Here is a 144,179-nt window from a genome sequence, read left to right as displayed (position 1 = left end):
GACAGAATTTCTGTTTTGTGTGATTAACAGCAGCTTGCTCTAAATGTAGAAACGTGTAAATTAAGCAGATGACTAGGGAAAACAATCATGTAATTTTAGTGGTGTGATGCTTGACAGAGTCAAATCGATTAAATAGCTAGGCGCAACGCTGTGACTCGACATGAGACGAAACGACCGCGATGACAGTAGTACAGAAGGCGAATGGTCGATTGTAGTTTATTTGAAGAATACACTTATAGAACACTAGTGCGACCCTTTCTTCAGTACTGCTCAAACGTTTGGGAGACCCACCAGGTCGAATTAAAGGATGACATCGAAGCAACAAAGAGGAGTACTGCTTCATTTGTTGCCGGTAGATTCGATCAACACTGTTACCGAGATGGTTCATGAACAGGGAAAATGATGGTCTTTTCGCGAAACACTAATGAGAAACTTCAGAGAACTGGAGTTTGCAGCTCACTGCAGAACCATTCTTCTGCCGCTAACGTAGGCTACTCGTAAGGACCGCGAAGACTAAATAAGATAAATTAGGACTTGCGCGGAGGTATACACCCGCCTCCGTAAATGAGTGTTCAGCACGGCTGATTTCCAAGCGGATGGCCCGGGTTCGATTCCCGGTACCGCCAGCGATTTTCCCTTGATGGGAAGACTGGAACGGGTAGCACTCAGTCTCGTGATGCCTAATGATGACCTACTTGACCGAACAGAAGCGCGACCAGCTTACTATATCTATAGCATTCACTCCTTCCCACTGCTGCTCTGTCTTCTCTCTGTCAAAATCACTCTCTTCCTCGTTGTCATTGTCATAGACTCTACTATAATTATTACGGGCTCTCATCCACTTCCACCTTCTTCTTCTCTTTATTCCTCTCCCACCGGCACTGTCTCCTTCACTCTTTTCCTAGCACTATTCTGTCACTGTCAATTATGTCCCCCTGCCACTGCGTACTTCTCTTTCTCCCACTATGCCACTGTATCATTCGCACTGTCTATACCACATCCATTGCCTACCGACTTTCAGCAGTATTACTTTTCCGCTTCTCCCACAGCACAAAAAGTGAGAATATACTCGCACGCCGCAATTTATGGGAAAATTCTGAAAGGTGCTAAGGGAGGTTGAGAATTTGGTACCCCACGTTTCAGTCAGTATTTTAAAAAAGGAGCGTATTAGGTACTTCTGTGGTCTGATAGGTGTGTATTTCCACTAGTTCCCTTCTTTTCCCTGCTACAGTAAGGCATGTCATTCATATGAAAAGAACTTTATGAGTCAGTAAAATTGTGATTGTTTGCTTACGTGAAATTGAAACAACGCAAAACTAATTTTACACCTCACACAGGATTTTACATGCACAAAAATTTTGTATGTGCTTCAGTGCTACAACATGGGATCTCAGAGCCCTTCTAATGATAATTCAGGCACTTTACAGCATATTCCTCCGTGCTGCGTCACTTTAGAAACTAAGTTTTCACCTCACACCGGATATTACGTGCGAATTTTATGTTTACAACAAAGGTAACTTTGAACTTCTGTTACTCGCAAAAGGATAAAGATATTAAGAAAATTTTCAAGGTTGTTCGAGATCAGGAACTTATAAATATATTGTAAGAATTACAGCCATTTGCTGTGCGTAGCGGTGTCGTGGCTCGGGTTTGGTACCCAAAAACCACAGTTAGCCGGTTTTCTCAGGAACCGCCTAAGAACTAAATGGTGCCTCCATTAATCCTTTAAGGCGTACCATAGACCATATACAGAATAATGCAAAAAGAACCAACCGATTTGTTCCGTTTTGTCTAAGCTGGAAACATTGATCCTGTACTAGAGTCACAATACTTACAGTAAGAAGATCCTTCTGTCGGCTGTACAAACGCCCTCTAAGCCAAGGGCTCACCAAAAAGCTTGACGCTATCCTTGTAGTACCAATAGAACACTAGACGCAAGTCCCGGAAAAATGTTGTTTTTATGTGCGGTGCTTTGGAACATGAAATGTGGAATGACTACACATACAAATCAATACATCAAGCGGTTCTGAGGGACCAGGTATGGACGCATTCTGAAACAGCCATATTAGCACACACACAAATAAATGAAATGATCGTGTGGCACTGACGGCGGGGAGGCCCCATTTAGGGAAATTCGCTCGCCGGTTTGCAAGTTTGATTTCAGGTGAGGCAACATTGGGCGACTTGCGTATCATTGATGATGAGTGAAGATGAGGACAACACAACACCCAGTCCATGAGCAGAGAAAATCTTCAAGCCCACTGGGAATCGAACGCAGGCCCGCTGCATCGTAGGCAAACACGTTACCACTCAGCTAAGCAGGTGGACATTAGCACGCACTCTCTCCTCCAGGGGTAGCATGCACTGACTCTGGCATGCAGCCGATAGTAAAGGTGACGAATAGTGTCTTCGGATACGTTATTCCACACCTACTCGATCCGTTCCCATTGTTCTGTAAGAGCTGTGGGTGGACTCGTCACATAAGCCACTTGTCGTCCCATTATGTCCCATAGGTGTTCGACTGGAGACGAATCCGAAGACCGTGCTGGTCAGGGAAGCTGCTGGAAGTCTTCCAGAGCACGGTTCTTATGGGTAGTGTTGAAATAGCCTATTACCCTCTTGCTGCAAGAAAGACAGAACAACTGGTCGAAGAACATATTGCGCGTATCGAGCGCTGGCCAGCGTTCTTTTCACTTGGGCCAAACGTGAACGAGAGTTGTAGCTTATCGCACTCCAGACAGTTCAGTCTATCGTAGGACCAGTGTGCCTTGGACGAATGTGCTGTTCAAAACAGCGATCCCCAAATGTTCGTAGTATACACCTTCAACTGTCACTTCCGTGCAGTCAGAGTCTGCTTTCAACCTCGAAGACCATGGTGCGCTATTCCATCCTACAGCCGATCTTCTGACGGTACCAGTCGAACCATGGACGTCGGTGCTACGATGTGAGTGGAAGACGAGCTAGAGATGTGTGGGCTGTAGTCTCACTGCTAGTGGCAAGTATTGATACTTGTTGGATCACAGATCCCTCTTATATGTGCTATAGAAATTGTAAAATTTGCCACTGTTGACCTTACAATACGAAGGTATCAGCAGGAGACTGTGATTTGTGGATATCCAGAACCTTGCCTACGAGTATGAGAATGCTCAAGTGGCCACTGTTGCCAACATCGCTGCACATCTGATGTGGCACGCCTAACTTGTGTGAAAATTCTCTGAAACGACCATCCTGCAACTTGAAAGGCCACAATTTGACCCCTTTCAAAGTCATTAAATTGTCTGTACGAAGCTAGAGTGCATCTTCGTCGCACGGTGCATTTTTGTTCCATACGTCCACTTCCGCACTGAGCAGCATAACCATAGACATTCCCTTATTCATTTTTAAAGATTGGACGCAAATAGCATTTTGATAGCTATTTACTGCACCATCTGCTGGAGGATGACCTTGAAACCATTATCAATACATCTGTCACGAACCAAGTGGTATATTATGTCATCTGATCAAATGGTTCAAATGGCTCACAGCACTTTGGGACTTAACATCTGAGGTCACCAGTTCCCTAGAACTTAGAACTACTTGAACCTAACTAACCTAAGGACATCACACACATCCATGCCCGAGGCAGGATTCGAACTAAAGACCGTATCGGTCGCACGGTTACCGACTAAAGCGACTAGAACCGCTCGCCCACAGCAGCCGACCATCTGATCAAAATCGACATCGTCTTTCAAGGTGCTCCTATTATGTTACGGCAATGTATATCATGGATGGTCTATTTCCGATTAGCTTATGTCGTCTGCAGATAATTTTTTGAGTATACTTTGGGAACTACTCATTATTCCGAAAGAAGCTCCCTTCGCAAATTTCTAATACTTTAGCTGAAGAGCCGGCTGGAGTGGCCGAGCGGCTCTAGGCGCTACAGTCTGGAACCGCGCGACAGCTACGGTCGCAGGTTTCGAATCCTGCCCCGGGTATGGATGTGTGTGATGTCCTTAGGTTAGTTAGGTTTAAGTAGTTCTAAGTTCTAGGGGACTGATGACCTCAGAAATTAAGTCCCATAGCCCTCAGAGCCATTTGAAACCATTTAGCTGAAGAATTCGTTGCTACCTCCAGCAAAATGTATCTTTCTACAGCCTTAGTTAGTAAGAAGGATATGTTATTCCTTTAAGCATCTTAGAACTATCTGTGTAGATCTCGACGTAATAAAATGATGCCCTTTGCATTGTTTGCCGCCGAGGGTGTGTAAGAGACAGTTCCCTTGACAAATATTTTGGAGCTTTGCACGAGAATACGCTCCCACAATACAGAGAGCAGAACAGTCACTGGTTTAGCTCCAAAACCATATGCATATGGTGAATCAAAGTGTACTTAGTAATTTTCGATGTGACGTGTCCGATACGAAAATGATTGTTTTCTGTCAACATATGATTCTACGACTTTGGAGAAAGCTTTGTTGCGAAAATATATGAGTCACGACGTATAGTATCCATTGGCGTTGTCTGCTTATTTCTAGCGCGATTGTAACCACGCTTACTGCTAATATGAGTATAGTTTCAGGTGACCACAATAACAGTTATTGCGTCGTTAGGCTACAGACTATCAACCTATAACATATATAAGCATAACACACGGAGCATTTTGATACAGAAATCTTTCGTCAGAAAATGTTAAAATTATACGACATCAAGAGATGAATACACTGCGGATTTGCTTTGTGTTTTGTTCTTAGTATTAATTTTTTTGTATATTCATTCAAATTTGTGTATGTATAAACGTGTTTGTACCATATAACATGGAAAAATGTCGTGCATAAACGTGTGATCAGATTATAACTGAAAGTTAAGAGCATTGAATATGCAGAGAAATACTGTCTCACGTGTATTTTTTCTTGTTGAATAGCTTTGCACGGTTTCCGTAGTGTTTATAAAATACTTTCAGGGAATCAGCATCTTTTCCTCCCTCATTTCTCTGCCCATCTCCTCCTCCTCCTCCCTCTCTCTGTCCATCTCTTCCTCCACCTCCCTATGTCCATCTATTGAAAGCTCTTTCTGTCCATCTGCTATACTCTCTCTATATTCACCTCCCCACTCCATCTCTTCCTCCCCCCTCTCTCCACCAATCTCGTCCTCTACCTCTCTCTGTCTATCCTGCCTGTCTCTTTATTTAAAATAACAGAAAGGCAATCACTCAACTATAGCGGATTGGGGCGTGGAGCCTAGAAAAACATAACAGAAAGCGGTATTCACACTAGCTTTACACACACACACACACACACACAGACGTGTCCCTGTCTCTTTCCACGTCGTCTTCCCCTCTTTCTGCCCATCTCCTCCTCTCTGTCCTTCCCCTCCACCCCTCTGTCGTTCATCTCCTCCCCCTTATCTATCCAACTCCTCCTCCTCCCCCTCCCCCCTCTCTCTGTCCATCTCCTCCTCTGTTTTTCCATCTCCCCATCCCCCCTCTTGCCCACCTCCCCCTCCTTCTCCCTTAGTTATCATCCCCACGCCACCCCAATGAGAGGTTGCTGGTTTTTACACCCACAGAATTCCTTTGCAGATATTAAGTAGTAAGTGAACCAAACTTCATTGAAATCGATCGGGACTTACACATCGTAGCCCTATGTTACATATATTGCTCACGTATATGTCCATTTCTCTGCTGTTTTACACCGTACAACTTCAGAGAAGTGATTAAATTTATCTTTGGTGTTCAGTTGCGTAGCTTGAATTTAGGTTCCGAAAAAAAAAATGACAAAATTATTGGGTCGTTGCAGTGCTAATTCTCGCGACCCGGTTGACACAGTGAACAGCACATATTTTTCGAAATTTCCAAGTCAATTAAATACAGGAAATAAATAGTATCAGGTCGTTTTCGAACATTTTTACGTCACCACTTCTCATTCACACCCCCCACTCACACTGTTTTTATACAAAAAGTAAGTAAAGTATCTAGAAAATTTGGCAGAAATTCCTCCCATCCCTATGGGTTGTGGGTGGTTCTAATAGCGCTTCTTTTCAGATAGTAAGTAACCAGTAAACCCACGATTGTTTAAAGAATCGAACTTCTGTGTATAAAAACAGCTTCAGACTCGTGATTATTTGATAACTGAGTTAATGTGATATTTGACATTAATCACGTAAGCGAGAGAAAGTTGAGAAAAGTCTTGAAACTATGTTTAAAGGTTATTGGAAGTAGTTAAGTGCTCTCATTACCAAATACTGAGTGAGTACAGGCCGCGTAATTAGCACTTAGTTTTAATAAAACATAATTTTACCCGCAGCTCAGTGTTTATGACGTCATATCTCCTGAACTGTTATACTATGATATAACTGCGCAGGGAACACTCAGTGTTGTATGTGGATACTGTTAGTAAAATCTTTCAGAAATAGATTCAGCAGTAGAAAATTAATAAATTCAAACATCAAGCCTGATGCGGCAGTTTTACTGTGTGAACAGCGAAATGTAGTAAGCGCTAAGTTTTTTCCTTTCATCATTTATTGGGGGTGTCAACCAGAAAAAGTTTCGTAAAAGTTAGAAATTATGTGTACAGTTTCTTGCAAATCTCTAAATGCTCGTCGGCCGTTGTGGCCGAGCGGTTCTAGGCACTTTAGTTCGGAACCGCCCGACCACTACGGTCGCAGGTTAGAATCCTGCCTGGGGCATGGATGTGTGTGATGTCCTTAGGTTAGTTAGGTTTAACTAGTTCTAAGTTCTAGGGGACTGATGACTCAGATGTTAAGTCCCATAGTGCTCAGAGTCATTTTTTTTTTTTTTTCTAAATGCTCACGTTCTCAAATTCTGGATGAATATAGTCTGGGTATTTGTTACGTTTTTGACCCTCACCACCATCCCTTTCAGAGGTAGGTAGTGCTTACTTTCTCACTTTTCAGATAGCAAGTAGCACGTGTACCATTTCTGGATGAAATCGATCCCGTAGTTTAGCAAGAGATGTTGAATTTAGCAAGAGATGTTGAACGTACCTACAAACACACTTTTTTTTACATCCTATAGGGACTTCCATATGCAGTTGTCTGTTTCATCGTCTTTATGAGGTTTCAGAAGGATCAATCCGTTGTTCCAAACAAGTCTACGACACACCATAAAATTTGGGGCTAACTTAAATTCACTCTTTCGTGCATTTAACTCATTCTGTGAAGTTATCCTAAATATTATTTTAAGTAATAATTTTGATAGAAGTAGAATAAAATGACGGTGCACATCAACCTAGACTTGTTTGTAACAACTTTCTCTTGTCTGCAGCAGAAAAAATAACTAGCAAGTATTGGTTTTGAGACAATAAAGCATGCCATGTTTCTCACATATAATAAACAGAAGCGTGGGAAAAGATTTTCATTTTAATACATATCTTGTCCAAAAACAAAATCTCATATAAATATTTATATAATACAAACTGCAATCTGAATGCTGTAATGGTACCTGCGCTCAATAAACAACTAATCCTCGGCGATTGCCCCGAAAGATTCACAATGCAGACGGAATAACTTGCTATTCATGTATCCAAGCACGTCAAATCTTACGAAAACATGCATTCCTCAATAATATCTAAAGTAAAACAACAGAAATCAATCGAGCACATCACGGTTCCGATGCTTTTCTTGTTGTACCTTGTAACTAGTAGTCGAATTTTCCGTTGCTCTACGCACGGTTATTGCTGCTTCGTTGTCATGGAAAATGTCTACAATATGTGACGATTTCATCACTTGGATACAGAGTTTTATCGACTATACGGTCGAAAACAGCGAACTTTATCATGTTGCTGTTAATGGGAACCTCGGAACCGAACGAATTACTTGATATCAGGAGACGAAGGTGTTTACAGGAAACAGTGTGCTCGTATCTCGATACCACGACACAGGCCTATTGTGAAACTACGTGAGTACCAGCGTCGTCAGCGCGTCATAGCCTCGGGACTCAAACCCATTTCCTTGTCGACACAATATTTTCATTTGTGGTAGAAGCAGTCGATTGGTGGAAAAGTTTAGTGGTCTCATGGAAGGTCTTCCAGACTGCTGCGTTGACGGGCCACTAATTACTCAAGCCCTGGGGCTATAGAAAAGAACCGAGCTGAGTCCGGCTTTTGTCTGGGACGTTTCGTCACCACTTCATATTTACAACCACTAAATGACCGACGGGCGAAACATACGATAATACATGTAACTTTGCACTAATCTTTCGTTAAACATAGTTTTACATCAATTTTATTTATCTGCTTACTTTTATTTATTTATTTATAGTGGTAAGCTCAGTGTCATCAGGCCCTGCCTCCCATTTAACCAGGCATTCAATATATTTCACATTATGTTCACGGAACAACACAAAAGTTATAAAAAAAAACAAATCTAATGTGGCATACAACGCTTAAAATTAGCTGCAAGACAACAAGTGGGAAATAGTAGTACCTACAGAGTTAGTTCATGGGAAGTAGAGCAGCAAAGACAGATTACAATTAGGTAGACTTTAACTCAGATCACTGGCAGCTATTTTGGGCGGGGGAGGAGGGGGGAGGAAGGGAGGAAAGGCGGGAAGAGTGAGATCAACGAAGATGATAAAACACAAGTAATGAAGAAAGAGAGAAAGTAACTGCCGTGGTTGAGAAACGAAAAGAAAAATGAAGCATAACTGGAAGAAGATTGACGTTTTCCCTTTAATTTTTAGCAGAGAGTATACTAGCCATATGTTTTAAGCTTTAGGGTAAGTTATAATTTTTACAGACGGAAGTGGTTCAACTTTTTCATAAATACAACAGAGCAATGTGTCCAGAGCGTTGCCTGTTCCAAAGAAGGACAGCAACAAATACACTGATCAGCCAGAACATTCTGACCACCGACCTACTGTCGATATGAGCCCGTCCAGACGATAGCAGCTTCGCCTGGCGAGGAATGACTGCTAGTCAGACACTCGAACCGTGCATGTGGTATCACTGAGCGTGCTGTCCGTACGTAGAATGGGGAAGGCGCGTACTCTATTTGAGTTTGACCGAGGGCAGATAGCGATCTAAGGCGCTGCAGTCATGTACTGTGCGGCTGGTCCGGGCGGAGGTTCGAGTCCTCCCTCGGGCATGGGTGTGTGTATTTGTCCTTAGGATAATTTAGGTTAAGTAATGTGTAAGCTTAGGGACTGATGACCTTAGCAGTTAAGTCCCACAAGATTTCACACACATTTGAACATTTTCCGAGGGCAGACAGCGGTAGTCCGGAGGCTCGGCACGAACATTTCGAAAACTGCAGGACTCGTCAGTTATTCGAGGATCCTGTGGTCAGTGTCGCGAAACCAAGGCAAAACCATGCCAGACGATGTGGGGGTTAGGCGGCCACCCCTCATTAGATATGTCGGACGTCGTAGGCTGGGCTGACTGGTAAAACAGGACAGGCGGCGAACTGTGGCAGAAGTAGCATCAGAGTTTGGTGCATTTTTTATCAAGACAATGCGCCATGTCACAAGGCCAGGAGTGTGATGGAATGGATCGAGGAAGACAGTGCCGAGCTCCAGTTGATGTGCTGGTCCCCCAATCCGCCAGATCTGAAAATGATAGATGCCCTCTGGGGTGTTATTGAACACGGCGTCAGAGCTCATCGACCCTTCCCCGGGATATACGGGAATTAAGTGACTTGGGTGTGTCGATGTGGTGCCATCTCGCTCCGGCGAACTACCAAGGCCTCGTTTTTTCCATGCCGCGACGCGTCGGCGCTGTTATCTGTGCCAAAGGCGAACATACGGGCTGTTAGGTAGGTGGTCATAATGTTCTGGCTGATCAGTGTAGAAGCAGTTTGCGAATGTTTTTGTTTAATACACAGGCGCAAAGAAAATACTGGGTAGCTGAGAGCTTCTGTATAAATTATGATGACCTGACAGCTACTTGACTCTGATATAGGGTAGTGAGGTGCAAGTACACTAAGGAGCCGATGAAGTGGATACAGCAACAATCGTAACTGAGCGTATGAGGCAAATAATTTTTCTATTTAATTGTCTTGATTGCACAGCTTTTTGAACACAATTGTTGGTTTCGGCTATAGAATAGCCATCTTCAGATTCTATAGAAGTAAAATAAAGTACATTACTAGTTACTACATTAAGAGATTAAAAAGAAATTTCGGAAGTTATATAAAAAACACATTATACCTCTCATTCTACTGCACTGCTACAAGTTATAACATGACGTATATACGCAAATTTTCATTCATCGGTTCAGTACTAAGATATACATCATAGATGTTGACACTTGAAAAGAACTCTGGAACCATATAATTTCATTTGATTAAAATTAAAACATGTCAAAGTAAAACGACTCAAAATTGCCATGTATAACGTACAAATAAGCGTACAAAGTAATTAAAAATATTTTCATTTGAAAGTGCAGCTTTAAATTATTCTCAATAGTCTACAAGAAAAAAAATGGCTCTGAGCACTATGGGACTTAACATCTATGGTCATCAGTCCCCTAGAACTTAGAACTACTTAAACCTAACTAACCTAAGGACATCACACAACACCCAGTCATCACGAGGCAGAGAATATCCCTGACCCCGCCGGGAATCGAATCCGGGAACCCGGGCGCGGGAAGCGAGAACGCTACCGCACGACCACGAGCTGCGGACAGTCTACAAGAAATCAAGACATTTTAAAAATATGTAACCATATAGAAAAGGTCTTTTGACAGTCTGAAACAGGCCATAATTTAACAATATGTTCAAAAAAATTTAACAATAAAAATGTGTTACAAAAACCATTCTAAAACTGCACACATTGTAAGGGCTCTACAATTACTCATACAAAAGAAAAAGAATGAACTTCTAGAAAATTATATTGTCGTGTTTATCATAGTCCAGTTTATGTTTTTGATTAAGACAGTAAGCAATAAACGAGAAAAAACAATGTACGTGAAGTAACGAAAAGAGTTAAATATTACGAAAGTATTTCAATCAAATAAGTAACATATAGCACAATTTATAGTAAGACGGTAGTGAAAAGCAGTGGTCGTCGCAATGTAGCGCAGTTACTCGTAGTTGCATGTTACTACTCAAGATAGCGGACGTTCTTACATGGAGTGGCGCACTGCCGTGCGTCCACAGCTCTTTAGTTGTCGGAGGCACTACAGATCTCTGCACGCCTTCAACGGTGCAGCGTAACACTTCCCACTAGAAACACAAATGTCAGGAAATAACTCTTCAAAGATTTCGTAATAAAAGTTTTGGTTGAAGACACTTTTCTGGTGAAGAACACAATCAGGATGCTGTCTCTTACTGCTCTTACTTACCAAATCCCACTAAAGTTGTTCCATTGGGTTCATTTGGGACACTGGACAGATCAGTCCATTTCAGGAATCGTACTGTCCACAAAACATTGCATCACAGATGCTACTCTATGACAATATATATTGTCAAGCCGAACAGTCATCGTTTACGTACTGTTCTCCAGCTGTACTCCTTAATGAAATTTGTCGTAAATAATATATCTCTTTTCCCAACAAACAGCTCAGTTCATACATACAATACCAGGAACAAAAATTATCTGCACAAGGACTTAAAAGCACTTACTTTAGTTCAAAAAGGGGTCCACTACTCAGGAACACTCATCTCCAATAATTTGCCAGCAAACATAAAAAATTTAGTTGCAAATAAAGATCAGTTTCAAAGGAGCCTGAAAGACTTACTAGTGGCCAACTCCTTCTACTGCATTGACGATTTTTTTTAATAGAAACAAATGATGTATTGTATATATTCATGCGATTGGTATTGTTATTTCAGCTTAAAAAAAAAAAGACATGTTCCACATCCACGAGGATCTCCTCAGCACGGATCTATGGAACGCAAAACTAATTTAATCTAATCTAAGCTGTACGCTGTACATAACGCTGTAAAATTTGTTCATATCTTCCCGTATTTAGCGTTACTGTAAGCGCAATACAGGAACTACACTACAACCACGAGAAACATCCCCATACCATGACACCATCTCCTCCGTACTTAACTGATGGCACTACACGTGATGGCCGGTAACGTTTCCCAGGCACATATCCTTCCATCCTGTTGCAAAAGACGTAGCGTGCTTCGTGACTCCAAATCACTCGTTTCCTGTCACCCATTGTCCAATGACGTCGCTCTGAACAACACTTAAAGCGTCGCTTAACACTGACTACAGAAATATCTGGCTCACGAGGAGCTCCTCGACCACTGGACGGCATTCTTTTCACTCCCTAAACATATTGTGCTAACGGAGTGATGGTAACATTTGGACCTCATGCGAATTTTTACGACCAATCTCCGCAATGCTCGACTATTCCTGACATGAAGTCTGCCTGGTCTTTTGGTTTAGCTGTGATTGTTACTTTACGTTTCCACTTCACAGTCACATCACAAACAGTCGAGTTAGGCAGCTTTAGAAGTGTTGAAATGTCCCTGTAGGATTTGTTGCTTAGGTGATATCCGACGACTAGTCCATGTACGGAGTCACTGCCTGTGCCGTTACTGATTCTCTGCTGTCTACACGGTACTACCTGCCTTCCTTTTGCACTGTCTTCGTGACATCTAGTCGCCATTTGCGTATTACATAGGGGCGTCCGAATACTTTTGATCGGACTGTCTATAGTCTGGTACATAACGTGGAAATTCCTAGAGGCTGTTTGCGAAATATAGTTTGGAATAAAGATTCGTGGGGAAAATTGTCTGGTCAAATGGGTCACATTTTGAGTCCAATGAAACAGAAAATTACCCGGTTGTGTGTGTAACCGTAAACGACACTCCAAATTTTTTATTGTAAAGGATGAACTTCAGTTTACCAAGGATTACTGTCTCGTGACTATCCAGTATTACAGGTCTAACTCATCCATTCTTTCTTGAAGGTAAAGTAGAGGCAAGGTCATTCTGACAGTGCTACCTACATATCTGGCCAACTGAATGAGAATAAGGAATTTTGTTTCCAACAAGATGATTTACCATCACATTACCATCTAGAACACTGTATTTACGTTCATCAACATTCTCAAGTTGTCTGAAAGAACGAGCTGTGCAGTCAACTTCCCCTGCATCCTACAGCAACGCGTGAAGAACTGTACAGGATCATGTGAACCGCATAAAAGAAGCTACAACGCAAGATCTTTGAAAATGACCCAGCACGTACGTCAAAGACAGTGAGCACTTACTAAATCATTTTTCTAACCGTATTTCTTAGCGCGAGAAGTCTTTGGATGCTTGTAGAAACTGGGGTAGCTTTGTAATTCGGAGGTGATTAGCGTCGGTTCAGTATTGCCTCATTTACACAATTTGCATTTTTACTGAAAGGTGCTTGTATTTTCTTGACACCTTCATTACATTGTTCTGGAAGATTGGACTACTAGCTGACTGCTGAGACTTGAAGTCTAAATTCCAAATCCACTGAGTCCTGCAAGAATAAGATTTTGATGGGTTTTTCAGTAGCGGTGTCCTTGAGTTCTCTGTTTTCTTTATCTTAATTTAGCTGTGTTTCTCTTCCAGTATTTATAATTTATCTACCAGTTGTGATAATACGGTATTCATATGTCGTAATCTTAGCGATTTAGTATAGGAGCGATCTGATATCTGATTTGTTCTACTGCTATCAATAATTTTTTACACATTTCTACTCATTAGAATGTAAAGCCGCTCCTTAAATAGTTTTTTAGAAAGAGCACAAATTAACATCTCATATTGTACATTAATATTAGTTGTAATTGTTACGTTGCATGTGTCGTACGTCGCTTGAGAAAGAGGTGCAGAGAGAGAGAGATGTGTCACTGCAGAACTGTCGGGCGCCAACACTCTGACTCAGAGACGAAACGGCCGAGTCGAAGTGCCGCTCCTTTGCCCGTAGTAAATGGTCTATGTAAGTTTCATCGAGTGTATGCAGTCTGAACCAGCCAATGGAACACAGTCACGCGTAATATTCTATATGTTATTTTAATACGCTGGAAGACAGTAAAAGAAGGATGTTTTGATTCTAAATCGGTGACTCAGTGTTAGATTATAATTTGAAGAATATTTTGTAGCGTGAGAGTGGAAGATTTTAATGGAGAGTAGAAGGCAAACGCCTGAAAAGGTGAGAAGTTTGTTTTCTTTTAGCAGATGGAGACGTGACAGTGCCATGTAGGACTAGTTGTGACTTTTTGTGTAGTAATAAGCACAGGTTGTAAATATTAGAGAATTAATGAGATTATCAGGGTCTTTTTAACTCGACACCACATCAGCCAGTGTATTTAGTTTTCGTGAATAAAACTCTCATTGTTCATGACATCGTGTTCCACAGGCCTATTTACTTATGGGACAAGTAATAACCCAGGCCAAATTTGCAGTTTTAAAGTCACTGAACTTAACTGAATGTGGCAATAAAATTTAACTATGCATAAAGTCAAACATCATTAAAAGTTAGATGCGTGATAGTTTCCTGCTAACCACATTTCATGTAGGTAAGGGGAAATGGAGTACAGTACTGCAGTTACAACGGGATAGGAATTTAGCACAGAGCGTAATTCTAACATAACTAATACTTGGTTTAAGAATCATGAAAGAAGGTTATATACGTGGAAGAGACCTGGAGGCACCGGAAGATTTTAGATTGACTATATAATGGTAAGACAGATATTTGTGAAGCAAGTTTTAAATTGTAAGACATTTCCAGGGACAGATGTGAACTCTGACCACAATTCATTGGTTCTGATCTGCAAATTAAAACTGAAGAAACTGCAACAAGGCAGGACTTCAAGGAGATGGAACCTGGATAAACGAAAGAACCAGAGTTTGTAGAGAGTTTCAGAGGGAGCGTTATGGAACGATTGACAAGGACAGGGAAAACGAGTACAGTTGAAGAAGAATGGGTAGCTTTGAGGGATGAAATGATGAAGGCAGCAGAGGATCAAGCAGCTAAAAAGAAGAGGGCCAGTAGCAATCCTTGCATATCAAAAAAAATATTGAATTTAATCGATGAAAGGAGAAAATATAAAAATGCAGTAAATGAAGCAGGCGAAAGGAAATGTAAACGTTTAAAAAATGAGATCGATAGGAAGTGCAAAATCGCTAATCAGGGATGGCTAGAGGACAAATTTAAGGATGTAGAGGCATATATCACTAGGAGTATGATAGATGCTGCCTGCGGGATAATTAAAGAGACCTTTGGAGAAAAGAGAACCGCTTGTATGAATAGCAAGAGCTCAGATGGAAAACTAGTCCCAAGCAGAGAAGTGAAAGCAGGAAGATGGGAGAAATATATAGAGGTCTATGCAAGGGAGATATACTTGAGGCCAGTATTATGGAAATGGAAGAGGTCGTAAATGAAGATGAAAAGGGAGATATGATACTGCGTGAAGAATTTAACAAATCACTGAATGACCCAAGTCGAAACAAGGCCCCGGGAATGGACAGCATTCCGTTAGATCTACTAGAACCAGCCATGACAAAACTCTTCCATCTGATGAGCAAGATGTATGAGACAGGCGAAATGCCCTCAAACTTCACGAAGAATTTAATAATTTCAATTCCAAAGGAAACAGATATTGATCGATGTGAAAATTACCAAACTATCAATTTAATAAGTCACGGTTACAAAATCCTAAGACGAATTCTTTAGAGACGAATGGAGAAACTGATAGAAGCCGGCCTCAGGGAAGATCAGTTCTGATTCAGGAGAAACTGACGAACACATGAGGCAATACTGACCCTACGCCTTCTCATAGATGATAGATTAAGGAAAGGCAGACCTACATTTCTAGCAATTGTGGACTGGAATACTCTCTTTCAAATCCTAAAGGTGACATAGATAAAATACAGGGAGCGAAGGACTATTTAGAATTTGTACAGAAACCAGATGGCAATTATAAGAGTCGAGGCGCACGAAAGAGAAGCAGCGGTTGGGAAGCGAGTGAGACAGGGTTGTAGCCTGTCCCTGCTGTCATTCAATCTGCGTATTGAGCAAGCAGTAAAGGAAACAAAAGAAATATTTGGAGCAGGAATTGAAGTCCAGGGAGAAGAAATAAAAATTTTGATGTTTGCTGATGACATTGTAATTATGTCACAGACAGCCAAGGACTTGAAAGAGCAGCTGAGCGAAATGGACAGTGTCTTGAAAAGATGATATAAGATGAACATTAACAAAAATAAAACGAAGATAATGAAATATATTCGAATCATATCAGATTATGCTGAGGGAGTTAGATTAGGGAACGGGACACTTAAAGTAGTAGATGACTTTTGCTATTTGGGAAGCAAAATAACTTACGATGGTCGAAGTAGGGAGGATATAAAATGTAGACTAGCAATGACAAGAAAATCGTTTTTAAAGAAGAGAAATTTGTTAACATCGAGTACATATTTAAGTGTCAGGAAGTCCTTTCTGAAAGTATTTGTATGGAGTGTAGCCATGTATGGAAGTGGAACATGGACGATAAACAGTTTAAACAAGTAGAGAACAGAAGCTTTTGAAATGTGGTGCTATAGAAAAATACTCAAGATTATATGGGTGGATCATGTTACTAATGAGGAGGTACTGAATAGAATTGGGGAGAAGAGAAATTTGTGGTACAACACGACTAAAAGAAGGAACTGATTGGTAGGTCTCATTCTGAGGCATCAAGGGCTCGAGAACTTAGTACTGAAGGGAAGCGTACGGGGGGGTGGGGGGGGGGTAGATAAAAACCAAGTAAAGGGAGGACGAGAGATGAATACAGTAAGCAGACTGAGAAGGATGTGGGTTGCAGTAGTTATTCGGAGATGAGGAAGCTTGCACAGGATAAGGTAACGTGGAATGCTGCATCAGACCAGTCTTTGGACTGAAGGCGGCAACAGCAACGGGACAGTTACAATTAGTATCGTAACGAGTGATAGGACAGTGACTGCAGGGGCAGTACTGATTCTCTGAGCCTTTTCTTTTCTGTTGGGATTTCGTGCATGCCGTATCAGAATGTGTAGCGGTGGACACTGTGCCGTCTGGGGCAGGCGCGCGCTAGGGAGCGAGGAACCGCTATAGACACTGGCGGCGGAGTCCTTTCGCAAGCTGAACAGTGAACTTGTGATAGAGGGAAAACACGAGAACGGGCTTTGTGTGGGCAGACGGGCAGTCGCCAAGCCGGCGCCTTGCCGGAGACCGTCTGAGCCTGAGACCTCATGGGAGGACGTAATTCCGGTACTAAAAATGCAACCCCCTACTGTCCCCCCTCCAGCAACTCCTCCCCCCTCACCCCCCCCCCAACCCGCCCCCCCCCAATTCCCGCCGCAGTGCAATGCGCCATGAGGTGACCGAGAAAAATTCGCCGCTTCTGTAAGGGATTTCAGAGCAATGCTATTCTTAGCATGTGAAGGCGTAGGCTACGGCCATAGATAACATCTTTAGAAAACGTAACGCAACGTAATCCTTATACAATCTTTCCTTAAAAATTCCATTTCACAAGTAACAACAACCTCTATTCTTGCAACACATCTTCTATTTTTGTCACTGGTTGAAATTAATAATGAAAGTCTGTGTTACAATTGCAGAACATCTATTAATTATTTAACAATCATGACTTTTCATACTGGAATAAATGGTGACAATTGTATAGGGACGACACATGCGAAAAACCGTTTATACAATATGTAGCAACTATTTACTTATATGAAAAACAAGTAAAATCTTTATATCGTAACTGTAGCCTGTTTTACACTTGGCGAATGAGATGTAATTATTTACTTATTGCTCATACCCACGGCAGGTTGTGTAATACAAATTGCAATTGTGACAAATATTAAAACAATGCTTTCAGAATATTATTGTACAATGTTGGGCACACCTATTACAGCCAGAATACTCTATCGGAAGACCACATCACCTAACTTCTTAAGACCAAATATCAGGATTTTGTTATGACATTTTAAGTAGACTCGCCACTTTATATATTGATGTTATGATCTGTTACGCTGGAGCCACTAGTGCTCTGAGACGCTCGGAATCCATACTTAACTACTCAAGAAAATCAAAAAGTAACTACACACAGTATTCCTATAATGATTTACTCTGCACTGTGTTCCATTAAACATTCCACTGGGCCAGCCGGTGTGGCCGAGCGGCTCTAGGCGTGCGACCGCTACCGTCGCAGGTTCGAATCCTGCCTCGGGCTTGGATGTATGTGATGTCTTTAGGTTAGTTAGGTTTAAGTAGTTCTAAGTTCTAGGGGACTGATGACCTCCGATGTTAAGTCCCATAGTGCTCTGAACCATTTGAACCATTCTACTGGAAGACCTTCTCACGCGATTTTTTTTTTCTTTCCTTGAACGTGAGATGACCACAGTGTCATCGACATTGTTCTCCTAATAATATACCGGTGGCCCTGCACCCTCAGAGAGTTGCTGTGCCAGCATCCTACACCGCATCCCCACAGGGCTCGATGGGAGCAATTTCCCTTGATTTCCTGGCACATGGCACACGATGTCCGAGACTGGCACCTCGGTTATACCCACAAAAAGCGTCTCCTAGCTGTTTTTTCATATATCTTCTGTAGTCCATTGACCACTCGAATAGCTGGGAAGGTCACCTTTTTGAGTAACTTTAGGTAAATATCCTCGATGAAGCGAAGCAACTTAAATCACTTAATAACGACAAGACCCACGGTCCAGATTATATACCAGTCAGGTTCCTTTCACAGTATGCTGATACAATAGTTCTTTACTTAGCAATCGCATACAATGGCTCCTCATCGAAAGAAGCGTACCTAACGACTAGACAGTTTCACAGGTCACCCAATACCAAAGAAAGGAAATAGGAGTAATCCGATGAATTAGAGACCTATATCATTAACGTCGATTTGCAGTAGGACTTTAGAAAGTATACGGTTCTCCAAATTCATCAATTATTTCGAAACAAACGATTTATTGACAAAAAGTCAACACGGATTCAGAAAATATCATTTTTGTGAAACACAATTAGCTCATTATTCTCACGAAGTAATGAGAGCTATCGGCCGGGAATGTCAAACATTCCAGTTTTTTAGACTTTCAGAAAGCTTTCGACATAGTTCCTCAACAGCGACTTACAATCAAATTGTTTGCCTACGGGATGTCGTCTCGGTTGTCTGACTGGATAAGTTATCTCCTGTCAGAAAGATCACATTTCGTAGTAATCGACGGAGAGTCATAGAGTAAAACAGAAGTGATATCTGGCGTTACCCAAGGAAACTTTATAGGTCTCTGCTGTTCCTAATCTCTATAAATGATTTAGTAGACAATCTGAGCAGACTGTTTGCAGACGATGCTGTCGATTAGCGTCTAGTACATTCATCAGATGTTCAAAACCAATTGCAAAATGGTTCAGACAAGATATCCGTATGTTGCGAATACTTGGAACTGATCGTAAGTAATGAAAAGTATAAAATCATCCGCGTCAGTACTGAAAGGAATCCGCTAAATTTCTGTTAGATGATAAATCACACAAATTGAAAGGCTGTAAATAAATAAATACTTAGGGTTTATAATTACGAATAGCTTAAAATGGAACGCTTACATAGATAAAGTTGTGGGGAAGGCATAGCATAGCCTGTGATTTATTGACAGAAAACCTAAAATGTAACAGGTCTATCTAAAGAGACTCCCTATGCTACACTTGTCCCATCCCCTTCTAGAGCACTACTGTGCGGTATAGAATCATAGAATACTTGTGAGATAGGATTGACGGAGGATATCGAAAAAGTTCAAAGAAAGTCATCGCGTTTGTATTATCTCGTAATAGGGGAGAGTGCCAGGTATACGATACGCGAGTTGGGGTGGCAATTGTTAAACCAATAACGTTTAACGTTCCTGCAGGACCTTCTCATGAAATTTTAGTTATTAAAATTGAGTGAGAAAATATTTTGTTGGCGCTCACCAACGTTGGAAGAAATAATCATCATAACAAAATAAGAGAAATCAGAGCTCGCACTGGAAGATTTAACTGTTCATTTAGATTGATGGTAGCCAATCAGGCCGTTGCACACGCAAATTCAAGCGTCCCGCCATATACAATTAGTGTCAGTTGTTCTTATACCGTAGATGATAGAGCACAACACTTCTCAGTCTTCGCCTCGGGTTAGATACTTACTGCCGTCCCACGACCAATTTTTGTATCGCCCTTTTGTTTGGTTTTGGGAAACCAAACGAAGAACAAGTTTTCCGACGACATCTCTAGCGATACCCTTGAATTTGCTCTCTCAACGGCCTGATTGGCTGACTTCAATGCTAATTAACTCGGAAACGGCGCAACGTATCGAATCTTTTTCTTATCAGTTATTTCTCAGCACAACCTACCCTGCAAGGCCCTTAGAAGCTTTTCAGACTCTTTTGACCATCCTACATAAATGACTGAGTGGATGATATTGGCAGTTACATGAAGCTTTTTGTGGATGACCCTACAGTATGCAGAGAAGTTGAAACGCCAGAAAATTGAAGCGAAATACAGGAAAATCTGTAGAGAATCGGTGCTTGGTGCAGGGGTCGGTACGTGACCTTCAAGTTAAACGAAAGTAACGTGTTGTTGTTAAATAGACAGAAAGACCCATAATTGTCTGATTACATGATTACAGAACAATAAGTGGTTAGCAGTCACATCCATATTTAAGAGTAAGCGTACGTGGCGATGTGAAATAGAATGACTACATAAAACTAATCAAAGATAAAGCCGATACCAAAGTGAGATTCGCTGGAGGAATCCTCAGGAAGTGTAGTCCACACCCACAAAGACGGTGGCTTACCAACTCTGTTCGGTCAATACTCGAATATTGTTCGTCAGCCTGCGATAGGTAACAGATTGGAGTGGCAGAGAAAATACGAAAGATCCAAACAAGAGCAGCACATTTCTTCACAGGCTCATTTAATAAGAGCAAAAGCGTCACGGTGATAGTCAAGTTTAGTGGCAGACGCTACAAGAGAAGCATTGTAAATCGCAGTGATGTACACTGATAAAATTGAGAGAGCGTACATTTCTAAAAGAAGTAACAAATATAATGCTTCCTCTTACGTATGTCTCGCGAAAAGACAATGAAGGTAAAATTAGAGATATTCCAGCTAACGCGTGGGTTATCGACAATCGTTCTTCAAAAAAATTGGTTCAAATGGCTCTGAGCACTATGTGACTTAACTTCTGAGGTCATCAGTCCCCTAGAACTTAGAACTACTTAAACCTAACTAACCTAAGGACATCACACACATCCATGCCCGAGGCAGGATTCGAACCTGCGACCATAGCGGTCGCGCGGTTCCAGACTGTAGCGCCTAGAACCGCTCGGCAACCCCGGCCGGCAATCGTTCTTCCCGCAAACCGTTCGAAAAGGGAACGGGAAAAGATTGGCAGAGTACCCACAGTCACACATCATAATATGGCTTGCAGAGAATGGATGTAGATGCAGAAGTGAAGTTTTGATATCTGCTATCATTTCTGGTGTTCAGTTCCTCTGGCAAGCAGTGTACTTAAAAAACACTGTGTGGTTTTAGAGGAAATTTCACTCGACTGAGAACGAGTATAGAGAGGGGGAGACGGAAACGTGAGAGGAACAGAAATGAAGAAGACAAGTAATGGGATGAGGTGACCACGATAATGAGCGAAACGTCGGCAGCGCTGGGTGAGCCACAAATTGCGGGGACCGTAGCCAGTGGTGAAGGGTTGCCTGTGACAGGGGCAGCGGCGGGCGACCTCGCGCCTGCCACGCCACGCACTGGGTCACGGGCCGGCGCGGCGGCGGCGGTGGGGGAGTATTAGCGGGCCTGGTGGGAACCGAAACGGCAAACGGCGCCGCGTCATCTCGCCGCCGGCCCGCAGCCTGGCATCCACTGTGCGCGCTCTCGGCCGTCGGGCCGCCTTTCATTTCTCTCCGAGGGTGACGACTCTCTGCAAAGCTCTTCCACTCCAGCCAGCTCTTTCATTTCGTTCTCCTCGCCTTGGTCGACGGCGAAACTGCGTTGTGGGGCGGAGATCTGTACGAAGCAGTCTGCAGACAGCAGGCAAGTCGGAAATCACAGAATAGCGTCCGCCGCTTTCGAGACGTATGTTTCAATTTTTTTCCCTTACCTCAAGCAGAGACAACACAGGAAGGCACCTGACTGCGTATTTTAATAACAGAAATAAAGTCTCGTATTCCGTTACCACGTGACGTTCCGAAAGTAAGTTTCGTCACTGATTTTGAAAGAGACGGTGGTACACCAGATGATACTAACTACATACAATAAGGTGTGTCAAAAGTCTTGGGACAGCGATATGTACGTATACAGATGGTGCAAGTATCACGTAGGCAATGTATAAAAGGGCAGTTCATTGGAAGAACTGTCATTTGTACTCAGGTGATCCATGGGAAACGATTTCCGACGTGATTATGGCCGCTCGATGGGAATTAACAGACTTTGGTTGCCGAGTGGCTGCTGGAGCTACACTCCCCGGGGCGTGAGTCGTGCTTGGGTAGCTGAGATGGTAGAGCACTTGCCCGCGAAAGGCAAAGGTCCCGAGTTCGAACCTCGGTCCGGCACACAGTATTAATCCGCCAGGAAGTTTCATATCAGCGCACACTCCGCTGCAGAGTGAAAATCTCATTCTGGAAAGTCCCTTTGACTGCTCAGAGATGTCACTAAACCCGCCCAAAGATGTAAACAACCATGCATGAGCAGCGCCTATTAGACGGAGGGGTTCAGACAGCCGATTAGTTCCAGTCATTCCACCGAGAAGGAGGTACACAGCTCCTGTCGTCCATGGTTCAACCATGCCTAGACTGTCAACACTGCGGTTCCATCTCGTCCGCATTGTTACGTTGTGCCAGGAAGGGCTCTCAACAGGAAAAGTGTCCAGGCCTCTTGGACATGGAGGAGATACAGATAGACAGGAACCGTCGATGACATGCCTCGCTTAGGCCGCCCAAGGCCTACTACTGCAGTGTATGACCGCTACCTACGGAATATAACTCGGAGGAACCCTGACAGCAACGCCTCCATGTTGAATAAAGCCTTTCGTCCAGCCACAGGACGTCGTGTTACGACTCAAACTGTGCGCAATAGGCTGCATGATGCGCTACTTCACTCCCGACGTCCATGACGAGGTCCATCTTTGCAACCAAGACACCATGCAGCGCGGTACAGATGGGCCCAACAACATGCCGAATGGACTGCTCAGGATTGGCATCGTGTTCTCTTCACCGATGAGTGTCGCATATGCCTTCAACCACACAATCGTCGGAGACGTGTTTCTAGGCAACCCGGTCAGGCTGAACGCCTTAGACACACTGTCCAGCGAGTGAAGCAACGAGGAGGTTCCCTGCTGTTTTGCGGTGGCATTATGTTGTACCGACGTACGCCACTGGTGGTCATGGAAGGCGCCATAATGGCTGTACGATACGTGAATGCCATCCTCCTACCGATAGTGCAACCATATTGGCAGCATACTGGCGAGGCATTCGTCTTCATGTACAACAATTCGAGCCACTATCGTGCACATCTTGTGAATGACTTCCTTCAGGACAACGACGTCGCTCGACTAGAGTGGCCAGCATGTCCCCAGACATGAACCCTATCGAACATGCCTGGAGTATACTGAAAAGGGCTGTTTATGAACAACGAGACCCACCAACAACTTTGAGGGATCTGCGCCGAATCGCCGTTGAGGAGTGGGACAATCTGAACCCATAGTGCCTAGATGAACTTGTGGATAGTATGCCACGAGGAATACAGACATGCATCTATGCAAGAGGACGTGCTACTGGGTATTAGAGGTACCGGAGTATACAGCCATCTGGACCACCATCTCTGAAGGTCTCGCTATATGGTGGTACAACATGCAATGTGTAGTTTTCATGAGCAATAAAAAGGGCGGAAATGATGTTTATATTGATCTCTATCCCAATTTACTTTACATGTTCCGGAACTCTCGGAACCGAGGCGATGCAAAACTTTTTTTGATGTGTGTGTATAGAGAAATGGAAAAGAAAATTGAGGATGTGTTAGACAATGGTAAATTTGGCTTTAGAAAGGGAAAAGGCGCCAGATAGGCAATTCTGACGTTGCGCTTGATAATGGAAGAAAGACTAAGAAAAATCAAAACACCGTCATAGGATTTGTAAACCTGGAAAAAGCGTTTGATAATGTAAAATGGTGTAAGATGTTCGAAATTCTGAGCAATACGGGGATAAGGTAAAGGGAGAGATGGCTAATATACAATATGTACAAGACCCAAGAGGGAATAAGAGTGGACGACCAGGAACGAAATGCTCGACGCTAATTGCAAATCCATTCCGATAATGCAATGAATGAAAAGACCCAAAAAGTTACTTATTCGAATTACAATAAGCTCCATTGTTATCTCTATTATTTTTTCATCGCTTAAATAACTGGTGAGTAAATGAAATTTTCTTGAAAAACCGATATTGAACATTTCGGGACGTACTGTTTTAATTCGTCTGCACTCTTTTAATTTTCAGAGGGCTTGATAATAAATGTTCCATTTCCAGTCACTAGACAAACTAGTGTTTTCATTTGTGAGATCTGATTCTTTCGGACTGGTAAACCAATGCTGTGTTTTCAGCTTGTCGCCAGGAATAGGTCTTCACATGACAAAACCTTCACAACCCTTTTCGTAATATTCTGTTGGAATGGTAGTCATAAAAAAAGTCTCTTCAGGTCATTTACAAGAAGACATACAAGAAGGTGGTGAAAAAAGAAAAACACAGTACGGATGCTAGGCTTCTCCTAAAACTTCGTCAAGCTGCTCTGTTCTAAAATAGCTACCAACAATAATCCGTGTTTGTCCGATAAATTGGAATGACAATTACATTTCCCCTAACCATTTTTGTGCTGTCCATCAACTTTACGATCCGTCTGCGTGCCAGGATTTGAACTACGACTATAAAGAGTGTAAACGATAACTATTTACAGGGTACCACAGTGGTCAGGGGAAATCGAGATGACCAATTTGCTACAGAAAACTTGCGGTCTATCAAGCCGGGAAACAACACCTACTCATTTTTTGTCCTCGGTCAAATGAAGAATTATAACATTCAATACACCCGGTTTTTGCACTAACAAATCGTAAGATTTGTGTTATGCAAATTTTATCTTATCTAAATGTTTAGTTAATTTTAAATGCCTAAAATTAACAATTAAATCTTTGTTTTTCGCTGGTCTTCTTACTACGAGACTTCGGTGCTTGTGAGGGTTGAGCTTAGGTCTCCACTTTTGAACGAACTTATTTTCTGCATAATTTTTACAAAAGCCTTATTTCTTTCATTACCCTCACGGGGACTTTAAATTAATAATATTGACGTAACAGAAAAAGCCAGAGCGACTAAACCGGTAGCGTAACAGTGCGAGAGGGTATTTTTAATACTTTGCGGCGCACGTGCGCTATAGCTTAGGTGGCTTTTGAAGGCGACTTTGAGGTTGTTTCCCGGCTTGATAGGTCCCAAGTGCCCTGTATCAAACCGTTCGTCTCGATATTCCTTACACCACTGTGGTACGTTGTAAGCAGTTATCGTTTACACCATGGGTTGAGTGTGAATCCAGAGGTACAACTGCATCAATAGCTAAACATCGTTACTTACTCAGACACTTGAGAATAACTTCTAGCACAACTTAGTCTCATTACTCTTCCCCTGATACCAAATCAAATATGGTATGAGAGGCTTGTGTTGCTGCTTCCTCACCGCTGGCTTCAGAATATCTGATCATCCCTCAATAATGATCAAAACATTGCAACAAATTCATCACTTCCTAGTTTCATGTTCTTAAGTATACGATGCCACAGTGAGTTTCTACATCGCTAATGTTATTTGTTCCGTGACATTCCGATAGATACGAAAGAACTAGCCAAAAAATGCATCTCTTACCTTGACGCAAACAATTCTCGCTCGCAGCAGTATCCAAGATCCAAAGCTGCGGCAACGCTTCATTTTTTTCACCCATGTTCACCGAAGTTCTGCTAAAACACTTATCAGCAGAAAAAATACGAAATCGTTTAGCCACCTTTGTTTTGAAACTGTAACTTCGATTTTCTGTTCGAAACTGCTTCTTGTTGCGCTGTAGATTGGTACAGATCAAGCAATAAAGTTACTTATTTAACAGATATTAGAACGAAGTATTTTAAAATTTTGCCAAAATTCACAAAATACTTGAAATTTGTGAAGGGCGTCACTTAGACGACAGTAAAAACAACGTACAGTGAGCACTTTGGCCATTGGTTTACTAGCATACCTGCAACACCTTCAATTTATCAGCATTCTGTCGCACTTGTAGTACGCTGCTTCCTCCACTGTCTTTACTGTACAAAGATAGTTTCTTTTTTTCTATATAAGAACCATTTTACTCCTTAAAAAAGCGTCCATAGCCTGAACGTCTCTATCATCAATTTTGAGAAATTTTTTCACTATCTAAGACGAAACACTAATTCTTTATCATATTGTTTTTTAACCTTTTAGTTCTTATTTGGTACACGTATCGGTTCTTTTATTTCAGTAGCTACAGAAGAGTGCAGACTTCACTAATACCAATAATCTTCCGTGCTTTTAGCATGTCTAAATTGTTATGAAAAAATTCTGAATTAAGTAATCCATAATGTTTGTTAAATTTAACGGTAACTGAGCAACTGTTTGATATAGATGGATGCGTGGATTTGCAACAGCACTGTTGATCTCCAACCCGTGCTTAGACAGCCATGACTGTGCTTTGTATTCTAAGGAATAATGTAACTAAACATTTCGTCTCAAGTGTATTCTACAGTCAGTCAGCAACCTTTAGAAGCAAAGCCAGCCACATGTCAGAGAGTATCCTGAATTGTGTATTTTCAGAACAGGAACCAGTGGTTGGAAGCTGTGCGATGCCTTGGCAGGGCGCTGTGTGTGAGTGACGTATTTCTGAACTGCATATGTTTCACAACGTAAAACTGTCTCTCGCATCGACGTCGATGGCACTAATTTTAAAAATAGTTCTCAGTCATCTTTGATGTGTCCATGGTTGAGTTTGACACTGTTCGCAGTTCATGAATGATTGTCGGAGATGGAGCATTACTCGTTACAGGAATATGCTGACGTGCAGGAGGAATTAGTGCGCGAAAACCAGACTTACGTACAGAGGAAAGTATCGTAACAGGTGTCATCCACAACGGAAATAAAAATTATCGCCGTTAATAAAAACTTACAACATAAAAGTTGCCGTACAGACCTGACTGAAGTTCTCTGCAAAGAATTTTTCGCACGGTAATATTTCAGGATATGATGTTGGATCGTGTGACTTAATAGCCAACAATAACCATCCGTCAAATGCACGCGCCGATAAATGCAGTGTGGAGAGTGACGGTTCAAGTACAAATAACTGGTACAAGGAATAGGATCAAAGAGATTATAATTCATCTGAAGATGTCGCTTAGAACAATTGTTATGGCCTTCTTCTTCTTTTAATGACAATAGGAAAGCTAAATATTTATTTCCGATCATAAAATCCTTGTATTCAAAATTTGGATCCGCTAGAATCTGCATAGTTTTGACATAAACGTTTGTGGCAGACTATATATAACTATAAGTATAAGTGAAGTAACATGTTCCTCACATTATGTCTCGTCACATCAGAAGATCTGCAAAACCTACGTTATAACATCTTTAAAATCCCGATGTTTCAGGAAAAGGACACATATCGTCCTGAAATACTCGTCTCGTCGCTGTATTGCCGGTGTTGTAAGCTCTTGGAGACGCATACAACTCCTTCAATCGGAAGATGATTTCACCGTTGGCTTGATTTTTTTCCGATTCGATACTGTCAGCATACATCGAAAGGAAATTATTTCATTACATTAGCTCGTGTAGTGCTGAGCAAGGCGCGTCACCGCGCAGCAGCGAGCGGCCAGCGGCGGTATAACGGCACACACGCCATCTGTTGACCGAAGTAGTAACCAGATGTGCCACAGTCGTTGATTCTCGGAAGCGTGCAGTGCTCACGGGCCTTCATCGGGCAAAACCCGAACTCTCTGATTAGGTTTTACTGATAATACTGTCCACAGAGAAAAGTTACAAAATTGAAGAAACAACTATTTTATGCTACAGAACACACAATACACTGCAAGAATAGAGCTTTGTCGTGCATGTTCCGAATCTCATTCTGAATGGCCGCTTTCGACACTGAAGTGAGAAATAAAATTCATTTAGTCGCAAGGAATATCTTCTTTCAGGTCTATATGACGTCCTCAAAGAAATTCGTGGTTATTGTCAAAGGACTTACCGGCATCGCTGTAAAGAGTTCGTCTCTTATCCAGCTACTGAAGTCTCCGTAGAGGTGTATTATTCCACAGAAAGTTTTGTTTATTATATTACTCAGAGAGATTGATATTATGCAAGGTGTTTCAGTTATGCTTCCGACGTCACTTTAAAACTTATATATAGTATATACTATAAGTGCAGCAGCAAAATTTGTTTCAGTGTTGTTCCATGTTACAGTTCTGACCTTGCATCGAAATCTCCCCGACACAGCTTTCTGAGTTCAACTATGATTTGCTGATTTCACAGACGTTTCTATATCAATAACGTTCTAATATTACAAACACATTAGCGTAATTTCAGAAACAGATAGATAAAACTAATTTATTAGTTGACCGATATCATAAAGCATACATCAATTAACGAAAGTTTCGTTTGTACTTTGAGCTCGTAATAAATGTAATGGCTAATTCCTCAGCAATATTTCATCCTCCCTCGTAAACCTTACGTTTCCCAGCCACTCCTTTCCCCTCAACAACGTGCCCACACGCTGAAGCCATGTCAAAATAAACAACTGCTCCCGCTTATTATGGGGCCTCCGTGACGTTTACGCCTGCCTACTCTAATAATTAAATGAAATAATTTAAGGCACGTTACAACGAAATGGAATCGGTGTAAGCGGCCATAACCGCGGTGGGGAGGGCGCGGACCGGTATAACAGTGACGCAGTTTCCAACCGAAGCCACCCGCGATGGAGGTAGCCCCGAGCAGTCGGGAAAGAACCGGTATTTAGTCAGCTGTTACCCAAAACAAGAAGCCAGGAAGGCGGAAGGTCCTCGCCGGTATTCCTTTTTTTGTGCGCCTCGACAAACACAAGCGTCCTTGCCTCATTGTCATCACTGTATCTTTCTCTCTCCCTTCTGACCCTTCTCTCTCTCTCTCTCTCTCTCTCTCTCTAGTCAAGTTATCCCGAGCGCACTCTTCTTGTTCCACGTGTTCATTTTCCGCATGCTACAAGGGAGAAGATTTCTGCGGCGCGCAGCGGCGAGCTCTTCACGAAGTCACGCAGAGTGACCGAGCGGGATGCCCCCGAGTGCTAAGACAGGGCAGACTTGTGTAATCATTTTACTGCTCGCCAGTAGTGTCTCCTCTGCGAGCAGCACCTCCTCCTCCTCCTGTTCCTCCCCCGCCGCCGCCGCCGCCGCCACTGCCGCCTCCCCGCGTCCCCCGCTCGCGCGGTGTCTTCTTCTTTCTTAATATAGCGGCTGCCGGCGAGGCCGCGCGCCAATGGCCCGTCGCGCCGCCCCTCCACAGTCGGCGCGCTGCGGCGCGGTGTGTGCCCGCGGCCTGGAGCTGGAGAGGGTGCCCCGCTCGCGGCCTGCGCCGCATCATTCCCGCTCCAGCAGGGACCCGCCGCGCTGCGCCTCGCCAAAACCCCGCCGAGTCGACGCGCGCGCGCCACCTGCCGACCGACGCCCACGTCGCGACACAGCCAGCGAGGCACGCACCAGAGCTCCCTGGCCGTCGGCAGTCTGTCTCTCTCTCCCTCTCTGCGCCACCGCCTCCCGTGTGACGTACCTAGTGGCACCTGTTGTGCTCTGCGCGAGTTTAGCTAGGGACGAGAAGGGAATAAAACAAATAAAGGATACGTAGACGGTTCCGTGTGCGAAGACTGGGTCACGCGTACTCTCGAAAGTCCACAGTGCAGTGGTCGACTGATGTCCGTGGGATATTGAAACTGACGGAGGTACTTACGGCCTCCAAGACGGCGGCGATTCGCGTGTTACGCCCGGGCGATCCGTCGGGAGAGCACCACAAGGTAAGCAAAGCTCCACGTGTATTGTACTGTCGTGGCATGCTCGCATTAATATCTTACCTAACTTCCTCCGTGGTCGTCCTTTCAGTCAATATTCTGTTACAAGTTTGTCGGTGTGGACGTTTTCCGCAGCAATTCCCTAAATATTTATTTTATAACACGAAACGCACTTCTCTCGTTGTAAAATAATAATTACGTTCCAGACTTGTTTCGCCTTTCTATTCAATGAAGCCATCGTCAGGGGATATAAAGTGATACTTACTATATAAAAATATTATGGTGTGAAATATTCCGAATCTATAAGCATAAAAAATGGAATCTAGTGGAATTAAATCAGCTGATGCTGATGGAATCACACTAGGAAATGAGACACAGAAACTATTAGGTGAGGTTTGTTATTTGGGCAGCAAAATAACAGATGATGGCCGATGTAGAGAGGATATAAAATGTAGACTGACAACGTCAAGAAAAGCGTTACTGAAGAAGAAAAATTTGTCAATATCGATTCTAGAATTAAGTGTCAGGTAGTTCTTCCTGAAAATATTTGATGGAGTGTAGCGACGTATGGAAGTGAAACACGGACGATAAATAGTTTAGACAAGAAGAGAATAGAAACTTTTGAAATGTGGTGTTATAGAAGAATTGTGAAGATGTGATGGGTAGCTCACGTAACTTCTGAGGAGATGCTGAACGGAATTGGGGACAAAAAGAAATTTGTGGTACAGCATGAAAAATGGAATCTAGTGGAATTAAATCAACTGATGCTGAGGGAATCACATTAGAAAACGAGACACAGAAACTAGTAGATGAGGTCTGTTATTTGGGTAGCAAAATAACTGATGATGGCCGAAGTAGAGAGGATATAAAATGTAGACTGGCAATGTCAAGAAAAGCATTACTGAAGAAGAGAAATCTGTTAACATCGAATGTAGATTTAAGTGTCAGGTAGTTTCTTCTGAAAGTATTTGCATGGAGTGTAGCGACGTATGGAAGTGAAACACGGACAATAAATAGTTTAGACAAGAAGAGAATAGAAGCTTTTAAAATGTGGTGTTATGGAAGAATTGTGAAGATGTGATGGGTAGCTCCCGTCACTACTGAGGAGATACTGAACGGAATTGGGGGCAAAAAGAAATTTGTGGCACAACCTGACTAGAAGAATGGATCAGTTGATAGGACACGTTCTGAAACATCAAAGGATTAATCGTTTAGTACTAGAGAGAAGTGTTGGGGGTAAAAAGCGTGGACGGAGACCAAGCGATGAATACAGTAATCGGATTCTGAGGAATGTAGGTTGCAGTACGTATTCGGGGACGAAGACGTTTGCACGGGACAGAGCGGCATGGGGAGTCGCATCCAACCAGTCTTCGGACCGAAGACAACAATTAGCATAAGTAAAAACAAGAGTGTACAATTTACAAAAAAAATCCGCTGAAGATGACTTTAATACAAAAGGCGAAACGTGTCTGGGACATAAATAAATATTATACTGAAACAAGAAAGAGGCTTTTTAGGTTGTAAAACGAATATAAACTCTTTATCGCCCATTCCGTAGTTTTTTTTCATTTGTGATAAAGATTTTCGAGCGCATTGTTTTTTTCATCATCGCGGAAGTGGTCAAGCCCGCTACAGCGTGTCATTCCTCTCAAAAATCTTCATTTCTGTACTGTGGTTCGGCTCTTATCCTTGGGCTACAGAACTATCCTGCTCTAAATTCGTACAGTCATCCAAATTCCAAAAGGGCCATTTATTGTTGTGACTCTCTTAGTTTTTGGCTTTAAACATCTCAGTATCATGCACTCCATTAATATTTCAATTAGAAGTAAGCGTCCTACAATTTCTACAGTGTTATAAGCGAGATGGGATTGCATCGGCACTGTTGAAAACGATTGATTCAAATTTCTATAGTCCTCCATTGCACTCAGACACAAGTTTTTCATTTATCAGGCATTATTATAACAATTTGATGCTCTAATTTTTGATGCTGCAACAGTAGCCGTGTCTGCCAGACCCGGAGTAAACTATCTAAATACGTTGCAGCTATTTCGACGTCGGCCGATGGGATATTTAGTTACAGACCTACATATGTAAATAACAAACTTTAAAAACTATAAATTAATTTTTTTGTCAATTTTAGGAGCGTAGACCTCCGCGTCCGTTGTGAAATTTCGGAAAAAACTCTTGCATCACGTCAGTGTGATGCCGACAACTTTCTGTAAACCATTTGAAGTAGTGGCCGAAACGATAGACCTTTTACATTATGGCGTGGTCACACAACCGGGAGACATTTATCGTTTCTTTTAAAAATTGTCTGTAATTTACGACCATGTGCGACTTAGCCAACTTTGCCCTAATTCCGCGTTACTCAGACGTTTGCCGACTGCTGTCTCGCGAATTGCGAGCGATGCGGCACGTCAGTCACGCTTCCGAAACCGCAGGCCGTCCTGCTGGCAAGAATTCGCAGCACCGTGAGTCAGGGCCGAGGCGGCGCGCCTCCTCGGAAGCAGAGTCCGCGAGGAGCGTGCTCGGAATTCGGCCGCTGGCGCCGCCGCTGCTCGGCGGGTCGCCTTTAAACGCGCTTCTCTGTCTAGGAGCCTTCAAGTCAACTCGCTTGTTCCAAACCATTTCCTGTCTTTTTTAAGTAAATCTTGAGTTTTCGCACCTCGTAAACAAAACATGGTGCGTCTAATTGCCGCCGGAACCGTATTTGCTAACTTGTCCCACAGAGATTACGTAAACAACTAAATCAGTAAACTTCTTCTCTTTCTAGCGACTAAACTTAACATTATTCACAATGCGTTTAAACACCTTCAGGCGCATATCACTTGCCAGCTCGTCAGCTACACTTGGTAGCTTATTACATTAGTTACACGGTGTTTTTGTTAACTTATCAGTGCTGTCAAACCTTCTGATAGCAAAACCAAAAATACGTAAAATCTGCACTCATAATGGTTGTTGACACTATGCGTGGCTTGGGGTGGCGCAGGTACGACTTACCTCATCAGGAGGTCTAGTTTGTCGAATAGAAACAAAATTTTTTTGTATAATATCGTGTACAGGAAATATTCTTTTTTTTGTATTCCACTCATTACTAATTACTGCCACGAACTTACTGTTGATATTTATCCTCTGTATGTAAGGCCATTGTTACGGGAATCTACCTATGATGACCGACTCTCTTAACAGGACAAGTGAAACTGACAATTGTTTGAGCATAGCTTTCCTTCAGAGTGACAGACGCTCTCGGCCTCTCAGGAAGGTAACAACAGCTACAGAACTGATAAAAACATTATTACAGTTACGTAACCTAAAGAAGTTTACAGTCGGCTTTCCCCCTGTTTTTGTTCTGTATTACTATTTAATGAATATTTTATAACGCATGTTCCAGTATTAAAAATAAAATAAAAGATATGTTGTGCATAACTTCCTCCGCTTCAGTATTATCATGTTGTGTTTGCTGATGAGAATTTTATTCTGTTTATTGCATAGTTCATGTAATTATTTCCAGTGACGAAAGCTGCAAAATGAGCGTGTTACGTTTTATTCTAAGTGAAAGAATTCCAGTTTCAATGAGACATCCTCAACATAGCACAACTAAATAACACTACTCGTCTGTGCGTAGCCGTCTAACGTACGGAATCCATTTCCGGGACATTTTTGTAGATCTTCTAGCAGTAGTCGTATTCAGTATTAAATGACTTTTAATGTATGCAGTTTCGTGCTGTTTCCTGTTGTCTCATTTCGGCATACATAGCAACTACGGCACAGATAAGCAAAGTCGCTACGATACATTGCTTCCTGCCAAAATTTCCTCAAGCCTTTCAATTACTTAACGCATTATTAACACTCATTTGAAAGCATTACACAAATTATAATTGGGAAATGTTTCACTGTTTTGTATTTCTGAATCGCTAGATGACAGTAGTCTATTCCTCAGAAACATATTGACAGTATGTAACGGATATTGCTATCGTCTTAAGTTCGTTTCCACTGTAGTTATGAAATTATTGTGTTTTTATAAATAGGCAGACAAATTTCCCCTCATTTGCCTAATACGTTGGACATCAAGTCCTCAGAGAGGTTACACAGTGGGAAGTGAAACTGATTTCTTCGAAGGAAAACATAAAAATAGCGAAGACATTAAAATGTGGCCAGACAGAGATTGGTATCTCCATGTGGTACATTATCATACAACGTACGACAGAGAAAATAGTAAGAAGCTACAACAGCATTCTGATGGCACACGCATGGAAATCTGCGCTGCAGTTCCACAATACGGAATCTGATCTCAACAGAAAACTTGACTTAAACATAACTTAGCTGTTCTTTTGTAACAAAAGTCGTCTAAAAATATATTACATCAACAAACAGTGACATTGTGCTTTCTTTCTATCTTGTTGTCTTCGTAGTTTACAAATGAGATGAAAAGTGGAGGCATATTTTAAGGACCGAAATCGTAATTCTCGTTTACGCTGAACTAATGCCAACAGCAACGACAAATCGCTCCAACAACTACGCGTCTATAATAGAATTATCTTTTAAATACTTTTTTAAAGCTAACGGAACGTGAATTGCACTAGCTGGTACCGTACTGTACGTAGTTCGTAAGCCTAGTAATCGAAAACTGAGTTAATCCTCATTCTAAAGGCATTGTGTTGCTAATTAACTGCGCTAAAACACGTTTAACGGCCTCTAAAACCTGGTACTAACTCACATTTAACTCACTGGCATACATAAACATGTGGCAAAAATTTCAGTCGCATAGCGAATAGTGCGTTAATTACTTTGGTTAAAATCATACGCTTCTTTTAACGTAAAGAAATATTTTTCTCACTGTAGTATCACAAAAAATTATAATTACAACAGCGACATTTCCAACGGTTTACGTTACTTTTAAAATTATAGTGCTGAATTCTAGAAAAGGAATCATCTTTTGTGCTCATAGCACAAACTGGAGTTGTAATTTACGCGCTACTCTCAGGTCATTCTGCCCGCGGTGGAGAAAGAACGACGTAACCACCTTTGAAAGTGGAAGGTCTACATCAACTGAGAAAATTATTCATTTCCTGCACATTACCTTTCGCTGTGACTCTGCGTCGTAGCATGACGCTACTGCTTCCCTACCTACGAGAGCGACCGTGGCCTCCCTCCAAGAAATTCGTATTTATTAATTGCAAGTATGAACGACGAGGCAGCAAACAGTGAAATATCGGCTGCCATTTTTTAAAGGAAACTGCGATTATGGAAAAAAACTTCTAAATTTAAATTGACGTAATGGTGGCCCAATGGATAAAGTTTTTACTTGAAGAGATATAAAAATTAGGGCTTCTCGCAGTACATTGACGGGTATGAACCGCCGAGAATAGCAGCCAGTGAGATTGTGGAATCAGAGTACACGCAAACAACAGCTCGTCGTTTTATAGCTGAAAGAAATTAACGTTTCGATGGGCATGGTGATTGTTTATCCCACACGTTTTTGAAGGTTTTACTTTATATGTTTCAGGTGATTGATACGTCTCATATAATATCTGGACTGTTTAAGCAGCAGCTTCAGTGCGATATACTGTGAAAAGCTTCAATCTTTTATCATAACCTTTAGTCGACATAAAAACAGAAAACGACAGATCCACTCGATTTTAACCGCACCTGCATGAGGAGGAGGAAATAACTTTGAGGAAAAATAAATTATTTCCTCATAAACACTTCCTTCGTTCGGGGTTTAACCGAAGAGTCACAATTTCTGATTATCGTAGAAGAACTACGAATAAAAACGCCAGTATGTGACGCAGTAACACTGAATAGTGCACACAAGGAAACGACACAAGTTTAACAGCAAGACTCCATACGCTTCTCTACAGCTGATTAGAAGTTCTGTGAAAATTATGTTCGGCTGAATGCTTCTGAGAAAAATGAGAGAGGCCATCCACGTTTAATAATTGATATAGGGAACATATGACACCTTGCAACTTTCTGAATACTGAAATGTCGATGCACATAGTAAGAAAAGGGGGAACTGTTTTCTTAACGCATCTAATTGGCCAAATAAATTACTGTATAGTAACGCTGTCATACTATTTTCGTAAACTACGTTAAAATTGAGTTGCATGGGTATGTAACTAGTTCGCAGTTTAATATGATTACAGAAAACAATTATATGGATAAAGCTAATCGTTTGAAACTTCACTCAACGATCAAGTCGTCGACTCCAATCTTTTACACCCACCAGGAGATACACAAACACAGAATAGATCTTCTTATGTTTCGCTGGGACGTGTTGTCCCAACAATACAATTAGTTCCAACGCCACGCTGTCCCCCGAGATTTTCGAAAAGTTTCTACTGGTTGCAACGTAAATATCGGAACCATAAATACTATCGGAAACACAAATACTCTCCCAAATGTTTCTATTTCGAATTATTTTTGCCCCACTATCAGCTCTTCTGATATTTAGCTCGAGAGATTTGAGTCTATAATTGGTACAGCCTCGAACAGCTCGATCCACCCGACTGGGTGGAGGTTGAAAGATATCATAAAATTTAAATACATGTATAGAAAGTCATCGATGCTCTTACACTATCTTAGGAATTAATGTTATATGTACACACAAGATCTTCATATTGTCTTCTGGCATAGATCATCCCACAAACAAATGAAAATAACTCTAATCCTTCCCCTCTGACCAATGATTCCGGAAGAATTCCTCTGGTTGTATAACAAATTCTGCAGCTGGAAATCCCTTCGCAAATATTCCCAACAGAGACTCTCCCTGCTCTACAAAGGAATTTCAACTAGCTTCCCCTGGCCACAATTGAAATTAATGCAAAAAAGTTGTTAGAGACAAAGGAATTCGGTAAATAACATTCATGAATTAGGAGTTGAAGAAAATATCATTGGAAACTACACCAAGATCTTCTAGAATTTCGATTAGTAGATCTGAAAAAAATAACCATCAAAATTTCGGGCTGCACTAAAAATAGAAGCGTGAAGAGATCCGATGAGCAGCCCAGGAAGTTAAGAAGGATGACGAAGAGAAGCGGCCATTCACAGTTCTTAAGACTACACTTTTACTGGGTGGCGTCTTGCACATTTCTTTCTGGTGCAAACAAGTCATCTCGTAAGGCATAGGAGATACAAAATTTAGAAGTCTGGAAAGGAACAAAATGTAAGAGAAAGAATATAGGCATCGAATATAGCTTCCTGAAAAACAGAGAAACTGCAGGTCAGCATTGACATAAAAGCAACGAAGAGTGTCAGAAACGCCATTTAAAGCCCAGAATTGTGTATAAGTGAAACGACCATAGGAAAAAAACTGTAAAAATTTAAAATGCGGTATTTTATAGACTAGTCGAGGAAAGATATTGGCCAAGACTACCTGAAAGCTGTTCATGAGATATGTGAGTCTATTTTCAAGATTATTCTTGGGTGCTATTTGCCATTTATCTTCGGAGATCCTTCCATTAAAAAAATCGTAGGGTAAAGCCAAGATTGGACTATGTGGCGTTGGCGGTGCTGAAGACTTGTGAGAAGAGCATGTGGGGACAGGATGGAGAGAACCGATAGCCTACTGAAAATTAGACGCATAATTCTTGACAAATAAAGAAAAATGTTTCCAATAACTATAATTATCAGTAACTACAAACCAGGAGAGAAAAACCGTTTAAAAGTACGTTAGGTTTGGTTTTAGTGTTAATCATCACAGCACAATAGCTGCAAAAATTCAATAGGACTTTTTAGATCGTAGACGTATTTCACTAGCAGTTCATTTGAAGCAAAACCATACTTTCGGTTTTGCTAAATTAAAACATAAATGGGTAATGTAATCCTTTTGAAGAGGAAAGAGGGACGAAAAAATAGTGTTTAACGTCCCATTAGCATCGAGGGCATTCGAGATAGGGCAAAGCTCGAATTAAGGATGGATGGAGAAGGAAATCGACTGTGTCCTTTCAAAGCAACCATCCCGACATTTGCCTTAAGCGATTTAGGGGAATTACAGAAAACGTAAATCAGGATGGCCGCATGCGGATTTGAACCGACGTCCTCTCGAATACGAGTCAGAGTGCGCTCTTACTTCCACTGAACAGCTACACTCATTTCATCCGTATTTTCCGCAAGCTCACATCAAAAACAGCTATTCGATGTTAGTGTAGTTGAACAATTCTTGGATTATACATACGACTTGCAGTGACACTCTGAACGTGTAAGCAAGTCTGTAGTTTCTATGAACGCGAAAAATGCAAACTCGTCGCAATTTTATTCTTCTAGAGCCATACAAAGCTAACAGAACCACCCGCGACAGCTGTCGGCCGAGGGAGGAACTAGCTTCGCGTGAGCGTCTTTTGACTGGGCAGCGCATCGCGCCGAGTCTCATGCAACGCTACCCGTTACACATCAATGAAGAAATAATCCGCTAACGGAAAATCCCCCCCCCCCCCCCCCCCGATTAACAGCAATTAGAACAAATTTTATCGGAAATAACGACACGTCATCCCTAACGCGCTGAGTTGTTGGGCGGCATGACCAAGCTTCCAAAGTCAACATTTGACGTGCACACTGGCAACCATTATTGCTCATTCAGTAATTCAGTAATTCCCCGATTCGAGAAGGAACATTTTGAGCGTATAAAAATTGATAAAATTATCATGCAGGCGGGAAAATTCAGTTTGGTGATCATGAAGATTTCTTGGCATCTACACTTCTCACCATTTCGCTAATTCGAAATGGGTACATTATTTGTTTTGGTAAAGCGTAATGCAAATGGAATTCTTCAACAGCCCATGACAGCATTCTTCAAAGAATTTTTTCCATGGTACATTTAGTGTAGATAACATATTATATTTTTCAGTTACACTGAATTTCAGATGATAAATGTTCAGTCAAACAGTAAGTCATATCTTGTAGTCAAACGAAATGCGTTGTTTATCACAAATAGGAGATCGTTTGCGTTTGAGAATTTAATTGTTCAGTTATTTGCAAAAACCGCTTAATCTACAGTCTTTTACAATTAAAGGATACGCGTATGTGGCCTGGCCCTTAGCAGCAGACTCACAACATCGTGAATATTTAGAGCTATTCTAGTAGATTTATCTTCCTGTTGAAAATTATGACAAAATTATCGTGGGGTTGTCGCGGTGAGCAAAATTTGATAATGAATTTTTTGCTGATGATATATGCCAAGGTCCGGAGAATGTCGACAAATTAGTATTACTGTATACTAATGATGAGATGTAGATTTTCCCTTATATGCGTAAAATGTAACATGGAGGGTCGATTAAGTGTGAATCTGAAACTCGGTTATGTACAACTCCACGAGAAATCTATGCTTCCACCCACCTGTGGCAGCAAAAATAAGAAGACGCACAACTGACGTGTGATTCGAAACATCGACTTTTTTTGTAGTTTCCATTTGAAATACGTATTCTACGAACTACAATGCTTTGCTTGAGAATAATTGGAAAAACTCAAAGAAAAATGATCGAACCACTTGTACCGAAATAACAGTTTATTTTACTGACAGCGTGCTTCCGCGTGTTCTGCCGAGTTGTTATTTCCGTTTTAGCACAATATTTGACGAGCAGCGCAGCTGTTGGGGTCCAGGCAGCGAGTACTACAACAGCAAAACTCGTAGTACCTGAAGAAGACAGCTGGGATGGTCCTCGAAATATTATTCGTAAAACGGAAACAACAACTTGGCAGAACACACTATTACTCAATCGCGCCGAGAAAACGAGAGATCATGGTATAGTTTTAGTTACACAGCCTCACCTGCGAAAGTAGTGCATAATGTCCCTAAGGAAACGTACTAGTCCGAGTAAAATAATAACAGTTCTAAAAATTAACCTTTACCATAATTACTTGTGGCCATACTGACTGCGTTTAGGAACTGTGATTGTTTGGAATAATTACTTATTTGTATTTTCTGCTACCAGTCGCTTTTATTTGTTTTATGTTTAATTTAATATATTGAAACGCGTTTCGTGCATTTTATTCTCATCTTCAGGCGTTTACACGTACACAAAAGTGTTACTTAAAAATAAAATGTTTAAAACTAAATTAAACTTTTTGTTAATTGTTCTCTAGGGATGTGTGGCTGTTAGAGTATATGGACGGAGGGGGCAGGGGCAATGGTTGGCCAGAAACTGATGTCCAGTGATGCCACTGTGACATCAGTTTCTGGCCAACTACTGCCTCCCTCCTCCCTCCAAATACCCAAAGTACCCCAATAGCCGCACCAGCAGCGAACAATAAATAAAAAGTCCTAAGTTAATTAAGTTTAAGACGTTTCATTTTTAAACAAGAATTTTCTGTATTTACAGACTCCTGAAAATTAGCAGAACGTGCACGAAACACTTTTCAATATGTTAAAGCAAACATAAAACACAATAAAAGTGATTGGTAGCAGAAAAACAACTAAGGAATCAAATCTTTACCGTATACAAAAATGTGTGTAATGCTTTAGAGAGAACCACACTAAAAACATTTTAGTTTGCGACTGCGTAGAGTGCCAAGACTTTTCCAGCGACGGAATCACCGTATGAGGTATGGTGACGCACATCTCTGTGGAGCTTGAATTTCAAATTGCGATCGCACTCGCTGGGGATCAGTACATTTGTTCGCTGCCACAGACCACGTACTTGTGGGTGTAGTAACAAGAAATTTTTGCCTGAGTCTAAACATTAATCAGAGGATGTCCAGAGTAGGAGCGAGGGAAGAAAGCTAGGCATTTCCCGCGGTCCAGGCATATCTCTGCCACACGTATTGCCAAGACGTAGGGGCCGTCCCGATGCGGCGCCGTGCGTAGGACGCATTGCCCAAAAATGTCTCTATTATACGTGCTAACCTCTTCTCTTCTTTTTCTTTCTGATGGGCGGCTGTGTGCCGCTTGAAAGGTGACATAATAATAAATAATGAGAGTTCACGGAATAACTTTAAGGATTTTGTAACCACACAGACAAGTATGCCGTCCGACGAGTATCACGAATTCCTCGAGTGATTTACACGTGACAGAAACCGTTAACGCTAATGTGCGTCTTTTTTATGGATACCTGAAATGTTTTTTCTTCCCGTTCCTCTTCCTTCCTACTACGGACTTATGCCTGTAACAACACTCCCATGAACAGAATACATCACGCATGAAATATAAAACAACCTTACTAATCTACATTCATTTATTTATGAACGACTAATGGACGAAAAATAATAGAATTTCTCTTTCCTCACGTAACAGGAAGAAATTTGCAGCTTTAGGAGTCTTAACATTGCACCCTTACACGCATTCGTGCCAGTCTTCGTTTCTAATTTTCTGTTAAGACCCATTGTCCTTCGTAAATGTGTACACCAGATAAATATTTGCACTTGAAACACTGCGTCCTGCACATAGGACGAACCCGTTTAGGCATTGTTGACATGCAAGGAATACAGATGACACACTTGCTTTGTTAAGAAACTCTTCCACATTCTAATGAAACTATCCACGAACCACAAGCGGTATTTTTATCTGTTGTTGAAACCATGCGCGAATTGTTATCAGCATTAACTTCTGTTGCTGCCTCCGTATTTGTAATTGAAAACAGCTTTCGGTGGTTGTTGAGATCTAAGGATTAACAAATTTCCCTTCCTACAGGGTCATCACCTTTAACCCTATTCTTATGTTGTCTTAATATTTGCGTGTAATCCGATTCTAATGATTCCGCAATTGCCTGAGCTGTACTGCCCTGTAATTGGAACGAAAAGGAGAGAGATTACCAAACGATAGATGCAGCGGTTAAGGCGCTGAACTCAAAATCCCTGTCTAGCCATCCAGGTGCGCATATTCCGAAGCTTTTTTCGCTTCACATGATGGCGAAATTACTATTGCTATGGCTGAAACCCTCCCTCGTCTTGGCTCAACTGAACTGGAGATCCGTCTTCAATTATCTCGACGTGAATAGGGCGTTAAATTCTGACCTACCTACTATTACAGATCTTCCTTTGCATTCAGGCATGATTTTCTTCAGAAGAACATATCTGACCTACCTGCTATTACAGATCTTCCTCTGCATTCAGACATGATTTTTTTTCAGAAGAATATATCTGAAGAGATGACACAGTGGACCACTCTGATGAGAAAACATCGTTTAAACATATTCTCTACTCTCAGTAGTGAGATTTCATGGAATAACTTTAAAAAATTTGAGACGTATGCAAAATTATGTCGCCCTGCTGGTATCTAGAATTTCTAGAGTCATTTACACGAGACAGAAGTACAGCAATGTTAAACCGTTAGGAATAGGGACGATCCACGTCACAGTAAATTAATAGCTCAATAACTGTTATGCTTTATTGTCAATTTATTATACAAGCCATTACCGTACAAAAAATTCTTTTACCTGCTTCTAAGCCCTAGTTTTAGTGGTCGGGAGATGAGACAGACCTGCAGCGAATCCATACAGCGCATTAACGACAGATGGTCTGGCACACCGGACATTGGGTGTAATGAGACTGTTTTTCACACTCGTTTAGCCATGCGCTGGACGCCTCCGCCTACGATGCATAAACAGTTCATTTACGATAACGTACACAACAAAGTTTACACGAATCACAGACAGATGTAGCACACGACTTTCATCCCTTAAGTTAAATGACGACTCTGACACAACGAAGGGCATCCTGCACCGAGGTAAAACGAAAAAATAAAAGTGTTGAAAACAGCAGATTCTCGTACGACGAAATAAACACTAGTAAAGTTCAAAAATTTCACTGACCGTTTATTGGTAAGCGTGATAGCGTTACGGAGATGTTTAGCAAACTCAAGTGGCAGACTCTGCAAGAGATGCGCTCTGCATCGCGGTGTAGCTTGCTGTCCAGGTTTCGAGAGGGTGCGTTTTTGGATGAGGTATCGAATATATTGCTTCCCCCTACTTATACCTCCCGAGGAGATCACGAATGTAAAATTAGAGAGATTCGAGCGCGCACGGAAGTTTTCCGGCAGTCGTTCTTCCCGCGAACCATACGCTACTGGAACAGGAAAGGAAAGTAATGACAGCGGCACGTAATGTGCCCTCCGCCACACACAGTTGGGTGGCTTGCGGAGTATAAATGTAGATGTAGATCTAGATGTAGATGAACTAGTGTTTGCGACCGCTCTGTTGTTAACCTGTGATTGTGTTTACAGTGTTGTTTAAGGTACTTCCAAATAACTGTAATTTCTGTTTGTACTATTTGGCCTCCTAACTCATAATCAACACCACAAACAGTAATTAGTTGAGAAATTCAGTGTGCGAAGTAGACCATACGTTACAAAAAGCTGGTACTCGAAATCCGTAGAGAACAGAGCGTATGTTTGTGTCGTATTTTCATTTTAGAATGATCAGTACTATCTTCGTATGACGTATTTCCTCCTCCTTTTGAAACACCTGTAGGTATTTCTACTTGGTGAGAATTTGCGAATGTCTGGATTTCTTAAAAGTGTGAAAACTTCCACGGTGAGAGGCAATGTGAATAAAGTCCTATTGCACATTAGGCAGCATTATTTTGGAATTAAAACCACTATTAAAACCGTCTTTTCTGTGGCGAGTAAACTGCAGTTAACCGAAAAGTATTTCTTTCTTATCTGGATTCGTTGCTTACCCTTCCTCTTCGCCTTCAGCTGTCGATCTGCCGACTGCCGCAGTGACAGCCGCACCGGCGCCGTCAGTTCGCACCTTTCATTAAACACTCTGCTCGACCTGCGCTCTCGCTTTTGGACAAACACCAGTTATTATCTTTGACAAGTACTCCATTGTCACACAGTGTCAACTCGGTCTCTCGTTCCGAGACGAAGAGCAGGGAAAAGGGGGGAACGGGGGTTCGGAATAAGAGCGTTGCGCGGCATCACAATGGGCTCTGAGGTCAACTTGTAAATCTGTAGTTACATGCTCAAGTTATTTATTGGTAAGTGAACAATACAATAACAATAGAGGTTGTTATTACTGTATCAGCAGCAATAAATGTCCCCATTGTTGTCCTCTTTATTGTATTCAGTGTCTAAAATTTATTCTCGCATTTATCGTCGTTATAATATCCGAGCCGTAGGAAGTCAGAAGTAACGCCGGAGCGGGATTGCTGCATTCGTGAAATGCAAGCCGACCACCGTCCACTTCCATTCACGGCTGAGTTACTGACGCCGAGGACCTAATAGAGACTCAATACTTTCTTATCCCGTGGAATGCCGCCCAATAAATTACGTACGGGTGAATATGGTGGAAGTCAAAACATCCGTGGTGGCCCCGACCTCTGAGTGGGAGCTGTATATATCGTTGGGGGAGGAAGATAATGCAGTGTGGATGCGTATCTCACACAGGAAGTGGCTCTGACACTACGAGCAGGTAAACGGTTCCTTTAAATCTCTTCGTCCATAAATACTACTAACGGAAACCCGTGGTGCAAGGCTCTCTCATGCGCCATTAACCTTTGAAAATTCTCTCTGTCACAAAAGAGGAAAAAAATCGAAAACTTAAGAAATAATACTCAGATAATTTTCCATCAAGAACGTTAGACCAGAAGAGGCTGTTTTGTACGTTAGTTGCTACGCTACAAATGAAGTAGGTGGTCAGAAGTGGTACGCCGTTCGCATACTGAACACGTGATAAAAACTTGCCATGATATTCACGCAACGCCACCCTGAAGATGATCTGTCCAGTACAAAGTGTGAGTCGTTATTCTATCACGAGGTTGGTCATTCATATCTTCTTCCTCCCTCCAAGAGCTGTGTTACGTATTTGACACCCCCATACGGAGAAAGGTACTTTTTTTGTAACATCTGTAATTGTGAAACGTTAATGTATCATTTCTGGAACATTTATGATCTATGAACCGTTAATTATGAGGTAACGAAAAGATCTATAATAGTTTCATAGCAAGAAAGGTTTCCTCCAATAGACTTTTACTCTCACCAAAATCAGGGTCCTTGTTTCGTTGTGGTATTACAATTCGTCAGAAGCGAACGCAGGTTACTTACTTACAGGAGTCGTCAGCCGATTTCGCTCTAGTTACACTTGTTCCGATCCAAATAGCGCGTCACGGTACGCGAGCCCGAGAGGGAAAGAAGCGTGACGTGTTTGAACACGTTAGCGCTGCGCTAATATTTTAGTGGTTGTATTCATACTTTCGAGTCCATTTCGTTCATAACGTTATATCGACTGCGTGTATCTATTTGCAAAAGTATGTCATAGGCAAAACATACACTTAATAAACAGTTTCAAATCAAAAGTATTTCATTTTCTACACTTGAAACTCAGTGATGACAAGGAAGAAGCGGCAGATTCTATGCTGTATGGCACCCACACAAAAAGTAAAGAGATAAGTATGAAATTAACATTACTTTAAAAATATAAATCAACTACAGCCACATACACTTTTATTTTAAAATGACATTGCAAGAAAGAAACTAGAACCTCTTCTTAATGAAAATATGTATTTACAAGGGAAGGTATTTGTTATGCTACATGTTGCGTTAATGCGAAAGTATCTGTGCAGAGCTAGATCAAATAGTAATGTTTTTCTTTATAAGTTGGTTCCATTGGTATATATTCCTAACGTTGTGCCAGAATGGAGGTGATCTGCAATGTAGTTGACTAAGAAGCAAAACTTCAGAAAGCCAAGATCGCTAATAAACCACTAATTTCGGTAACTAGTTTCGGTGAGATTACGTTACCATTTCGGATCTTATGATCTACTAATCCACATAACCTCCTCCATCTGTGCTATGTATCTTGTCACATCACGAATATGCATGTGAAGATCATGAAATCACTGGTTATCAGCATGTCAGATTTAAAATAAACAACATGTACATACATAAGGGTACTGCGCCGAATACAAGTCCTCATCTTCAAACAACATAATAACGACCGTTTGTGACCCGCTCTGGAGATAACCCTCGATGCCACCATTTCAGAGAAACTGGTTATTTTACTGTTAATTTCATTAAATATTACGGCGCTGCATGAACTCCGTTTGAGGAAGTAAATGATTCATGGAAGGACAGCAGTTCAATTAGAAATCAAAAATCTTCCAGGAAAGTGCAATTACACTTCGTTTTCGATTCTATTGTAGAGATAATTTTAAAAAAGCCGTTAGCAGGAATTTCTACGTAATTAATTTACGAACCCTGTTGGTCTCTAATGCTAGTAGGATACTTTAGGACGCTATTCTTTTTTTTCCTTTTCTTGTGAGCTATTTCCAAATAGAGAGTGTTATTGGTCTAAAATCCGTATACGATCTCATAATTAGTGGGGGCGTAGTACTAAGTATGTGATATGTAATGATGTATTGCCAAATGCCTCTCTTCCGTTACATTAACATATAAAACAAAGAAAATATTTTTGAGTCTAATTAAACTATGAGCATATAATTGGCCACATCTCATGCATGGAGTCTAGGATTCTGTAGTATCGAGATTAACACAAAGGGCTACTACAGTGTATGAACTGTTCAGCAGGTTGTCCCTCGGAATCTAGTTGCTTAGTTTTTATCTACTATCCGCATTTCCCTGATTTGTGAGAATATCCCCAACGATCACTGTATGAATAACTATTGAAGATCCTTTTGTGAATAAACCAAACCGCATGTGTTCAAAAGCAATCTTATCGATTAGCTTGCAAGACACGCCCTGTTCCACGAAACAATCAAAACACAATTCTAAACAAGTCGGAGCAAGACAGAGAAAAAAAAATAATTTCATAAGAAATAAAATAAATTATGCACATGATTAAGAACTGCTGTGACATGTAACATGAACATTAAAGGAGATCTAGGACAGTATTGATGTGCACTAACAGCCAGAAAAGGTAAGGGCAAGACGAGCAGTTCACCGAAGCCGTGGCGTCGTTTCTGCGAGTGAGGCGAATGCACATTACAAGCTGTGCGCAAGTTGGCTCGCTCTGGAATAGTCTTCAACAGATCTCATTTCGAATGCACACTTTCGCAACGTCTGACTTTCCCTTATATCTAGCGCAAAGCTACACACAACTAAGTATTTTATTAATAAGCACTACATGAAGACATCAGTAATGATGGTAAAATCACGACTCTATGCAGGACAGCCTCAAACTGAATTTATTGGATTCGAGTTACGCTTGTGTTTCAGTCAACCAGACAGTTAAAGAAGGCTTTAACAGTGTTTCCTTCGCATTTATGCGTGTTATTTCTGGTGCTTGTGTCCGTTTTCATTTTTTATTCATATGCTTATTTTAACTGACCGAGGTGGCTCAGAGATTAAGATACCGTATGGTTACTGCAACCTATTTTAGTTCAAGCTCCCTCCAAGCTACCTTGATCTAAATTTTCCGCTGTGTTCATTCGTCATCTGCTTGTGTGATGACTTCGAGAAATTGTCTGCCGATTTCTTCACTGTTCTTATCCGACTTGGTATCGATACGTTCCATTTATTCAATAACGACGAGGCCGTAGATTGTAATATTACCCACAGTAACAGTACTAGCTACAATAGCTGTCTGTTATCTTACTCATAAATAAATTCTGTTGGTTTTTCCCGTTTAAAGTCACTAATAAACTGGCCGGCAAAGGCTTCTTAGCTACTTAATCGTATCTGTCTACTTTTACTAAGGCGAACGCCAACATTTTGTGCCTTCCAGAAGTTTTCTGTTTTATTCTGTTTGTAGTGTAATTTATACAACAAGATGCCATGTACAGCACACTGTTTATGTCAAATACTAGTGGACAACGAAGCATGCTTTTACAAGAAAAGAATGCGCGAGGTAGTGCAATGATAAACCGCACGAAACGTCTTCTCCGGTAATCGATTTCAATACCCTCGTGTGCGGACCTGTAACTTATCACCATAACTCAATGGTTGCTGCTTAAAACACGTTTCCGTAGTTTGAGAAAGTCAAATTTAATGTTCAGTCATACTGCGTTACGCCCTCCCCCCCCCCCCCCCCTCCCCTCACCTAGCTCGCGCATAGGTGCTGGTTAATGTGGATACAGATTCCCAAATTTCATTCAGATCACAATCCAGCTACCCAGATTTCGTATTCACTTCAGAAGTGTGTAGAAATTGTACCTTCATTGGCTCTGGCAGTCTCATTTGTCCCGTTCCTCTCCAATTGAATTATGTCGACAATGATCTCGATGCCGTCTGGAAGATAACCTTTAATTCACCTCCCTTGTATAAATTTCCATGATCCTAGTGATGGTCGTATTGCCTCATCTTCCTCCGATCCGTTAACGAACTGCCTCAGTGATGTTGATATGGCCCAGTGGAATCTAAATCGCACTGCGATCACGAATTTTTCTTTACATGGAACTTGCCATCTACTCGAAGCTTTGGCAGAGTTCCGAGAAAGAAAAACTGACTCCGTTCATCATCCGAAAATTCGGCTTACTGTTCTGACATTAAAACCAGCTGAGTGCACCACATTTTGTAAATTATGTGGCAGCTACTACACCTAAGCTAAACCTTTGTCCAAATGAACTAGTTGTTATTCTCTACATGCCTCGATATTGGTATAATAATAAGCCGAATCAACCTTGAATTTAGTGTAAACAAACAAAGGAAACAAATATAAAGGTTGAAGGGGTCCTCTTAGCAGATCGAGGAAATCTAGGAAGATTAAGACAGGATTGGAGAAGGTGCTATCTGAGTGGTCTGTTTGTCTTCCTATTCTTTGCTATTTGCAATTGGCTCGACACCATGCGGCTATCACATCATCTGTTTCGAAAATTTACCTAGCGAGTTGGCAGAGTGGCTGGCTCACTGGACGCGGATATGGTTTCCTTGAAAAACAAGTACTCCATCTGTAACTATTTCGTCGACAGTACCTTAAACCTCTATCTGCCTTCCTCCCTTGCTTTGAAAACTCAATCATTTTTAACAAGTCCCTCCACCTTTAGTCCTCAAGCTGAATACTGGTTGGCAGCTGTCTTATCACCAGTCTTCACGTCTTTGTTGCCTCCTTCTTCATTTCTATGTGGGAGCTACAGTCCAACACAGTTTATAACTTTATGGCAGGTTAAAACAGTGCTCCGGGCCGAAATTCGAGCCCATGATCTTTGCCTCACGCGGACAAATACTGTATTGACTGAGCTGCCCAGTCTCAAATCAGTGCGCACTCCGCCTCGCAGTAAAAATTCCACTCTCGACATCTTTCATAATTTGAAGTATTTCAGTTGTGCTCTTTCTCCAGTTCTTTTTCCGTTGGCGTTTCCCTCTAGTATTGTTTGTAAGAGCGCCTCGAGTCTCAAAGGGGACGAATATTGGAGCTTCTTTTTACTATAGAGTCCCTTAAACTCTTGTCCCACTCTTTTAAGATCTTTGTCATTCGTGACCTTATCAGGCCATTTGATCTACTGGATACAACTGTAATACCAAATCCCAAAGAATTTAGTCTCCCTTTCTATAACCAGACTCCAGTTCTTACTGTGGTCAAACCCCAAATTCCGAAAGTAAATATTATATTTTCTCAAGCAGACGTATGTAGTGGTTTCTCTCATATTACACTAGCTGACAGACCAAGCGTTGCCCGGGTATTCATTTTGCCAATTTTCTATTAAAACGAAAAAAAATTAACTGCGTTTGTATTTTAATATCGAACAAAAGTCATTTACATGTATTGGTGAAAACATCTTTGAAATTATGAAACAGTCGTACAAAGAAATAGGCATAATGTACCAATGTATAATTATAGCATCCCGGAGATTCTGCACGCTGGGCTCATCTACTACAAGTGCCTACAACCCGCTTTTGTAAAATCCTCTATGGCAACGCCGATTCACAGCCCTACAAACGGCCTTTGTTTTCACCTACAGCCGTTTGCGCTTTACTGTTGAAAGCTGTCAAAAGTGCTGCCCGATGTCAGGGACTTACTTAAGTTGACTTGACTGTAGGAGTGGCTTAGTAGTAAAGAATAAATGTATGAAAATTAATGCATATTGCGCATCTCAATTTTTATGACGTCATATCTCTTGAAATATGTGTCGTAAAACGACATATTTGTGCAGGTACATTCAGCGGCGTATGTGTATACTGTCTGCGAAATATGTTGTGAATAAAGTTAGTAGCAAAGAAGTAATAAATTTAAACTTCAAGCGTGAAGCGGCAGTTTTTCACGCATCTCAGTCTTTATAACGTCACATCTCCTGAACTATGATAGGTAGGTGGTTCTTACCCTGACATTAAGGGAAATGTGTGGCAAGTTTGGTTGAAATTGGTCCAGTGGTTTAGGAGGAGATGTAGAAAACACACGCATACATACGGCCATTTTTATAATATGTATGGTTTACAAAAGCACAGGACGCATTTGATAGCCACAAAAATACACTGCACATATCGAGCAGCTCGACTTTACGGTATTTAAAATCCACGTATATCCCTTACATGTAAGGTAGGCAATCAGATTTTTATCTGGGATATAGGTCCATAATGAAATTAGAAATAGTTCCAGTCAAGGTTGTGGAGACATTTTCCTTGGTTGTAAGACTGATGGTGGGAATGGAAAACCCTTCCCAAATACTCCCATTTGTGACTCCGTCCGCCCCAATCAGCCTGGTATTTGGCTGAAAACTCCCTGACTCTGCATTTGTCGTTACTACACGAGCCGGCTCTATCTATAGAATGTAAAGCATTAAAAGCAGATAAAACAAGAAACGGAAAACATCCAATATAGCAGATTTTAAAAACCACGCTTATGTCCCAGACGGGAGTCGCATTGGCGAGCTCCGTTTTTGCGGGGTAACGACGCTACGCCCTAGCGACTGAATCCTGCCGCAGCTCTGTTCTTTCCTAGAGAAGAACACATTTTCTTCATGTTCGATTCCATGTGAGTCATTGTGCACCACTACCGTGATGTGATCCAAGACAGAGAGAAGGTTAGGATCGGCCTTCATATCATCTGTCTTTGTTATTGCAGATCTAGATTTCAGCTAACAGTGCAGCTGTGATTAGTGCGTCAGAAGTAGTCATGAAGACGTAATTATGTTGTTGTTACTGTCTTCAGTCCGAAGACTGGTTTGATGCAGCTCTCCATGCTACTCTAATCTGTGCAGGCCTCATCGTCTCGGAATGACTACTGCAACTTACACCTTTCTGAACCTGCTCACTGTATTCGTCTCTTGGTCTCCCTCTACGATTTTTACCTCCAACACTTCCCTCCGGTACTAAATTGATGATCCCTTGATATCTCACAATGTGTCCTATCAACCTATCCCTCCTTGTAATCAGATTGTGCCACAAATTTCTTTTCTCCCCGTTTATGATCAGTACTTCCTCATTAGTTACGTGATTTATCCATTTCATCTTTAGCATTCTTCTGCAGCGTCGCATTTCAAAAGCTTTTATTCTCTTCATGTCTAAACTGTTTATCGTCCTTCTTTTACTTACCTATATGGCTACATTCTATTCAGATACTTTCAGAAAAGACTTTCTAATACCCAAACCGATATTCGATGTTAACAAATTACTCCTCTTCAGAAATGTTTTTCTTTTTTTGCCATTGCTAGTCTACATGTTATATATGTAACTATCTTAGCGTCCGCTGCTTCGCTCGCACGGGCTGTATGGCATACAGAGAATTTTTTTATTATTTTATTTAATCGAATTTTTATGTTGATCACAAATTGCAACACCTTTTAAGTTTTTCACTAATTAAGGCCATTTAAGCATGGTCTTTTGGGTCCAAAGTTTTTGTTAATCAACCCTTTTGTCTTCTTGTGGAGATATTGCCGTAGCAAGTTTCATTCCATATCGAATATTTCTTTATATCTGACCGAGAAGTGAAATACCATTTTCACAAATTAAGCTTTAAAAATTCTTTTAATGTAATGAAATACTTTCTTTAAATGCTCATCCTCTATTGCACTCCCTTAGAGGTTGAATTTTCAGAAACACTAAAGCACGTAGTTTTGTATTTCTAACGGAGAAGTCAAATAAGATTTACCAAAGATGCAGCCTTAAAAATCCTTTAGTAGTTCTTCGGTAGTTACGCATTTTCAAAAAAACTTTCACGCAGTATTTTACCGCCTTAATGGTTGAATTTCCGAAAATACTGAAACATGTATTTTTTTTTTTTATTCTGACTGAGAAACCAATTACACTTTTCGTAGTTCTAACGTCCTAATTCCCTTGATAGCGACATGCTTTAAAAAGCCTTTCATCCCTTATTTAACCCCCTTAGGAGTGAAATTTCGGACAATTCCATCTTAAACGGTGCTGAAGCATAAGACGCACACCGTGTCGAAACTTAAAGTTCCTATCCTTAGCAGTTTGGGCTGAGCGATGACGAGTCAGTGAATCAGTCCAACCCTATTGCATCCGCTTCGTAGTTGAGTTTCCAAAAACAGTGAGATGTGTATGTTTTATTTCTAACAGGGAAGCCACATGCAAATTCTCGTACATTTAGCTTCAAAATTGCTTGCACAATGAAATATTTCCACAAAAACTTTCATCAATCGTTTCACACCCATAGGGGTTGAATTACCAAAAACAGTTAAACACATTTATTTTTATTTCCAACTGAGAAACCAAATGTAAATTTTATAGATTTAGCTTTGAAACAGATTTTATAATAAAATGTTTTCATAAAAAGTCTCAGCCCCTATTTTACCCCCTACGTGATGCACTTTCCAAAAACAATGAAACGTATATTCTTTCATCTTTATCCAAGAAGTCAAATACCAATGTTCATAGATAAGCTTTAAAAATACTTAATTAGTTCTTTATCCCTACTCGTAAATTTCCAAAAATGCTGAAACCGAGAAACCAAATAGCTTCAAGATTGCCTTAATAGCGACATTTTTCAAAGAAACACTTCATCTGATATTTTGCCCCCTTAACGTCAGAATTACGAGAAATCCCTTCTTAAACGACACCTACCTTTGCCCAGATTTCGAGATTTTATCCTTAGCGGCTTAGGCTGGGCAATGATGAGTCAGTGAGTCAGGACATTGCCTTTTATATACAGAGAAGATATATATAATTGTAACAGCACGTATTCCAATACAAATCAGCCATGTACCAACATTGGTCAACCATGCATGATTGTACACCCCTGAATTATATTTGAAAGTGTGCTGTTACAATACGTTGAGTCTACATGACTCCCTACAAGGCACTGACGGTAGCTGCGCTGTTAGCTGACACCTAGCTCTGCAATAGAAAAGACAGACGATACTACGACCAATGCCGGCCTTCTTTCTGTCCCGGAACACATTTTTTGCCCTCACTTAGGACAGCACAGGATTGATAATATACGACAACCGAGTGCCACTGATGCGTGTCGGCTGCTGAGCGTTTCCGTGAACAACTTGGCGAGCAGGAGCAGCAGCAGCGGCGGCGGCAGCGTCACGGAAGGCCCACAGCGGCGTGAGCTGTCTGTAACGGGAGTCAGAGATCACAGCGCCGATCCTGTTTCCGCGGGAGGCACTTTCCAGACAATTACCCGGGGCACTCAGGGCGGGCGGCCAGGCCGCAAAAGAAAAGCCTGACGAATGCAGTGCGGTCTCCCTTGTCACAGGCGAGGGGCGCCGGCCGGCCGCCCTGACGTAACGCAGTGGACCACCAGCCGCACGCGGCTGGAGCCGATCACCTGAGCCGCCGATCGGTGCAGGTTACACCACGAGCGCGCCCGGCCGCGTACCAGAGCGAGATGAAAAGCTGTCGCTCTAGTATGGATGTGACGCTAATACCGATGACATTCACTGACTTTTGGTGTCCACTTGCTTCAAATTATTCGAATATGACAAGTTTCGAGGTACGATGTCATCACCGCACAAAATATGGCAATACAAAAACATTTAACAGTATCACAATGTCTCTGTAAGTCCATCTTTCCAGAGATGGTTGTGGGACTCGGGTTGTTCGACACAGGATGTCAAAGCAGACACCTTTAAGCCGTCTAGTTCCCAAACTTATTTTATATGGCTACCAGTTTCGGCGATTTACTACGCCATCTTCAGGCCCCTGATCGACGTGTGGGAAGATTCCACCTCGGTTCTGGTCAAAACAGGGGCAGCAACACTGGATGATGGTTGAAGAGATTGCTATAGGAAGCAGAAATCTACTAATACCAGTATTTCTGGCCTCTGTTTTGACCAGAAACGAGGTGGAATCTTCCTACACGTAGGTCAGGGGCCTGAAGATGGCATAGTAAATCCCCGAAACTGGTAGCCAAATAAAATAAGTTTGGAAACTAGTTGGCTGAATGGTGTCTGATTTGACATCCTGTATCATAATGTGTCCTAGGAGTCTTTTTGCGGTGGCACACTTCAATAAATCTTCTTGGTTTATAACCCGCTTCACTTCGAATAAAACACTCGAGCTTTCGACAGGTGTCCCCACCATCGTCATCAGGACTTAAAGTTACCGACTGCCGGTTCTGGCTCGGCGTTCTGCTTATATAGTTCCAGCTAGGAGCTGTCCAACTTGCCTACCGTGAATGCGTCTCTCCGACCGTCCCTGGAAGGTTCCAGACGCTGCCATTGCATCTATATAACCAAAATACAGGGTCACCCTTGGCACTCAATGATTTTAACTCCTGATGATGATGGCGGTGACATTTATCGGAAGCTCGAGTGTCTTGTTCGAAGTGACGCAGCTTGTAAAAAGAGAAGATTTTTGTTGAAGTATCTTAATGCACTCATGTGTTGTGCGTTGCTCTGGAATCAAGCAGCGTTCTGCTTCCTGCATATCTGTGGCTGTCTCTGTTTTTGTTGCCTTCTGTTTCCTAAATCGTGAAAAATTACGCCTCTATGTTTATTGTAATCAGCACCACGGTTCCCGAGATAGAAAACTACTACATTGATAGTTAGGTGTACTGCCACTTATCCCCAGTGAGGAAGTTACACCTCGAAACAAGTTGCTGTATTAAAATAATTTAAGCTAGTAAACAACGAATTTGTGACTTATAGCTGTTATTGTAAATCCTGTTCCTAAAATATACACACTCAACATTTTTTGTTGAAATATATAAAATAGAATATGGTACTGTTATAAAATTCATTGTTTTGGGCAATTTATCCCTAACGAAAACTTCTGCAATGTTGGTGGAGAATTGTAAGGAGTCTGTTTCTTTATTTTCAATATTTAAGACATGGACGGTTGAGCTGCATAGTAAGCCACTTCTCTTAAATCTGGTTCGTGTTAGACATACGGAAATTCCAACCACTAAGCTAAACGTCTAGAGAGTGCAAAATACGGTATTTTTCGATAGGCGATAAATTTGAAAGATGTAGCTGAAGCATTCGAAGATTTAACTACGAGTAAGATGGTTCAAATGGCTCTGAGCACTATGGGACTTAACATCTGTGGTCATCAGTCCCCTAGAACTTAGAACTACTTAAACCTAACTAACCTAAGGACATCACACACATCCATGCCCGAGGCAGGATTCGAACCTGCGACCGCAGCAGTCGCGCGGTTCCGGACTGAGCGCCTAGAACCGCGAGACCACCGCGGCCGGCAACTACGAGTAAGTTTTGCGCAAGGCGCATGTCGTGTTTGTGGAACGTTGGGCGGAAGCACTCGCGAAAACTACTTTCTCAGCCATTGGGACTCATCTGGAAAAAAAAATCCTAATAACATTGTACGCTGATGCGTTGCTGTGGATGAAATGTACGTCCACCAATATCAGGCCACAACGAAATTTGAGCAAATGCAGTAATCCTGCAGCAAGAAAGACGAAATCGATTTTATCTGACTGAACAGATAGCTTCCATTTTTTCGGAAGAAGAACAAATCCTTCTTCGAATAACTTACGGGGACTGCTGTCGGGTGATGTCGTCGACCACAGCTGATATTTCGACAGGCACACCCTGACATCAAGAAAAAAACTGCAGCAAGTAAACACTGTGCAAGGCTATATATAACCTCGGTTTGCGGTGTAGTTCCGAAAAGATACACACACAGACACACAAACACACACACACACACACACACACACACACACACACTAAACACTCGCGCCACCACACAACAAAAGATGTCCTACGTCAGAAGTTACCGACAGTGAAAATTAATAACCAAGGGTAAGGTAGCATTAACTCTGTCCCTCGGTTTCGACAACGGAGAGAGCATGATTCGCCGCAGAATCTAAACAAAAACCTTGATCTCTTTTTATAAGGTACCTTATATTCCAAGAGGCCAGTGCGGTCTCCATGCCATGTTCTATATTGCTGATGAACTCTTAGAACAATTCTTCCAAATCTAACTGATCGCATGCTAAATACTTGAAGCTCCTAAATACAGTTTCTATGTCGTATGTCCCTCACTAAGTTAAATGTATTTTTCTCCTGAAACATCTCCCCTCCTATGCGAATCTCTTAATAGTGTTCGTTAGTTGCGCTCCGAACATAAATGTAATATTTGGTGTCCAATACGTGAGATAAAATGAACAATCCACAACCACAAAAATGTTCCACCGATTGTATTCTTCTAAACTCTATTAAACAAGGAAAATTTACATTGTGTTAAATATAATATTTCATACATGAGCATTAATATATTAATATGAAAAATATTTATACTACAGAAACTTTTTCGATGAAAAAATGGTGAGTTATTAACAGCATGCGGTGCTTTTCACTTGTTACTTGTCGTCTTACTTACGCAGACACATACAGCTTCCTTTCAGTTCGGATGCAGTCTTAATTTTCAGCTTCGTTACCGCCATATGCTTCGCATGAGTATTTTTAAATAATTGTGTTACTCGTTCTGCAATTACACATTACCTTCTCGGACAGTGTTGCAGTCATATTAACAAAAACTGACCATCCAACAGGGTGATGTGCGTTTGGAATGTTGTGCAAAGACAGTCTCTTCAGAAGATGGGTGTTTTCATCAAGTAATTTCCGACCTCACGTAGAAAATGTTCTGCGTTTACATAAAGTGCCAGCAAGAGCTACTGAGTATCATATTTCCAAAGCACTTTTAGTGATACAATTTTAGGTTAACTTACCTACTCCACGGAAATTCCTGATGAAGTGCTTTACCATGCAGCATTGCTGATGTGTTCATATTTAAAACAAAGCAACAATTCAAACACCCTGTTAATAAGGAAATGTTTGCGGTGGACATTTCCTGCAAGAAAACAGATGACGTTACCTATTTGTGGTTAATGACGTCATAACACATCACGAGGTCGGGAATGAAGCGTTGAATAAATAGTTGGCTGCAAGGAAACAGAAAGTGATGGACGTAGTTTAACATTAATTATTACTGCTCCTTTCCGTCCCCGCTAGCTGAGTGGTCAGCGCGGCGGAATGCCACGCCAAGGGGCCTGGGTTCGATTTCCGGCTGGGGCAGGAGATTTTCTCCGTTCAAGGACTGGGTGTTGTGTTGTCCTCATCATCATTTCATCCCCTTAGCGGCCGAACTTCCCCGAATGGGGGACTCCCGTCCGACGATGCCGTACACTCATTTACACTGCTTCTAATCCTTAATTTCTACATCATCTCCAGTTGTAGGTTTTCGTTCGTGTGTTTATTTTCTGCAGCCTTTTCCAGCTTGATTATCAAAAAGTACGGAATTCGATTTTAGTTGGGAGGGGAATATTGACGTTTATGCGGTATCCGTACTTTTTTCCAATCGCTCTTTCTGAATCTCTTTTGAGAAACTCTGTAGCACTTAAGCATTTCTGTTTGACTTAATAGAAATCTGTGCTTGCGTAAGTGCTATCCATAACGACAACTGCAACACAATCGGCAGCAATAGTGTGTTGCTGGAGTATTTTCACCTGTTAGTCAATTTTTGTGTTATGCGTGCTGACCATTAATCTCCCGAAAAAATAAAGCAAGTTTACTATACTTTCTGTTCCCTCACATACTGGCTCCAACAGTTGTTTAAAGCACTACAGGAATGAAATAATGCAACGCCGCCATCTAACAAAAAGCAGAGAGAATGTCCAACTTGTGCAACCTGACAAACCATCAACATAAAACAATGAGTAATTATAATAATAGGGACAAATTATTAGTGTCGTCGTGGGGTGGAATTCATCCCTTGCGTCTCTGCACGCAGAATGGCACGAGCAAGTGATCATTCACGGACGTGACACTGAGTCGTCTCCCAACAGCCAAGTCAGTCGAGTGTTTGTGATGGCGTCATCTGTCAGAACGAATACCACAAGCAACGCAAAGCAAATTCTGACCAGCGGAAGGTGACTAAATACTGCATTTTCAGAGGGAATTCCGAAATGCATTGTTTTCAGAAACTGGTGAACAAGTTGGGTCTTTAGAAAAAGGAAACAAGCGACCTTGCAGATGGCTGTTACGTTCCAGAAAAATAGTATATAATTAAGTCCAACACTTTTCTCGCGTTCATTGCTTAATGTTTAGAAAAAAAGGGAATATGGAATCATCGTAATTATTGAACATAATTATTTATCTTAACACCTGTGTATTCTACTTATGGTCGTACAATCACATGTAAAACTAAAAAACGTTATGTGTCCTTAGAGTTGATCAATCAAAATGACAGTCACAATTGCGTTATTTATTTTGTCGGCAACCGGTTTCAACCCGCGATGGGGTCATCTTCAGGGCAATTTACATCATTTGGTCGCTAGCTCGAGTTGTCACCCCGCCTGTGCACGGGTGGTAACTATGCGATAGTCATATATCATAAACAGTGAAGCAGTTGTTAAATTCTGGGTTATTATTTGAAACGAGTTGCGTTCGAATCCTAACGGGTCTGGTTACGAAATGGTTTCTTGCAGAAGACCGAGGCAGTATTTCTGCCCATCCTTGTCTGATCCAATCTCTAAACTGTCACTGTTGTCGACGAGACGCTGCTTCATTTATGATACATATTTATTACCAGCATATCATACGTAATTGTTCGTTTCATTCTATGGCTTTATGCAAACTCTTCTGCTTCGTGCCATTTTTGCTATATCTTTTCATTTTCTCCTACGCCATTTCACTTCCTACGTCGTAGTTCTGCTGTGCAGTGTGTGGTTCAAATGGCTCTGAGCACTATGGGACTTAACTTCTGAGGTCATCAGTCCCCTAGATCTTAGAACTACTTAAACCTAGCTAACCTAAGGACATCACACACATCCATGTCCGAGGCAGGATTCGAACCTGCGACCGTAGCGGTCGCTCGGTTCCAGACTGAAGCGCCTAGAACTTCTCGGCCACACAGGCCGGCTGTGCAGTGTTTCATTGCTGTTAAAATAATGTGTATACTCCAGTAGTATCGTTTCAAGAAATTATTTCTATCGAGCATTCTGGTGGCTCTTTCCTTAACGCCAATGCAATGTCCATTACAACAGAAGAATTATCCCCCCCCCCCCCCCCCACACACACACACACACTTATGTGGGTTTTAAGGGTTTTATGCGAATTTCTGTTCCTATTGCTAGCAGTTTATACATTATCTATAGGCTTTCTGGATTGGTAGAAATTCTGAGCGTGTGAGATGTCGTATTGTTCTGCTGGAATTTTGCAAGTCCATCGGAATGCACAATGGACATGAATGGATGCAGGTGACCAGACAGGATGTTTACGTACTTGTCACCTGTGAGAGTCGTATCAAGACGTATCAGGGGTCCCATATCACTCCAACAGCACACGCCGCACACCATTACAGAGCCTTCACCAGGCTGACATGCAGGGTCTGTGGACTCTTGAGGTTGTCTCCATACTCGTACACATCCATCCGCTCGATGCGATTTGAAACGAGACTCGTCGGACCAGGCAGCATGTTTCCAGTCGTCAACAGTCCAATGTCGGTGTTGACGGGCCCAGGCGAGGCGTAAAGCTTTGTCCCCGTGCAGTCATCAAGGGTAGACGAGTGGGCCTTCGGTTTCGAAAGCCCATATCGTTGATGTTTCGTTGAACGCTTCGCCTATACCACTTTCTTCGCCGCTTCGGTGTAGTATCGACTGTTCAGTGCTTCGGGTGTGAATCTCCGTGTCTCGGCGAGTCTGGAACGTACGCCTCGGGAGCGAGAGGTGCTCCCGGTGTGGCGGTCACTTAACGGCCGGCGAGGATCGAAGCAGCGCCGTGTCGGCGCACGCGGGGGGCGCCCGGCGCAGAGCCGGCCGGCCTCGGGTCAGTGGCGCGCGCGCTCCGCACACCTCACCTCACTTCCGCGACCCATTCCCACGGCCGGCGGCCGGGCGGTCCGGCGGTCCGGACAGCGGTACATATTTAAAGAAACAAAAGGCAGCAGTTACAGTTCACTTCACGGCGGCGAGGCGCAGGCGCGCGCCGCGCGGCCGGGTTTCAACCCATTATCGTACCGGGAACTGTTGCACGCGTATCTCGTAATCGTTCGGGGAGCGCCAACCGATTATCTGCACAATAGAGCAGCAAGACAGATCTCATCTCAGAGAGCAAGGCGCCGGCATTTGCGGGGGCGGCGGAGCAGCAGAGAGGAGAGGGGGAGGGGGGGGGGGAGTGAGGGGAGAGGGGCAGCGTTGAGCGGCGCGAGGGGACGGAGGAGGGGTGCCGACTCGTGAAGATCGAAGCGTTTCCTCGCCCCGCCATGGTGCTCCGAATCAATTTGATGGCGAAGAAAGCGTAAAGCATACGATACAATCTCGTAACGCGTAAGTGGCAGGACAAGGCATATGCCTGTAAGAAAGAGAAAGAGAGAGAGAGAGAGAGAGAGAGAGAGGAGGCTTAAGACAGTCGCAAAAAAAACAGGGAGAACAGTGAGGGGAGATGGGGTGTGAGTGAACCGCTGTGTCGTATATTACTGGAATAGAGCCTCGCACAGCGGTCGATATTCTGCGAAAATTGGGTTGCGAGGTGTGTGTGTGTCTGTGTGTGTGTCTGTGTGTGTGTGCGTGTGTGTGTGTGTGTGTGTGTGTGTGTGGAATGGGTAACGTCGACGTAGCGATAGTCCTCTCCCGGCTGTTTCCCCTTTGAGCCCTTACGAAACGCGGTAATATACGACGTCGAAATGTCGAAACAGACGTTCTGACAATAATTCGACTTTTAGAAGACGGCTGAAAAACTGCTCCCCCCTTCTCGCCGGCCGAGGCTCCGCGGCCTGGACCCGCACTTTAGTGCCGTCGATTTTACGACGCCGTCCGAAGCATTAAAATACGCTCCCCTCTATAAATCAGTCCGTCGATAAGGGCACGCGAATATTAAACACGCCATAACTCACACGGCAGAAGCCTTTTGTTGACGCGCCAACAACTTTAATTGCATTTTTAACCTCATTTCCCCCGCGGCGTTTGTTTACAGCCAGTCAATAGATAAGGCGCTCGCCGCTGCCAACGGGTCGCTAAACGAATTTCTGGTTTCGACGGCGGACATCGCGAAGCGAACGCGGAAATGTGTTCGGCGCAGCATTTGCTCTGCCTCCTTCGCAACTAACACGTACTCGTCACACCAAACACTGCAAACAGTTTCCGAAACGTTCCGAGTTCTGTATGTGTTACTTGAATACACACATACCATCAGTGAGTGTCAAGCCATTTGGCCGCTAGAGTATTTCTTTCGCCCAGTGGTTAGCACGGGTTCTTTTTTCTGCTGCGTTCCTGCATCATAAAAACTAAACGTAACCGATATCCATAACTCCATCTGATAACCCACCTATACAGGGTGCTTCAAAATCACACCTAAAAACTTCGCGGAGATGTAGAAGGTGTTCAAAAATGGTTCAAATGGCTCTGAGCACTATGGGACTTAACATCTATGGTCATCAGTCCCCTAGAACTTAGAACTAATTAAACCTAACTAACCTAAGGACATCACACACATCCATGCCCGAGGCAGGATTCGAACCTGCGACCTGCGACCGTAGAAGGTGTCATCGGGAACAAAACGAGAATAGGAACCCGTGCCCGGAAACGTCAACCACTGAATCTAAAGAGCGTTACAGAAATAGGCACCGGCGCCTATAGATAAGTTTATATATAAGGTCATTCTGTGATGATGGTACAAACTTTCAGGGATGATGGAGAAGGATAAATGTATCAGTTTGAGGTAAGGGGCTCTGGTCCGGAAAAGAACGAGTCGAAAATTATAAGCGAATATCGCTCTGATACCACTGACACTGGAATACATGTACCGGTATTGTTGTTGCTAAGACTGTAGGACAGGTAACTTTCAGACGTGGTATTACGGACTAAAACAAGAAAAAGTGGCCAGTAAACACCGGCTCCAAAATGTATACCTTGAGAGCTATGGGCACTTGCGCAATAGAGGATATGTGGTTCACAGTAGCGAAGATGAACCACTGCTCATGGCTCCTCAGATATTTATTTTAGACACCATGTTTACTGGATTTTTTTTATTATTGTGGTCCACACTACCAGCTCTGAAAGTTGCCTACCCTACAGTCTTAGCAATAACAGTACCGGCAAATGTATTCCATTGCCAGGGGTGGCAGAACGTTTTTTCTTATAACTTTCGACTAGTTCGTTTCCGCGCCATGGTCGCTTCCCTCAAATTGATACAGTTACGGTTCTCCATCACCCCTGAAAGTGTGTAACGTCATCACGGAAGCACCGTTTATACACATACATATACAGCGCCGGCGCCTGTAACTTTGATATTCTGTAGCGTCGTTGGATCGCGTTTCCGGAAACAGGTACATATCCTCATCTAGTTCCTTAACACACCTTCTACATCTCCTCGCAGTTTGCCTGTGTAATTCTGAAACATCCTGTGTATAAATCTAAAAATTTGCGTACCTGTAAATATTTTGATAAGAGACTCATCTGACTCATTATATGATCGATCGGTCGTTAATTCAATACAATGTTGTTACAATAGGCTCTGGAAGACTGACTCGTATAGCGTAACGTGCAGCTTGTTAGCTCCCAAAACAGAGAGAAGAACCGGCCCCAAAGCGAATCTGCACGGTGGACCAATGGCCTTTGGTCTAGTACACCGGCCAACTCCAGAGTCCGCCTTTTAGGTGGTTATCAGCGTTCATTTAGACAAATTCTGCGAAGCTCCCCAATGTCCGCCTTAGAATACATGTTACACAAACATTATCAGACGGCGCACACGACTTACCTCCCTTGCGATGACTGGTGACTGTGGCGTAGAAAAAGTACTCTCGGGCATAAAACAAAATAAATTTGTTAAATCTGTGAAAACAGTGGACACGTTATAACGTGATAACGACAGGAAGGAGAGATATACATCATGAGTTCAAGCGCCGAATTGGACACGTTTCTCACATTCAAAGACACTACACACCACCGTTGCCATGCAAAGTGTCAATGTCGCGTCTTAAGTAAAACTGTTCTGCGTATTCTTGCTTCCATGCCAATGGAAGAGAAGTTGACACCAGCTGCTAAATTTTTAGCAAGGAATAATTATTATTTGTCGCCTACTTTATTATTCTCGCCTATTATTTTGCAAGCAGTCTACACGCTTTTCACTTTTCTAATCAAGACTCCTGGAAATTTCACATGTATTGGAAAAGGGTGTTTGGTTAGAATTATGAACTGATCAAGCCACAACTACCAGAGAAACCCTGTAACCATCGGCACGTACTCGAATTAGACAACGTGTCTTTATTGCGCAGAGCGGTAGGAGAGAAATCCCAGTTCTAGAGATATAGTTCTAAGACGACAAGAAAATTTGGTGTTCGTTATTTCTCTTTTAATTGCTACAGATATAATGAAACTTGAAAAATATGGTAATTAAAATGAAAAGAAATTGAGATGAATTGTACAATAGCTACCAATGAATCTTATTTATTGATTCATATACTTCCTGCACCTACATGATCAGCGAGTAATCCAAACCGGATCATAAACGTGTGTTTTTTTAAATATTAAACTACAAGATTGAAGACAATACCCATACAGTCACTATTGTATTACGCAGTTTTAATTGCAAAAAAAAAGAGGCAAGTGTGAGTAGGACACGCGCCCTGAGTGTTACGTACAAACTCAATTATGATTATAAACAGCTCGTCTGTACGTTTTGATGAATGAGCTTGCGAGTATGAAAATATGTGACATAGATGGCCACATCTTTTGATTGCATTCGCTTCGATGCTTAAATTTTTTACACCGTAGAGCTTAGTATTTGACATACATTTCAACTCGATACCTCTACCGTTCCTGAGAAAAAGGGCTCTTAACAGAGAGACAGACAAATGGACAACAATGTGATCCCGTAAGGGTCCCGTTTTTACCGACTGAGGTACGGGACTTAAAAAGAGACACTTATCTCTACCTAATCTAACACCTAGTTACAAAGAAAATGGAGGATCGGAATGGAAGAATGGGGCCAAATTAGTAAGCTACACATGTACGTACCTGAAGGAACAAAACTTGAGAAAAACACCACAACACCAATCCCGCCAGTTGTATAAATGTCCGGAAAAAATGCCAGGTTTGCTGACACGTACTTAGAGGCCTAACTGAAGTACTAGCGACTGTACCATGACTTTTATTAGAGAATATAAGCCCGCCCGGTATATTTCACAGTAAGTCTTTTTATAACTTAATTATATGTCATTGTGGAAACATGCAAAATATGTACAATGCCGAAACAGGTGTCAGAGAGGGCCAGATGAGTCTAATTCTGTAAAATAAGCAGATCAATAAATAAAAATAATAAAAAATATGGTCACTAATGATGTCCTGAATTGCAGATCATTCTAACATTACATACTGAAACGACGCCCAAGTGAAATCTACACGCGAATTATATCCTGGTAATCTAAATGCGGATTTCTACATTAATAGTCAGCAAAGCGATTCTTTAATACGTATAAGAACAGCAATTTGAATTTAAAAACTCCGAAACAGAGGGAAATTCTGGCTAAGCACCCACAGTAAGACTTATGACCGGTTTATGTGCTTCCGTCACACACATTTTGTAATAATAGCAGAGTTGTCCATGTTAAATAGGTTTAGTTTCACATGAAATATCGTTTAGTTTACGAATGAAGCCAATAGCAGAAGTGTCATCTATTTTGATACAGGGGTCGTAGACAAGCCTCTCGCAGTTCATTTGTTCTACCAACAATTCACAATTCTTTGTTTTGTTTAAGCCGTAGTTTATTAATGGAATATATTGTATGAAAAAGTTCAGTAAAGTTGATAGTTACTCCGTCAATACACGTGCAAGTTCGTGAAACCAAGGGAAAGCAAGAAAGTTATGAAGGGAATTCTGTCTACCAAATTCCAACTATGTAGGCAGACTGTGAGCCTGATGCTTTGAGTTTACTCGGTATGTCTCTGCTGTTCTTCCAAGTGCTTTCACAGTGCTCAGCCTACCTTACATCAGTAGCAGACAAACTCGAAATCCTGCGTCCAAAACGGGTAGAAGTCGCTTTCAGGAATCATCCACTCGATGACGTGTTAGCTGTGGCTCGCTATTCGATATGTTGTCCTTCTGTTCATTTTCATTAAAGAGTTAACGTATATTGTGTAGCGCACAGTATCTGAATCTACATTTACACCGCGCATATCTTCTCACGTTGTGTGGCGGATACTTCCCCCTCACCTATTACAATCGCAAGTGATGAGCAAAAAGACCGCCGCGATATATTTTTACTCTTTTAGAACGTATGCTGTCGGATTTTCATCAATAAACAATACCATTATCCTCAAAGGTTCTGGAACTGGTTCAGCATTTTCGTGACGCTTTCGCGATTACTAAACGAACTGTTGACGACACACGTTTCTCTAGTACCTCTGCCGATCGTACGTGGTAAAGATCCCAGACAGAGGAGCTGCTCTAAGACGTGGGTCGGACTAAGGTTTGTAGGCTGCCTCTTGCGCGAATGGACAACACTTCACAGGTTTCTGCCACTGAACCTCAGTGTGGCATCTTGCTCCCCTATTAACATGCGGTCGTTCCCTTTAAATTTCTCCGCGCACATACTCTCAGACATCTAATGGAGGGGTCAGTGTCCAGTGGTTGACAATCATCTAATCAAACATAAACGATCTTGCCGCCTTTTTATGATCAATACGTTACTTTAGTTTATATCTAAAGTTAACTACCAATCCCAACTCCAAGCATCGATTCTGTTCAGGTCTTCCTGCATTTTGTTACAATTTTCTAGCTTTCCGACATCTCTACATCCAACAGCGTCATCCGCGAACATCCTCGAGGGACATTCATGTGCGACTACATTAGTAATATCCACTAACATTCCGTGTTCAAGTAGAAAGATTCATGTCGACTACAAATATTTTTGTCAGAATAACTAACAGTAACGAATTCGTATTTCTTTTGTTCTCTGTGTTTTACCGGTAGATCAGCCTTTTGGTTAACTGTAGATCACTTCATTTTTTTAAAGAATGAAAGAAATTTAGACGTGACGAAAAATATGCAGATTCGCTTTCGTCTCTCCCGCTGAACCCCAGTTCTGTGGTAGTTTTTTTTTCTCGTGGGAGAAAAGGACTGAGGGCTGAAAGAAGAGAGGGACATTGAGCATTCATATCGTCTCAAAGGATTATCAAAAAAAGTTTCTATAACGTAATGGACACTTTCTGTTTACTGAAATAAATAAGCACAAAACAGCATGCTACGACTCGAAGACATCAAAACGATCGGTATTCAGTTCGCAGGCGCTATTGTGTGGAAATACGGGCGAGAAGAGCATAAACAGTAGGAACTGCTGGTACAAGACATCATGGTACACGTTACGTGTCACCTGTCACACCAAATGTATCCTCCACGTTTCGACTACTGACGTATACAATTCGTATTACACCTGAACCGACTACGTAACAACCATTGCTCGCGGAACTTTTACTTACATGATAACGAAGTGTGAGATGATGCTCCCTCACCTGATAAAGAAGTTAAATTTTTGTTGTTAGTATTTTCTCAAAAACCTGCTAAGTCTGGTGTACCGTACTTTGCACGTCACAAAACCCACAGATGGCAGAGAAAGAAGCCGTATGTCACACGGCTGTAGCCTAAGCGAAGACGACAAATCGTATCAATATAATACGCTTGTAATAGATCATCACCGTGCCGTAGCAATGAAATTATATACTCTCATAGAAAACAAATTATAACAGTAAGAACGACAAATATAGGGAGCGTTTACCTGCCGATATGTAGTTTCCTCTCATTTTATTATAACAAATCGTAGCTATAATGACATGTTTTCGAGAGATCCACAATTTTCTAATGCTTTGAAACAGCTGATATACATACCACGTACTCTGCGATAGATAAAACCTAAAAAAAACGTAATTTAAGTCAATACAATATGGCGGCTCGTAAGTTCCACTTGTGACGTAGAACTATGTCGCATCTCATTGGCCACGTTCCTCTCCACGAGGCAAAAATTTGGCATGCCAGATTCTTTATTTTACGCTCCACAGTGTAGCTGAACGTGGAATTCCACGCTGTGGCGTCAGCAGCTCCTCGTCCAAGCGCGTTTTCACGTCGCGTGAGAGGACGCCTTAAGGAGAACTTCATCCCCCCCCCCCCCCCCTAGGTGGATAGTAGATATACCATAGTCACGTTATGGATTTTACCAGATGTTTTTCTATCACTAAAATCACCAACCGTAGCGGTGCAGCGCTTCATCGTGTGCAAAACTAATAAATTAATAGTGAGTTGTATTGACATAACCACAAAGTCTTTGGACACGGGTTTGTTGTATTAAAGGTTCCTGTTGCGTCTGTTGCTTTAATTCTCGGTGAAAATCTGAGATTCCGACAGTATCCACCATTGTCAGAACCAGGAAAGCAATTAACTGTCGAAGAAGTAAATGAATCAAAGAGATTTGACTGATGTAGTAGTGCCACCCTACCAGAGATTACATTGGCGCCAACGACATAACGTCACTCGTAGAGTCTTTGTTTCCATCACGACGTATATGGTACTCCTGTGTACGTTACCTGAGATAAGAAAATTAAAATAGTACCAGTCTTCCGGTCTAATAGAGGATTTCGGAAGGCATCCCTTGGGCCTTAAGGCGAATGCTCGACTGAAAATTTTCTCGCAAATTTTGACAGTTGAGATATACTCTGCCCCACTTCCAGTCTGTTGAGATATTTGTCTCACAGAAAAAAATGAAGTTCTACGGAAACAATGCAAGAAATAAATTCAAATGGTCTCAATCTCCCAATCTGATCGAGGATTTCGGGCTGTTTCCCCTGGGCTTTTAGGCGACTGCTTGATTGAAAATTTTATCGCAAATTTTGGCAGTTGGGATCTACTCTGCCCCACTCCCAGCTTGCTGAGATATTTGGCTGAAAAAGAAAAGACGAAGTTCTGAAGTGACTCACCCTGCTCCTGAAGAATTGAGAAAGAAAGATACACAAAAAGGTACTCTCACATGCATCTGAGTCCGAATTCCGTACCTCTGTTAAAATTGTTTACCCACATTCTAATTCCCCCAGCCTCTTTTATAACTGATGCTTACAGTCATAAGTGAGTGCTGGAATCCCAGTCTGTTCATACAATATTTTGTGCTTTTACTTAGGCTGTCTTCAGCAACACAAGATTTTTTCTAAATTTCTGTACTTTAAATGCCACGATGTTCGGTACAGTTGTGGGAAATGGTTCGAATGGTTTGACACACGTAACTATTGCCAGAAGAATCGAATGCTCAGATTTTCACTGAGGTTTAACTCGAAACGTGCACCGAGTACATTTTATACAATTGTACTGATGGCTTGTAGTTGTAATATGTTACAATGAGCGGCCGAAAAAACCGCAATACCATCATTACTCCGTGTTGACATGTTGGATAACCACGTAGCTTAAGTCCTTCTGTTGTGGCCCGCGGCATAACCGGTCGTCAAGACAGCAGAGTGCGGTCAGCTGCCGATGAGGTCATCCGTTCCAAGTGGGGCCGAGAATGGTAAATGCTTCTAGCAACTGGACTCTGTATGAACGGTTGGGCTAACGCCCTTGTCCACTGTGGTGAAAATCCTCTAACGGTTGGTGTCACAATGTCGGCTTCATCATTCTTAACAAATTAGTTCCAAAGAGTACAAAGAGACACGACTGTCTTACTAGCCTCGAATTTCCTTCCTTCGATAGAGTTCTTATGTTTACCACAATTTTTAAATTTAGTTTGATTAATTTATTTTAGCTCGTCAACTCAATCGTGGGATTTAGTTTTTACAAAAATAACTGTCCGTTGAAGTTAGCAATACCAAAAAATATTATATAAACCGCTCGGTGTACCTATCGCATTAATGCCCTACGAAAATTTGAGCTTTCGATATTATCGACCATTACATTCGTCAGGGAAGTAATTAAATGCCGGAGGAATGACGAAATCACACAAATGTAACTGAAATAGTAGTTAATGATTTCTCTTTCGATGGCGACCAAAGTCACAATGTATTTTTTGTAATGAAGTTGCCGCTATTTTACTCTAAGTTATTTTATTATTCGTTTATTTCAGACTATCTCGATTCTGTCTTTATAGGCATCACCAAATGCAAAGGTGAAAAAGCCATTAACTATCAGACATGTCGGATATTTAATTACTGTTTTTCACCTTGGCACCTGATAATGGATATAAAGCCCAAATCGGAATAGCGAGAAATAGGTGAATAATAAAGAACTTACTCAAATGGCGGCAGTTTCATTAAAAAAATAAGTAGTGGTGCTCAATACATCAGTTACGAAAGTGTGATTGCATTACTTTTTCAACAGTCAGCTGCCTTCTTGACGTGGATATTGTCGGAAGATCGGATTTTATCGCGCACTGACGCGAAAAACAGACCGACCGGTTTATACAACAAGTCAATCGCGAAAGACTTCAAGGTTAATCCCACAACACGACTTTTTCACTCGATGTGGCATCACAAGTTTCAGACACATAATCGAAATCTAAAAAGAATATCAGTATCACTAACCCGCTGCTGAAAAATTCGGCACAGTGTAATTGTCACTCTACAGAACGCCGAGGAACATAATTGTGGTGCACCAGAGTTTGACATTTATCGTCGGTGGTCGCATTAAAAAGAGACCGCCAGTTAGCACTACCGTGCTTCTGAATTCTAAGGTATCTCTAGAGAGATAGAAGGCTTTATACACCACCCTAATGTTCAGAAGTTTGGAGTAGGTTGTACAACATGAATCTTCGATGGTCACTGTTCACCTGTGACGCACTTCAGTCAGGCTGGTATAGGAAGAATTATGAGTGGACGAAAACGCGCAGTAGCTCTACGATTGAGGAGGAAATCTTATTACAACAAATCGAGCAAGTGTCACAAAATACTCCTCCTATTACTGCACGCAACCGCTGTAACGCAACGCACGACCGAATTCCACACCGGTTTAATGTCCATATTTCACTTAAATCACATAAATGTCGCATAGAGCGTACAAGGTACATCTTCTCCAACTCCACAGTAAGATGTTGTTAAGGAATAGCGGTACACTCCTTCCACTTTCATATAGCTTCAGAAGTGCATTTACTTGTATGGGACTCCACACGTAAGCCTGTGTGTATTTCGCATAATCGTGATTATTGCGTATTAGCATATTCCAGTCTCTTCATCGTGAGTGTGGTGCCCAGTGCTTGTGACAAATACTCCCGTTCGTCCAGAGGCTAAAGTTCAAACTCGTGGAGAGTCGTCGCAACAGGTTGTTTACGCGAGACTACGAATAATGTTATTGAATATTAACGTGGGTGCTTCTTTTAGAGAAACTCGTGGTACCATAAATGCCCCGTGTAGCGCTGTTGCATGTCGGAATTCGTTCTTCACGAACCCGCTCAGTTGACGAGATGACCAGCGTATATCACAGCCAAGCGCAGTCACATCGACCGTTCAGAGTATGTCGATTAAAGAGATAATGCCGTTTCCTGCCACAACTTGCGCTCAGGTGACAGCTGCTGATAAAATCGTTGGTTTCACTTCATCCTGTTCCAAACACTTGTTTATCGTCTTAGCTGCAAGCCAGTGGGGAACGGTCGCACACTGCCGTAGACACGGAACGGGTTAAGTCAACGGGATACAACAACGCAAAGGTTGTGCAAAACAAAACCGGCCCTTGAAATATTTACGATAAGGTGAGGTGGGGTTGATCTGTGTTAATGGGCATCACGAAAGGTGCTGGAAATGGTCAAATTGGAAATTTGTGGTAAGGTCTTACGGGACCAAACTGCTGAGGTCATCGGTCCCTAAGCTTACGCACTACTTAGTCTAACTTAAACTAACTTACGCTAAGGACAACACACACACCCATGCCCGAAGGAGGACTCGAACCTCCAACGGGGGGAGCCGCGCAGACCGTGACAAGACGCCTGAGACAGCGCGGCTGGAAAAGGTCACCGTTGACCTAGATGAAGTGCTGTACTCGATTTATCAGACTGTGAGGCATGTGTAGCAATTCTGCCACAGGGGCAGCAGCAATAATGTTTTCAGTGTTCTGCTGCAGCTCTTCAAAAAAATGGCTCTGAGCACTATGCGTCTTCCCTTCTGAGGTCATCAGTCGCCTAGAACTTAGAACTAATTAAACCTAACTAACCTAAGGACATCACACACATCCACGCCCGAGGCAGGATTCGAACCTGCGACCGTAGCGGTCGCTCGGTTCCAGACTGTAGCGCCTAGAACCGCACGGCCACTCCGGCCGGCTGCAGCTCTTCCAGTGGATGAGAGTCGTTTGAAAAGAGCTGACTCTTCAAGTTGTCCCATGGCTAAAAGTCACAGGGAGAAAGATTGGGTGATCCATGTGGCCAGCAGATTGTGCTGCGTCTGCTGATTATCCTCTTCTCACCGAACACCTCTTGCACTCTGGCAAAATTGTCAAAGCGGTGTGTGTTGACGCTCCGTCTTGCCGAAAATATCTATACAGTCATTCCTCTTCTATGAGTTGGTCCACATACGCATAAAACAGTTCCTGAACATACTGATTAGCATTAACAGTTTGGCAAAAGAATCGTATTAAGACACTGCACATCAAACAACAGCCTGGAGATTGTACTCGGCTCTTCAAAGTAACAATTGGGTTTTTCTGATGCATAAGGGTGCATGTCCAGTGAACCTGGCAGGCTGAAGTGGGACATATTTGAAGAAATGAAGAAGATTTAAAAGTCCTGATTTCACTTCCATTCACTTACCTTCACTAATGCTTTTTTATAAATAATTCTAGAAACTTACAACAGAAGGCAGCACCAGTCAAGGAGCACGTCGTGTGACGTCCATAAATTGTTCTCATACGAAATCTGTCCAGTTTTCGAACGATAGGTGGCTCACATTTCAAGAAAATCGTGGGCCGACCTATACTCGTGCGCGGTCTTTTTATAACAAAGTTATGACCCGACCTATGCCCGGACTTGGTCTCTAAACTGTTGAGAAATCGCCCTCTGAATCCGCTTACTTGACACATTCATATTTTCACATGACACTTATTTGTTTGTTCACTGTCTGCAGTCTCCTCTTTCTTTAGCGGCTCGTAGTACCCATTATGGTCGACTTGAAGAGCTTGCGGCTTCTTGTGCAGTAATTAGGATATCTCATTCGGCTCTTCGTATTTTTGGGACTGCCGGGGTCTGATATCACACGGAGGGGAGCAGAAGGCAGCAGAGCATGCACCCCCTCCCCACCGCACACCTTCGCCCCCTGCCCCCCTCCGTCCCCGCACGTACCGCTGCGGCCGCGTGTCCGGAAATACGCGCTCAGCTGTTTTCCCCGCGTGGCTCCCTGCCGTTCCGCTGACTTGCTGTTACGCAACAACGTGGCTGCGAGAATATATCTCGGTTATGGGAAAATACCTCGAGAGAGAAATCTTACGTAAAAGTGGTTCAGCGTTATATGGAACGAAAGCGTTTGGCTTTCTGTGTCGGCTGTCGCACAGTACTATTGTTGCGATGACAAGGTGAAAACCTCTCGGCCTGACAGAGGCATACTGCGCTTTTCATAGGTACAAAGTACACTCTTTTTTTTTTACATAGTCTTCATTTAAGTTCGTGGCAGTAAATAATCAAAATTCCATACATAAAACGTCGTATCTTCCTACTATGCTTCGTACAGGGATGTAATTTTGCAGGTATATTCAGTGGTTCATGTAGATACTGTATGCATAATGTGTTTCGAGTAGTGTTGGTGGTAAAGAAGTAATAAATTAAAACGCCGTGCCTGATGCTGAAGGTTAACCGCATGCAGAGTGAAAATGTAGTAACGAAAATGTATAAACCATAAACTTTTTTCTTTTCGTCGTTTTGTGGGGAGCGTCAGCGAGAAAATGTTTCCAACAGGTCTGAAATTGTGAGTACAGTTTGCTGTAAGGTGCTAAGTGCTCTCGTCCTCACTTACTGGTTGAATATAGTCCGAATAATCTGCGCGCCGTGAGTTAAGCTGCTCAAGACATTCAAACAGGTTCTAACTGTAATTCATATCTTACTGTGGTAAAACTTTAACAAAAGATTACACCTCTTAATGAGAAGATGATGATACCATTTTAAATTTGTAAATCTGTCAATAATTATACGAATACAGAAAATCAAATTCGTTGCCCCTGTAAGCCTTCAGACAGGCAACCAGCAAATGAAAGCGTGCACCATGAACCATATTAGCCGTTTAGCAACATACAGTAGATGCTTTATGCAGATTTTCACAGTAGGTAAGTTCTGGGATACCTAGAAAATAACCACCGTTGCCATAACCTATTCATCGGACTCAAAACATTATCGACGTACAAATTTCCTTTGGTGATGGCGTTGAAACCAAGTCAAGTCTGGTGAAAATTGCAGCCGAAACATCCACTGCGACTATCGCAAGAGCGAGATGGCGTGGTTCAAATGGATCAAATGGCTCTGAGCACTATGGGACTTAACTTCTAAGGTCATCAGTCCCCTAGAACTTAGAACTACTTAAACCTAACTGACCTAAGGACATCACACACATCCATGCCCGAGGCATGGGAACATGTTCAAGGGAAGCGGGGTTCAAATGCCTGCAAGTGGAGCATAACCAGCGCCAGCCGCCACGGCTCTTACCTCTCGCCTATCTGTCAGTACTTGTGTACACGCATCGCAGTCGCGCTGGGTTGCATATACGCTGCAGCAACGCTGTCAAATGGAAATTTTTGGATCGCTTCATATGCTGTGTGTGCTATAAACAGGAAGCGACACCGAGAAATAAAAAGAAAGTCAGATAGGAAATAAGATTTTCTTCCTGCGCTACTGTCACACTGCCACTTCATAGTACTTACGGTGGTGAGCACGGAAGGGAAACTTGAAACGCAATGGTAGCTCATAGTCAACATCTCTCGAATAGCCTTATTTGCATCATCAGTCTCAGCGTTTCCCTCTACTGGACAATTGAACATCAAAAGGTCCCTTCACAGAACGCTGAAATAACCTTATTTGTCCACCTCGAGAGTTGCACTACGACTTACTAACCGAAGGGGTTGGAGATATTCTCCGGTCGGGGACTGGATGTTGCATTGAGATGGCTGTATATGCATGTCCCGAAGGCCAATGAATTGATGAAATAATAAATGAATATCCCAGTCGGGTTCGGCCGCCAAGCGGAAGTCTTATTTCAGTCGGCGCCACTTTGGGCGACTTGCGGCCGGTGATGAGGATGAAATGATGATGAGGACAACACAACAACCAGTCCCCGAGCGGAGAAAATCTCCGCCACGGCCAGGAATCAAACCCGGGCCCAGTGCATGGGAGCTAAGCACGTTACCACTCAGCTAAGCAGGCGGACAATCGATAAAAGATTTTTTAAAATTCAGAACTTCACATTTCTTCCCAGTTATCGAAAAGAAAATGCTGAGAAAACTACTTTAGCAAGTGAGAATCGAACCAGGCATCTAGAATTCCCGCAAATGCCTCGTGTACCGAATAGCAGAACAATTTCTAGATACGGAACGAAACCATTCGTGCATATTCTAGTCCCGTTATCTTGCGGCACGTTATACGATAACACCGATCACGCTCGACGCGCACGATGTCTCAATTCCCAGGACAGGCACAGAATTCACACAAAAATCCACACGGGCACACCCACCGCAAGTAAGCGTGTAACGAGGAAGAAATGCGCGGAACGGAAAGGCCCGTTACTGGGCAGGGAAATACATTAGGCAGGGGTGCGCGCTGTTTGCTCGCCCAGTGCCCACGCGCCGAACGCAAAGTGGCGGCGCAAATATTTGCGGGAACCGCCCACGTGGCTGGAAGCTGGAGTCTGGAGGCTAGGCCGTTCTACTCTGCTCTACTCTGCCTCTCCAGCAACATGGCGTCCGCAGCAGCGCGTACTTGATGCTTGTTCCCAAATACTGTAGCCCAGTCAAATGCGAACCGTGGGATAAGGATGGGAAGAAGAATGACGTTTTTCCAATGCAGTGTGTAACTACACAGCTATATCAACCATTTTATTAAATTTCCCGTTAGGTATTAAATAAATATATAGAAAGTCAAACGCCGTCTAGTTCATGTAAGGATCCAAGGTTTATGGCGATATACAGGGTAAGAGGTAGAAGTGCAGATGTTTTTTATTGCTGATCGAGGACCGTGTACTGAACAACATTACAACAGTATTTACTTCTTTTGAAGACTAATAATTATAGCCTTTAGGTCTAGTATGTTTTTAGATTGCTTCGTACCTCCAAGTAGCTGTGGCAAGAGCAACCTATTAATACTTATTTTCCCCTGGTCATGAGAACTGGTGTTGAAGTGTGGACACATGGGTACAAAACGATTGGTCTATACTGACAGATGTACTCCACTTAACGGTACAGTTACAACCATGCATAAAACATCAGACAGTAAATTATATGACCTGTTTGAGGGAAGACTGTTACACGCAGAGAAAAAATAATTAACACACTGGAGTGGGAACATATTAAGGTACCAATGATCACAATATCCGTACCCCTAACACCCTGTATATACTTCTAACATTCTCATGAGCTTCCATCCACGCCAAGTGGTTGAACACCCACGAGCTTCCGACCGAATGCTCCTCGACCATTGTGTGATAAGGCTTTTACGCCTACGGTAGCATAAAATGCTCTCGAAAATTATTAAAAGGACGAATGGCTTCTGGGATAGCGCTTTAAAAGAAGCGACTGAGATAATTTTTTCAACCAACACCGTCAATAAGGACAGGCGATATGTGTCTAAGCGCAGCTTAGGACCCGGCCACCGGAAGGTTGAAACGGGCGTGGTAAGTATGCAACGAAAACTTACCATGTATGGTACTGTAGCAGTGGGCACCAATGACGTCGCAGGCGGTTATCTAAGGATGGCAGCAGCAACCGCATTACACTCACCACTTGAAAGTGGCCGACGGTACTTAAGCACCTGACGCGGCTGGAAGCTCGAGAAAATTTTAACCATCTACGTCAATTTATTATTTTATTGTACGCTATAAAATGTTACGTAATATTTTAAAACGAATTTAAAATTGAAATTGACGGTAACAATCTAGGGCACTTGTTCGTTCCTTGGAATTCCAACTTTTAGTTTTTCCGATGGACTCCGTGCAGCGACGGAATGTTAACATTACTTAGTCAGATATACATGCATGACAACAGTATCGTATTTTTAGCCAGAAAAATAATGTTTAATAGGGGATCTTTAGTCACGCCCTTTGAAATCAATGTTTCACCCAAGCTGAATGATACAAACAACAGAATTTCATTCATAAGATGAGCGTTTAGGATAAAAGCCACACCTGTTCCATTGAAATAGACATTGGAAACCGCAAAAAGTGCTACAGAAAGGAGTTCAAAGTTATGTGGGCGGACAAAGCAGAAAACGAAGAGCTGCTACATTTATATCTAATCTACATGCCCCGCAAGCCACCATACGCTGCATGGTGGAGGATACTTCGTTCCACTATTAGTCATTCCCTCTCTACATCTACTTCTGTATTCCGCAAGCCACCTTTCGGTTTGTGGCGAATGATACTTTGTAGTCCACTGTCACTCACCCCCCCCCCCCCCAACCCTTCTTCTGCTTCGGTTGTGATTGGTTGACGGGTAGAACTGTTGCTGGTAACCCTCTGTGTGGGCTCGAACCTCTACAATTTTATGTTCATGGTCTTTTCGCAAGATACACGCAGGAAGAATGAATATATTGGGTGACACTTCTAGGAACGTACAGTCTCGGAATTTTAACGGTTGACCATACCGTGATGCAGAACGCCTCTCGTGCAGTGTTTGCCACTGGAGTTGCGGAGTATCTCCGTGACGCTTCCGCACTTACCAAATGAATCTTTTTTGCTGCCCATCTTACATTTTTCTGTATTTGGAGCAAGGTGTCAGTCATCACACGAAATACTGTAGAAATTCTGAGTTATCCCGTATCCTCCCACAGTCACTCACCGACGACACTTTCCAGCGCTGTACAGTCATCAGCTGACTGTCGCAGACTGCCAATCACCCTATCCGTCCGACCATTCATGTGTATAGAAAACAACAGCGAAAAAATGGAAGGAAGAATACGTCCCACCGACAGCGCAGTCATTAAAAACAAGCTCGGATTACGAAAGGATGGATAATGAAACCGGCTGTGCCTTTTCAAAGGAACCTTCTCGCCATTTGCCTGGAGCGAACGAAGGAAATCACAGAAAGTCTTAACCTGGATGTTCAGGCGGGTATATGAACCGCCGCCCTCCCGAATACGAGCCTACTGCGCCATCTCGATCAGTGAGAGCATGATCGGTCCTGGCACACTTCCTGGGTGAGGTTCTGACTATATCCTCGTGCCTGATGAGCACTAGCCGTCCAGAACACGATACTGATCTGAGTTAACAAATCTTCGAACACTCGCAAATCTGGGAACCTCTTCCACACACTCTGACCTTTGTTAACAGACTGCAGCTAAACACCGGGTCAAACACCTTCCAGAAATCTAGGAATGCTGAATCTGCTTGTGGTTCCCCATCCGTGGTTCGTGAGATATCGTCCGAGAAAAGAGCATATTGCGTTTCGCACGAACGATGCTTCCTAAGTCGGTGCTGATTTGTAGACAGAAGCTTGTCTGAAGGGAAGAACAGGTGACGAAAGAATATCGTAGGAAACGGTTAGGTTCAAGGGAACTGTGTATTTGCTGTGGCATCTAGAATCAGTCAGGCGGGCGCTAGTGGAAGGAGGAAGAAGGAAGATTACATACCGTCGACGACAATGTCATTCAGACAGCGCAAGCTCGGATTGGGGAAGGATCGGTGGAGAAATCGTACGTGACACACCAAATGAGTCATGCCTGCATTCACCTTAAGTAACTGAGGAAGATCACGAAAACCTAAATTTGGATGTCTGGACAGGGATTTGAATCGCCGTACTCCAGCCCGCCACCTGACTCAGTGGTGCTGTTAGAGGCTACCGTGAAGGTAATCGTTGAGGCAGCAAAATGCAAACTTAGTCTTTTATTATGGAAAGCAGCGTTGGACGCAGATGTAGGAATCACGCACTGCCGTGCAGTCCAAGGTCCAACTGAAGGTGCTTACCTATTAGGAACTTTCGCGTGTGTATCCAGCTCTCCTCCGACAGCGATGAAAATTTGTAGCTTCACAAGGATGGAACCGGCTGCATATTATTCGTGCACTCCCTCTCAGGCAAACTTCACTGACCACTGACCTCCGCCAGGTGCCAGGTGGACAAAAATAGCATATGCTAAACGAATTGCTTGTAGCAGACATGCGGAGGAGAACAGAACTATTTAAGATTGCAAGAGATGAAGGTCAGTATCAAACCAAACGTATGAAGCAAAACTAGAAAAGACAATTTTAAGTACAAACACCACAAACCTGCTAAAGACTAGTTTCGACAGTATGTCATAGTCTGGCATACATCAGTTTCTTTTTCTTTTTTTTTCAAAAATGATTTATACCACATGTCACTTCTAAAATACGTTATATATCTAATTAGTATTGTAAATGTATTTGGGTTTGGAGAATGGTAGGAAAAAAAGTTCAGAACACACACAGGCCTTTCAGATCCGACAATTACTTCACTGAGAAGGAAAGTCTCCCGCAACTTTGGTCGGAACGGAATGATCGTAACTGCATTAATTCGTTGCTAATCAATGTCGTCACTGTCACAATACGTTAGCCTCTCATGTTGTTGGCATGTATGTCAAAGAGTGAAGTCGATGATTTACTCGACAGGCGCTGGAGTATTCCTGTTATCATTGTAGCTGTCACCTTATTATCTGCTTTTCGTTCCCTATAACGTTTGAGATTCGACTCGTTGTAGAACTCACTTTGTTTATTTTATTCATTTATTTATTTTTAACTTATCCTCAATGCATCGGGAACAATGTGGAGGGACCAGCATTTCCTGCATTTACCTGAAAACACTACATGCGGAAGAAAACTTTTGTCGGAATTTGTAGAACGAAAAGGCAGTTCGTTTGTTTTTAATCTTGAAAAATATTATGCAATGTATCTGTGTCCGTTCTTTGTAACTTGTACGCCGATGGGGTTAATAAATACAAAAGATGTTGCAATAGCCTACGAAAATTACATACAAGGGCGTGCTAAGAAGTAATTCCCTTGAATTTTTTGTTTAACACCTCTTAAACTTTTTTAAACAAAACAAACATTGTTAACATCCTACATGTTTATTCTTCATGTCCACATATTTACTTCTCAACACAGTCACTCCGGCGAGGAACACATTTCTCCCAACAAGAGATCGGTTTGTTGACGGAGCCACAACTTCACTTTTGGTTGCACCGCTGCATCATTATCAAATTTAAGTCCTAGGAAGTTTTGAAAACCGATGAAAATTGGATGGGGCCAAGTCGGGACTGTATGGAGGATGATAGATGACAATGAACCCAAGGCGTCTGACTGTTGCATGTGCGTACTGTTCGTGTGTGGTCCGGCGTTGTTATGCTGAAGGAGAGGATGCTCCATGTTTACACGAACTCTTAGAATAAAAAACTCGATTACAGCAGACTGTTTGTCACGTACCGACATATGTATTTTACACACCGCCATGCTACACGCTGCAGTTCGGAGCTCTTTAGCGTCAGAGCGCTGCAAATACGTAGACGTGAAGAATAAAGATGTAGAATATTAACAGCGATTTTTTATTTAAAAATCATTAACAGTTTTCACATGAGAATTTCGTAGGCATTACTTTTTAGCACGCTCTAGTATTATACCCGTGATTAGACTGACGGTATATCGCTCGAGGGCAAATGTGGAAGATTCAATATGCAATCTGCGACAAAACGAACTCATTCCCATCGAAAAGTGTCAGACGATACCGCTCTTTAACGATGAATTTTGAAGAGAATAATTTGCGCCTGAACATCTTTTCATTCAAATGACCATCTGTACACTATTTTGTATTGTAAAGTGAAATATTTCCTTTGTTGTTTGAGGTATACGAGCGGTAGTAATAGAGTTTAATTATCGTCTCGGCCGGCAGCGGTGGCCGAGGAGTTCTAGGCACTTCAGTCCGGAACCGCGCGACTGCTTGCAGCAGGGAAGCGACGCAACGTCCACACGAATGTAAAAATGCCAGGGTGGACCTGGATTTCTCGAGCCACGTGTGGCTTACGCAGACTGCCAGACTTTGATCTGCCCCCGCGCCGACGAGTCGCACAGGGAATCCCAGGCGGTAAATCACCGACATATTGTCCGGACACGACGTGACTACTATAATATCCATTAGTTACTGGGAACCTGTTCCGCGGCTTGTAATGTTTCGCTTTGGAGTAGTTTCCCACTTTCTACCTATGCGGCTGTAAACTATGACATTTCCACAAATTAATTTCAGTGAGCGGCGAAAGGTCGGGACTTTATGGAAGCAGGTCGCATATACTCACGGAAGAAATTCAGATTTGCGGTCTGGGTGAAACGAAAAAGAGTTGTTGCCTGTGCTAAAGCATAAGACGACATCGGGGACCTCTCGAATCTTCGTTGGCCTTTTACGCGTTATCGTGTTACTCAGCTCGCAACCTAAAATTATGACCATTCTCTGTTGACTCGGTGATTAAAACTTCTGGAATTAATTGCTGTTTTTTCATGGCATATAGCCATTTTAAACACCAGCATGACCTCGTTGCAAGTTCAGTGTTTTTTTATTATTTTTACTGTCGTTTTGCCAAGTGAAGACCTGGGTACTTCGTATTGCTTCAACGCTTCCTAAGGAAAGCAAACACAATAACAGATAGAACTGTTTAAACATGCTGCTGTAAAAGCTGTTTTTCGTTAGTTGTAAAAGTTTTGAAAGCTTTCCTAGACATTCTAGCCCAGCTACATATTAAGCTATGATTAAAGCCTCATACATATGCCTATCTGTTTCCTATCCGCGTGTATGTTTTACGTTATATTTGCCTTACCTCGCAATTGCACTCCAGACAGCATTAGGATTTTTTCCTTTCTTTTAAAAACCACTAATGTTCATGTGTGATCTTCTTTCCAGATAATATACTCTGCCGAAGTTTTCAGTTTTCTGGTTAGTGTCGTCTGTCCTAAAATTGCAGCCATGGCTTACTATTTGTTTTCTGTGAATTATGTTCTGATAGAACAAAGCAGTATTCTCAAATGTCGAATTACTGTCATTATAGGTAGAGCTGTTTTTCACATAGCCTATACTGAGGATGTAATAAAGATTTGGGGACTGTCCTCTACAACACGAAAGAGAAGGGAAATCTTTGTTACCTGTATCCTCCAAAATACGACCACCACTATTTATCAGTGCCTCATACCTATGCGTGACCTTTACAGATGCACTCTTAAAAAGCCAATAATATTCTAATTGTTGTCATCTGTCAAATTTCAGCAATAGCATAGTGTTTACTTTACTTCCTTGTAGATCATCTGATCACCTACTACCTATTTGTAAAACTACCAGGTCTTCAAATATTTTTTTCTTTTTAGCTACATTGTCACACCTTCGTTTCCTACACATTGCTTGGAAACATGTTTGAAGACAATTACAAACGACATAAGGCTTTATTCTGTTCCTCAACAATTTTTAATTTGTTTATTAAGTAATTTTCTGTTTCTTAGCATGTCATCATGTAACTACTGATTGCTAACGTCGTAAATAAAATAAACGTGCAAGATAGAGATTGTATTAAATAACATGAGAATTGTAAACAGAAATCTCATATTACATACTTTCTTCAATTCATATTTAACATTAGTTATAGCACATGTTGCTAATTTTCCTTGCAGCCACAACTAAGAATATATTCTAATTTAGTATTTAATGATTGTTCAGGTGTCCGCTGTGATTAAAAAAGGAAACAACCAAACAAGCGCAGAAAACTTCTTAAAGCTCTCTTGCCGAGTACTAAGTACTCGATGCCTCAACAGATGTCGCATCCACATACATCGATCAGTGCTTAATTCATATATCCACTTCAGATGTCTGCAACGTGTTTTCACCTACTCTTCCTGATTTCATACTATCCTTTGCTGCCCGGACATTTAATAAATAATTTCAGAACAATGCTGACCAGAAGCGTGTGAAAGCCTTCCAGACCTTTCAACCGTAAACCGCAGGTTTCCTTAACAAAGAGAGCCGTACCTTGACTCGGTTCGATTTCATGCTCCAGAAAACGGCGTTATAGACGGGGACTTACAGAATAACCGACGTCTTGTCTGGAAAAATTACATTACTGCATATGAGAAGAAGTTCTCTGAACGCACGTAACCAAAAAAACCACTTATAAAATGTATTCAAAGGCTTCATATAAAATTGATGCTTTGTTTTATCTTCCTTTCTAACTGCATTCTTTCCTGTTACTAATAACGTCGCGATCGGCGAGGAATTCCACATCTATCAATAAATCTGGCCAAAGTCATTTACCAGCGTCGGCTGTGATACTTGTGCCAGAGCTTCTCAGCTCTGCATGCAATCTTAGTAATATTTTTTATTTTTTAATTTTCGCAATTCGTTCCAGCACTTCTTACAGGTCTTAGCTGCAGCACAATGACTGATGTTTCTATGGAACCACATATCATGGTAGTTTGTTACACTGTGATAGTCCTGTTTCTGTTTAACACTTCGTTTTAGTCTTTCACTAAAAAATCTTGTAATAAGGCAGCAGCTACCAATCTCATTTATCCCCGCTTCGGCCTGTCATTTTATTTTAACGGGTGAATGAGATGTAACGTGCTACCCTGTTGGGATTCCAATGGAAGGGTTTGGATTTGGTGAATTCCAAGACGTTACCTGTCGTTATTTGTAGGGCCAATAGAGAGGTACGGAGGAGGTTTGTTACAGTATGGGAGTATTTTTCGTGGTTATGGCGTGGCCCTCTTATTGCGCTAAATGCAGAATGATACGAACATATTTCCATAATTCCGTACTGCTTGCAATGGAGGAACAGTTCGGGGACAATGGTAGTTTGTATCAACATAACAGTACGCCCTGTAATAAAGCGGGCTGTGCTTCGTGGACAATAACACTCCTCAAATGGGCTAGCCTGACAGCTGGCCTGAACACAGCGGAACGCCTTTCGGATGAGTAAGAACGTAGACTTAGCTCCAGACCCCAGTGTCCAACACCACTACCTTCTCTGGTTTCGGCTCTTTAGGAAGAACGGGCTGTCATTCCTCCACAGACATTCAGACACCTCACAGAGAGTAACCCAGAAGAGTTCAATCCGCCATAAAGGGGGAGTGTGGACATACCTCATACACTGACGGAAGAAAATCCTAACACCAAACAAATAATTAATGCAGAGCAATGAAATTCTGGGGATTTAATTGTCTACGTAACATATTTAAGTGGTTAACATTGTAGGATCGTAGCCATTACAAATGTGGAATGCTGGTACATTGATAACCGATGTAGCCGCCAGAATGTTGAATGCAAGGATGCAAACATGAATATATTGTGTTTTACAGATGCCGGATGTCAGTTTGTGGGCTGGAGTTCCGTGACTGTTGCACTTGGCCAGTCGACACAGGGGCGGCTAATGCTGGTTGTGGACGGCGCTGGAGTTGTCGTCCGATGACGTCCTGTAAGTGCTCCATTGGAGACGGATCTCGTGGTCGAGGAGGCCAAGGCAACGTGTCGACGCGTTGTAGGGCATGTTGGGTTACAACAGTGGTATGTGGGCGAGCGTTATGCTGTTGGAAAACACTCCCTGGAATTCTGTTCATGAATGGCAGCACAACAGTGCGTATTTCCAGATTGACGTACAATCTGGCAGTCAGGGTGCATGAGTTAAGCACGAGGGTGCTCCTCTTTCATACGAAATCGCACCCCAGACAATAATTCCAAGTGCAGGTCCAGAGTGTCTAGCACGCAAACGGGTTGGTTGCAAACCCTCAACTGGCCTTCTTCTAACCAACACAGGGCCATCTCTGGCACTGAAGCAGAACCAGCTTTTATCAGAACAGTTATCATCAACTCACCAGTCCAATCTCAAAGGTAACTTTTTTTTTCTTTCTCGGAGCCTTTGTCCCGCTCCAACGCGGGGTCGGCTTTGTTATTACGGATTTGGCAGTGTTAATTGCAGAGGATGGCCGGATACCCTTCCTGACGCCAACCCGAACCCCCCCCCCCCCCCGGGACGGAAGTAGTGTACCCCAGCTGTCTGCGTCTAGTGTAAGTCATGAAATAGTGCGAACGCTTTCAAATGTCTGTGAGTCGTGTGACTGATGCGTAACTTGGGGAACAGCCCGGTATTCACCTAGCGGGATGTGGGAAACAACCTAAAAACCACATCCAGGCTGGCCGGCATACCGGCCCTCGTCGGTAATCCGCCGGGCGGATTCGATCCGGGGCCGGCGCCCCTATCCCAGTGCAGGAAGCAGCGCATTAGCCCTCTCGGCTACCCTGGCGGGTCCAATCTCAAACGTAACTAAAGCCCATGATTGCTACAGCGCGTATTTAAAGCAAACCGGATTTGCGTCTCCATATTGGCGCAAGTAGCTGTCACGAAGTTGGAATGGACACCATCTTTCAGATATAGAAATACGCGTACCAACTTTCTTCTACGTCCCACAACTCCTTGTTGGTGTTGCGATTTTCTTCCATCAGTGCATTAACGCCTACCAATTGGTGTCCGGACACTTTTGATCAGGTAGTGTATTTCTGTGGTGAAGGCGGGCGTCCTAACATCGCTGCTCGAAATACGGTGGGGTCCCATTGCGACAAACACGCGCCACGCGAAGCGGCCGTAGTTCCCCTTGCAGCGAGGAGGAAGGTTACAGTAATCAGAGCGCGACCTGGAAGATTCGAAAGCCGGCGGATCCCCGTCTGGTGGCACGCCGTTCCTGTGCTCCCCGCCGACCCGACTGCTTTGATGCAGGCGGATGCTCACATTTGTAGGAGAAGCGAGGCGTGTCAAAGCAAACGGCAGCGTGCACGCTGCGGGAGCAGGAGAGTGAAAGCCGAGAGTCACGGCGGGCGCTAATAGCCGGTATCTCACGGCCCGCCTTTCACGGAGACAGCGATGCGTCTGCCCGGCCCCGATGACATTCCGTGCCCCGGCGGCTGCGACATTTGGGCTCGCGTGGTGCGTTGCACAAGGGGCGCGGGTGGCGAGCGCCCGCCCGCCCCGCGCCTACAGCAAACAACGGCGCAGCCTCCGCAACAATTAGCGCCTTCATTACGTCGCGGGAGAGGCGCCGCCGGGTCGAGGGGGCGACCAGCGCGCTGCTCGCTCGGCCCTTACGATGAGACAGCTGTATCGTAACTTGTCCTCTACATCGTTTTGCCTTCCCCCCACCCCCCCCCCCCCCCTGCCCTCTTTGCCCCTCTTGCGAAACCAACGAACTCTCTCGTATGACTGCCGGCGATTGTTCTCAGTTTTGCAGTCGCTATGTTGCTCATACGTGTAGATGTTCCTTCCATGCAAATATAGTCACCGCGAGAAAGTTAACGGGATGGGCATTAAGCATCCTGCAGGCTACTCTACATTTAAGATTTTAAAAAGATGTTGGCTCTATAATTTGGGAACGCTTTGGCCCATGCTGAATAAAGACAAATTTCGTGTGGGTCACAGTTTATCTTTATCATTCTTTATTTGGATTACTGGCTTCGATCTTGGTTACAGGTCATCCTCAGATCGATATTTACGACAGGCATTCAGTAAGTAATGCTACACATTTTCTCCTGAAATCAGGTTGTTTTATTCAGAATTTCTACACACCATTTCTGTAAAATATCTGGCAGTATGCGTACGGAACGATTTGAAGTGGAATGATCATATAAAATTAATTGTTGGTAAGGCGGGTGCCAGGTTGAGATTCATTAGGAGAGTCCTTACAAAATGTAGTCTCTCAACAAAGGAGGTGGCTTACAAAACACTCGTTCGACCTATACTTGAGTATTACTCATCAGTGTGGGATCCGTAGCAGGTCGGGTTAACAGAGGAGATAGAGAAGATCCAAAGAAGAGCGCCGCGTTTAGTCACAAGGTTATTTGGTAAGCGTGACAGCGTTACGGAGATGTTTAGCAAACTCAAGTGGCAGACTCTGCAAGAGAGGCGCTCTGCATCGCGGTGTAGCTTGCTGTCCAGGTTTCGAGAGGGTGCGTTTCTGGATGAGGTATCGAATATATTGCTTCCCCCTACTTATACCTCCCGAGGAGATCACTAATGTAAAATTAGACAGATTCGAGAGCGCAAGGAGGCTTTCCGGCAGTCGTTCTTCCCGCGAACCATACGCGATTGGAACAGGAAAGGGAGGTAACGACAGTGGCACGTGAGGTGCCCTCCGCCTCACACCGTTAGGTAGCTTGCGGAGTATAAATGTAGATGTAGACCATATTATTCCCCACTCTTCTCGCAACAAAACTCTGTTTTTCAACATAATCCCCGTGCAATGCGACGCCCCTGCCTGTATGTCCGCATGGTACCATTCTACTGGTCGACGTCGCGGCCGAAGTCTTGCTGCATCAATAACTTCGACATCACCCACGTACTGCTTCCCGCGGAAGGCATTCTGTATTGAGCCAAACAGGTGAAAGTCGTAAGGTACCAGATCCAGGCTGTAGGGTGGATGAAAAAAAAAAAAAAAAAAAAAAAAAAAAAAAAAAAAAAAAAAAAAAAACATTGAAATATTGTGAGCTCTACTGGAATGCGCAGACTTGAGTGAGGCATTGCGTTGTCATTTGGAAGGAGAAGTGCGTTTGCATTTATTGTGTTGACTAACACGCTGAAATCGTTTCTTCAGTTTACTAATGATAGTACAATACACTTCAGGTGATCGTTGCACCTTAAAGGGACATCGAACAGAATAATCCCTTCAGAGTCCCAGAAAACGGCCGCCATGACTTTGGCGGCTGAGTGTGTGGCTTTTAACTTCTTCTTTGGAGGAGAGGTGGTGTGGTGCTTTGTTTCCTGTTCGAAGTAATGAATCCATGTTTCGTCGCTAGTGGTGATAAACGACAAAAAATTGTCACGACGAGCCTCGTAAAGCGCAAGCAATTCTGCACAGATGGTCTTTCGTTGCTCTTTGTGGTCTTATGTTAGGCGGCGAGGTATGCAGCAGGCACTCACATTTGAGTACCCCAACTGGTGGAAGAGTGTGTCAGCACTAACAACAGAGACGTCCAGTTGTGCAGCGAGGTGTCTGACTGTCATCTGTCGATCACCTCGAAGTGAGAGTGTCCGTACGTCCCAAGATTGCAGGAGTCACAGCTGCATGCGGGCGGCCGAGAGGTCGGGCAGGTTTGGGCGGCTTTGTTGCAACGATGACAGACGCCTCGTGCAACGACTTATCGAGCTTTCGTTCACTGTCGGGTCTCCTTAGACATTCAGCAAGCACCAGCGAATGTCTGCAATGCTCTGGTTTTCGACCAAAAGAAATGCATTGCGCTACGGTCGCATGTTCGCATCCTGCCTCGGCCATGGATGTTTGTGATGTCCTTAGGTTAGTTAGGTTCAATTAGTTCTGAGTTCTAGGCGACTGATGACCTCAGCAAGTAAGTCGCATAGTGCTCAGAGCCATTTGAACCATTTGAAATGCATTGGAATGCACCTCAGTTACAGACGCCATTTTGAAGGATACTTATAGCGTTGCCGTCTATTGGAATTTCACGAAACTATAGGTACTGAAACGGGAATATTCCACGATGTTCCACAATGAATTCCGCATTTTTCAACCTAAATTTCGAGAAAAAATGTGCTGCATTACTTACTGAACGACACTCGTAATAAAAGAAGAGAAAGTGGTACGATAGTACAAATACCTATTACACTCATTACTAATTAAAGAAATTTTTTATAGTCATGATCGCTTTCGAAACTGTTTTGCATTGACCGGTTTCGACAGGTAAGACTGTCATCTTCATATCTCTAAAAATGTTTTTGCTTGTATGTCATGTTCCATTGTGCATTCATTATTCATGTAATGTTAACATTTTAATGGGGAGTAAATTGCACATTCCACACAGGTATGTCAAAAATAAAAAATAAATGCTAAAATGTGTGTGAAATCTTATGAGACTTAACTGCTAAGGTCATCAGTCCCTAAGCTTACACACTACTTAACCTAAATTATCCTAAGAACAAACACACACACCCATGACCGAGGGAGGACTCGATTCTCCGCCGGGATCAGCCGCACAGTCCATGACAACAGCGCCTTAGACCGCTCGGCTTATCCCGCGCGTCAAAAATAAAACTCCAAACAGATTTGTCACAAGTAAAAACATGCACGGGTAAAATGCATCTCGTGGAACCTGGCATGTCTACATACATAGCAATCCCTTGACGCTTGTCAGTTGTTGAAATCGATAATATATATAAAAGCTATGTAAGTGCACATTTATGCCAATGTTTACTTTTACATAACGAGTGAAGCACATCTTAGAACCTTCTCACTCGGAATACATTGTTCAACGAGGAAATTTAACCACAATACGGTCTGAGGACTGCGGCTGTCACTTAAATGACAAAACAAATAATTCTTCATCCGTCACGAAAATTTATTTTATCCACTATGCGTTTCGATGGCTAACCATCATGACCGGGTAGAACGCGTTTTCTAGAAGGCCGTTGTTTGGAAAGTTCTGGTAACCTTGTACAGCGGCGTGTAAGACAGCCATTGGGTTACTTTATAATTTGCGCTGTTGATAATGGTTCCAGAGCTACAACCCCCAACACTTCGGCAACTGAATTAAATCTAACACAGTATGCAGCTCTAAACCGGATGCGCACTGGGCATGACATAAAAGTAACATTTCAGAACTGTGACTGTGTCGCACCGAGGCAATGTATGCAGCATCGTCCCAGCAAGTACCCTTTGTGTTCTTGTAACGGAAAATTGACTGACTAGTTCTAGTAGAAACTGTACTTAACAGAAAAAAGTACGCGTGGGAAAGGAATAACAAAGAAACGAACGTTTTTACATGCGTCTTACATATTTCAAACTCTCTCTGCATGCTGTCCATCACTTAATCCATTGATGCTGCCGGCTCGAAGTGAATGGTAATCTTTCTTCTTCCAAATACGCATGGGGCTTATAGGAATGTTCATCTCCGTCGACCGCTTCCCTGTCTTTATTTCTGCTGAACGAATAACTGATGTGAAACTTCCTGGCAGATTAAAACTGTTTGCCGGACCGAGACTCGAACTCGGGACCTTTGCATTTCGCGGGCAAGTGCTCTACCATCTGAGCTACCCAAGCACGACTCACGCCTCGTTCTCAGAGCTTTACTTCTGCCAGTACTTCGTCTCCTACCTTCCAAAATTGCACTTGCCCTCGAAAGGCAAAGGTCCCGAGTTCGAGTCTCGGTGCGGCACACAGTTTTAGTCTGCCAGGAAGTTTCATATCGGCGCACAATCCGCTGCAGAGTGAAACTCTCATTCTGAAGCACTGATCTATTTAAGCGTTCAGTTACTTCATTATCGTCGTTATATTTCCTGGGTCTTCCACTGCGTGGTGCATCTGTCACACACCCAGTTGCAAAAGCTTTTCTTTCCAGTTTAAGAAGATTAGCCTCCTCTGGAACTTCTTCCTTGAAACGATTTTCTAAAAAAAGTTTTCCCTAATTTCATCATATGTCACACCCATTCGTTTCTTTTCATGCAACCATACGCTAAGAAGACGTTCTTCTGTTCGAAATTTGCTTGTACTCAAAATTACAACACAAATGATTCCAGTAGTATCACTTCGTTAACAAAACAGATAGCGACCACATGCTGTAGCATTTGCCGAGACGCGCGGAGTGGCCGCGATGTTTGAGGCGCCATGTCATGGACTGCGCAGCCCCTCCCGCTGGAGGTTTGAGTCCTCCCTCTGGCATGAGTGTATGTGTTGTTCTTAGCATAAGTTAATTTAAGTAGTGTGTAAGACCAGGGACCGATGACCTTAGCAATTTGGTACATTAGGCATTCACACACACACACACACACACACACACACACACACACACATTTGCCAGAACCACAAGTAAAGAAACACGATCATATGTCTTTTTTCATGGCGTGACGCTTGTGGTGTTTTAGTTTGACGTGTAGCAATTATTGTCTGCAGTGTTGCAATTTAAGTGACCTCTACCAGCTGGCATTCATAATATCAACAGAAATTTGGTCTAAGTCATCTTGTATCCTCCTACAGCCAGTTAACAACGACAGCTTCCCGTACACCTCGGCGTATCAGCAAACAGTCGCAGATTGCCGCTCAACTTGTCAGCCAGATGATTTATGTATACAGAAAATAATAGCAGTCCTATCACACTTCCCAGGAGTACTCCAGACGGTACCCTGGTCTCTGATGAAAACTCGCTGTCGAGGACAATGTGCTGGGCTCTGTTACTTAAGAAGTCTTCGAGCCACTCACGTATCTGGGAATCCATTTCGTATGCTTGCATTATAGCACGGTGTCAAACGCTTTTCGGAAATCTAAGGATACGGTATCTGCCCTTTGCGCTTCATCCATGGTTCAGAGGATATCGTGCGAGTAGAGGGCAAGCTGAGTATCGCAGGAGCGATGTTTTTTGAATCCGCGCCGATTTGTGAACAGAAACTTTTCTCATACAATGTAGGCTTTCACCGTCGGTGTTGTCTTCAGTTGAAACTGCAGTAGCCGGATGACTTGAGAAGATGTCTCCCGCAGATGAAGACGAAACATTAGGTGGAAATTTTATACATCGACCACGGCCTCTCAGCCCAGAAGTTTCAACTGAAGAAGCTTTTCTGTCTCAAGGAAAGTTATTGTATTCGAAAGGGAACTGTGCTAGAGAATTTTGCAGCAAACCGATGTTAAGGATATCGGTCTGTACTTTTACTGGTCAGCTCTTTTGCACTTGTTGTATGCAGGAGTCACCTGCTTTTTGTCCAGTCGCTTGGGACTCTGCGCTGGACGAGAGACGCACGATAAACTTTCCACGTGATCAGAGCTTGCTTGAGCGCCAATCCTATAAAATTGCTAGTAACTTTCGAAATTCTCACTGTCATCACACTGTGGTACAGTATAAAACACACGCGATTCTTGTGTTCTGTTACGTGAGTCGAGGTCACCATTAACGCGTGAGACAGCGCCGCACGACCACTTGTGACGGAAACGGTTCGAGCACGAATCCTTTTAATTTCGATAACTTGCAAGTGCGCGGGCACGTACGTCGGGCGGCGAATCAGATTACGCACTTACGAGCTCTTGTGGTGGAATATATTAATAGGATAAGGCCGAGGCGTAGCGCGGCGCCGGGCCGGACTCGCGAGACCTTAAATTAACCTCTCCCGCGCTGGCCGGTTGTTAGCGGCGCCCGTCCAAGTGTATCAGCTAATGGCAGCATCGCCTGCGCGCCTAATGCGGTGCTTGTATTGCGTTAAGCCGAGTGCTGCGGTTACAACGCGGGCGCAGTGTGTCGTTAAAGGGAAATACCCGGGAAGCGCGCGCACTTACAACCGCGTCGGCCACCGCGCAATTTCGTAAAATCCCTCGGAGTCCGCGCGCGTGCGCGTGGGAGGACCACCGCGAGCAGGAACTGGAATGGTGCCGCAGGCCGCAACCGCATCACCGCCACTTTAGAGCGAGGCGAGCTTTGACACTGGGTGAGCGCATCGAGCCTCGGTGGGCACACAATTTAGCGGCCGGCCGCGGGGAGAAAGAACTGTTAGCGGCCGGTATTGTTTCCCGCCGGCTTTCCTCCCGGTTTTTGCCCCCTCGCGGCGTGAGGTCGGGCGGCCGCCTGCCATACGGCGCTGCCTGCGGTCGATTCAATCATGCGGGAGACGCCATGGAGGCTGAGTGGCTGGCTTTCGCGGCGCGCGCATAACGGGACGAACTCGGCTGTCACCTCGACGGCGCTCCGGAAAATTTTCGAAAGCGCGAGCATTACGGCAGCGCGTTGCGGTCCACTTTGCACCGATTCCGAAATCGTGAACCACCAGCCGGACGTGGGAGAACGATTCGATTATTCCGCTGTCAGTTCTGACTCATATCGCGGCTTGTACTTATACAGAAAACTGGATGTCGAACGGTCTTCTGATCAATGTTACCTATCTGTTTTTAATAACAACGTCCTAGCACGATAAAACTGAGTGCCAAGGTGGGACGCGAACCTCGAACCTTTGCTTTTTGCAGGCAAGTGTTGTGGCGACTAGCTACGCAAGCAAGATTTACAACCCGTACTCACAGCTTCACTTCCAACAAGATTCCTGCCTCGTGATGACTGGGTGTTGTGTGATGTCCTTAGGTTAGTTAAGTTTAAGTAGTTCTAAGTTCTAGGGGACTGATGACCATAGATGTTAAGTCCCATAGTGCTCAGAGCCATTTGAACCATTTGAACCAACAAGACCTCATCTCCTACGTTCCAAACTTCAAAAGGAAAAAGTCTCAGGTTCGAGTCCCAGTCCGGCACACAGTTTTACACAGCCAGGAAGTTTCATATCCGCGCAGTCTCCGGTGCGGACTGAAAATTAATTGTAGAAACCATCCCCCAGCCTGTGGCTAAGCCATGTCTCCGCAATATCCTTCCTTCCAGCAACGCTAGTCCCGCAAGGTATACACGAGAATTTCTAGAATGAGATTTTCACTCTGCAGCGGACTGTGCGCTGATATGAAACTTCCTGGTAGATTAAAACTGTGTGCCGGACCGAGACTCAAACTCGGGGCCTTTGCCTTTCGCGGGCAAGTGCTCTACCAACTGCGCTACCCAAACACGACTCACGCCCCGACCTCCCAGCCTTACTTCTGCCAGTATCTCGTCTCCTACCTTACAAACTTTACAGAAGCTCTCCTGCGAACCTTACAGAACTAGCACTCCTGAAAGAAAGGGTATTGCGGAGGCATGGCTTAGCCACAGCCTAGGGGATGTTTCCAGAATGAGATTTTCACTCTGCAGCGGAGTTTGCGCTGATATGAATCTTCCTGGCAGATTAAAACTGTGTGCCGGACCGAGACTAGAACTCGGGGCATTTGCCTTTCGCGGGCAAGTGCTCTACCAACTGAGCACTTGTCCGCGAAAGGCAAAGGTCCCGAGTTCGAGTCTCGGTCCGGCACACAGTTTTAATCTGCCAGGAAGTTTCACGAGAATTTCTGTTAAACGACGATAATAATACTAACATTGAACACGATCGTCTCATTAACCCTGCTGCGGGAATCTAAATAACGTTGCGAATAGTAGGGACGTAGACAGTGTGGCATACGAAGATTTGAATCGAACCGGGAAGCGTGCACGGGAAGCCCAGATGTTTAAGGGGACTGCCCGCGATAGGTGGGAAACCCGTGTCACCAATAACTAATATTACAATACCTCTTCCAGCTGACGTCAAAAGAATCCGCAACTGCTAATAATTTTTTGAACTTTTGTTTCGTTGGGAAGGTAGGTGATAAGGTACTGGCGAAAGTAAAGCGCTGACGACGGGTCGTGAGTCGTGTTTGGGTAGCTCAACTGGTAGAGTAGATCCTCGTTGAATGTAAAGGTCATGGTTTCAAGTCCCAGTTCGGCACACAGTTTTAATCTGACACGGAGTTTCATATTAGCGCGGGCTCCACTGCAGATTAAAAATTCTGTTTTAATATTCATATATCATATAGACCTTTGGTGAACATGCAAGTACTTAAAAACTAGCTATTCTAAATACCTCGAAGCTTTAAGAACTGACATACGCACTCCACCTTTGCATATTACCTCACAGAGAAAATCCATCAGCCAACTAATGTAGAAATTGATCTCACGGTTCTCAGAGAAATCAAAAATCTGTACTAAGAGCATACAATAGAGGAGAAGTAAGACATAAAAAAAAACAGTAATACATGGAAAAAAAGTTCTAAACGAATACCTGAAACCATGCAGAAAATCACCGTTTGCAACACTTAACTAATTATGCAAAGACACTACCTCAGCTGGCCAGAATGGCCGTGCGGTTCCAGGCGCTACTGTCTGGAGCCAAGCGACCGCTGCGGTCGCAGGTTCGAATCCTGCCTCGAGTATGGATGTGTGTGATGTCCTTAGGTTAGTTAGGTTTAATAAGTTCTAAGTTCTAGGCGACTGATGACCTCAGAAGTTAAGTCGCATAGTGCTCAGAGCCATTTGAACACTACCTCAAAGGAAACATAGTGCATCAAACATCTTCGTTTATCCATACACGCCACACACCATCTTCTCAACTTTCTCCTCCCCTCAACTCTCTCTCTCTCTCTCTCTCTGTCTCTCTCTCTCTCCCAAAATTAGCACCCTACTGGACAAAAACATAACAAGAAAACAAGACAGAGGCGACAATAGCACAGGCGATGGCGACATTAAGTTTCCTCCCAAACTTCGTTCTGTGTGTGAAAACTTATGACACCAGGTGAGGACGAAGTGCAAAAGCGAGACAAATAACTGTATATAATTAGAATCGAACAACAATAAAACACACCACTGTTTCATGACAGGATGGAAAGTACAGATCGCACGCCACTACTACTCTCAGAAAATTGTTTCCAAAATTAATAAGTCTCTAAGCAAATTATTCCGTATACTTTGCAGGTGACTTGCTGTATAACCATAAAAAGGTGTTAATCCAAGCCGACTTGCACAAATCCACTATCAGAGATAACGTAATTTCAGGTGAGCGTTAAAACAAAGCAAAGTGGAGAAATCCGAACGTTTCCAACGTATTCTTCTGACTGAGTTCAATAGAGGTGTGGCACCAGCGGAGGCAGCCAGAAAGATTGGCGCTGTGTATGGGGATATTAACATTGGACGACAGAAAATGGTTTGCTCGTTTTGAGGAGGATCGTTTTGACATTTGTGTCTCTCCACGTTCAGGAAAATCTGGGATGTTTGATGAAGATCATTTAAACGCATTAATCCATAATGATCCACGTCATTGTACTAGCGAACTGGCAAATGTGACGAATTGGGATCATTCCACCATCGTGCGACATTACATGCAATCGGTGAGGTTCAAAAATCGGGTGTATGGGTACCGCACCCTCTCAGCCAAAAATCACAAAAACCAGCGGTCGGCCATATGTGGGTATCTGCTTGCTCATTATCAATTGGATCGTGAACAGCAGCGACAATTCCAACCTGTATCGTTACTGGTGACGAGAATTTGTGTCTTTTTGCTAACGTAGGGTAAAGAAAGCAATGGTTCAGCCCAAGCAAAATAGCAACTCCCGTACAACGACCCATGCGCATCCAGAAAATATAATATTGCGCATCTGGTGGAACAGCGACGGCGTGGCGTACTACGAATTGCTTCTCCGAGGTTTAAGCATCAGTGCTGGCATTTATTGTTCAAGAAATGTGCGTGAAATCTTATGGGACTTAACTGCTAAGGTCATTAGTCCCTAAGCTTACACACTACTTAACCTAAATTATCCCAAGGACAAACACACACACCCATTCCCGAGGGAGGACACAAACCTCCGCCGGGACCAGCCGCACAGCCCATGACTGCAGCGCCCTAGACCACTCGGCTAATCCCGCGCGGCTGACATTTATTGTCAGAAACTGAGATGTCTTGCAAGCACAATCCATGAATAGCGACCAGGAGGACTGCGTGAAGTGATGCAACTCCACGATAACGCCCGCGCGCATTCTGCTAGAGTGACAAGAAACACACTGTACGGGAGTTGCATTGGGAAGTCATTCCACACCGATCTTATTCACCTGGTCTTGACCCCTCAAATTTTCACCTTTTCCTCTTTCTGTCGAACAACCTTCAAGAATCTTCCTTTCCGGATGAAAATGCGGTCCGAAAATGCCTCGACGATTTCTTCGCCACATAACCACCTAATTTGAACAATCGCGGAATCTAAAAGTTACACAGGCGTTGGGAGACTGTTGTAAATAGTGAAGGACAACACATTACTGATGACTAAATCTCTGTTTTGTGTATCTGTTGTATTTATTAAATTCATGGAAAAACGCTACGAACTATTGCAACAGCGTACAGCCCTGTATGATCGTGCGAGATGGTGCTGTACTTAGCACACCGGACTCGCATTTGGGAGGAGGATGCCATCCAGATTTAGGTTTTCCTTTAATTTCCTAAATCGCGCAAGACAAATGCCGAGACTATTCCTTCGAAAGAGGGCGGCTGATTTCCTTTCCTGCCCTTTCCTAATCCGAGTGCTTCGTTTCTAATGACCTCCTCGTCTCGGCATGTTAAACACTTATCTTCCTTCCTTCCTTCTTCAGCGTATGATTGTCACACAAAGATCCATGTTGGATCTACAGGAATATTGCTTGGTGAGAGGGTGAAGCGTAGCCGCTGAGAACAACCGAGGGGGAGAAACAGCGTCTTCGGTTTGACGACCTTGAGATAGGTATGTTAATCGTATGTCCCTCTAATCTTACCGTCTAGCGACGCAAAAGGCACGTAACAGAGTGGAAGTCTGTTCGTAGGCAGACTCAATTTTTAACATTGTAATTTAACATCAAAATGGTAGTTTCCATCAATGCCATCAGCTTAAAACCATAAGCGAAGAATACAAATCAGGACGAATTATGACAACAAAGATGAAGGAGTGGAAACACCGTCCCTGTAGGCTCAGAAAATAACGCCATCGTTAGATGCTCGGTAGTAAGCGAGATAATACTTACGTGAACACTCTATGGATTTTCACTTAAATAAAACATTTTCCGCAACTGAAAGCAAAGCAAATAAAGAACAATGATTGTTTACCATTACATTTCTTTGAGTTACAATTCATTCGGTTATTTTCGGAGCTTTGTACGTCTTAAAAAACCGTAGGGAAGGTATCACTTCGTTAATAATGTTATGTTTCACTTGTTACTATCTGTTGCTTCGTTTATGCCAAAACGTTAACTGCGTTCACTCAGATACAACCTGAGTAAGACTTCCATTGCTTGTTGCTGTACTGTTACGGAGAAATCCGCATGTAGCAACAAGTACAGTAAACGGCTTAATCCAGAGATGCCGTCGGAGCGGATCCTGCGTGAAGCCAAGGGCACGCCTGAAGAATGGTGATTCGATAATCCCGCAAAACGTGGCGCAGTGCAGCTTACTCGGCTGGCTTCCATTATCTTTCGCCTCAGAGGTGCTGCGTCTTTGGCACTGACCGCCTAGCAGCGTAGTTTTGATGCCCAGCGCCTGAAGGGAGAGGGTCCACTGACCAACGGAGCATGAGCAGACTGTAGGATGTGTGTTACAGCGCGCAAAACAAATGTAGATTCATGTGTGTTTGTATTGTGGCAGTGAGTAACTTGTGCTGGCATTTTGCCACGCTTAAACCGAATTCTCATTTTTTTGTGGTTTTAGTGTTTCTTTTATAAAAAAATAACAGCGGTACATTCTGAACGTGCAATGCGAGTCTTCTTAAAAAACACTTCCTCAGTAAGAAACTTCCTGGCAGATTAAAACTGTGTGCCCGACCGAGACTCGAACTCGGGACCTTTGCCTTTCGCGGGCAAGTGCTCTACCCTCGAAAGGCAAAGGTCCCGAGTTCGAGTCTCAGTCGGACACACAGTTTTAATCTGCCAGGAAGTTTCATATCAGCGCACACTCCGCTGCAGAGTGAAAATCTCATTCTGGACTTCCTCAGTAAGTCATGTCAAACGCTTACACCGAATGCAGATTCCTTACTGTTTCTCTGTCAAGTGCTAGTTGTTATACTGGTAAGAATCGAAACCTGGCTAGTCACAGGGACACGAGCAAGTGATACACGACGGATAGCTACAACAGGGAAGAAAAATAGCGAACTTCAGAAAATTAAAAATTTTTTCTTCAGCCAGAGAAATGGCAGTTATGTGACGGAAAGGGTAAAGGAAAATTATGATGATAAATGAAGAAACGCAAATTCCCTGTACATTTTTGGTGACAAGAGATTGAAAACATACGCTCTGGAGGAATAAATGAGTAAGAAGAAAGTAAACTGAAGTTGAAGAGTTAAGTACAAAACGAAGGCTGTAAAATCAATGGAAAAGTTTGAAAACCAAAGGAGGCAGAAATAAAAGCGAGGCTATATTTAGAGCTTATGGCACCTGAAGGTAGAAGAACATAGATATTTTTCTTAATTATTGACTGCTAATTACCACAGTGTTAGTATAAAGTATTTTGTAATTGAGTCGGCTGCTATTTTCTTTAGCATTGTATGCCCATTTTGAACACAATGCATCAAAAAATATTAAAAGAGCGTCCTGCATACGTGCTGTTGTCATCAGTGTTAACATTCTGTTGCATATATACAGTCCATAATATTAAGTCTGGACAAGACACGGTGCTTGTATGTCTAGGACTGAAAAAATGGCCGGAGATTTGTGTGACCTCAATGTGTTTAAGCATAGATTGAAAGCACTGTAGCCCTCGTAGTCCGCACTACGATACAAAACAGAATACTACCACGACAAAGGACGCACTAATAAAATCGAACCCACATTTAAGATGGGACAACCAGTGAATCTTGATAAACCTCCATTTCGCTACAGTGATCACTGTTAACTACATTGCATGTTTGCATTTATAATGAGAGCAGCAAAGTCGGCACTGTCTCTACATTACAGCTGCTAGTTCCGGTTCCCACAGATACTATATATTCGAAATATTCAACATTTATCGTTCACTATGATCAGCTATAAAACACTTATTTTGAGAAAATATTATTTTGGCGTTGAACTAGTAATCATTATGCAAGCTAGTGTTGCAGCAATCATTAGTCAGTCCTTACTATGACCATTTTACGTCATTATTGGCCATCTGTTGATATCCACGATACCGCTGATGGACTCATAAATTGTTTATTCTTGCACTTATGGAAGACAACTTTACTGTAGAGTATGACCCCATGATAACTAATAAACTTTGCTTACTTACAGACCTGGTAACAAGTCGTTGCGTTCGCAACAGTGATTGGAACATAGGAAGATCAATAAGTAATGGAGTCTTTCATAACAATTTATTCATTTCTTGATTGCATATATAGAGTCATGACCAGATTCGACCTTTCATGACTACTATTTCATGATCTAAAGGACTGGGAAAATAAATTATTGTTTTTAAATCGGACTGTGAAGAAACATTACTAAATGTCATCACAAAATGTCGACACGAATCATTTACCTAAAGTTTTTAGCTATAGTTATTAATTAGTCTTGCAACTTCTACCCCAAATTCATTAAAATGATTCTATGCATATGTATAGCGCTGCTTTGAAGTACTACAGGCTGATGTACAATTAGAAATTCTGAGTAAATCTTTTCCGGGTACATGATCTTGCCCTCATGTTGTTATATAGACCTACGACCGGCAGTTGGATTTCATCAGGATGAAACATTTAAGTACTCAACTGTGATAGCTACTCCCACGACTGTACGAAACGTTCGTCATGTGTAAAATACGAATAGAGGGAGACGTACAAGCAAACGTTTTAGTGAGGTTGAATAGTTAGGCTTCGTTTTCTGATTTATAGAGGTCTGTTGCTGTATACGAAAAGACGAAAACGATGTGAGGCTAAACCTTTCAACCGATCGGTAGAACAGTAATAAAGCTGTTGAAAAGTTAACATTTTGCCAAACGGAGGTATGTGACATTTAAAATGTCCATGGGATGATTTATTATGTCCAATATCGCTTAAAAATACGTTCGCATTACCGGCTTCAGCCCTTTCCATCATCAGATGCGGTTAATTCGGTAACAGGTTTGTTATAACCACGACGAAACTGTTTACGAATTAGTCAAAGCTGCAGATGGCAATAAAGTGCAGAAACTGGTAATGTGAATATTGTATTTTTCAAGTGTGTTAAATCTTATGGGACTTAACTGTTAAGGTCATCAGTCCCTAAGCTTACACACTACTTAACCAACTTAAACTAAACAATCACACACACCCATGCCCGAGGGAGGACTCGAACCTCCACCGGTAGCAGCCGCACAGTCCATGACTGCAGCGCCTTAGACTGTACTGTATTTTTAGGAGATATTGGACGTAATAAAGTACTATTATATAAATTACGACCTTAAGCGGAATGAGCACATAAACAGTAGGCGAAGCAGATGCCAGACCGAGATTCATCTGAAGAATTATGTTGAGAAATAATTATGTACGCACGGAGAATAAAGATTTAGGATGCCTCCGAACTTTTTATGTGAAAACTGAAACGTTTTTAAATAAAACTGTATTGACATCCTAAATCTTTATTCATCGTGCGTACATAATTATTTCTCAACATAATCACCCTGGCGGCGAACGCATCGACGAACACATTTCTCCCAGTGAGAGACCAATTTGTTGATACCACCACTGTAGAATGTTTGACTTTTTTGGCCGACCCACGACCTCGTCTCTGCTTGCACCGATTCATCACTATTAAATGAGGTCCTATAAGGTGTTCCTTAGGTTTTGGGAACAGATGAAAATCGGACGTGGTCAAGTCGGACTCTATGGAGGATGATTGTTGACAGTGAACCAGGGCCGTCGGATTGTTGGAGACATCGCAGCGGTCGTGTGTGGTCTGGTACTGTCATGCCGAACGAGAGGGTGCTCAATGTGAGGACGAACGCTTCGAATTCGTGCTTTCAGCTTTGTGGGAGTCTCGCAGTGCACCGACGTAGTTACCGACACATCGCCGTGTTACTCGTTATAACTAGGAGCCCTCTAGCAGAAGAGGGTTGCAGCTTGCGTCAGTGAAGCGCGGAAGGCGATAGAATAATAAGCGCGTCATGTAACACTGGTATTGAGACCAGAATAAAAAAATGCGGAGCCTTTATTTTTCAGTCATCCACCAAAGAAGTGGTTTACAACTCGCTTGTTCGACCGATCCTTGGGTATTGTTCATCACTGTGTGAACCTTACGAGATAGGAAGAAGGGAAAGAGGAGATCCAACGAAGAGCGCCGTGTTTCGTGACGAGACCGTTTAATGGGCGAGAGAGCGTTATAGAGATGCTCAACAAACTTCAGTGGCAGACGATACAAGAGAGGCGTTGTGCATCACCGAGAGGTTTATTATTGAAAATTTCGAGAGCGTACTTTCCGGAAGAGTCGGACAGCATACTTGAGGTTGGGTTGTTTGGGGAAGGAGACCAGACAGCGAGATCATCGGTCTCATCGGATTAGGGAAGGACGGGGAAGGAAGTCGGCCGTGCCCTTTGAAAGCAACCATCCCGGCATTTAGGGAAATCACGGAAAACCTAAGTCAGGACGACCGGACGCGGGATTGAACCGTCGTCCTCCCGAATGACAGCATACTATTTAATCCCATAAACGTCCCGCGAAATGACCACAACAAGAAAATTCGAGAAATTAGAGCAAATACAGAGACTTATCGACAATCATTTTACCCACGTGTCATTAGCAAATGGAACAGGGAGAGGGTTGGGGCCAGTTAGATGTATCAGAGGTACCCTCCGCCACACGCCATCAGATGGCTTGCGGAGTATTGACGTAGATGCAGGTCTTCGGATGCTGGAAATACTCCAAATGGCCAAAAGTTAAGGGCAGCCACTGAATTCCATGCTCTGTATTTTCCTCCGTACAACTCTTGTAGGAATGGGTTCCTGACGCCTGACATTCAAATCGACGACGATCAGACTCTCAATAGACCGTCGATCGCCCTGTAAGCGGTGGCCACGTGAACTCCGCTTCGTCAGAGACTTGCGGTCGTCCTATGTGCGTATGCAAACAGTGTACCTACGATACTGCATATAGTTGACATCCGAATTCATGCGTAATGTACGTTATGACACGGCCCGTGGGTCCTGCACCGATTATCATTTCACGGCCAGTCTGTTGTGACGTGCTGAGATCTTCGGATGTGACAACCATTCCCGTGAATTTTACCTAGGCGGATGCGATTATGTCGAATTTGACAGTGTGACGCTGCGCCCTGCAACCCCCCCCCCCCCCCCAAACCTCCTAGTAGGTTCCCGGGCAGGGTGCCTATCACTCAGCCACCAGCGCGGGCTGGGTGTGCGCCGGAGCACGTCCGACCACAGCGCCGCAGTTGCGCAGCCGCTAGCCAGTCCGCCTATTTACGCAACGCAGGAAGGAAGACTCCGCCAGCCCCGCCGCTGCTGCTGCTGCTGCTTATTCCCCCTATTGGCGAGCAAGAGCAAAAATAATAAAGAAGGCTTCCCCTCCGCGGTGATCGGTGGCGCAAACCCGACTTAATTACGCCAGCCATTGTCTGATGCCGGTTTCGTACAGCACCAGGAGAATCTCTCTCCTCGGTTTGTTTCATGGCGTATGCATTTCGCGTTTCCTGTGTTTCCCAAAAGACGTTGCGAGCGCTGAATGTGTGACACGAGATCCATGGAAATATCCCTCGGCAGTTACGCGGGTACTGCGTTGCCTGATCCAGCGCAATTTTGATCTTTAAATAACATCAGCCGCATCTTAATATGTCTGTCTAATGAGACACAGACATCTATGAAATTTACCCCACTTGTGATATGCGATGCTAGTGGCATGCTGGTTGCACCTACCATTAATTTTTTTAGAATACTAGACTTTGCACTATAGGATACATGATGTACCCAGACTCTGATAAAATTTTAACTGTTGTTGAGGGATATTTTCTGAACATTTTTCTACAAGGGACTCGCCGTCTCCATTGTTATTTACAGAGGAACTACATTTTGTATGATTTATTATCCCCCAATTATCTTCATACTGATCTAAAAATATCTATACAACAATGCAAATGTCGATGGAAACAAACTTGCTGTGTTCAGTCGCAGATCTTGTTATTGACAGTGTAAATGTCCAGTCCACTCTTCGATCTCAAGTTTGCGTTCAGTACTTCTCGCGTTGGTTTTCCTCTTAGTGCAGGTTTTATGGTAACATTGATATACAGCACTGTGGATAGGTGAACGCTGTAGTGATGAAGAACTGGCCGGCCGATGTGAACCTCATGTATGGGTTCATTGAATGCAATGGAACAGCAGGATAACAATATTCCTTCAGCGACGGCAGCCACATCACAGTACATTTACGCCTGTGAATCGTTGCTTTACTCTGTGCTTTCTGTTGCAGGTTCTGATGAATGAACATGACATATTTTTACCAGTGTTGTGAAGGTGTTTACACAGCAACAAACAGAATAAAAGATGATTACAGTATTACTCGGTAATGATATCAAATTTCCTGTTACAAAAATACTCCGAAACTTTCCCTGAACAACCTCTGGAAATCTGTCAGTATAATTTTTGTCTACCCTGTAAACACTGCCCTTCCAATGCACAGCTCTGTCGTCCTTCTTGCAAGAACTTTGAGTACATAATGTGTTTCTGTCAAACTAGATTAATGTTCGTACGAATTAGTTCTTAGGTTAATTTCACTAAAGTTCTCTATAGGAGAACGCACGTAGAAAAATTTATAAATAATATTGCAATCTTTCCAGTAGTGTCTTAATTATTGTACAATTACCAATGCGTCCGAACAATGTGGGACCAAACCATACTGTTCTTTCTACGCGGTCCTTGCGAGTCTGGTTTGCTATTGTCTTCCTCCACCTCATTAACAATTTGCCAGTACACACGACTTCCCTCCCATATGTTGCGTTGACGAGTGTGAGGTCAGGAAGGGCATCCGACCATAAATAATCTCGAAAAAGGGGGATCCCGTACTCGACGGAGTACACGCGAGGGGGGGGGGGGGGGGGAGAACGAAAGAGTTTGCATGCTACAAAACTGACGTTTCAACGTATCGTCAAACCAAAACTCTTTATTTAAAAAAAAAAAAGAAAAACGGTTTCTTTTTTATGCGATTGGCAATAATAACACGAAAGAAAATACTACGCCCGTGATTAAGCGTGCTGCCATGTCTGCAAGCGTCAAGATATAAATACAATTATAGATCTCTCCAGATGTATTATTCGATCAATAAATGCGTGCATCTACACTCATCAATTTGAGATAAAACCCCTAAGATGACAGAACCAAGTGAGTTAGAACTACAAACTTCGATAATGTTGCTGAGTCTGTTCCTGAAATTTTCAGGCCTGATTTTGATTCCTCGTCAGATTTTAAATCCTCGTAAAAGTTCGAAAATCTTTGTCCCAGAAAAAATGTCTCGTAAGAAATGGGATTTTTGTCAAAGCTCTGTTTTCAACAAGCCAAGCGCCTTTAAATCCGTTGACGCCTTCACAATGTTTTCTCTGTCCCTATTCGACGTTAGCTAATGAAGTTAAGGCATCTATTTCGGAAACAAAATCTGAGTGTGTGGTACGTCACAGGTGCCGGCGGAGAGCGCTTCGGTCACAGATCGCTTAGCCAAGAACGTACCGCGCTCACCAACCGCGTTGGAAACCACGTCCACGCCCGCGTTCGCGTCTTGTGCTGTACAGCAAAGCCGTCGGCACACGAACCGTGCTGTCGAACGTTAACGTTGAGTGTGCCAAGTTCAACGTGCTGCTGAACTTTCATGGATGATGCAACTTGTGCATACGGTACGTCGGCCCCAACGTGGTATACGCGATCGCAATGCACTCCAGCGGCAGTTGTGGGATGTTTCTAATCGTAAATCACACTGTTTACTCAACAGGCTGCATAAAATTTCCACGTTAGCTCTATTAAAGTGCACATCTCCTCCATTGCTCATATGCTAGTCACGTTGTTCTATATGCAATATACACAAACTAAAACTTCAATGTCGATGTACATGTCTTAATACAAAAAGGAAAGTACCATCTCCAATCAATGAGAAAACAGGTGCATAAAAGTTCCATTACAAACAGTGGGACACAAATTTGCAATATTTCTCCACATAAGATAAACACTATTTTATCTTCCCCACATTTTAGTAAAACCCTAAAGTCATTCATAGTTGATCACTGTTCCTACCCAGTAGCGGAAACTTTACAACATGTAAATCACGAAACTCAAAAGAAAAAGGAACAAAATATCTTTATACAAGTAGCGCAAGCTGTCCTGTAGATTAAGCCAATCGAACGAAGTTACTCCTCAAAAAAAGGTGAACTAATATTTACATAACATCAATAATTGTAGTATATACTTACATTAAACTAACAATAAAGCATCAGAATCTATTATATTCGCGAATATTATGAAAAAACTTCTTGATTTAGCGAGATGCGAACAATCATCAGATCTTGATTAATCAACGCTACTCACTACGCGACAGTGAGAACAATTCTTTCAGCCCCCTATTATAAGATCTTACCACTTGCTAAAAGCTTTAATCGTAGCTATGTTACTAACTGAAATTTAATTACAACAAATTGTACCTAGAACAATGTGTTTTTCGTGGATCCTCAGTGTGTCGCTACCATCAAATGATATACTCTCATATTACGCAAGTTACAATAATTCTTTTGCCACGAATATGATGTCTCTCATTATTTTATTGCAACGAACCACGCAGTTAACAACAGGTTTTCGAATGATTCTCAATTTGCTGGTGCTCAGAAACGACATATATACGTGTAGGCGTGAACCGAATGCGAAAATGGCGCCTTACAGTTCTGCGCAGAAGGGAGAAGGTGTGCGTGTGACGTAGGTGGCGTTGTGGCATCTGATTGGTCAACGCTCAGACGCACGCTCGGCGTATCTGACATGCTATATATTGCTCTGCACGTTCGGAAAGACTCCTGAACGTGCCATTCCACGCAATGACGTCAGAAACTCGGCACGCTCAACACTCAACGTTCGGATGCACGGTCCGTGTGCCGACGGCTTAAGACTGCAGTCCCGCGGGGTCCACCGAGGAACGGTCCCTCGCCCCGTGGCGCACACGTCGTGATGAGCAGGTAGGCGGCAGCCTGCTGGGGCCAGCCCTGCGCCCTTTGCGCAACGCCGGTTGCGACGGCAGCCTCGGGCGTTCCGCCGGCGCCTCACGCTCCAGTTTCCCGGCCTTCGACGCCGTCATTTGGAAACAGACCGACTTCGACGCTGTCATTTGGAAACAGACCGGCTTCTGCAACGCGCTACCTTTCCACGTCTCTGGAGCGCCGCCGTTTAGTTCCCAGTCAATTCCGAAATTAATTTCATTAAAATTGTGAAATAAGCACTGGAGATATTGAGCCCATTGATATTACACGTCTGCTTTGATCCAAGTTGACCATCAAAATGGCAGACATAAACCGTTCCTTGACATCTAATATAAATACAGAATACGCACTGTAGCAAAATTAATTTCATTTTCATGACATCCAATCCAATGTATTCGCCAAATGACAAACTGTCACTTTTTAACTTAACCTATACGTATAAATACGCTACACATCAGTACATCACCATAGCTACACTGCACAGTCCCACTATTGTGACCACCTGTCAAAAATCTGAATAACCATCTTCTGCAGCACCGCTGTGAGGCATACAGGTAGAGAGCTTCCGGAAGGTACCGACGCGGACGGTGGAGCCACACCAATGCCGTGGCAAGCTGCGCTAGGTTTATCTGTTGAGGTTTCATGGCTCGAACAGCCCGATCGAGGTGGTCCCACGCATTCTCGACTGGCTTCCAGGCTGGTGAGTTTAGTGGCCAGGGGAGTAGGTAAACTCATCCTGGGGCCTTTCAGACTATATATGTGTACTGGGAGCTGTGTGACACGTTCCCCTTTCCTGCCAGTAGATGCCATCGTGACAAGGAAAAACTAACCGCGTGGTCTCGAAGGATAGATGCATACTTGTGTTGATCCATTGTGCCTACCAGATCCGTAACGCTCCATCCTCCGCCCTGGACACTTAGGACGATTGTTGTAGCGTGTTTGCTTTCAGACCGTACACGTTAATGGACATCTGTCCGATGGAGATTCGAGTCTTCCCTCGGGCATGGATGTGAGTGTTGTCCTTAGCGTAAGTTAGTTTAAATTGCATTAAGTAGTGTGTAAGTCTAGGGACTGATGGCCTTAGCAATTTGCTCCCATAGGAACTTACCATAAAATTCCCGCAGTAGCTCGGACACTGGACTCGCATTCGGGAGGACGACGGTTCAATCCCGCGTCCCGCCATCCTGATTTAGGGTTTCCGTGATTTTCCTAAATCGCTCCAGGCAAATGCCGGGATGATTCCTTTGAAAGGGCATGGCAGACTTCCTTCCCCGTCCTTCCCTAATCCGACGAGACCGATGACCTCGCTGTCTAGTCTCCTTAACCAAACAACCCCATTAAACTCCAAATTTCTTACTGGAAGCATCACCTGTTGCCGCTCAGTAGACCTCTAGTTACGGAATTAACGCGCAAAGTCCAGCCTTCTTCGCCGTTGAACAGCAGTCGGCATGGATGCACAACGAACGAGGTGCCTGCTGCAGAGGAGGCCCGTACGCAACGACGTTGGCTGAACGGTCGTTGAAGAGACACTGTTCGTAGCCCCGTGGTTCATCTGGTTGCTCAGTTACTCAACAGTTCTTCTGTTCGACCGTACTCATCCTCGCAGTCGTCGTTCATCCATGTCATCTATGGCCCGTGGGGCATCAAAGTTGCCTTGGCAACAGTTTTGGATAGCAAGCACAGTGTATAGGCCTATATCTCTTACTTAATAGATTCATGAAATATTTACAAATGAATAGGAAAATATGTCGAAATTATACTGAATCCCTTTAAAGAAGTACTTTAACTAAATATAGAGAGAGAAAGCTAATTATAATACCGAACATATTACTGATAATTCGCCCTGGATACCAACAAATGGCTCTGAGTACTATGGGACTTAACATCTGAGGTCATCAGTCCCCTATAACTTAGAACTACTTAAACCTAACTAATCTAAGGACATCACACACATCCATGCCCAAGCCAGGATTCAAACTTGCGACCGTAGCGGTCGCGCGGTTCCAGACTGAAGCGCCTAGAACCGCTCGGTCACAACGCCCGGCCTGGATACCAACATATATGTATCACTAGATGCAATGAAATCTTCGTGTTACAATAACTACTCGGCTAACGCTTTTAGCAAAATAAATTGAAAGTAAATTACCTTTATTCCAAACATGCCGTTTCTCTCAAAATGTCTCTTAAATCATCCTCTGTCCTCAGTTATCTGCCAGGGATCATCTCCATTCTCTGTGCGATTCGTCCGCCATTCGAGATCCTCACTCTTCATTGGACACAACACTCTCTCTTCCTCTCTGGTCGACAACTGCTTCCGACTTCTTTGCTCGCCCAAGCTCTACTCAGAAATACTACGACCTCTGGTAGCCAAAGAAGGCGTATCACTTATGTGTTCAGCCAAGCAAAGATGTTCATAGTGCTAAACGTTTCAAACAAATTGTCAGATATAAAGCAAGCAATCTGTATTTGACATGATATGTACACTTCTATAACCATCTGCCCTAATATGTACACCTTTGACATGACAAACTCAGGACAATGAAAGATTTTATAGAAGAAAAAACTGCAACCAGTCACACTTTTGGAATGAATTATTTCTTTTCCGTAACTCGGGCCTGGTCCCATCGTCAGATTTCTCGCACAAATGTTACTTTTTTACATCGAGGAATTTTGCTTCATACATTGCAGCATAGGACTCCGCATCATTCATAGGTGACATGGCTTAGCCACAGCCTGGGGGATGTTTCCAGAATGAGATTTCCACTCTGCAGCGGAGTGTGCGCTGATACGAAACTTCCTGGCAGATTAACACTGTATGTCGGATCGAGACTCGAACTCGGGACCTTTGCCTTTCGCGGTCAAGCGCACTACCAACTGAGTTCTGCAAGGTTCGCAGGAAAGCTACTGTAAAGTTTGGAAGGTAGACCAACTAGTGTGAAATTTGTTTGAGAAATCCTCGCTGCCGTCTAAAGATGGCTCCAGGCCCGAAATTAGGTACGATGAAATAGATCATTAATTGAAAAAGTGTGGCAGATTGCAGTTTTTCCTTGAGTGATATTCACGGTGCGGCTGCCGTGTTCTGAAATCATTATAGATAAAATAAGATTCACAGCGACTGATGTGCAAGCACAGAAGATTCCAGCTCTCTCGGCCACAAATATTGTAAATGCACACACACATAATATTTCAGAACCCTCCTTAGATTCCAAGAGCGAGAACCCACAGCGACGTGAAAACGAGTCAGCCCAGCAGTGCTCTTTCGCCTCATATTAAGAAATTCTAAGCTTCGCGTGCACCGCTATGTTTACACATTATAGTAAAGCGAAGAGCAGACCAGTAGTCATTAAAACTGTTGCTTGTACAATTCCATTATTCAGGCTACTGTTTGCTTTGGAATTTAAGCCGTAACAAGCCTGTTAAGGGAAATTTAAATATGTATTTTAGTAAGTACGGAGTCTCGTCTTATAATGTAAGTTCCAACAGTGACTACTAACATACGTTTAACAAATTTTTAGATTCCGGAAGCTCGGACAAGTTACGGATGGTGATAGCAATTAGGTACACGTTCAGCTTATTTCTGCGAGAGTGCTCCTCGGCAGCCCCTGTCGTACACGCGCTGACCGCTCGAATTCATTAATCTCGAGTCGGGGCGCGCACACCAGCACTGGCATACGTAATGAGGCGGCGAGACGACGGCGCCGGCGGAGAGAACAGAAACGCAGTATAAACGCGAGGACATTACGACCGACGAGTCCCCAAAAAATAATTTTTAAAGAGCGCTCGTCGCCGCCCGTGAATAATTTTTACATGCATAAGGAGCGTGAGGTGAGCAGAGGCGAGGGAGGGGAGACAGAGAAAGAGAGAGGGAGAGAGAGAGAGAAGAGCGGAGAATAAATTCCGCCGCCGCCTGCCATATCTCACCCGCCGGATAAACACGCGGCGAGGCGCCGTGAGCCTCAATTGTTTTTATGCGCGGCGTCCGGCGAGTGAAGATTAGCTGTGACTAACCCAGGAGAGCGGCCGAGCGAATATGTTACGGGCGCGAGCACAAAAACTGGTACCTCGCGAGCCCGTTCAAATAATCCGACGCGCCGCAGAGCCCTGGCCGCGCGCCGCCCGCGCCGCACCGCCTGGAATTATAAACCACATTACCCGGCACGGTCGTAATGGTGACTGTCGAGGGCGGCGGAGGGGGTAGCGCGGGGGGGGGGGGGGATGCGCAAGAAAATACATTTAAATGCTTTCACCGGCTTATGATGCGCGCTGATGCTGAGCACCAGACGCCGCGTTACGTAAATCACATCGCTATTACCGTGGGAAGAAGGCGGCCGCCGCTGTCTCGTCGTCCGTGCCCGGTTACGAAACCGCGAAATTGCTGTCCTCTGTTCTGGCAGCCAGGGCGGACTATATAACAACAATGACCGAGGCGAGGCGGCCGAGGCTTCGTGGGCGGCCGGCGCGGCGTTTTCGCGTGTTCTCACAGCGCAGGTGCAGCAGCAGAAGTTCACCAACTCCGGGTCGCACAGTCTACTTTCGGGGTTTCCAAACTTTTAGTTCACCTGGGCAACAGTGAAAGAACGTGAGAGAACAGCATCGTGTGACGGGATTTTCAGATCTGAAAGTATTCAATTTATCTTAACTTTACATAAACGGAATTTCCAGAATGAGATTTCTACTCTGCAGCGGAGTGTGCGCTGATACGAAACTTCCTGGCAGATTAAAACTATGTCGGGACCGAGACTCGAACTCCGGACCTTTACCTTTCGCGGGCAAGTGCTCTACCAACTTTTTTTTTTCTTTTTTAATCTCATTTTGTTCATATTAGTTCGTTGCATTTGATCGGGGCGGTCGTCGCAAAACACCCATTTCAGTTCGTCGTTGATCCATTAACTCAGTTTTTTTTTATTACAGAGGACAGCTAACCCTCTGACCGAACACGTTGAGCTACCTTACCGGCTGAGCTGCACAAGCACGACTCACGCCCCGTCCTCACAGCCTTACTTCTGCCAGTATCTCGTCTCCTACCTTCCAAACTTTGCCGGGCGGGGTGGACGAGCGGTTCTAGGAGCTACAGTCGGGAACCGCGCGACCGCTGCGGTCGCAGGATCGAATCCTGCCTCGGGCGTGGATGTGTGTGATGTCCTTAGGTTAGTTAGGTTTAAGTAGTTCTAAGTTCTAGGGGACTGATGACCTCAGAAGTTAAGTCCCATAATGCTCAGAGCCATTTGAACCATTTTTTTCCAAACTTTACAGAAGCTCTCCTGCGAATCTTGCAGAACTAGCACTCCTGAAAAAAAGTATATTGCGGAGACATGGCTTAGCCACAACCTCGGGGCGTTTCCAGAATGAGATTTCCACTCTGCAGCGGAGTGGGCGCTGATATGAAACTTCCTGGCAGATTAAAACTGTGTGTCGGACCGAGACTCGAACTCGGGACCTTTGCCTTTCGCGGGCAAGTGCTCTACCAACTGAGCTAACCAAACACGACTCACGCCGGCCGCGGTGGCCGTGCGGTTCTAGGCGCTCCAGTCCGGAGCCGCGCTGCTGCTACGGTCGCAGGTTCGAATCCTGCCTCGGGCATGGGTGTGTGTGATGTCCTTAGGTTAGTTAGGTTTAAGTAGTTCTAAGTTCTAGGGGACTGATGACCACAGCAGTTGAGTCCCATAGTGCTCAGAGCCATTTGAACCATTTGAACCACGACTCACGCCTCGTCCTCACAGCCTTGCTTTTGCCAGTATCTCGTCTCCTACCTTCCAAACTTAACAGACGCTTTCCTGCGAACCTTGCAGAACTCAGTTGGTATTGCACTTCCCCGCGAAAGGTGAAGGTCCCGAGTTCGAGTCTCGGTCCGGCACACAGTTTTAATCTGCGAGGAAGTTTCATATCAGCGCACACTCCGCTGAAGAGTGGAAATCTCATTCTGGAAACATCCTCCAGGCTGTGGCTAAGCCATGTCTCCGCAATATCCTTTCTTTCAGGAGTGCTAGTTCTACATGGTTCGCAGGAGAGCTTCTGTAAAGTTTGGAAGGTAGGAGACGAGATACTGGCAGAAGTAAGGCTGTGAGGACGGGGCGTGAGTTGTGCTTGGGTAGCTCAGTTGGTAGAGCACTTGCCACGAGTTAGACACCCCTGGTCTAGTTACGGATGAGCGGCGAGCGACAGCGTGCGTGGAGGCGGCGGTGGTTCTAATAGTGATCCGGCACAGTCAGCAGGCTACGCGGCTACCGACGTTTCTCTGCTTATTGTGTGTGTGCTCGAGAGCATGTGAACATTCTTCACACCTTCGAACAACGAGCCAAAACCTGAACATAACAGAAAAATCAACATGAAGATTATAAAACTGTGTACTATTAAGATCATTGAGGTCGCTGATTACGAATCCAGTGGCAGAATTATAAAATTGCTTTGTGTGTGAAGATGCGTACAGGCGGCAAATCGGAGCCAACGAAACGAAGGATTTCACCTTCGTTGCGGTCCGGCCTGTTGGCGGTAACATCAAAGCGTTGGACGTCAGCTCGAATGTTCGTTGGTTCAGTAGCGATTTGTTGTGTGTAGCATGGGTCTGCATTTAAGTCTTCCAGGACAGGCACAAGTCGCACTTATTACGTTTGCTTGACCGCTTTCGCTCTTTAATTTAACAAGAGCATAACCAGAAACTCTGGAATTTACAGTTTAAAGTACAGTATTTCCCTTTTAAATCAAAGAGCAAAACCAGTCAGCAAAACATACCGACTGTGGCGGTCCTGATAAACTTAATGTCAGCAGTCGTTGTTTCTTCTGCAGGCCATGCCTCCTGTCGCTACACTGGGGTATAGAGTGGAATATGGGGACAGCATTAAAGCAGAAAGAGTTTTATCGTGAAGGGGAATATCTATGGGCCCCTAGGTACTGTGGTTATAAAAACAAATTGAAAAGACCAGACGCTTGGCGGGAAATAATGTAGCTACTAGAAAGTGATATCCACGATACGACAAAAGAAATGGTGTCTTTACTGACGTCTTTTCGCCTTGAACCACAAAGAGAAACAAACAAAATTGGGAATGATTATTAACTTTCTGCTGCTGTTCCAGTTCTCCGAAAAGAGGAAGTTTTAGGGCCTCCACAATTGAGTAACAATTCTAAATTCATTAGGAAAAAAGTTATGAAACAGCCCATATTCCAGTTCAGCTTCAATATAGATATTAATTTTGTCCCACCACACTGGTCCAAACTATCTAAAAGAGAGGCCGTCCACCTGCGTCGTTTCTTCATCTCACTTCTTTGACGATCAGGTCTGCAAGCAGTAAAATAAACGCTGCACATGTGACAACTGCTAAATCCTCTTCTTCCCTCATAATATCGGCCGGTGAAATTCTAATTAAAATGCTACTTTATGACAATAACAAAAGGAGGCAGCGTCGGCGAGTTATCAGTGGCAGCGTGATTTCACAAGCCCCAATGCCTTGGACCCAACCCGTCGTTTCGTGTGGATGAGGAGCCTAACGCCAATACATTGGCGACCAACGTTCCTCTGAATCCAGCTCGCTCTCGTTGGCCTACTGCGTACACGCCTTAAAATGTCGGGTATAAAGTATTGCGGGGTCGCTCATGACGAGTTAAAAGTCGAAATTGCCACACTGAAACGTTTTATTCGACATATCACATTTTTCAATCGAAACAGTACATACATTCGTCGCTTGCGTCATCATCTCTATCGGAAGGGTCACTGTCGGTTTGTCCACTGGGATATGGTTCGAAAAGCAGATCTTTTACCTTAGGTGGCGTCTATATACGTATCTTCAATTCTCATTTTGTGGGATCTCGAGATAAGTGAATCCAAAGATGGGTTGAATCCAAAGATGGGTCATGCATCGTTTCCTTACGGGAATACTTGCGCGTAAAATCTGGGAGGCGCCGTATCTCCTCATCCCGAGCTTCTTACACATCTTCAGATGACCGACCAATCGGCAACGGTGCAGCTTCGATTACAACAGCTCCGTGCACCAAAACTATGGGGGCTGGCGTCGGTATTGGGGATACTTCAGATTATTGTGAACTCGGTCACGAAGACACCCGACTTTCTAGAAACATACATTTTTTTCAGAGTTCTTGACACATTTGCTGTATAGTACTCGGGAAAATTTCAATGCCCTAAAAGAAAAATGGGGGGCCTGTTCTGAATAGCTCCCCAAGAGTTCTCCAGAAAACCCTAATGATTTTTTTTTGTACAAATAATGATTTATGAGATAACTGTAATATGTGGGACCCATTTTTACTGTGTGGCACTGCCGCACGGAATAAATTGACCGTCCACTATAAACGTGCAAACATTCGCTCACAGATGATGCATTTGTACTCGTTGGTTATACTACTAAGGTAGCAGAAGAGACACATAACAGTGGAGCCACGCAGAGGAAATTTTGTAGCCAAAGATTTCGGATAATATTGGTAGTAGTGTTAAGTAGTAACACGTGGTTACACCTGTTAAAAATGTCGTAAACATGCCTTCAGGAGTTCTGACAATTTATATTTATCTTGACACCTGGGACGGACAATTGTCATATATTAAACAGGCCACACGAAAAGTATCTAAAAAAATGTGTCGCTGTCCGCTCTACTGTTTACCCGCAGCTGTCACGGCACGTATCATTTCCCCTCGTTGCTGAAATGCCACCTCAGCATTGGACAACTGTGGACTAGTGCTATCTACATAAGATTTCGCTCGACTGAAGTCGAAACACCAATCTTTTTCCATTTCTATTTTGTCCAGGTTTTGAAGCGCGTTGGCCCACTGTGCGGAACAGTGACGGCATCCAGAACAAGGCTGCTAAAAACCATTTAAGATGTCGTTCTCAAACTGGCCAACAGACACAATAGGTGTGGCTTCTGACGTAGAACCTTCAGCCATATCTCCAAATAGCCATGGGAACAAAGATTAATATACTTGCACATTTCCCCGGATAATGAACTACGACAAAATTTTTTAACTGTCCAAATTTCCTTCCTGTACAGCAAATATGACGCTCCCACGCTTTCAGTTATTCGCACGACTAAGGAAACTTTTGGCAGGAATTTGCTTTGTCCTGTGAATAAGTTAGGGGGTCCTTAGACACCCATTTTCTGTACATGATAAAATCACTCATCATTGATGGAAATTACTCACTGAAGAAACACCGGACTGTATTCATACACATGAAAAGTTAATACGTTGAGAATTAAGTATCTTTTTAACAACAACAAATACTTTCTTTCACTGCTAGGCTGAGAAACTTTCTCTTTGGTCTCGTGCGTTGCGTGAACAGAGGAACGCACTCACGTGACGACCGAGGTGAACGCAACACCCACGGACACAGGGTTATCATCGAATCACATGGAAAACTGAACCTCCAAGTTCAGAGAGAAATACAGCATGGGAATTATCTTCTTCGAGTAACACCGCAGTGCGTGATTTCTACCGGACGCTTCTCTGGCAATAAGAATCTTGATGTCACAAGTTATTCATTTCACCGGCTCCACAGTTGCAAATAATAGAGTAACGTGACCGGAGACAACAACTGCTCGCCTTGTCCCCTGCCATTCGCAGAGAAAACTCTGAGAGAATCACAGGGAAATTGAATGGAGACAGCTAGGATACGAGTGAGAAACGCTAACCACAAGGCTGAGGAGGCGGCAGGGGTAGTGTCCACCAGTACGAGCCATTTGCGGTTCTATATCATTCGCTCACAAGGTCACAAGGAACAATGTCTCGGTATGCGCGCGAGTCTCTCTTTCCACGCCCTAGTGCTTCCGATACGACAGAGGCAGTGGAATTGTTGCACTGTCTACTTCGAATACCAGTCCTCTAAATTTACCCAACAAGCCGCGCGGGTGGCGCCCTGTCACGGACTGCGCGGCTGCTCTCGGCGGAGGTTCGTATCCTCCCTCGGGCATGGGTGTGTGTGTGTGTGTGTGTTGTTAGTTTAAGTGTGTTGTTAGTGTGTTGTTAGTTTAAGTGTGTTGTTAGTTTAAGTAGTGTGTAAGTCTAGGGACCGATGACCTCAGCAGTTTGGTCCCTTAGGAATTCACACACATTTCAACATTTACCCAACAAGGCTTCCTGCTAACAACATCTGCTCATTTTCCAGCGATTACTATTTTATTTCTCCGAGTACATCTTTTACACCTGTATGAGGAATATCCATCATAGTAATGCATCCTAGAACAACTTCTTTGACTATTGTCAAGCTTGCTTGGTATGTACCCTACATACTGAATTAGTATTAGTTGGGCCTCGAATGTGTTCTCCTTAACATATGCACTGCACTATCCCAATACCCACCTAACAAACCTAGCATTCCATTCAGCTTCCTGACATATGTCATCACGTTTTCGTTCCATATCATATTGCTTGACCTAACAATTTTTACTTTTGCAACCAATCACCTAATGAGGTGACAACCCGCAAAGCTGAGCACAGTCGAAATAGTGGAACAAGGTGTGGACCACCACTGAAATAAAAGACGCAATGAATGTAATTTGCAACGTGAATACTACAAGCTCTGTGTATATCTTGTCACAGAACAAAAATTGTTTTTATGTTTATAAAATTCTTGTACACCGTTCGTTTTCAAATCACAGTTGTACATTTTTACAGTGTGACTGATTTAGATATCCCCGAATCATCTTCAAGCCTATGTAGTTGCGTCAGCAGCCACTCATGTCTGTATCGCACTACACATCAAAATGCGTATTTCAAAAAAATGATCCAAATGGCTCTGAGCACTATGGAACTCAACATCTGAGGTCATCAGTCCCCTAGAAGTTAGAACTACTTAAACGTAACTAACCTAAGGACATCACACACATCCATGCCCGAGGCAGGATTCGAACCTGCGACCGTAGCGGTCGCGTGGTTCCAGACTGAAGCGCCTAGAACCGCTCGGCCACACTGGCCGGCCAGAATATGTATTTATTCATGACTTCATATAGGAGCGATCAAAAAGTTCCCGTTTGTAGGCAGTGCGGTTTAGAATCGGTATGCCAATCAGGCGAAATCGCCGTGAACACACAGACAATCATCCAACCGGTGCACCCGGCTGAAGATACCCTCATGGTAAACCACCGTGTCCTGCTGTGTGAAGAAGTTCGCACCTGCCTGCTGCACATCCTCATCCGACATGAATTGTCGACCGTTCAAGGCGTTCTTTAAGAGACTTAAAGCGTGATAAAATCGCACGGGGAGAGATCAAGGTTATAGGACGGGTGCTCGAGTGCCTCCCACTTGAATCGGCGTAACGTCTGCATTACGACATTTGCGATATGGGGACGCGCGTTATCACGAAGCAGCAGCACCCATTCCACAATAGTGTTTTTAGACAGACATACTGCCACATACACATTCTTTATTCTGAAACGGATTTCTACTGGCGTTTGTCCTTCGGCAGCCACGAAAGAATAACAGCACGTTGGCTGTGTTTGGAAGCATTTGGTAATAACGTTGTCATAGTCCACGTATCCGCATTTACTGCACGCACACTGGAAGGGCACGAATCCCACACATGTCGGTGCTTGTATACCCCCAACGGAGTCGCGTTACGTTGCATATACAGGGAGGTCCAAAAAATGTACCCACTGTTTAAAAATCCGTAACTTGCAAACTAATTGACGGAATTGTCTCATTTTTGGTGAAATCATAGCTTAAAGTCCAACTTAAACATATCACTGTAGGTGTTCGAAATAGTCACCGTTAACAACCACACACAAACGATGCCGCCGAACTGCAGCACGAACTAGTGACTGCAACGTGTTCAGTTGGATATTTGCACATGAATGTTCGATGGATTCTCGAAGTTCATCCAATGTGCGTGGTTTTTGTCGATAAACGACTTCCTTTAGTGTTCCCCACATGTAAAAGTCCAGAGGAGTTAGGTCTAGGGAACGTGGTGGATTCTCCATAGCACCTCTACGGCCTATCCATCTTCCTGGTAGATTTTCGTCGAGATACGTCCTAACACGATTTTGGTAGTGGGGTGGGGCACCATCTTATTGAAAGTAAACTCTTTCGTCTCCATACAAGTCTCGGATGGCAGGTAAAATGGATGTCTGAAGCTTCTGAAGGTGCACCTCACCGGTAACTTTGCCGTCAAAGAAGAATGGTCCAATGAAACCCCGGTAGGACAACCCACACCACACATTTATTCCTGGCTAATTCACGGCTTTGTCTGCATGGACGTTCGGATTTTCGGCGGCCCAGCAGATGCATTTGTGGCGATTTACTGTACCATTGAGTTTGAACTGTGCCTCATCAGACCACACAATCATCTCTGCAAACTCTTCATCGTTGCACACCATGTTAGTAAACCATTCGCGCAGTACTCCATTCTAAGATCTGGGTCGTCCCCGTTCATTGCGTGTAGCAATCGTGGGATGTAGCACTTCCACTTTGCTGTCTTCAAAATTCGCCAAAAACTTGAGCGACTCACTCCAGTTTCACGGACACACTGTCTCGCAGACTTCTGTGGCGAGCGAGTGAATTGTTGTAACACACGACGGGAGTTAGCTGGACTTGTTACTGTTACAGGTCGTCCAGGTCGTTGTTTGTGTACATCCTTAACACAGCCTTCGGCTTCAAATTTGTCTCGAATGCGACGAATCGTTAAACGTGTCGGTGGCTCTGTTTGATTATCGTTTCGCCATTGAACTTCCTTTCATCGAATGTAAGCCTTGCGCCAGCCATGTTTACTCGAATAACTAGGTGCAACTAAGAACAAAACACTGACTATATGGCGACTGTCATCTGAAAAAACAAAACAAGCCAATACAACGCTTGTGTGGCGATTGCCGGAACTACAAACTATTACACTACCAAAGATGAGACAACTCCGACAATTAGTTGGCCAGTTATGGATTTTTAAACAGTGGATACGTTTTCTTGGACCCCTCTGTAGCCGGCCGCTGTGGCCGTGCGGTTCTAGGGGCTACAGTCGGGAACCGCGCGACCGCTACGGTCGCAGGTTCGAATCCTACCGCGAACATGGATGTATGTGATGTCCTTAGGTTAGTTAGGTTTAAGTAGTTCTAAGTTCTAGAGGACTGATGACCTCAGAAGTTAAGTCCCATAGTGCTCAGAGCCATTTGAACCATTTTTGAACCCCTCTGTATGCTGCAGCAGCGCCCTCAAACGGAAACGTTTTATCGCACCTTATAACAACCATCTACACGACGCTCTCTAGGCACCCTAAAAGCAAGTAAAAATTCACTCAGTAACATGAAAGCTCATACTGATGTGGTCCAAAGTGAGAGCAATAGAAAATCCGTTTTCGTCTGTCTCGTTATACTGAACTTCCACCAACGTTCCTCCTACGGCATCACTAACCATACCATGGGGATCTACAGAACTTAATCTGAGAGCGGCGATTCTAAAATTGCCATTTAAGATAAACCTCATTCGGTAAGTCTGGAGTACATGAAGTAGTCAGGAAAATTGTATAGTTCCTGTATTAATATTTTTACTAGACACTGAATCTTAAAAATATCACACAGAAAATGAGAACGACTGAGAAAAGCCTTTTTGAAATCAACGTAAGTAAGTTTGAAAGCTGCACGAAGAAGGGACACTAAATAGATTTTACGAATGCTCTGTCAGTCTTCTCAACCGCCTTGGCTGCAGTATAGCAACGAAACTGCCATGCCGCCAAAGAAGAGGCAGCCTGACAACGAAACCCAAGTAGTATACAGATTGCTGAAGAAGCGGTATTTCCAGGCACGCTCGGCACTCTAAGCTTTAGTAGAATCCCAGTCAGTCGTTGCTAGAGTTCTTTGATAAATAAGAAGTTTGTTTCCAAATTCCTGTACGGTTCATCCGAACGCTGGTATCTAGAATGCTCTTCTCTATTTACGAACATCTGCTTCTAATGTATCTCTCGTGATTGCACAAATAAGATTATTAGACAATCACCCATCACATCGATCATTTTGCTCCATCGCCAAATGATCGAGTCGGATGGCGCAGTGATGAAGACACTGGATTCGCATTTGGGAGGACAGAGGTTCATATCCCCGCCCAGCCATGCCGATAGTCATAGCTCCCCTAAAACCGCGCAAGACAAGTGCCAGCATGGTTCCTTCAGAGAGAACACGGTCGATTTACTTTCGTTTCCCAATCAGAGCTTGTGCTGCGTCTCTGCTGACGTCGCAGTCAGCGGGAAGTTAATTTTTTTTTCTTCTTTCCAAGTCTTTCACAGAAAATATGTAGTTTTGCTTTAAACGCGCGAAACGGAATTGTAGGAAGTACAATTAATGTACTATTCGTAAACGAGAAAAACTTGATGTACTGTTTCGACGGAAAAGAATTCAGCTATTATTCAGAATGTTAGCCACTTCCAGTCCTATGCTTTTTTTCTAGAGCTACGCATTCGTGCTTGTCACCTCTGTCATCCAAGTCCGTATTGTTTCTCATTGCGTTGGAAGCGTATATTCTGCTCGAGACTGACATGTTTATGCTTGCAGAAGATACGGGTCGTAGGTCATTGCGGAAAAACATCGGTGACAGACAGGAATAAAAAAGAGCTTTATATTCAAGGTGAACCCATGTCCTATATGTTTGTACTACAGTCACGGAAAACTCGAACTACGAGGAAGAGTTGAGGATGCCTCGCAATCTGCAGCGTCTTGAGTTGTAACTCTAGCGACATGCTTCCTCGAAATGGCGCTTTCTGTAGTCATCAGCAAGTGCGAAATAAAAGACGCGCCGTTTGCAAAAGAAACGAAAACTACGAGGGCAGGTGTGTGTTTCCGACATTTGATTGGTGCCTACAAGCACCGACCGCCTGCAGAGGGCAGCTGTTGCGCGGAGTGTAACGCAGAGCCATCTGTGTTGTTGCAGATGAACCAGCAGTGCAAGGTGTGCGGCGAGCCTGCGGCTGGTTTCCACTTCGGCGCCTTCACCTGCGAGGGCTGCAAGGTGAGTTTCACGTCAATACTGCCACGCATAAATTAAAACTAATTACGGGGAAGAAGAAAGTAAAACTTGTGCGTCCCGCCGTTTACTCTACCTGTAATACGACAGCTGAAATAAATTGTGGGTAACCACAACATTTGAAATCTGATCTCTACTTCTCCACATATTTCAGATAATTTAATTTTATTTTTATAGTTGCCATTAACTAATTCGGCATTAAGCCTTATGCTTTGTCCGTTCGCTCATGCCTTTTTAGGGTGACGTACCTCAATAAGAACAGAGCCCCTAGAATATGCTGTGTTGTTCGTCTGTTAAGCCCCTTTTTTCTAAGGAAAGGATCGACATGTCAAGCTAAAATTTATGGCACATACGAAGGTTTATGAATCTTTGACTGCGCAATAAGCGTGAGCTGCTAAGTCAGTCCAGTCGAAAGATACGGCCATTTATGTCACATATTTTGATATTCGCTAACTCACTCATCAAAACCTATAGGGTAATTCGCGTTAACCTAGAATCATGAAGTTTGGCGAGAAGCATGTTTCGCAACACAAACGAAAGAAATATGCGGAAATTGTTAATTTGTAATCATATCACATGAAAAAAATTGTCATTTGTTATCAAACTTTCATGTCATTTTTTAGTAGACTATTTGTCCGTCTGTCTGTTAAGACTCTTCTTTCTCGGGGATAGGTAGATGCATCAAGTTGAAATTTGTCACATATTAAGGTCTCCAGCCCCTTGGGGTGCAATAACAGACAAAAATCGTCGAGATCTCGATTCCCGGAATGCATAAACTGTCTATATACGGAATTAAGTTTGCGCGGAATCGTAAGTGCACTGTTGCTACTAACACCTGGCCACTTTATATATAAGCAGTTTGCACCGGTAAAGTTGAGAAGATGCTTTCGACGATAAGACGCCCATTAGTAATTTTGTGACTGAAGGCCAAACATTACGACCCTCTGTATCTTTTGTTCTCATTCTGTAGAATACAATGGGGTTATTGTATGTTATCTCCGCGCTATAATCGTGGTAGGTATCTCACGGTAAAGATGAGCGCAGCTGTTGGCAGTTCTCAATTCTTACTATGGACACTTCTTCGGGATAGGAAAAAATGAGAAAGAAGTTTCTGCAGCGTGTTCATTTCTGGATAGTGTAATCAGCTTATGTATTCTCAGATCTGTCAATAGCTCGGCAAACGCAAGACTCTAGGGGGAAAATGCACTCTTTAGTACTAAGTAAATAGCTGTACTGATTTTAAACAATATCTTTATTCTTTGGTTCTTTCTGGACTGAATTAGTTGCCATGTTCTCGATAGTAAATCAGAACACCCGGATGTCTCCGTTCTGAGTCACTAAATAACGAGCGTTTTTCCTGTCTCCCACCCATTGTAAATCGGACTAAGCAAGAGGGCATCAGCATCTCTCCATGACCCAGAAAAACATAAACAGCTCTTCCCTCTTGACCTGAGAAAGCAACTTGTACTAACACTTATACTTCCAATTACTGATTACAGCAATGTTATCCTGTAAGGTCTTTCTCAGCAAAGCTCACCGCACCTGGAACTAGTTATGAATGCCAGTGTTCGTTATATCTGTGATGTTCGACTCTTTGACCATATTTCACGTTCATATGCACGGTTATCTTAAATGCGTGCATACAAGAGCAGAGATTTCCATACCCTTTGTCTTCTGCATTGTCTTATCAACATACACTGTTCCTCACATCTCTTCTAGACCTTAACGCTCTTGTCTCAACAACATGGCAGAAACATCCGTTTCCATCAGATCAAAATCCTTTGTGTCTCACTCCATCGTTCAGCCACTTTTTTGAAGTCCTTCCCAGTAGCAGGAACCCGACTCTGGAATAACCTCCCGCATTAAATTAGGGAAATGAATAATATTTCCAACTTCAGAAGGCAGTTAATGGCACAACTACTAAAGCGGCAATAATAATTACTATTGTCCCTTTACGCACACATTACCTCTGTACAACATTCTTTCCACCAGATCTTTCTCATTTACCAGCTTTCAAAGCTGGTGCAGTCTCCTTAAATTTCTGTTCCCCAGAACTCACTGCTTCAGAAAAAATCTACCTATAAATTCTTTTTATATGTGATACCATCGTTACTGTTATTACTGCCATTATTATTACCAATTTTAATTATTACTGTAATTACCATTAGTAACAACCGTTGCAGTATTACAAGTATTGCCAGTATTAACTTTATTAGTTCATAGTCAGTGCTATTTACTCACATTATCACTATAGACACTCACATCACTGTTTGTCATATTAAAATTGTTATTTATTAGGTAAGTTCAAATGGTTCAAATGGCTCTGATCACTATGGCACTCAACTTCTGAGGTCATTAGTCCCCTAGAACTTAGAACTAGTTAAACCTAACTAACCTAAGGACATAACAAACATCCATGCCCGAGGCAGGATTCGAACCTGCGACCGTAGCGGTCTTGCGGTTCCAGACTGCAGCGCCTTTAACCGCACGGCCACTTCGGGCGGCTATTAGGTACGTATGATTGTAAATACGCTGTATGTGTGAAACACTGGTCCGATGTAAGAGAGGACCTGATGGCCCTAATCAGGTTAAATAAATAAATTAATTAAAAATAACATTATAGTCCAGCTCGTGGGTCACCATCGGTGTCGTTTCAAAAATCATATATAGTTAAAATGACACTTATCCCTAGATTGACACATACGCTAGAAGAGGACTGCATAATTATTGATGTCTTGGCAGTATGAAGGAATATTACTTTATTTCTTGTTTTCCCTATTTCTCTTGTGATTTATGTCGCTTCGTATAAGGTTCCATTGTTCCGAAGACCACGAAATATTAGATTAGCCGCTGAGTGTACCCTAGCGCCCGATTTGACAAAAATAGTTCTGTCTGAAAGTCGTAAACACATATTTCATTTGAAAGGAACGCTTAAACTGTCTAGTAACAGCGTTCTGCACTAACATAGTACATGAGACAGTGGAATCGTTAATGTTAGGAATCTGTTTCATATTACTCTCTGGACATAAAATTTTATTTGATTTTATTGATTTTTGGTGAGAACGTTATAATCAAAGCTACTACTTTCCGGATTAATTTTACAGAAGATGCATTTTTTAAGGTAGGAAAACAAGAAACGTTCTATAAAATACCCGAGTGATTAACACAAAAACAGCTCTCATATACTGCGAGGATTTCATACGCGGAAAACGAAACTTGTACCATAAGGGTTCGAGAGTTATTAAACCAGTTCAGGTGATTGCATTTTGAATGATGCCACGATTTCAGCCCGTTCACCTACTAAGCTAGTCTCTGATCACATTCTCGTTGCCATTTTCTTTCAAGCCTAACCAAAAAATTACAATAAGAGCTCTCTGGATTCTGTATGCATCGGATAATAGCACGTCTGCGATAATTTCTCAATCATGTGACCGAAAATGAGTGGCTACCTGTGTATATCGTTAGAAGACTGATCTTTCTTTTTTTTTGTGCTGTTTTACGTTCTGTGATCTGTAATCCATGCTACGCACCGAATGTTGGCCTTCCCAGTACCCATCTCCTTCGCTATCTCATACAAGAATTATCATCACATACAACCGCTCACTGGTTTGAAGATCAGTACCTAAAGATCAAGTCACACCAATACCCATGAAAGGATTCTTGAACATGTGCTATGTTATATATACATTACGTACTACCTCAAAAAAAGAAAACCATCTTTTGCTGAGTAGTCAACACGGATTCAGAAAATATCGTACTTGTGGAACACAAATAGCATTTGTTCTCACGAAGTAATGAGTGCTACCGGCCGGGAATGTCAATCTGATTTCAAAGTTTTAGATTTCCAGAAAGCTTTCGACACCGTTCCTCATAAGCGGCTTCTAATCAAATTATGTGGCTACGGAATATCGTCTCGGTAGTGCGACTGGATTTCTGGTCATAAAGGTCGCAGTTCATAATAGCTGACGGGAAGCCATCCAGTAAAACAGAAATGATATCTGACGTTCCCCAAGAAATTGTTATAGGTCCTCTGTTGTTCCTGATCAATATAAAAGATTTCTGGAAACAATCTCTTAGATTATTTGTAGATGATACTGTTATTAATCGTATTGTTAAGTCATCAGATGATAAAAACCAGTTGCAAAATGACTTAGACAACATACGGTATGAAAATTGGCAGTTGACTAAATAATAAAAAGTGTAAAGTCATCTACATGAATACTAAAAGCAATCCACTAAACTTCGGTTACACGATAAATCATACAAATCTAAAAGCAGGACTTCAACTAAATACTTAGGGATTACAATGACGAATAAATTAAACTGGAACAGTTAGATAGGTTATGTTGTGGGGAAAGCTAGCCACAGATTGCCATTTATTGGCAGAACATTTAGAAAGTGTAACATGTCTACTAAAGATACTGCCTGCACTACTCTTGCCAGTCCTCTTCTGTAGTATTGCTGCACGGTATCGTATCCACATCAATTAGGATTGACGAAAGAGATCGAAAAAAATCGGAGAAGGGCAGATAGTTTTGAACTATCGCGAAACAAGGGAGAGAGTGCCACGGATAAGATGCACGAATTGGGGTGCGAATCAATAAAACAAAGGCATTTTTCGTTGCGGCAGCATCTTCTCGTGAAATTCCAATCACCAACTTTCTCCGCCGAATGCGAAAATAGTTTATTGTCGCCTACCTACACCTGCGCTTCGTTTGTCCAAGGAACATTTCACCTCGAAAAACACATCACCTTTGCTCTGGAAACGGTTGCCCCGCAACTGTTTCTTCGTCCAAGGAAAGAGGAATAGATCAGTGAATGCCCTGTCAAGACAATACGGAGCGATGAGGCAAAATATGATAATGTCCCGCCGATATCGAAGTCATCAGATATGGAGCATAAACTCGCAATGATTCGAGAATGGGGAAGCAAATCAAGGGTGCCCTTGCAGTGGAGCGATTTAGGGAAATCACTGGAAGCCTAAATCTGAATGGCCGAACGCGGAATTTAACCGTCGACCTACCGAATTCGAGTCCACTGTCCTGACCACTGCCCCATCTTGTTCGATCCGTACAGGATGAGCGAGGGCGATGAGCAGTAGTGGAATCCAGTTGATGTCGGCCTACTTCACATTAAAAGAAAGTCGTGTTAGATGTTGAAAACCGATCCGCGAGTGATTTTCACTTTTTACGTTATAGCCGCCATTCTGAAACGCCGATCTTCGAGCATCAAGATCTCTCCTTGCGATTCCCGGGTCTTCACAGAGAGATGGTCTGCCACTATGTTATTTGTCTTTCAGGTTTGTTTGACAACACTGGGCATTATTGCCGCACACAGCTACCAAAACGTGGAATTTTGCAGCATTGTTCCCTTTCGAATACAGCAGACATTTACTGCGCGATACTTCACTTTACCTATGGGACTGAGACGCTTTGTTTTGGTTAAGCCGTCGGCACACTGGACGAGGTGGTTAAGGTGATTTGGATTCTCAGCGCTCTGCAGCGGCATTTGGCTTTATTTTGGCTCTCAAACCATACAGTTCGTTCTCGAAAATGGACACACGTAAAATTCCTACGTTAACTCTATTAAAACGTGCGTTTCCTTCCTTGTCCGTGTGCTAGTCATGTCTGTGGTATACATAAATAAAAACTTCGATACCCGTGAACATGTAATAAGAAAAAAAGGAAGGAAACATGTCTAGTCACTAAGTGCATCAGCATACAGAAGTTCACCAAGTCGAACAAACTCTCTCCTTACAGTTAGAGCACTTATATTTGAGTTTATGAAGGCATTTGACACCAACCCGCACTGCGCTTACCGAGTATAGAACCAGATTTGCGGCTGGATTCAAGACATGCAGATAGCACTCAACACACCCCTCTTAACTGCACAAATCGACGGATGTAAATATAACGTACGGAGTACCCAAAGGAAGTGACAGGACCGTTACGGTTGCCAATGAACTGGTATACAAACTATCTAGTAGAAAGTGTCGGAAGCTGTTTACGACTATGTTCAGATATGAGATTTTCACTCTGCAGAGGAGTGTGCGCTGATATGAAACTTCCTGGCAAATTAAAACTGTGTGCCGGACCGACACTCGAACTCGAGACCTTTGTCTTTTGCTGGCAAGTACTCTACCATCTGAGCTACCCAAGCACGACTCACGACCTGTCCTCACAGCTTCAATTCTGCCAGTACCTCGTCTCCTACCTTCCAAACTTCACAGAAGCTCTTCCGCATACCTTGCAGAACTAGCACTGCTGGAAGAAAGGATATTGCGGTGACATGGCTTAGCCACAGCCTAGGGGATGTTTCCGGACTAGCTTTTTGACTACCCTCGCACACTGGGAATACATCGGACCGTCACACGCTCAGCGAACTTGTTCAGTTACGGAAAGGGAGGGCCTTACGCGAGCTGAGGGCAGTGCGGCGCTCACAGCGGATCGGAGGTGCGGGTGGCACCTTGTTGCTCCCGGAAGGAAGAGCGTGACTCAGCGCCCGCGTTGCGACAGGCTGCGCGCGGCTCGGCGGCCAGATTGGTTTCTCTGGCGGGGCTGACCTTACCCTGTGGCCGGAGAAATCCCCGAGAATACGGCGCGCCATTCAGCCGGAGAGAGCCGCGCCACGCGTCAGCAACCACCGGCGCGACACTGCGTCCCACCCCACGTCGTACGGGGAGGCGCACATGTCTGCTTTGCGAGTCCCTGTTGTGCTTCAAAATCGTGTGTGAGCTGAAACGATAACTCTGGACGTGAGGTTTCGGTGCTACAGCGCGGAGTACTTGCTGGGCCTGTTTTCTGAGGCATTGAGAGACATACACACTGTGGAAGGAGGCCCTTCTGGGCTTTGACGCACACCTTCAACAGGCAGGCATTTAGATCCATATCTACATTTCCACTCCGCAGGTGACCTTATGACATGTGATGGGGGGTGCTACAGTCAGTCCGCAGCTCGTGGTCGTGCGGTAGCGTTCTCGCATCCCGCGCCCGGGTTCTCGGGTTCGATTCCCGGCGGGGTCAGGGATTTTCTCTGCTACGTGATGACTGGGTGTTGTGTGATGTCCTTAGGTTAGTTAGGTTTAAGTAGTTCTAAGCTCTAGGGGACTGATGACCATAGCTGTTAAGTCCCATAGTGCTCAGAGCCATTTTGCTACAGTCACTTCCTCCATTGCTTTTCCAACAGTGTGGCATTTTCCAAGCTTTCAGTATTAGTGAGCCAATTTTCAGTTGTAATTTTCTTCATGCCCCTGCCCTTCCTCATATAATGCCACCTCTCTATCGATTTCAGCTAAATTTGTCATAGAAACAAAAGCCTCAAGAGTATCAGCAATGTGGGGTGTATAATCTTCTAGTTTCAACAGAGCCGAGATGTGAAAAAAATGTGTTTTCCAGTCCCTTGCGTATAGGTTCCCTCGCACGTCAGTCATATTGTGTGGGAACTGCATCGGCCTACCAAATCAACCTGCTTTGCAGGGCAGTCTACAGGTCAGGCGCAAGAAACGATCAGTCATATCGTGTGGAAACTATCGGCGTACCAAATCAACCTGCTTGCCAGGGCAGCCTGCACGTCAGGCGCAAGAAACGGTTTCCTGGACCCCGGATGTAGGCTGCGCCATGTGACAGGTATATTATGTTGGAATACTATGGTCTCAGATGAGAGAAGACTGGAAGAGGAATCGGCTGTCGCCTCGTTGAAAGAACCATCGTGAGCTCTGCCTGCAATGATAGTAAACTTAAAGCTGAATAGCGAACGGAAATTTGTACCCTGTTCTTCTCTAATGTTTCCCACAGCACATCGCTAAGTTAATTTGAAAATAATACGAAAACTATAGGACAGTGCGTCTAATTTGATGTTATTAGACGATAATATTGTTGTATAGCGGAAGGAAACATGGAGATACCATGGAAACCCGTAACTGAAGTCTGCAGGGGGATTTTGCCCAGCTGTGGATGTCAGATTACTGATATTGATTTTGATAAATGTTATAGTATAGTACACTTTTCAGTACGATTCACCTCTTTGGTGCCAGTTGTGTCCTTAATATAACTACATTATGTTTTATTTATTTATTTATTGCTTATTTAGCCCAATCAGATTAGGGCTGTCAGTTATTATTCTTGTATTCTTCTTTTTGGTCTCCTATGAGCTCCCTGTGCGTAGTGGTAGTACTTCTAATTCCTACAGCTGGCCATAGCATACGTATCCTTCCACACGGGTAAACAGAACATGGAAATATACACCCTCAAGGCTGTTAACCACTATCGAATTACGCTATAAAACCAAAAGAGGAGGTACATTTTCTTGCAAATATTCTCGTATAAAAACGGAAAGCAATGCGACTGCCCGTCAGTACAGCAGAATAGCCTGTCGTTCGATCAGATCGCGTGAAAGCCGCTAACGAACGGCTATCAAATATGCCTGCTAGTCAACACACGAACGTTATACGTAAGACGTACATGGCGTCTGTTTCATGATACCCTATCCATAACTCGAATCCCGCTGCGATGTCACCATCTCTGTTTCGAGTACCGCGTTCTTAGTATACACAATAAACACAAATTGTAAATCGTCTCAAAAGGAAAGCTTCTGGGTAAAAAAAGCTTCGCGATTCAGAACTTCTAGAAAACACATCTGTTCAGTGGAACTTGGCCAAGTTCGAATACCAGTCTATCACAAGGCTTGGATCCGTGAGCTACAGGTTCCTTACACTAAGGTCCTGGGTTCAGTCAACAATGACCGTATTAAGTCATGCAAGACATGTAACATGGCCCACTCAGTTTCATGTTGTTAAATGGTAAGATTTTTTTATAAATAAGAAGCGACACTAACACACAAGCTGCCGAAATGGCATCAAATCGAGCTAGAGAGCGTGCTGAAAAGTAATGCCTCCGACTTCCTTGTGGGTAGCTCTTCAAACTTCTTAAATAAAACAAACTTTATTAACATTCCACATTTTTATTCTTCATGTCTACATATTTAGTCACCCTGGCAACGAGCACATTTCTCCTAACGAGAGAGCGCTTTGTTGACACCGTCACTGTAGAATGTTTGATATTTTTGACGGAGAAATAACCTCACTTCTGCTTGCACCGCTTCATAATCACCGAAGTGAAGTCCTTGAAGCTGTGCTTTAAGTTTTGAAAACAGATAAAAATCAGATGGGGCCGAGTCGGGAATATGTGGTGTAGAACCCAAGGAACCCAGGGCGGCGGATGGTTGCAGATGTCGCAGCGCTCGTGTTTGGTCTGGCTCCAGTCGTGCTGAAGGACAGGATTCTCCATGTGTGGGCGAACTCTTCGAATTAGAAGCTCGATTACAGCCTGCTGCTCCTCACGCACCGACACACTCACGTCACACACTGCCACGCTACATGCTAGAATTGGGAGCCCTCTAGCGGTAGAGGGCTGGAAATTTGTAGAGATGAAGAATAAAGATGTAGAATGTTAATAGCGTTTGATTTTTTCAAAAAGCTTTAAGAATTTTCAGAGAAAAATGGGAGGCATTATTTTCCAGCACGTCCTCGTACTTGCGCTAGACTGGGAGCCACTCGACATTTCTTATTCAATACAAGTGTCAAGTACACTTTACTACGTAATAGCAATTTTTCCACGGTCTACAGAAAGTGGCGAAGTTGCTAGTTATATCTGACGAAACCTGTTACCTTAGTGGGTTAAAGCAGGCCTATTAAGGACAATTGTGATGCGTCACGGTAATGAATCTTAACACGAATGAACCGATGCTTCACGGCATCAAGTGAGAGTGGCTGTGTGATTCGAGTTCCAGTAGTATCATACGATTATACATGCTATATGAGGATGAAACCGTCTCTGAGCGGCCGTCCGAAACATAACACGTAAAGTTCAATTACTCACCTTAAAAGTTCAACAAATGTGCGCCAGTATGGAATTTTACCTGATGGCTCAGTTGTTGAAGCGATGCCTAAGAAACGAAATTGCTATAAAATCTCCGATGCACTAAAAAGCAAACATTTATATCTAAGTAATTTGGTATACTGAAATTCAGGATGCTAAGGAACAATTTCACTCATAAATTAAGAAGATGTGTGGTAGTGTACAAAGAGCTGAAAACACGAATTTGAGAAGTAATAAGAAACAACAGATTTTATGCCAAATAACACGTCTTCGTGTCTAAATTCATGTTAACAGGGTAGCATCAGTCCTAAGGTAGGATTTATCCGAGAAGAGGAGAAGAGCAAACAGAAAACAGTTCCCCACCACGAGAGCATGCACCAGTGTTCTGAGATAAAATTCAGAAGTCTCCGTAGTACCGGGTGATCAAAAAGTGAGTATAAATTTGAAAACTGAATAAATCACGGAATAATGTAGACAGAGAGATACAAATTGACATATATGCTTGGAATGACATGGAGTTTCATTAGAACAAAAAAAAAAAAGTTTAAAAAATGTCCGACAGATGGCGCTTCATCTGATTAGAATAGCAATAATTAGCATAACAAAGTAAGACAAAGCAAAGATGATGTTCTTTACAGGAAATGCTCAATATGTCCACCATCATTCCTCAACAATAGCTGTAGTCGAGGAATAATGTTGTGAACAGCACTGTAAAGCATGTCCGGAGTTACAGTGAGGCATTGGCGTCGAATGTTGTGTTTAAGCATCCCTAGACATGTCGGTCGATCACGATACACTTGCGACTTCAGGTAACCCCAAAGCCAATAATCGCACGGACTGAGGTCTGGGGACCTGGGAGGCCAAGCATGACGAAAGTGGCGACTGAGCACACGATCATCACCAAATGACGCGTGCAAGAGATCTTTCACACCTCTAGCAATATGGGGTGGTTCCAATAAAACCCCATGTAATTCCAAGCATGTATGTCAATTTTTACCTCTCTATCTACATTATTCCGTGGTTTATTAAGTTTTCTAATTTATACTGATTTTTTTGATCACCCGGTATATTATGGAGTTAAATCATAACGACGTGACGATTCGATTCAACCGTCGAATGATGGCGCCTAACTCGGGATCCCAATTGGTTCTGTTCAAGAAAACAGGATGAGTTTACAGTATCCCCTGGTCAACAAACTACCCAGATTTAGTCTGTGGGACCACCTCGATCGGTCTGTTCGCGCCATGGATCCTCAACCGAGAAACGTAGCGCAGCTGGCCACAGCACAGGAGTCCACATGGCTCCACATCCCTGTCGGTACCTCCCAGCACCACAGTGACTCTTCCTGTGCGTCTCGCAGATGTCTGCACTGCAGCAATGTCCGGTTGTTCAGGCTATTGACAGGTGGTGACTGGTCAGCGTGTATGAATATGAAACAGTATACTTTTATACAGAGCCCTTCGACTTTCTTCACAAAGCAGATATGAAATCTGATGACCCTTTACGGGCACAGTTACCGCGGAGTTTTGAGAATGAGGACAACTCGCCTATGGGCTAAGATCGCTAAAGACCCGCGAAAGTGGGCAAGGGCCGCCGAACAAAAGCCGTAGCGGCGATGCGCCGTTTCCGGCGCGTGGCTTACCGTATTGTCTCGGGCGTTGCGAAAGACGCGGCCGGTCTGTGAGACCCAGGCCAGCCCAGCCCATCCCATCCCATCCCATCGAAGCAGGCGCTGCTTGCTCCACCGGTAGCTTTCTACCGCTGCAGCGGCACGCACGGGTCCTCTCCTTGTCTCTTCGCAACCTGGTCTTCCTCTTACCACAGGGCTTCAAATGGGAGCTTCCGGGAACACCTTTAGTAAGCTGAGCTGACCGGACGTAATATTTGTAACATCTTTAAAAGAGCACAGTGGTCGCTTCGAAGCGCTGTGGGTGCTATATAAGTGGTAGCATCCAGCCACGTGACCCACCACCGTCGACTTAAATTGTGGCTGTGAAGTGGTGTGTAAGTGCCACGCTCCTGTATGTTTTCAGTGCAATAAGACTGTTCGACGTGGAGACGTGACAGACTGGCTGATAGGAGCCATCGTGTCTGGTCCTGACCATGACCACACAGAGAATAAAGTTGCCCGATTTGTTGGTGTATGAAAGTGGACTCTCCAGCGTGTCTAAAAGGAGTGTTGCACCACTTTAAGTCACGTAACATGGAATGCGAATACTGGTTGTAGTAAAGATTCTAATCAGCAGAGACTATCGCTTTCTGATTCGTTATAAGTTACTGGTATCAAAGACTAAACCAGTTTCCGCGCAAACTCTGTGAACGGAACAGCTTTCGATGGACATCCGTTGTGGGTATATCGCAAAAGGCCTTTGTTCACATTAACATACAAAACTGAACTTCTTCGGTGTGGTAAAGAACACTGACAGGAGCTGACTGGAAGTGAGTAGAGTGATCCAACTTCTAGCAACACTGGCCAATTTCAAACAGTGCAAAGCGTATAGTGCAGCGACGGTCGTACGAAGGTTTTACCTCGCAGTGTGTAAGGTGTTACTAGCGTTTTTGTAGTATAAGTTGCTCTCGTTGATTCAAGCTCCTTGATCATAAGAAAGATCTCAGTATTCTTCATGACCAAGTGGTGTCCTTCCTTCCACATATTCATAATTACGCTGTGGACATTTTCGTATTCCGAAATGTTAACTTCGATGTACAGTGGGCTACACCCTATCTTCCTTGTATGACAGACACTCAAGCACCCATCACCCTTCGACTGCTTCGTTCAGTTACGTGATCTTAGCCCCACAAAGTCAGACTTGGTGAACAAGTCCTAGAGCGCATGTTGAACATCGAAAGCTCGATGGGCTGAATTCCTGCCAGAGCTCGAAATTCTTCGGAGTACACTAGTATGTTATCAAGATCCTATCACATAAGGCGTCAGGTTACACATCCAGGGCTAGGGTACCAACTTGGGCAACTTTTATTCTAGGTCAAACTCCACTCACCTGACCCCAGGAAACCAAAGGGAATTGAACAACGTCACACAGAGGAACTCTCCACACATCTTAAATAATAATGCGAGTTTATTCAAGGTGTAACCTGACATCAGATGTAATAAGATAGTTACCTGCGCCACAATTCTCCTTGATAATGTGTTTGACTTTACCCTAGTCTTCACCTCTCAATAATGTGAACAAATTCCAGGATCAGGAACAATACGTGATTCAGATTCCATGTTAAGCTGTAGGTCTACTTTACCCAGTAGGATTACTGGGGTAAGTTAGATATACACTATGTGATCAAAAGTATCCGGACAACCACAAAATGTTTTTTTATATTAGGTTCATTGTGAAGTCACCTACCGCCAACGTAGTCCATATCAGCGACCTCAGTAGTCATTAGACATCGTGAGAGAGCAGAATGGGGCGCTCCGAGGAACTCACAGACTTCTAACGTGGCCAGGTGATTTGGTGTCACTTGCGTCATACGTCTGCACGCGAGATTTCTACACTCCTAAACATCCCTAGGTCCACTGTTTCCGATGTGATAGTGAAGTGAAAACGTGAAGGGACACGTACAGCACAAAAGCGTACAGGCCGACCTGGTCTGTTGACTGACAGATACCGCCGACAGTAGAAGAGGGTCGTAATGTGTAGTATATCCAGACCATCGCACAGGAATCCCAGACTGCATCAGGATCCACTGCAAGTACTATGACAGTTAGGCGGGAGGTGATAAAACTTGGATTTCATGGCCGAGCGGCTGCTCATAAGCCACACATCACGCCGGTAAATGCCAAACAACGCCTCGCTTGGTGTAAGGACCGTAAACATTGGACGATTGAACAGTGTACAAAAGTTGTGTGGAGTGACGAATCACGGTACACAATGTGGCGATCGGATGGCAGGGTGTGGGTATGGCGAATGCCCGGTAACGTCATCTGCCAGCGTATGTAGTGCCAACAGTAAAATTAAAAGGCGTGATTTTCATGGAGGGGGCATGCACCCCTTGTTGTTTTGCGTGGCACTATCACAGTACAGACCTACATTGATGTCTCAAGCACCTTCTTGCTTCCCACTGTTGAAGAGCAATTCGGGGATAGAGACTGCGTCTTTCAAGACTATCAAATGGTTCAAATGGCTCTGAGCACTATGGGACTTAACATCTGTGGTCATCAGTCCCCTAGAACTTAGAACTACTTAAACCTAACTATCCTAAGGATGTGTGTGATATCCTAAGGACATCACACACATCCATGCCCGAGGCAGGATTCGAACCTGCGACCGTAGGAGTCGCGCGGTCCGTCTTTTTTCTAACACATGTTCTTCAACAATTCACCTAGTAAGTACAGCGAGATTCTACCTTTTTATGTTTGCTTCACACGCAACCGATCAGACGGGATGACGTAAATGTTACTTTGCAATTAGTTCCACCTTATATCGTAAATGGCTGCTTGAGCGCTATTCAGTTCCGTTGTGTTTCGCTATTCAAGATGTTCTCCATCAGTCTGTGTTACATTAATTCACTTTGCCAGAACACGTGTTTTTGAGACTAGTTGCTAAACTTAAGAACGAAAGTAACTTTCGCAAGGAACATGGCTCGATGAAACTTGGACCATACATGGAAAGAATTGCTACAGTATAGTACAGTACAGTACAGAAGGTAACTGAAAGAAATATGCAGTGTGACGAACATAAATAACACTTGTATTTATTATTGAGGTAGAGTGTTCCACCCCTCCACAGGTATGTTTCACAACTGCTCGGTCGTCATTGGAACATGTAAACGTGCGGCTAGACGTCTTTCGAATACATGTTTCATGTGCTTGATGAGATTTAAGTCGGGGAGCGGAGAGGACAGTCCATTCGCCGAATATCGTCTCGTTCCAAGAGCTCCTCCATCCACATTTTTTGATGCAGTCGGGCATTGTCATCCATTTAAATGAAGTAAGGACCGAATGTGACCCTGAAAAAACGGATTTGGGGAAGGAGCACAGTGTCACAACAACGTTGGCTGACAACGTTGGCTGGTGTGTGTGTCGTGTTGAAAGATTTGGTGGTCAGTACCCCCATGTAAGATTATGCCTTCTCACACCATAACACCACCAAAACGATCAAGTTGGACAACGTCCCCGGGTACACCTCACGTCTTGTGAGGGCACGTCCAGAATCACTTCTCAGACTGAATCTGCTCTCACCCGGGAAGAGCACGCAAATTCACTCCTCGTTGGTCCGGTTCCTATGCTCTTGGTACCGCTGCAATCGGTGCCGCCGTTGAACGGGTGTCAACGGAAGACCGTGTACTGATCGCCAGACAAAGAGGCCCCTACGATGCAGTCACCGTGCCACTTTAAAGTGTGAGGCTGCGCGCCGTGCACTCCTGTTAAAGTTAGTTGCAACTGCAACCGCCGTTTGACCTGGGTCCCTTCTTGCCTACTGCACAGTGCTGTGGTCATGTGCTAGTGTTGGCCGTGATCGACTGCCCCCTCTCCTTCGGGCAGCAGTGCCTTTGGTTAGGAATGCTCTCAATGCATTTGAAACAATGCGTCAGCAATACCAAACTCCTGGGCTACACCCGTCACATTTCGTCCTTCTTCCAGCTTCCCGAAGATTCTTCCCCATGTGAAGTTATCCAAACGCCCCCAAGGCTCATTTTAATAAAGAATGCCACCACAGTACACCGTAACCCAGCCGCGTAGTTATATACAAACAGCCTATGTGATGTAATTTTATATTATTGAAAACAGATGCTTTCTTCTGGAATTCTGCTCGAAACTAAGCTTACACGTTCACAACCGACGAAATTCGTACCTATTCCAGAACTGTTAACTGCTTGACACATTTCTGAAGGCCGAAATTGGCTGCTGTTGCTTCTTAGGGGCAGCTACACTAGCAATGGTGAACGTTATTAAATCTTCGAGAGCACTCTTTATGTCTATCGAAATTCTGTAATCTTTCACAGACTTAGTAACAGGCTTTTATGTAACTAGCTACTGTTAATCTTGATTATAATTTTCACTTATTAATATATTATTGCTTATGCCTTTGATATTTCGTAAGATGCGTTATTCACTATTTTACATACAGTTCTACAGCATGGTCAGCCCCAGACGATGACATTTATGTTAAACTGAACTTGAATAAGCAGGCCGGTGTGGCCGAGCGGTTCTAGGCGCTTCAGTTTCAAACGGCGCGACCGCTACGGTCGCAGGTTCGAATCCTGCCTCGGACATGGATGTGTGTGATGTCCTTAGGTTAGTTAGGTTTGTGTAGTTCTAAGTTCTAGGGGACTGATGACCTCAGAAGTTGAGTCCCATAGTGCTCAGAGCCATTTGAACCATTTGAACCTGCCGTTTATTATTTGCTGACTACTTACCCTTTTCATGGGGTTACGAATGTTGGGGGTGTCTCCTTGTGCTAACCTATGTGATGTTATATATCACCTGAAGACGCTAGTTTAACGCAGTCAAGCCAGTACTGTGAATAAATCATCAGTTAATTGCTGTTTGCAGTTTTAACAAGTTCAGTTTACCACTATTTACTATTTGTTTCTTTTGAGTTATTCCTTTAGTTTTAATTTCGATATTTCCCTTTTCAGTCCTTCTTTGGACGGTCATACAACAACCTCGGCTCTATCTCCGAGTGCAAGAACAACGGGGAGTGTGTCATCAACAAGAAGAACCGCACATCCTGCAAGGCGTGTCGGCTGCGCAAGTGCCTGCTGGTGGGCATGTCCAAGAGCGGCTCCCGCTACGGCCGGCGCTCCAACTGGTTCAAGATACACTGCCTACTGCAAGAACAGCAGCAGCAGCAGCAGCAACAACAGCAGCAGCAGCAGAACCACCTCCACCAGCAGCAGGTGGGGAGGCAGCAGAGGTCGCCCCCGCATCCATCTGCGTTGGGGATACTCGGCCACCATCAAGCCCAGCCCGGCAACCACCCTCATTTTGACCCTCGATTACACCACCAGCTGGCTGCAGCCATGTCGCACCACCACCACCAGCGGGCCAAGGAAGACCTCATGCTTCTGGGTCTGGACGAGTACAAGAATTCGACGTCGCCGTCCATCAGTTCCCCGGAGTCACACAACTCCGACTCGTCGGTGGAAGTGAGCGACCAGCGGCTGGCTTCGCGGACAGCGAGCCTCTTCAAGGAGTCGGCGTCCCCGGCAGCGCACAAGGACGGAATGTTCGTTCCGCTGCCGTTCGCAACGTTGGCGTCTCTGGCGCCTTCGGTGTTCCCGCACGCTGCCGCCGCGGCAGCCGCCGCCTTCTTGCAGCCGTCGGCGTTCGCCGGTGCGGGAGCGGCAGGCGCGCCGTTCCTCTTCCCGACGCACGGCGGATACGTCTACCCTCCGGCGGGCCCGCACAAGCAGCACGGCCACCACGCCGGAGTGCCCAAAATGCCGACGACGCACGCCTCCACCCTCAACAACAACACCATCGACGCCGCGGCCGGCAAGAGGTTCTTCCTGGACGCGATCCTGCAGTCCCAGAGGGTCTCCCCGCCGTCTACGCCGAGAGGCGCCACGGGCAGTGACGTCGACGCCGACGACGACGGCAACGAAGACGACGGCTCGTCGTCGCACCACTCTCCTTCGCTGCTGCTTTCCGATCAGGAGCAGGAGAACCCGATGGACTTGTCGATGAAGGGCTGCCGCATACGGGCCGAAGAGCGGCGGTCGCTGTCGCCGGGAGGGTTCAGCGGCAGCAAGGGAAGTGGCGCAGACGGCGCCGACGAGGAAGACGAAGGCGACGCCGAGGGAGACGGCGACGCCGACGGCCACCGCTCCGACTCGGGGCTGTCGCACGGCTGCGGCGCAGACGTCGACGACGCGGAGGGCCACGCCTCGCTGGCGCACCGTGCCACGCCCATCGATCTCACGACCAAAGCGTGACGCGGCACAGCCCCAGACAACCTGCCTTAGGAGTTTGTGTACCACGGCTGTACACAGTCTCAGATGCCTTTCGTATACAGCTGCTTGTCACTGAAAACAAAGTAGCTTCCTGTCCAAAGACGATCCGAGTTATCCACACACTCTAATAGTTCGTGAATTTCGGTATGACCTCATATGCAAACGTTATCTAAAGCCAAGGGACTAGTGGCACAAACTATGTTTCCTTCCACCTCTTGCAAAGACAATTATTTTTAATTTCTCAATTCATGTTTGAAGACGTATCGTCTGTACATCTTCACCGGTAGTTGCCACTTCCAAGTTGGAACAGAGCCACTGTTGCTCATTGTAGCTAACAGACGACGCGAAGACGTCTTTTGATGTCGCACTTCGTAACTAAAACGGAAGTTCCCATCCTACACTTGTCTTTGCTGAAAAAGCCACGGAAGCGTCACTGTCACTATAGATAATGAACATCACGTAAATCGCAGATCATCTCTTCAGGTGTTCTATACACCGTGTTTCAATCCAAAGGAGATGCAGACAGCCAGGATATGAGATCATTCCTCTTTTCGACACTTACCTCCCTACATCCTGTACACAAATGTATTTGTACGTCTTTACGAATAGGAAATCTGTACACTTAGTTGTGGCGATAAACAGCTCAGAAATAAACAGTGCAGCTCTGTAGAAAATTATAGCATATTTTGTCCCTTGGAAGCTGCAGACACGGACAGAGTGATGAATTACATAAGTACGTTGTAACTTGTCGATCTCACAACCTATTTCGCTGTTTAGACTTTTATTTTACACTCACTGATTATAAATCGAAACATCAAAAGAGTGAACAGAACTTGGAATTAAGCGTTGACTGTCACAGTTGATTGATATTTTGAGCATAAGAATATTGCTAGTTACAAGAAAATGCTTAGTCGTGATTAAGGTTTCACAAATCTCGTATGAATCTTAATTTTTCAACTATGTTTACTACCATACAATTTGTCCATTGAAGAAAATGAAGAAAACAAGTGTCATTATATAGTAGCCTTTCCCACGAACTAATTATCGTATGGTTCTTTTAACCTTCTTTATCTTTAAAATTTACGGAATCGTACATCGAGAAATGTTGCTCATAAAAGCGTTCTTCTGCTCTCAGCTGTTACATGCCGGTCAATTACAAAAAGTTACAAATCGTTGAAAACTGAATTGTACGCCTCAAGCAAGACACCAATGAACTGTTTGACCTGTGGGAAGACAGCTCAAGACAAGCATGTAACTTTTTTTTCGTTTTACGGTGGTTCCGCCGCACTAATAAGTGAAATTCACTAAGATGTCAACTGGAATTTCTGTTTATAACCCAACCCTCTTATATTTCCCATGCCACAGTAAACACTGTCCCAGTCAGTCTCATTTTTCAGTGCTTCATTTTAGTCTCTGAGCATTGCTAGTGGAAGGTCTAATTCATAACTTATCTAACAGATCGAAACATTATAAACTATTTTTTTCTCCAAACAGCTGAACCTGATCAACATTTCAAATAAAATCAATGAAGGAATGATCTCATTGTCGTATGTCTGAGGTTGGTGAAATTTTGTGATAACATGTTGTTGATTTCTATGATAGCGGAATGCCGTAAGTGAAACACTTCTGGGTTTTGTTATCGTCAAAGTTTTGTAGTGTGACAAATCTGGTGAAAAGATTTACTTATGTGAAGAAAGTTACTATGGGACTTATGGCCAGTCTGAGTAAATATTTTTGCTGTTATTGTTTGAGTTTAGTCTAAAGACTATCTGACAATTATACCTGCTTGTTCATGATATTTAGCAACAAATAATGTTATTGTATTGTAAATATTGTTTGTAGAATAAGTTCTACTTTGACGCAGTAAATTGTTTATTGTTGTTTCGCTTTTTATCTATATTAAAATTGTGATATTCAGTCACCAAATAAACTGTACATTGAACATTTGCAGTCCACATGATTCTTACTTCAACTTTAAATTTCTGCTTATATTCTGAGGTAATTCCTAGACAGTTTTCCAGGAAGTAACAAAAGATTGAAAATAAAAATCTCTGATTCTGTCTCCAGTCCACGTTTCACAGAGTCTTTTCTTTCATTTGAACATCTGTATTTTATTTTATGGGTTAGAACCACAACACAAAAATACATACTCCCAGAGTTCTTTCTATGGGCTACTATAATTTATGTCTAAGTAAAATAGTGTAATTTTGTATAATAAAAGGTAGGGAAAAACTGCGATGTACAGATTTTAAACATTCACATATAGGCTATGAGAGGCAGGTGTGATACTTCAATTTCAGGTAGCAACACTGATTCATTTGCAAAGGTAAGTGTGAAAGTTTATTGTGCAGGTCCATCTGCATTACTGTACTCGACCCGACGTAAGTGCCTGCAGAGAAATGATTCACAGCTTGTCTAAGAGAATGATAAATGAAACTTAGAAAACAAAAGATGCCTGAAATTTCATGAAAAATAACAGAGACTCAAAACACATTCGCCTTGTTCTACTACTGGAAAATCTTCAACTGTATAAGCATCATCAACAAGTGAGGGAAGAATATGTAAATGATCGGGTTAGCTTTGCGAATCCTTACCTCTAACTCCAATGCTTCACTCAAATCAGAGTCTCTGTAGTGTCGTAAACATGCTGCCATTAAGAACATTAAAAGAACTAATGGAAGTTTACGTGTGCTTACTTCTCTCAATTTATAGGAGCAGACTTAAACACACATTACGGAATACAGTATGCCAACGCACCTGCTGCTGTGTCTTGTGTTCCAAAGACATTCTTCTGTGAAAACTGTGCATGTCTTCGTTCGTTAGCTTCCATCGATCTTAGACTCCGTAATGAAAAAGCATATTAAAGGACGTCAGTGCTATTTCTGGTCTACAAATGAAAAAAAATACACTGCTGTCTCAAAAGTGTTTTATACTGTCTCCATAATTTCAGTTCAGACAAACATATTTACTATGAAGTATTGTTTTACTCAGAGATCAAACGTAGGGTAAAAAAGTGAAATCTGCCCGGCAGAAATGCTAGTATAGGCTGTAACAACGTGACTGTCCACCAAGAACCTGCAAAAAAAAGAAAAAAATACGAAGTTGCCCCTAATCACGAACAGGACCACAGTATGCTCTACTCTTATGAAACGTAGCAACTAGACCAGCTGGTAAATATCGTACACTTAACGCTCCCCAAATTAACATGCTATATGGCAAATTACCACTGCGAAAGAAAAAGTTTTTCAAGACATCCGTTCGGTCATAGCCTCCAAGTTTATGCCTTTCATGCAGACACTGAATCTAAGTGGAGATTTTTGCTGCGGGTGTCGCTAGAAGATTAATAATACATCACACCAAATTTTTGAAACCACGAAGACAGCGCATGACCTGTAGCACTGTACTGCGAGGATCTCACTTTCCGCCTACGAGCATACGTCACACAAACATTTAACACACAGCCACAAACGGAGCAAAGTTTACACACTTCACAGACAGTAAGGGCATCTGCACCGCAAATTTAAATAAAATTGGCAAAAATTAAGCACAGCAGGGCCTGTCTACACGGGTTAAACGCTAAAGAAAAGAAGAAGAAGATGATGATGATAAGGTAACGTATAGTAAAATTTTATTTCGCTACAGTAAGTACTTGGTTCAAGAATCATGAAAGAAGGTTGTATACATGGAAGATCCCTGGAGATACTAAAAGGTATCAGATAGATTACATAATGGTAAGACAGAGATTTAGGAACAAGGTTTTAAATTGTAAGACATTTCCAGGGGCAGATGTGGACTCTGACCACAATCTATTGGTTATGAACTGTAGATTAAAACTGAAGAAACTGCAAAAAAGGTGGAAATTTAAGGAGATGGGACCTGGATAAACAAAAAAGAGCCGGAGGTTGTACAGAGTTTCAGGGAGAGCATAAGGGAACAGTCGACAGGAATGGGGGAAAGAAATACAGTAGTAGAAGAGTGGGTAGTTTTGAGGGATGAAATAGTGAAGGCAGCAGACGATGAAATAGGTAAAAAGACGAGGGCTAGTAGAAACCCTTGGGTAACAGAAGAAATATTGAATTTCATTGATGAAAGGAGAAAATATAAAAATGCAGTAAATGAACAAGGCAAAAAGGAATACAAACGTCTCAAAAATGAGATCGACAGGAAGTGCAGAATGGCTAAGCAGGGGTGGCTAGAGGACAAATGTAAGGATGTAGAGGCTTATCTCACTAGGGGTAAGATATATACTGCCTACAGGAAAATTAAAGAGTCCTTTGATGGAAACCCAGTTCTAAGAAAAGAAGGGAAAGCAGAAAGGTGGGAGGAATATACAGAGGGTCTATACAAGGGCGATGTACTTGAGGACAATATTATGGAAATGAAAGAGCCTGTAGATGAAGATGAAATGGGAGATATGATACTGCGTGAAGAGTTTGGCAGAGCACTGAAAGACCTGAGTCGAAACAAGGCCCCCGGAGTAGACAACATTCCATCAGAACTACTGACAGCCTTGGGAGAGTCAGTCCTGACAAAACTCTACCATCTGCTGAGCAAGATATATGAGACAGGCGAAATACCCTCAGACTTCCAGAAGAACATAATAATTCCAATCCCAAAGAAAGCTGGTGTTGACAGATGTGAAAATTACCGAACTATCAGTTTAATAAGTCACAGCTGCAAAATACTAAAACAAATTCTTTACAGAGGAATGGTAAAACTGATAGAAACCGACCTCGGGAAAGATCAGTTTGGATTCCGTAGAAATGTTGGAACACGTGAGGCAATACTGACCCTAAGACTTATATTACAAGAAAGATTAAGAAAAGGCAAACCTACGTTTCTAGCATTTGTAGACTTAGAGAAAGCTTTTGACAATGTTGATTGGAATACTCTCTTCCAAATTCTGAAGGCAGGGGTAAAATGCAGGGAGCGAAAGGCTATTTACAATTTGTACTGAAAGCAGATGGCATTTATAAGAGTCGAGGGGCATGAAAGGGAAGCAGTGGTTGGGAAGGGAGTGAGACAGGGTTCTAGCCTATCTCCGATGTTATTCAATCTATGTATTGAGTAAGCAATAAACGAAACAAAAGAAAAGTTCGGAGTAGGAATTAAAATCCATGGAGAAGAAATAAAAACTTTGAAGTTCACCGATGACATTGTAAATCTGTCAGAGACAGCAAAGGACTTGGAAGAGCAGTTGAACGGAATGGACAGTGTCTTAAAAGGAGGATATGAGATGAATATCAACAAAAGCAAAACGAGGATAATGGAATGTAGTCGAATTAAGTCTGGTGATGTTGAGGGAATTAGATTAGGAAATGAGACACTTAAAGTAGTAAAGGAGTTTTGCTATTTGGGGAGCAAAATAACTGATGATGGTCGAAGTAGAGAGGATATAAAATGTAGACTGGCAATGGCAAGGAAAGCGTTTCTGAAGAAGAAGAATTTGTTAACATCGAGTATAGATTTAAATGTCAGGAAGTCGTTTCTGAAAGTATTTGTATGGAGTGTAGCCATGTATGGAAGAGAAACGTGAACGATAAATAGTTTAGACAAGCAGAGAATAG

The 144,179-nt window shown here is 43.3% G+C and overlaps 1 protein-coding gene across 1 annotated transcript; it reads left to right on the top strand.

The window, feature by feature from the left end:
• Positions 1-29,586: 29,586 nt before the first annotated feature.
• LOC124605400 (knirps-related protein-like) lies at positions 29,587-140,522 on the top strand. Its single transcript, XM_047137045.1, has 3 exons — positions 29,587-29,996; positions 120,737-120,814; positions 137,296-140,522. The coding sequence occupies exons 2-3, from the start codon at positions 120,737-120,739 to the stop codon at positions 138,592-138,594; spliced, it is 1,377 nt and encodes a 458-aa protein (XP_046993001.1). The 5' UTR covers positions 29,587-29,996; the 3' UTR covers positions 138,595-140,522.
• Positions 140,523-144,179: the final 3,657 nt, after the last annotated feature.

This window comes from Schistocerca americana, chromosome 3 (assembly GCF_021461395.2).
Source record: "Schistocerca americana isolate TAMUIC-IGC-003095 chromosome 3, iqSchAmer2.1, whole genome shotgun sequence".
Lineage (NCBI taxonomy): Eukaryota > Metazoa > Arthropoda > Insecta > Orthoptera > Acrididae > Schistocerca > Schistocerca americana.
This window is presented reverse-complemented; position numbering and strand designations above follow the sequence as displayed.

What these genes read in the sequence shown, in the direction of transcription:
- LOC124605400 (XM_047137045.1), top strand. Translation starts at nt 120,737, where the DNA reads ATGAACCAGCAGTGCAAGGTGTGCGGCGAGCCTGCGGCTGGTTTCCAC. An exon ending in TCACCTGCGAGGGCTGCAAG is followed by an intron (nt 120,815 to 137,295) that starts GTGAGTTTCACG and finishes TTCCCTTTTCAG; the next exon opens with TCCTTCTTTGGACGGTCATA.